The sequence below is a fragment of the Pelobates fuscus genome, chromosome 13, assembly GCF_036172605.1.
Source record: "Pelobates fuscus isolate aPelFus1 chromosome 13, aPelFus1.pri, whole genome shotgun sequence".
Classification (NCBI taxonomy): Eukaryota; Metazoa; Chordata; class Amphibia; order Anura; family Pelobatidae; genus Pelobates; species Pelobates fuscus.
Window position 1 is genome coordinate 9,593,665 of NC_086329.1, and position 144,179 is coordinate 9,737,843.

At 39.6% G+C, this 144,179-nt stretch overlaps 1 protein-coding gene across 6 annotated transcripts; it reads right to left on the reverse strand.

Moving 5' to 3' along the window:
* Positions 1-19,319: 19,319 nt before the first annotated feature.
* On the reverse strand, positions 19,320-117,464 carry ARMH4 (armadillo like helical domain containing 4). 6 transcript variants are annotated; one of them, XM_063440328.1, is made up of 8 exons: positions 117,308-117,464; positions 96,500-97,691; positions 94,094-94,291; positions 92,319-92,534; positions 86,205-86,462; positions 33,823-33,854; positions 21,004-21,138; positions 19,320-20,786 (listed from the first exon to the last, which is right to left on the reverse strand). In XM_063440328.1, the coding sequence occupies exons 2-8, from the start codon at positions 97,647-97,649 to the stop codon at positions 20,718-20,720; spliced, it is 2,058 nt and encodes a 685-aa protein (XP_063296398.1). In that variant the 5' UTR covers positions 97,650-97,691; positions 117,308-117,464; the 3' UTR covers positions 19,320-20,717. The 6 variants fall into 6 exon arrangements, with proteins under 6 accessions (XP_063296398.1, XP_063296400.1, XP_063296399.1 ...); XM_063440330.1 differs by having other exon boundaries at positions 94,094-94,288; positions 117,261-117,464; XM_063440329.1 differs by having other exon boundaries at positions 19,320-20,783; positions 117,261-117,464.
* Positions 117,465-144,179: the final 26,715 nt, after the last annotated feature.

Genomic DNA, 144,179 nt, shown 5'->3' on the forward strand with positions numbered 1-144,179 from the left:
GAGTATATTTAAAACAGCCTTTGCGAGCCCTCCCCTTCTAACCCCGCCCAGACTTTCTGTGGCTGTCCAATCACAGTCTTCCCAGTGCACCCCAATGAGAAGTCATTGCAAGGCTCTGGGCAATTGCTGCCTCTTGAATTTAGCTCCACTGAGCTAATCAAACCAGGAAGTAACTGAACCTGTTATCTGATTGACAGCCATAAGGGTGTAACTGGGTTAATTTATAAACGTGCCAAATTCTATTGAAATCTGTACTTTTTGCAAAATGAAAAAAATAGGACACACTCTTCACACATAAACCTTCTCAGCAAGCTAAAGTGCTTTATGGTTATGGAGTGTCCCTTTAAGTGCAGCCTCTGTTGTGGTTATTGTTTGACTTGCATGTTGCTGACATTAAGTTCGCTGTGTAACTGGTTACTAACTTGCTATGTTATTAATCGTCAAATCCAGGAGCTTATTATGCATCCTGATAAAAGCATGCACAGCCTCATGGGACATTTAGAATAAGACAAGGTTACTTTTAATCTAGGTGATGACTTGAACATTTTTGTGTGAAGTCAACCATTCAGCCCAGAACTTAGAAATGACTTGGGTGCATTATGTAAAAGGAGGTTCACAGAACACTTGTTTTGGGAAAGACTCCAAGAGCAAGTGTCGTTCATGCTGACCCTTTGATTCTGAGAAAATCATAAAAATTTAAACCTGATAAGGATTAATGCTTAAATGGACTAGGGCAGCAATTCACACATTAAGCAGCTCTCAAATACGTTGAAACTTATTGCTCTCTCTCACGAAATGTGTTCATCTCAAGTGTCCCCATTCTTCAAGACCAAGTCTAATGACCTACAAACTTACCAGGTGTTATCCATGAGACTTGTTTCCAAAAAGAATCTAGACATTTGTAGGACAGCGATTTGAAGAATCACATTGTTCAATTATGGTGAGACAATGGTTCAATGATTAGTATGATGTTTCTTATAAAATTTTACCTGGAATCACTCTATATATTGAACTATTGGACTGGTTGACTAGAAGACAATGCTGCCCTAAAGCTTGAAACTATTCTCTGATCCATCTTAAGTTTCCACAAGTGAAACAGGATGTCATTGTCTAGCTATAGTAATGTGAGGTTATTTCTACTAGACTTGGAGATTGGTTTTGTTATGAACTGCAATTCATCCAAATGTTGGCCGATCATGAGAATTTATCGAACTCTGTGCTGATATGTAGCCGGATCATGAACCAAACTAATCGTGCGATGCATGAGCAGCCACTATGAGACCACTGGACTACCAGTAAATATTGTAACCTCCTCCCTGGCCAGAGGTAAGAAGCAAGCAGGGGGGATGGGGATTAAAATAAAATAGATTTAAAAAATCAAATAATAATAAAATGGCTCTTCTGCCCCTCTCCCCCCCCAAACACATTCCTTATCACACACCCCACAAATTCTTACACACAACACACACACTGCATTTACTATACTTACTTTACCTAGCCCCTGTGTGTCTCTTACATCCCCCGGCCTCTCTGCACATCTTTTCCACCAGGTCCTTTGTGTGTCTCTCCCCCCAGCCCTTTTTGTGTGTCTCATTCTCTCTGCCCCCAGTCCCTTCATGGTCTCTTCCCCCCTCTCGCCTCCTGTGCTGGCTTACCTCCTTGTAGCGTGGCTGTGTGGTAGACGATCTTCTTTATCCTTTGGCCTGCCTGTCAGGAAGCAGTTTGTTGCTCCCTCCGAACAGCTCCCTGTCAGACCAAGTTAGACAAAGTCGGAGATAAAGAACATCCTCTACCATGGTCCACATGGCCACACGGCATGTAGTGACTGGTAGGAGGGGGAGTTCTGTGCTCTCCACTCAGACATTGTGCCCCAAGGCTGGTGTGCCCTTAGGCAGCCGCCTGTGCGGCCTTATGGTTACATTGGCCCTGAAAGTCATTATCAGACAGAGCATCCAACCTGGCGGATTATTTAATTGGTTTGCAGGGTGATAATACCAATCATTTTCACAAGCATTACTCATTATATATGGTTTCATGAGTGTATTTTGAAGGTGAAAAAGTATGTAATTTAAAAAACCCTGAGGTTTAACCAAAGGATCATCTACAGCTAATCTGATATTGTAATCCTCCCTTACATTATACTATGAATATTTTATGGAACTTTAATTGACTCATAAAGTCAGCAAACACATCCGCGTGCAAGCGTTTCCTCCAATATTGTTGCTGAACATTACCTACCAGTGACACCTTCAGAACGTCAGTCCTGGAGTTATGGACTACAACATGTCCCAAGCATTATCCTTTAGAATATAGTTTAATGAGTGCATTTAGAAGCTTAAAAGGTTTATACTACTAAATAACTCTTAAATATAACCAGAGGAGCCGAATAAGTACTTGCTTATAGTTTTTAACCTGCAAAATACTACACATAAGTAAAGAAACAGAGGGACGGAGGGAGAGGGGGAGAGAGAGAGATTGTGTGTGTGTTTCTTCTTCCAACTTGCTCCATAAAGCAGTCATTTCATTGCATCCTGATTCTGTGTAGCCCTTTCTATTACCTTGAGAGTTTCAAGGGATCGGTGGCTTCCCTTTGAATGGAGTTCAGATCAATGTAAGGACTGTTTTTTACATGAACTCAATGTCCTTTGTGTGCTGTAATAGTGTATTAATTAATTCCTGAGCTAGTCAACACCATCTACGCTTGCTAATTGGATATCAAGTCCAATTCAGCTTAATTCAAAGTTGAGTTTTTTTCAGTTTAAATTGTAGAATAAAGTTTCTACATTGCAGCCTCTTTTCTTTGCTGCTGTTGACGTGACATTAACATGAAATGGCTGTACAATCCTAGCCCATGACAGGAACTGAAGACTAATATGGTAAAAACAGTGTCTGTGTGAACTACGACCTTGAGAGGTGATTAAATATATTTCATAAAAAGTGCTCAATGTGTTCTCCTCGGCAAGAACATTGAATTAATTGTGTTTTTTTTTATTATGTGTTTTAGATTAAATGTTTTTTAAAACTGTAGAAAAAGTTATATAGTGTATTTGTATATATGTGTCATGATCTTGAGCAGGTCAGATAGGAGACTTTGGCCATGGCTGTTATTTGAGATTTTATTGGTGCTTTTAGACATATTATGAAACTTGAGTTAAAACAGAATTAGGCAAAATGCCACAAAACAGGATACTTGCAAATAATACATTAAGTCTGTGATCTCCAGGTAGGGTTGAAACAAAGGCAGGTTGGTATCAAAGGCAGGCTGGTTACAGAGGAAGGCTGGTAACAGAGGCAGAGGTCAAAATCATACGTAAGAGTGGAGCAGGTTTGAAGGCAAGTCTGGAGCAGGTTGGTATGGAGTAGGGTTGAGGGTAAGTCTGGAGCAGGTTGGTATGGAGCAGGGTTGAGGGTAAGTCTGGAGCAGGTTGGTGTGGAGCAGGTTTGAGGGTAAGTCTGGAGCAGGTTGGTATGGAGCAGGGTGGAAGGTAAGTCTGGAGCAGGTTGGTATGGAGCAGGGTTGAGGGTAAGTCTGGAGCAGGTTGGTATGGAACAGGGTTGAGGGTAAGTCTGGAGCAGGTTGGTATGGAACAGGGTTGAGGGTAAGTCTGGAGCAGGTTCACAGACACTAAAGTCTTTTAGGCAAATCACCAACTTCAATGTAAAAGCCCTGAGGTTAGTTGGGTGTAACCTTTTGTAGCTGAAGTAAGTAATTAAACATGAGCAGGTGAGATTCCAGAACTAGAGGCAAGGGAGGCCACTAGTGGTAAATAATAAAATCATAGAAGGAACTTGACAATATGTTACATAAATGCTACTAAACTATATCCAACTGTTTGTTAATTATAAGAAACAAAACAAGAATCTATTCTTGCCTCCATATTTCATTATATTTTATACCAACTCTACATTCAATGTCTTCAGAAAGGTCTTGTGGAATATACGCAGAAGTTAAAGATTTAAAGTTCATGTTGGGTCAGATATATAGGTCTGTGATTTAAAGGCCTTTTATTGTTTCCAATTAAGGGTACAGAATTAGCTTTTTGCAATACCAAAACTCAATAACTGAGTCAAGAAACTGATTGGGAGAGGTAAAATAAGTTAGATCATCAAAAGCGAGAATCAAGGACTATCTCGGTTGAAAGTAATCAAACTTTTCCTGAAAGACGCCTATGATTGAGATTTGCAAGACTTTATCTTTTGTTCCCATGCGACCAATCAAACCTTTCGAGTGGGAGACTAAAACTGTAAATTTGAAAGAACTCTGAGACTATACAGATAGAAACCGTAACAGTAGGATCTGAGGTCAAATATTATTTTGTGTTAAAGTACATTAGACCTCTTAAGGTGACATTCAGCTACATATGAAAGAGTTGTGATTGCTGAGTATTCATCGTTTTTACTAAAATGAAATATAAAAAATATAAAACACAATCTGACTAAAGAAGAACTTAAAGCAGTAAATTACCTTAATAAAAAATCATAAATCATCATATAAAGGAGGGGATACTGCAGTGTTTGGTTATTCATCACACTGAGATTACATTTAGGAACGTTGTATCAAAAACTAATTTATAGTCCACCTGGCAAGTTCAAGAAAATCATGGATTCAGCATTCATGAATTGCTAATGATATGATTATATTGATGAAAAAATATTTTAAATTCCTATTACAAGACATTCCTAAGGTTCTGATTTTACATATCATTCTAAAATTGTATCAATAATTGAAGAATTCAAGCTGCCTGTGTAATATGTCTATTGTATTGGAACCTGGGCGAAAATAAGTACACAGCATGGATGATCGAATAATATTATATTATAACCCTATATATCCACATCACATGTACAATTTATATAGTATATTGTATTATATAATATTTTTTCTACTCTACAATGGTTTCACCTAACGCTAGCCTGATGAGGGTATTACATATCAAATCAAGTGTGAGCTTTATAAAAATAAAAGAACATTATGGGGTCCGGAATACACGCTCAGACCTTGAGAGGTGAAATAAATGTATCATTGTGTGACACAACTAATTATTTAGTTCCCTGGCACCTTGCATCGTATTGGAAAGGTGATTTGACTCACCTTTTTTTCCAAGCCGCACTGGTCTTGCCACAGCTGGCTCCTTCTCCAAACTTGAAGATCTCTGTAGGAAAACGTTAGAAGGCTATTGTGCATGTGCGGCAAAGTGCCACACTGTGCCAGTCAGCATCTTTTTATAGAGATACATTGAATCAATGCCTCTCTATGGGGGATGCTCAGCACCTCCATGCAGAGCGTGAAGACCCTGAATTGCACACTGTGGAGCACTGACCCAGAAAGCATCTCTAGTGGCCATCGGAGAGACTGCCACTAAAGGTGTTACTAGGCAGTAATGTAAACACTGCCTTTTCTCGGAAAAGGCAGAATTTACAGTGCTAAGATTGCATGGACAGGCTATATACACCATAACCACCACATTAAGCTGCAATGGTTCTGGTGACTATAGTGTCCCTTCAAGGTATGTTTGCATTGTGATTATTGTCCTGGGAGGAAATCCACTCAGGGATTTAGGTTCTAGAATAAATCTCATCAACTACTCAAACAACAGAGGAATCATAGCTTCCTGGAGCACACTTTTTTTAAATTCAGTGAAAAGTTTCATCAAACATTAGACTTAATCCTAGACCACTTAAAATACACTCCACTTCCCAAATAAGAACTAATAAGTAATAAAAATCACTCTTTAGTAGATATACCTTTAATGAAAATGTGCATGATCTCCCCTTCTAACCCCGCCAAGACTTTCTGTGACTGTCCAATCACAGTTTTCTCAATGCAGCTCAATGAGAAGTCTTTGCAACGTAGGTGCACTGGGCTGTTGCTGCCTCGAGTTTAGCTCCACTCAGCTAACCAAACAAGGAAGTAACAATACCAGTTGTCTGACTGACAGCCAGGGGGTGTAACCAGGTTAATTTATACAAGTATCAATTTCTATTGAAATCTGCCCTTTTTAAAAAATGAATAAGATAGTACATAATTTTCATATGTAAAGCATTTCAACAAGCTGAAGTACGTTAGGGGTCTGAAGTGTTCTTTTAATCATGACTTATTATCATACCTTTCAGAAAACAACAATGTATTATTGTTCCTGTTTTTACCTGTTATGTGAAATGTCCAATTTTTCTATTGATTTCCTTGCCAAATATATGTATTTATGTCATCGTCACATAATTGTAAAAACATTTTTTTAGACAATATGGATGCAATTTATCAATGTAGCGCACTACAGTGATGATGGTGCTTGGAGTGATTCTTTAACACTATACAGATATAAACCTACGTGTAATGCACGGTCAGCGTGATGTATGGTAGGGCCCAACATATCACGAAACTTTACTGTCATGTTTAAATATTCTCGGCTGCTATTTTATCACATTTATTGTTTAATTATGTATACACAATAAATAAAGAAATTTTACAAATGGGAACACGCATTCAAACATAATATTGATGTACATGTGACATTTATAATGTAAATGGTTATATGCAAATTTAGTATTGCAATAAACATACAGAGAGCAGGCGGAAGACTTTAATGTTCCATTTTATAGGCTACATTACAGAATTATATAGAAAATGATGCAAATAATCTACGTGAACGCTGGGCTCTATTAGTCCCTCAGCTACTAAAATGTTGGCCTAGCAGTTTAAAGCCTTTATTTTTTTAAAGTGTAAATCAGAAGGTATTATTTTAACATTCTGTCACATATGGACTTTGATATAAAAAGAACGAAAAGTGCGTAATACAACAATCACGCCATGATGCACCCACTGTGAAAAGAATATGTATCGGAACAGCGCATTGTGAGTTAGTGCACTCAGGACTGGGTTAGAAAATCTAATATTACAAAATGAGAATTACCATGACAACTACACATACCTAATGGCTAAGGACTGGTCATCGAAAAAGCTTCAGATGTGAACTAATGTTTTCCTCTTAAAGGGATACAACCTGAAAACCCATAATGTCCAAAGGACAGTCATTGGAGGACCTGTTTCCTGTACAAAAACCTGATTTATTGTTTTCTTCTTTTTCATTTTAAAACACAGTTCATGTACAGGCAATGGAGTATCACGCAGCGCTAACGCAGTACTTAACACGGAATTACTGCATAGGTGCGTCTTGTACTTACCCCCACAGCACTACTCATCCCAGTAAATAAATGATCACATAGCATTTGCAGAGAAGTTATTTCGTTTTAACAGCTAGTCGGGCAATCTTCTTAATGCAAACATCAATCTTTTTTTTTCAATTTCATAAACTATAGTAACTCCATAGATTTGCTACAAATGTTTAATTTCTCTCAAGATTGCAATTACATAAAAGAACAAATTAGTAATCATAATTCTTTTTTGCCTCATATCTATATTTAAAATTTGGGGGAAAAAAATGCAAAAAAATAAATAAAATAAATGCTGGTAAAATACAGGTCCATTTTTATTCCAGGGAGTAAATTGATTGCGTTATACTTGTAAAGCAATATAGCAAAGCACGCAGGAGAGCCGCGAGCACTTTATGGATGGAGCGTATTAATTCTAATGGAAGATAAATATCTGCCGTAGATTGTAAGAGAATAGCAGCTCAGTAAAGAGCACTAGAAATAAGCTTGTTGTTTTAAATATTAAATCACAAATCTAATCTTTTTTTCTCCTTTTTTTTTTACCAAAGCAGCTTTTCAGTTTTAAAAGTGAGTTTTTGACACCTGGTTTCAATGTAGTGTCATAACAAAAGGAAATCATAACAGAGAATCATCTGCCTCAACGTCAAGAATTGTTGTTGTAAGAAATGTAATCAGCCATGCTTGGAGCCCTTGGGAATATGTCGTCTGCAAGCCTAATAACGAATGTACAGAAGATACTATTTGTGGTTGTATAAACTCCATCTGTGCTGCTTCTGCCAGTCTTGCTCAGTTGAACGGGGCTGTCACAACCGACTTCCTCGACCAAGCTGATTCAATAGCCGAATGTATCTATATGCATGATATTTACTAAACTTACTAAACAGACCTTACAATAGTCACAACATATCACATGTACAAAGAGGGTCTCTTTCATTTTAAGGCTCGGGTGTAACCATTCTGAGAAGTGTTAAGTTACTAGCTTATAACCATTTATGCAACTAAAATGTAATTTATAAGAAGAATAATATATGTTATTTACACAGACTGATTTCTAAACATATTTATTGTAGCTTGAAGACACATTGCTGGGAGTATTATTGCTGTGGAGCTCTGTTATACACTCAGAGTCATTACTGGGAGTATTATTGCTGTGGAGCTCTGTTATACACTCAGACACATTACTGGGAGTATTATTGCTGTGGAGCTCTGTTATACACTCAGACACATTCCTGGGAGTATTATTGCTGCGGAGCTCTGTGATACACTCAGACACATTACTGGGAGTATTATTGCTGTTGAGCTCTGTTATACACTCAGACACATTACTGGGAGTATTATTGCTGTGGAGCTCTGTTATACACTCAGACACATTACTGGGAGTATTATTACTGTGTAGCTGTTATACACTCAGACACATTACTGGGAGTATTATTGCTGTGGAGCTCTGTTATACACTCAGACACATTACTGGGAGTATTATTGCTGTGGAGCTCTGTTATACACTCAGACACATTACTGGGAGTATTATTGCTGTGGAGCTCTGTTATACACTCAGACACATTACTGGGAGTATTATTGCTGTGGAGCTCTGTTATACACTCAGACACATTCCTGGGAGTATTATTGCTGCGGAGCTCTGTGATACACTCAGACACATTACTGGGAGTATTATTGCTGTTGAGCTCTGTTATACACTCAGACACATTACTGGGAGTATTATTGCTGTGGAGCTCTGTTATACACTCAGACACATTACTGGGAGTATTATTGCTGTGGAGCTCTGTTATACACTCAGACACATTACTGGGAGTATTATTGCTGTGGAGCTCTGTTATACACTCAGACACATTACTGGGAGTATTATTACTGTGTAGCTGTTATACACTCAGACACATTACTGGGAGTATTATTGCTGTGGAGCTCTGTTATACACTCAGACACATTACTGGGAGTATTATTGCTGTGGAGCTCTGTTATACACTCAGACACATTACTGGGAGTATTATTGCTGTGGAGCTCTGTTATACACTCAGACACATTCCTGGGAGTATTATTGCTGCGGAGCTCTGTGATACACTCAGACACATTACTGGGAGTATTATTGCTGTTGAGCTCTGTTATACACTCAGACACATTACTGGGAGTATTATTGCTGTGGAGCTCTGTTATACACTCAGACACATTACTGGGAGTATTATTTCTGTGGAGCTCTGTTATACACTCAGACACATTACTGGGAGTATTATTGCTGTGGAGCTCTGTTATACACTCAGACACATTCCTGGGAGTATTATTGCTGCGGAGCTCTGTGATACACTCAGACACATTACTGGGAGTATTATTGCTGTTGAGCTCTGTTATACACTCAGACACATTACTGGGAGTATTATTGCTGTGGAGCTCTGTTATACACTCAGACACATTACTGGGAGTATTATTGCTGTGGAGCTCTGTTATACACTCAGACACATTACTGGGCGTATTATTGCTGTGGAGCTCTGTTATACACTCAGACACATTACTGGGAGTATTATTGCTGTGGAGCTCTGTTATACACTTAGACACATTACTGGGAGTATTATTGTTGTGGAGCTCTGTTATACACTCAGACACATTACTGGGAGTATTATTGTTGTGGAGCTGTTATACACTCAGACACATTACTGGGAGTATTATTACTGTGGAGCTCTGTTATACACTTAGACACATTACTGGGAGTATTATTGTTGTGGAGCTCTGTTATACACTCAGACACATTACTGGGAGTATTATTGCTGTGGAGCTCTGTTATACACTTAGACACATTACTGGGAGTATTATTGTTGTGGAGCTCTGTTATACACTCAGACAAATTACTGGGAGTATTATTGTTGTGGAGCTGTTATACACTCAGACACATTACTGGGAGTATTATTACTGTGGAGCTCTGTTATACACTCAGACACATTACTGGGAGTATTATTACTGTGGAGCTCTGTTATACACTCAGACACATTACTGGGAGTATTATTGCTGTGGAGCTCTGTTGTACACTCAGACACATTACTGGGAGTATTATTGCTGTGGAGCTCTGTTGTACACTCAGACACATTACTGGGAGTATTATTGCTGTGGGGCTCTGTTATACACTCAGACACATTACTGTGAGTATTATTGCTGTGGAGCTCTGTTATACACTCAGACACATTACTGGGAGTATTATTGCTGTGGAGCTCTGTTATACACTCAGACACATTACTGGGAGTATTATTACTGTGGAGCTCTGTTATGCACTCAGACACATTACTGGGAGTATTATTGCTGTGGGGCTCTGTTATACACTCAGACACATTACTGGGAGTATTATTGCTTTGGAGCTCTGTTATACACTCAGACACATTACTGGGAGTATTATTGCTGTGGAGTTCTGTTATACACTCAGACACATTACTGGGAGTATTATTGCTGTGGAGCTCTGTTATACACTCAGGCACATTAATGGGAGTATTATTGCTGTGGAGCTCTGTTATACACTCAGACACATTACTGGGAGTATTATTGCTGTGGAGCTCTGTTATACACTCAGACACATTACTGGGAGTATTATTGCTGGGAGTATTATTGCTGTGGAGCTCTGTTATACACTCAGATACAATACTGTAAGTATTATGGCTGTGGAGCTCTGTTACACTCGCAGACACATTACTGGGAGTATTATTGCTGTGGAGCTCTGTTATGCACTCAGACACATTACTGGGAGTATTATTGCTGTGGAGCTCTGTTATGCACTCAGACACATTACTGGGAGTATTATTGCTGCGGAGCTCTGTTATGCACTCAGACACATTACTGGGAGTATTATGGCTGTGGAGCTCTGTTATACATTCAGACACATTACTGGGAGTATTATTGCTGCGGAGCTCTGTTATACACTCAGACACATTACTGGGAGTATTATTGCCGTGGAGCTCTGTTATTTATCAAAATAAGGACTGTATCTCCTAAATAGTGACGATTGAGAGGTATTGTTATATGAACTGTGTTTATGAGTGATGATAGCTAGCATAGTAGCAGCATTACTAAAGATGGTAAAGCAACAGTAGCAGCAACAGGGTTGGCAGTCTAGCAGGGGAAACTGGAAGATTGGCCTGACCCCAGTCCCACAGTGTTTAGTTTTTATAATTGGTTTGAGTATTAACCAGTTATGCTTTCTGAGCCCTAGAAGCCTCAGATGTCTCCATACAAAGTATATGTGTGACATAAGAAATTCGCCTTCGGAACGTACTGAGCATGTCTGACGTCTATAGACAGACTGGACATTTTCCCCAAACAGCCCAAGAACCCGACATGCCAAGTCATTCATAACAGCTTCTCCAGACAACATTCAATAAAGGGGAGGGGGGGGCTGCAGACCTGTAGTAATTAAAGAGACAATTATAAAGAAAGAATTCCAAACACAGTTATTGCATAAAACGAGAGATTTGTTTGTTTGTTTGTATTTTTATTGTTGCAATTATAAACCTTTGTCACAATGTCCCAAATCTCTCTGGGATAAGACTACATTTTTAATTTGTGTATAACTTGTCCAATTCCAATAGATAAAACCACCAAGCTGATGTTTTACTGTTAAACCCAATGCCTGGATCTTTCTCTCTCACATGATGCATCTGTTAAATAAGACCAGACGTGAAAGGACTAACAAGGATTTATATAGCTGTTAGCAAGCAATATTTTAGTGGGCATCGCGTCTTCCAAATATTACATTAAGAATGCCCTGCAATCCCCAGTTTACCTACAGTAACAATAAAATGGAATCGCAACAGCTGCACTAACACATGCTACCATATAGTGTTTGTTTAAACACCGGATAATGAGAGATATAGTTAAACAGCTGGTGAGGTATTTGGACACCCGTGTGCAAGGAAATATATTTCCCTTCCCTCATAAGATTTCTGGACTCCCATTTTCCTTCTGCTTAAAGGACAACTGTCTCTTTAAAAATATTATTTAATATATTAATCCTTGTGAAGAAAACAGACTTGATTTTGTGATTTTCTCATGTCTTTCATTTATTCTGAGTTTTATTGGTTTGGTAGTTTAAACTACCGAACACCGACCTCCCTTCTGGCTCATTAACTTCAAAGGGAACTGTCAATTGAGCACTCTCTCTGGGCGGCTGCCATTCGCATAGTCGAACGCCACGTGGAAGAGAAAATGGCGGTTATCTTGTTTGCACGAAAGGAGGCAGCGGGACTTGGCCATCGAGTGTCTGGAACTAAAATCGGACACTCGACTTCCCGAACATCGCTGAAAACTAACGAACTCCTGCTTCCTTTTGTTGCCGAACAGCCAGGAGAGCGCCGTTCGGTAGTTTGGTTCTCACGAACAAGGTGAACAACCGCTCCTATGAGCCAGGAGGCTCCGTTCGTGCTTTAATTCACTTTTATGCCTTTTTGAAAATTGACCGACCGCACACACTGAATTCGTGGAACTGTTTTGGGCAGGAGCCTCGTGTGCGGTCGGTGAACTAAGACTTCCACACTTTTCGAAAACCCCTGAACCGATCTGGGTGAAATTTGAATATGTTGGTCTCCCAGATCGGGGCTATCAGGGGATATGCCATTTGTGGGGATACCATGTGTTTAAAGGGGTGTTCCAAGTTTTGGGGAAATTGTGTGCTCTTTCCTTGGAGATAATTGGGTTATCCCTTAGCTCACCTAAGTATCTCCCAGGCAGAGAGAGGGAGGATTTTACTGTAAATAAGCATTGTGATTGGTTGTCACTTTTGTGTACTGTGGGAGGTCCTCTTGCAGGAGGATTTCCATAAAAGCCAGTGTGGCATCAATAAAACATTATTCCTGTTGTACCCTTCATGAAGTCTAGGCTCATGCTTGGGTAACCTTTTCTTTGCTGGGGAGATTCTTCATGGAAACTGCATTCACCTAACTATTTATCTACACACCCTAGCTGCAGCTATAATCACTGATGCTCAGCAATTGGGGAACGAATAGGTGAACAAAGTACCATAACTACTGACATTCGTAACAATCCTTTCATCAAGTATTGAAAGGAAAGAGTTTGTAAATAAAAATAAAATTGAAAAAAAAACTCATACCTACCTTTAGTATATGACCGGATCCTTCAGCCGTATACATACACCTCAGGTCCAACAGTGTTGGAATACTGACTGTTAGTCTCTATGGTTTTCACTGCTTCACTCCCTGCACAGAAACAGGGAGCATCATAGAGTCTAACTCTTGGTTTTTAGACACTGTCTGACCCAAGGTGTATGTTTATGGCTGAAGGATCCGGTCATATACTTGAGGTAGGAATGAGTTTTTCCTCATTTTTTTTCCATGTAGTTAATTATAAAACTTGATGAAAGAATTATTATATTACAAAAATATATTTAAGGTGGCAGTTGTCCTTTTAGACCACATGTTGGTTCTCATCATCTTCACAAGCCAGTTTTCAAATGCTTTTTCTGATTTGCCAATAAAAAAAACACTGTTTTGATAACTGCAAACCTTTGTGCAACATCAATGTTATTCCTTTTTTTCTCCTTTACCATCTGGAACTCAGTAGGTTTGTGAAAGAAATAGATTTGCAATGATTTCAAAAGAGCAATCTTGTCTCTGCTGAGCTAATAGCAGCCTTTAGATGACAGATCTATGAGAACTACATTTGCAGTTCAAACAAAACTTGGGAAAATGATTATGGTAGAAGGATAGCCACGTACAGGGCTGGTACAAGGATTTCTGGTGATCAAAACAATGATCTAATTCACAATGTGTCTGTGTTTTATCATTGTATTTACCCATCATGTCTCTAATCTCTTTATTGCCCTCTCTCAAACAGCTCCTTACTTTCCCCCTCGGTCTTTTCTCCCCTCTCTCACAGTTAATGGTGATAGTCTCTCCCCATTTCTACTCATTTACTTCCATTTAATTCCAAGCTTCCAGGAATCTTTTCCAACCCGAGCATCACTACTAATCCAGTTACAAAGCACTCACTCTCATATTCTGTCTCCCACCCTCTCTCCAATTCATTTTCTCATTTTAAATACACCTTTAATCGCTCTCTTTTGTTGGTCTTTTCGAGTGATTCCTTTACTTTTGCCTACGAGTCGCCACATAGTACGACATACATTGTGAACAGTTGTGGAAAGCTAAACCTGGAAAGTTTAACAAATTTAAGAAAAAAAAAGACATTTGTGACATTAAAAAAAATGCTTATTAAGGGGCACCCCAGATATATATATATATATATTACAAATACAGTCATACAACTAGCCCCCGAGTTCTTTTATAGAACAATACTTAAAGGAACACTGTCATTAACTATTTTTAATATGTTATTATAATCTTTATTGTAAAAACATCTCACTTGTTTTATTAAATGTATATTGAACTTATTTAAGAAATCACAAGCCTACGTTTCCTGCCCCCCCCCCCCTTACTAATATGTACATGGCGTCAGACTGTCAGTTATCTTTCCCAACGCTCACTCTTTTGCAATAGTCCATTACTTTTCAAAATCAATGGACAGAAAATGCTGCAGGCGTGTAGAAATTACATTTTTTTTATGAGTGTGTTCCTTTAAATGATCTTATATTGAACGTTATAAATGATAAATAAATTTTAATATAGTATAGTATAGTATATAGCTCACATTGCTAATCTGTTTCTCTGCCCAAAAATCACAACTTTTCTGTGGAGGTCAGTATAACCTCAAACAGTATAATGTCCGCTCAGAATTCCATACAAAATGTGCTGGCATTTAAATGAATTAATTGTTTTTCCTTTCAGTACAGCCATGAGTGGATTCTGGCCCATGTTTTCCAATAGGAAGCTAAATATTCTGCTTCCATTGATTGCTATATTATAGGTGATATTTATACTGCAAAACCATTTCTGTTTTCATATTATATATACAGTATCTCACAAAAGTGAGTACACCCCTCACATTTTTGTAAATATTTTATTATATCTTTTCATGGGACAACACTGAAGAAATGACACTCTGCTACAATGCAAAGTAGTAAGTGTACAGCCTGTATAACAGTGTAAATTTGCTAAGTGCAAATGTCCAAATTGGTCCTAAAGTGTCAATATTTTGTGTGACCACCATTATTTTCCAGCACTGCCTGAACCCTCATGGGCATGGAGTTCAGCAGAGTTTCACAGGTTGCCACAGGAGTCCTCTTCCACTCCTCCATGATGACATAATGGAGCTGGTGGATGTTAGAGACCTTGCGCTCCCCCACCTTCTGTTTGAGGATGTCCCACAGATGCTCAATAGGGTTAAGGTTTGGAGACATGCTTGGCCAGTCCATCACCTTTACCATCAGCTTCTTTAGCAAAGCAGTGATCGTCTTGGAGGTGTGTTTGGGGTCATTATGTTGGAATACTGCCCTGTGGCCCAGTCTCCGAAGGGAGGGATCATGCTCTGCTTCAGTTTGTCACAGTACATGTTGGCATTTATGGTATCCTCAATGAACTGTAGCTCCTCAGTGCGGGCAGCACTCATGCAGGCCCAGACCATGACACTCCCACCTCCATGCTTGACTGTAGGCAAGACACACTTGTCTTTGTACTCCTCACCTGGTTGCCGCCAAACACGCTTGACACCATCTAAACCAAATAAGTTTATCTTGGTCTCATCGGACCACAGGACATGGTTCCAGTAATCCATGTCCTTAGTCTGCTTGTCTTCAGCAAACTGTTTGCAGGCTTTCTTGTGCATCATCTTTAGAAGAAGCTTCCTTTTAGCACGACAGCCATGCAGACCAATTTGATGCAGTGTGCGGCGTATGGTCTGAGCACTGACAGGCTGACCCCCCACCCCTTCAAACCTCTGCAGCAATGTTGGCAGCACTCATACATCTATTTTCCAAAGACAACCTCTGGATATGACGCTGAGCATGTGCACTCAACCTCTATGGTCGACCATAGCGAGGCCTGTTCTGAGTGGAACCTGTCCTGTGAAACCGCAGTATGGTCTTGCCCACCGTGCTGCAGCTCAGTTTCAGGGTCTTAGTAATCTTCTTATAGCCTAGGCCATCTTTATGTAGAGCAACAATTCTTTTTTTCAGATCCTCAGAGAGTTCTTTGACATGAGGTGCCATGTTGAACTTCCAGTGATCAGTATGAGAGAGTGTGACAGCTATAACACCAAATTTAACACACCTGTTCCCTGTTCCCACCTAACAAGTCACATCACACTGGGGAGGAAAAATTGCTAATTGGGCCCAATTTGGACCAACGGTTTAGACATTAATGGGGGCAGCAAATTTACACTGTTATACCGGCTGTACACTTACTACTTTACATTGTAGCAGAGTGTCATTTCTTCAGTGTTGTCACATGAAAAGATATAATAAAATATTTACAAAAATATGAGGGGTGTACTCACTTTTGTCAGATGCTGTATATTAATCCAAGGATGGTAACATTTTGTTTTAAAGGGACACTATAGTCCTCTAAAGAACTTTATCTTAATGAAGCAGGTTTTGGTGTATAGATCATCTATGTTTATACAGCTATAGTTACACCTCCCAACATGTAACTTGCACAGCCTTCCTATGCACTTCCTGTGAACAGTCATCTAATGTTTACACACTTCTATACAGTCTATTTAAGCTAGAATTTCTTATCTCCTGCGCTGTTAATAGCCTTTTAGAGCTTGCAGGATGCTCCTGTGTGATTAAAGTTCAATTTCCAGAGCAGGAGATACAAACTTCTAAAGCAACTTAACAGCTGGTTGAAAAATAAACAATTTCTTTCATGCAGGCTGTGTCAGTCAAAGACAGGGGAGGTATGGCTTGGGCTGCATGGACAGAAACAAAAGTGATTTATCTCCTAAATGGCAGAGAATTGAGCAGGGAGACTGCAGGGGCATGATCTATACAGTAAAATGACTTCATAAAGCTAAAGTTGATTTAGCGACTATAAGCGACTATATAAATTCTATTAAACATTCATAAAGCTACTGATTGTTAGCTTGTTTTTCATGCTCTCTTTTTCTTCACGCCAACTGGTAGCGCAGCCTTTTATTATTTATTAGGTAAATAAAGTCACGCGAATTCAATTCCATTAAATAAGATTTTATTTTGTAAAGTGTCGTACAAAATGGACGAGTGATCGTGGACATGTGAGGCGAAAACTATTCTTAAAAGGGTCATATAAAATAAATTGCACGCGGAGGTCAGATGTGAGTTTCGCATGTCACTGCTGCAAGAAGCCTGGAATTTTTTTGAGAGAGAAACTCAGATATCAATTTACGAGAGTTTATTTTACACTGTACTGGACGAATATGCCTCTTTTACAAAAACAAGTTTTTGAGATCTGTTATCGATAATTTTTATTCAAATATACATTTTATTGAGCAGTGGAATGGGGAATAAGTCCTGTTGGGTAAAACCTCCAATACTATGGTATATTAAAGAGAGAACTTGTCCCTTTAAAATTGCATTCGTTTTTTTTCGTGCCAATCACATTAAAAACACAATATATCCATGCATTTACAATTTGGAATTCAGGAACAATTGATTGATTCCTCAAATATTTTACTCATTCACTTTCATTTTATGCTCTCGTAATAGGTAAACAGCACTAAAAAAAATATTAATTATAATTTAGCATTATTTAATGTTTTATTGCTGTGGAACAACATGGTAAACTCATATACACCACACATTCTGTGGGTTTATTGCTCTATGTGGATCTCTAAGATGAATGCATGTACACAAAACCTTCCAAGTTTAATGCAGGAATATAGGGCCATAGAGAATAAGGTGCTAAGGTAATTACCTAGGTACTATGCTACGTTTTATGGTAATTAACAAGGCCGGAAAATGTACTATAAGATCAGTTTTTAACATTATTTATTACCAATCTCCTTATGAATGTGTCAAGGAGTAGCTAGCCATCAAAATATTTTCAGCAAGTTTAAACAAGTGAAAAAAATTAGAGCTTTCTTCACAATAAACAGAAAAAAAAATAAAGTATAACATTACTTGATCAGACTGATTTCAGTATCATGGCTCAAAATGTCGACATACCAGCAGGCATTGGCGAGTGCAAGCATAGTACTGGCCAGTTAGAATGGAGTCCTGGCGAGTAGAAGTTAACCTCTGGTGAGTGTGCCATGGACACTAAAGGATTGCCGTGGCTAGTAACATTTAAGGCCTGGGTATATATTTATTGTTTTTTCATCAGCTTCTACTCTGTGTTTTCCCTCATTCCTATAGGTTATGGGCAGCATTTCTATGTACAATTCACTAAAATGCTATTTTGTAAGGTGGCCAAATCTTAAACCCTTCTTGACATATAATGAGCTATAACCATCACAAAACCATTGCATGAAAACCCTATCATGAAGGGGTGAAGACCGGTCTGTCCTTAATTTTAAGGAAGTGGTAGGGGTGCAGGTCATATTTTGTTTTCTAACTCTGACCTCTGACACGTTGGGATTTTAATGAAAATGTATTTCAGTAGTTAGTGCATACCTTATAGCAATGGTAAGTATTTATTTGTGACTGAGGTGTGGCAGGCCAGCCAATGGTTATGCCATGGGTGTGGAGCCACTGAGAAAAAGGATGCATCCCATCCCAAAAGTGAGCATTTTAGAACGATTGGCAGCAGTGACGGACAGTCCCATTAAGGAAAGCACATGTGTAAAGTGCTACCGAAGCATTCCCTCGAGGCCTTAATGTCCCGAGTGTAGTTTGCCCAGGTCAATGGTGCACCTATGCTGCAATTTTTTGAAACATTTTCTCTGGTATGCCCATAGTGAAACACTAAAAGGACAGCAGAACAAAGTGGGACTGTTCCACGAAATACCAAATGTGGGATAGTGAGAGTGCAGAGTAGATGCATACAAGAACAAAGGTGGAGTCTAAACGAAGTGAAACATATAGTATGATCTGATATATCTACTTATATAAATATATCTCTGCAATGGCAGTATTCCAGGTTGATAAATCAATGTTGCTATTAGGGATACTCATTGTAGTGGCTCTCCAGCACCCAAAGGCAGTTTGCAGGCATTGAGGCAGGATAGTTGGATGCCAATCATTGCATCCAGAAATGCCCGGATTTAGATGTGTAATGCAGAAATGTAACGTATTTTAGCTGTTATTGTACCAGTAAATACAGAAGGGGCATGGAAAAGCCCAATTTATGTCACTGCATTCATAAATAATTTCCCAGATAATATTGTGGGGAGGGATGGTGGTACCCAAAAACCCATTGTTCCATAATAACTACAATGATATGCTATGCATTAATTGTGTTGCTTTGAGTATGACTGTAATATCTGAGTATTACTGTAATATCTGTATAATCTAAAAATAAAGTATCTCTAGCTGCACTAAATGCAGTTCCATCGGCCAAATAGTGGCACCATTGCTGCAGGAACAAACAATACGTCCATATGCATGCAGCAGTACTCTACACTTATCACATGTGTAGTAGACACCAAGACATCAACATGTAATACACCACATATTCAAATAAACCTACTGAACAAACATCGCAGCTTTTGTTCATTAAGCTCAGTTTAGGAACTCCCTTATTTACAGCAGAAAAAAAAATGTCCCGATAATTCACAGTTTGTATACTAGTTTAAACATTTATATAATGCATCGTGCGATCAGCAGAATTCCTATACCAAAGATCTTCAACTACCTTTTTACCCCGCGTAGAGTCTACCGGAGTAAATTTCTTGGGAACCGAGTTCCAGAAAATGTAAATTTCTTAATGATCATCAATCATTAAAAGTCCACACGCTGTAGGTGGAACTTCCTTGCATACCTTGCATTTCAAGCATATTGCTTTTTTTTTTTTTTTTTTACAAAGATCAATGTCATACAAACCCAGAAAATATTTATACAGCTTAAAAGCAGTGTGAGGCAACATATACCCAGAAAATCTATACACATATTAAAAAGCATAATTTAAGGCCATCATTTTTTTTTTACCCCCCTCAATAAACAGAACTGCCATCCGATTACCCACTTTAAAATTTGAAACCCAGATATTATATTATATTTTGAACCAGATTCTGAAAATATTGAACCCCAAAATGTGGTGCATATTTTATCTTGATTAAAGAGCCCACGTGTCATGTTGGACACCTTAGCTACCTTAGCATTTGCGATTGGTTCTTTTTCATGGTGTTTTTTTTTTTTTTTTTTGTGGTGTTTTTCACAAGACTCCGTACATTGATAAATACAATGTAACCCAGTACAAACAGAATAACTGGGTAGAAAACAAACCACACTTGCACAAAGGGGAGCAGTGTACTCCGTGGGATTGGGTAATTGCTGCTCCCTTGGGAGCCAGGGTATCCGTACAAAGGCTACAATCAACACTGGTATACAACATGGCATATCCCATGTGTATAAAAAAACAGGTATAATTTATAGGACAGCATGCCATTGATCCCAACTCATTGGTAGTCACTACGGAGTGTTAGACAGCTGGAGGATAGCAGTGAGATTGTAGAAATGTCTTTTCTCTTTAGAAATCTTTCATTGAGCATTCCAACTCTCGAGGAGTCACGATTCAAAACTCATCTTCGGAACTGTCAGCTAAGAGCATTACCCGGTCTTGCATGCTGTTAAATTCTCTCTGCTGGAGAAGCAAAATAAGAGGGAGAAAGAGAGATTGAAACAATTTCAACGACGGTGCAGCAATATATGATGGGAGAGGGGGAAAAAATACTTTTTTTGTTGTTTTTTTTCTTTGTTTGTAGTTTTATTTCAGAGTGAAAGACTCCTCAAGGTTAATGAGTGAATTTACAGATTTGAATAGTGAATTAAGATCACGTTTCACTGATATTCTATCATACCTTTCTCTTATGCTGTTTGAAGCCATTTCTCCTGCGGCGGTTTATAATCTTTATGCTGTACAGAACTCCAAGGATGGTTAGGGCACCGCTGATTCCGACTCCCACAGGTGCCAGCATCCCAGACATATACCCAGCCTGCATTAAAAACAGAAGCCCATAAATATTCACAACTTGTATTATGCACTATCTCCTGGCACAGAATACACTAACCCTTCCATGCCTGGGAAAGCCACTATAGCAGTACTTACAGTCTACGTTTAACTCCAAATTCTTATTTAACACAACCACAATAAATCTTGCATCATTTTAATGTTTGCATGCAAATTAATGGGTTCTTAAAAGGATTTGACCTTCTTTATAGAACAAGGAATATTCAAGGTGATACATTTCAAAGTCAATATTTACTACATCATGCACAAAAAATGAATGGGTATTCTGGTAAGTGTAATGACAATAACTGCAGCCACTGTCAAATTTACTCTTAAGTATAACAAATAGACAAAACAAAGGGAGTGAGAAGAGTTCCCCGTAGAAACGGGGTCCTTAATCTCACTACCGCTACCCCCAGTCTTAGTATCAAAGCAGTAAGAACAAAGAAAATAACAAAAACTTTAATAGAACAAATTTAAGAAAAAACTATAATATCAAAAAACACACCACCTATTAAATCACCCCACTCCGTGAGGGTTAAAAACAAGATAATAAGATGCGACTGTAGATGTAAACTGGCGAACCAGTGTGGCTGGGTACCTATTGGAATACAAGTAGCAACAGCAAGATACTAGTGTATCAAGTTTCTAGGCAAAATATAAATTGTGAAGATACATAGTTGCTAATCTAGCTTCCCTTGGAACCTCAGCCAACCTACTGATTAATGCCAGGAAACGGCACCAAAGCCGGGGCAATTTGAAACCCCACCTTCTACTAGATTAGTAGATGGTGGGGTATATAAACAAGGTAAAGGGAGGCTCACTATGTACTATTTGCCCTTGAGAAAGGCGGTGAGACCGCCGAAACGCGCGTTGGGCAGTTTGTTCCATATGATTGGACACACAGATATACTTTTGATGCTGACTGCTTTGACAGCCTGAGGGAAAACCTCACAGCCCTAGGTACAGACTAGAGGGATTACTCTGAGTTAGGAGCAGCAATGGTAACTGTATTTTTTGCTTAACTCTGTTCAGACTCAGCCCCTTTCATTACTTTGTTTTCTCTGTATATACTGTTTGATCTTACTTTCCTTTCGATTTACTTCCTTTTGGTGCACTGGTTATACCAGGTATTTTGATATTGGACTAAAGTTAAGTATACCGTAGGACTATCGGAAGTTATTATATAGAGATAACTAGATTTCAGCTGTTCCTAGGAATACTGCAATTGGGGGAATCCCCCGGCTTTGGTGCTGTTTCCTGGCATTAATCAGTAAGTTGGCTGAGGTTCCAAGGGAAGCTAGATTAGCAACTATGTATCTTCACAATTTATATTTTGCCTAGAAACTTGATACACTAGTATCTTTTGTGATTGCTGTTGCTACTTGTATTCCAATAGGTACCCAGCCACACTGGTTCGCCAGTTTACATCTACAGTCGCATCTTATTATCTTGTTTTTAACCCTCACGGAGTGGGGTGATTTAATAGGTGGTGTGTTTTTTGATATTATAGTTTTTTCTTAAATTTGTTCTATTAAAGTTTTTGTTATTTTCTTTGTTCTTACTGCTTTGATACTAAGACTGGGGGTAGCGGTAGTGAGATTAAGGACCCCGTTTCTACGGGGAACTCTTCTCACTCCCTTTGTTTTGATAGTCATATATTCAGGGTTAAGCCCTATACTACCCCTGTAACCCCTTTTTAACTACTGGTCAGAGTTTGCACTTTGACTGATAGTTCCTATGCTAACAAATAGACAATATATATAACAAAGGCTATAATTCTCATTGGAGAAGAAGGAAACATTGTTTGTCTTCCAAGGGACTTGGGGACACCCTGTCCCTAGTCTAAATGTTTATGGGGTGCTCAGATCCTGTTTGGTTATTAACCCCTCACCTCCTACAAACGTTTTTCCCAGTGGCATAGATTGAAGCCAAATTGCAAAATAACAAAAATAAACATTTTTTTAAGCTCTCTGACATTTTGTTGAGCAATTTATTGCGTTTTACTGAAACGAACCCTTCTTTTTCCAACCATTAATGTTCAAGTCACGTAGAATATTTTTTGTGATTATTTTGGAGTCTATTTGCATGGTTCCGTGTTTTGGGAGGGATTTGCCAGACTTCATCAAATAAATATAAAATAATCTAAAAGTCTTTATTTATTTATTTTTTTAAATTAGAGAGGATTACTAATTATTAGTTGTAAAGGCATCATTTTTTTTATATCAGTCAGGAAGAATGGTACCAAATACGAATAGTCATTTATCCTACACTTTAGAATAACGTTAATATTTTACGTTAGAACCTACCATTTCATTTTTCCGATGTCATTTATCTACCATTTAAAAAATAATATTTCAACAAATAATGGATTTAAACTTTGCCAGCAGTTTATAAAATAAATCCTATGTGATCTGTAAGGGGTAAATATGGTAGCTCCACCAAAAGATATCCAATATGTTTATAGTATTCTACACAAAAAAGACTGCATCTACACTGAACAAAACAAACATTAAATGAGAAAATGTTTTTTTGTAAACTTTACAGAGTAAAGTATGCTTAATATAATTTTGGTTTGTAATGATGTGATAATTGCCAACTATCATGTGAACTGGTAGAGTTCAAGGAAGTCTCATACCAGGGATACAATCTAATTCTAAAGGTTCTGTATGTATTGATTTAATGCACGAATCACAAAGTGGATATACATCAAGTATACCCGCACATAAACTGCTGTGAACAGAAGGCATTGAAAGATAGTTAGAAGCCCATCAGTCATGTATTCTACAGAAGGGAAGGTGATATCACCGAATGTTTAAAGAGCTTCTGTCACAATGTAGACTACACAAATCTGTTCTTTACACATTGTTTTAAAAGACATGCAAACAGGCGTATAGTTTGTTGAATTTGTATCCACTCTGTAAGGGGTGCCCTCTGGTCAGACATGGACCACATGTCAATACAAAGAACCTTGGAAGCTATTTCAGAGTGTCAAACCGGGGTGACAGTCAATCATCTTTGTCATCAAGTCAACAACAACATATGACCCACTGATTTCTGAGGAACTGAATCTACTACTTTAGGAATAAAACAGTTCTATGCACCGTGCCCAGTTTATAAAAACAAAACTCTCTAGGATTCCTCATAACCTTGCTGAGCATTCCACACTGTATTTTTGCCGTTGTAGTTGCACAATGTTCACATGTAGGAAGAGTATCGAAACTGCTGAGCTTTATCCATTTATAGACAATTGCTTCTTACTGTAGATGTGGCAGTTCAACAACTTCAATCATTTCTCGTTGACTGGACACCAGGTGACTCCTGAATTTAACTAGCTTTTGGAGCAGTCATTAGCTTAGGGGACTACATATTTTTTCACCCCAGTCAACTTTATGGGTGTAGCGGACCACTAGTAACACAACTGGTTACCTCCGTTAGAATTTCCTCTCAGCCAAACTTGAAGTGTTCGTGATTATAACTCTCTTTCCCCCAGTAACCAGATGAGACATAGTTCTGGGTGAAATCTGTTTTTATTGCTCAGAATGCAGCCGTTTATGCGCAGATCCCCAGCATGGGATCTCCATTCTTTCACACATTGATCCCACCCAGGCATCAGTGTGTCTGGTAGATAATGGAGTCAAAGACCGGTAAGTTAATTATCTCCCGAGAGCCAAAAACAGTCAAACCCTGGAAAACTGTTATGAACCTCCACAACTCTTATGTCCCCAGAGAGCTCTTGGTTGGGCACCCAAACTGTCCAAATTGCACTCTGAGGGGTGGCAAAACACTAATCCAAGTTCTGACCGACCGTTGGCGTGGTCTCTTGAAAACAAAGAACACTCACCTGTGGTATTAAGAAAGGTATGAAAACTAAAGAGCAAGTTAACCGGAACAAGGTACTCTGGGTCAGCGGACTGGAGTTCCAGGGTGAACTACGAGACATTCTGCTGACTCGTTCAGTACGTTGCCATCAGGAAATAACTTGCAAATAGACATAAATGAGTGTCGGCTGGACTCTATGGAGGTGAGATCCTTCTCACCTCCATAGAGGGCCAGGGAAGTGTTATAGTCTTTCGATTACATTTAGAGGTTTTTGCCAAGTGGGCGTATAGTGGGGCCAGCACCAGCCCTACTGAGCAATCACCACCTAGCAACAGCAGGACTAGTAAAAGTATCACTAATTGACGCAGTGGGAGGTATATCAAGCCTGCAACTGCACTGAGTGCTTTTTTGAAACTGCCTTCACCCACACACCACCTTAAGTAGGAACATAATGCCCTCTCTGGTCTCCTCTAGGTAATGAGAATTTTAGGCAGTTCACTTAGTGCTCTTTATGCAATCTGTATCGGGGTGTAGTAGGTGTAACAGTTGTTCCTTCTTTGGGGTCTTATAGGAGCACAGAGCTGATAACATTTTGCTAGCACTTAGAAAGTTGATGTCCATTGGACAGCAGAACAATACACATATGGAAACTGGGTTTGTGCTCAATTATTGTGTTTAAAATATATAGAAGGGACTTCAGGAGAGTAACTTTGCAAGTGTGCACTCTGCAGCTCATATCCTACTTGTAGGGGTAAAAAACTGCTCCTGGCAACAAGGACTACCATATTGATATTTGAAGAAAAAGAGATTTCTTCAAAAGCAGAGCAAAATTTTATTTACAGTTAGGACAAAAAAGATGTAGAATGCTCTACATAGAGGTCATGTTATCAGTTTCCAATGATTCTTGAAAATGTCTAGATTCTCTTGTTTGTGAAAATTGGGCATTCAGTATTATGGCAGCTAATAGGTCAAGTATTATTAGCTAATTGATCCAAGGAGAAATCTGATTACTATTCTGGAGTTAGTAATGATGTTTTCCTATTTGTGGCACAACTGTGAATAGGTTTCTTCTTGGTAGACGAGGTCTGTCCGGAAAGATATAATATGAAAAATAGAGTCATTTATTGAACATACAAGATACAAGAAACATTTTGCATAGTGCAATGACGCCTCAGTCCCCTTCAAAGTAGGTATTTTTGGACCTCACACAGTTCTCCCAGTGAGTCTTCCACTGTTCAAAACACTCTGCAAAATCCTTTTTGGCAACCGCCATCAGCTGCCTCTTCCTATTTCCCACATTTGGCACATTTGACTCAGGTTGGGACCCAGTTAAACACATACTAGATAGATATTGGCCCCTGATCTATCAAGACCAACACCTCAAAGAAGTCCTGACGCCATATGTATCACTTACAGCCAGAAGAGGCCGAACCCTTAAAGACCTGATGGTACCAAGCCACCTTTCACTATCAACAAGTGTAAACACATGGCTTAAAACTCCAGCAACTGGTACCTTTCAATGTGGCCGCTGCAAGGCGTGTAAATTCATTCAGAGAAAATCAAAAACCTTTTCGGATTCAAAGAATACCAATGTACATACGGTAAAAACCTTTTTTAATTGCCAAACCACTGGCCTAATCTATCTCCTTACCTGCAGCTGTGACCTTAAATATGTTTGGAAGACCTTTAGACCCTTCAAAAATAGAATCCTTGAACACGTCAACTCAGTGAATCCCTCAAGACATACTGACACAGTAATCTCTAGACATCTCAAATTGAAACATGAAGGCTCACCACAGGGCATACGTTTCAATGGGATCGAAAAAATCAAACTGGGACCAAGGAAAGGAGACATTGACACCAAATTACTACAAAGGGAGAGTTACTGGATCTACACACTTAAGACACTTTCCCCCCTAGGACTCAATGAAGGTTTTTCATATACGTCTTTTATTTGAGATCCCTTAGTACATTAACATGTGGAAACAGTTGGAATCTTCCATTGTCTGTTCCACTTGTTCTCGGATTCCTTTAATGTCTTTTATAACAACCTTTCAGATCCTTTCCCACCTATTATCAGCACGCTGACCACATTCTGTTGTAATATATTTACTGTAAATTTTGTAAATAGTTTTATAGCTCTTAGCATGGATGCACTATCTTTCTTTGGGAAACACATATAGCAGTAACCAAGGTTGTCCCTATTGCCTAAATTATCGTATTTCTGGCACCATTTCGACTATTATATCAGTACACTAGATGCTTCTCAGGCTAATACATAGCCCTAAATCAGTGCCATTCTAGTAAGTCCTAATTTTCATTACACCAGCTATAGCTCTTTGATCTGTGATTTAATTCTCACTTTAATACCTAGAGCCCTCTGGTGTTAAGAATCTCTAGGCACTCCTAATGTCATCTAATACTTTACTACACTGCTCTGGGGGAGCAGTATGGATATATATTTAGATTCCGACAATGCCAGCGTTAATACGTGGCATATGAGTGAGTCCTCAGAGGGAGTATTCCCTTCTAAGTCCTCTACATTTGCTCTAAGGATGGCGCCCTCCTCACTAGCTAGATAGATGAGACAAGATTCCCTGAACATCACTTCAGTCTGTAACCCTGATCGGTACCGTCTCTATAAACGTCTAAGTAAGCGTATACGGGTGATACCATACTCGTGGCACCAAAAGGGTTAATATATATATTTTTGATTATTCATTGATCTATATAAAATAATGGGTCTTACATATAAGCACTTTGGAGAGCTTGACAGAACCCTCATCACCTGATAAGACTAAGCAATAGTTTAACCGTACTTAGGACGGGCACCTTAACAATGATAAACATCCAATGGCACTGTAAGGGTTTCTTTATCTACAGAGGTTTTTTGAGCCTCCTGAATAAGCTGCATCTCCCTTCAATCCTATATCTATTACCCAATTCATCAGAATACGGAGAATGCCCAGCACTATAATTTTCGTCGGATACATTTCACTGTAATAGAACTGTTACAATCTATGGTTTTCTACATTTGTATCTGATATAGTGCTTCACATATTGCAATACCCATATGCAACATTTCAACACCTTCTAAGTTGATTAGGTTACAATCCATAACGGCACTCGAAGGGTTAAGTTGACTGTAGAATGACGTCAGCACCTGACTAGCGCGATTGGTGGATTTTGCTTAACTGATTAACACATTGAATATTCAGATTTTTGGCGCCTAAACCTAAATTAAACAATTATTTCATCGGCTTCTGATAGGATCAACCTTGATTAGTAGTTACATGCATACATAAAAAAGGAGGCTTGTTACCAGTCTCCCGTCAGCCCCTGACGATGGTGCACTATAGCAAGCACCGAAACGCGCGTCGGGTTCTCCCTTATCTTTTCTGCGATTTATTTTCACTAGGGCTATCTATCACTATGTGTAGGTAACCAACATTCTAAGTATGGTTCTGCACATAGTTTCACCTTAAATCCTTATCTTTTATTCACCTCTTATCTGGTCACTATATACCTTCTCTTGTAAAGGTTTTGACTTAACAGTGTTAAACTGGAATTGATGTATAAGGCTATTTACACCATTACCCAGATCTCGCTTCACATTTCACTGCATAGTGAGACATAGGGATATAATTTATCCCATTCAGGTGCGAGAAGCTGTAATACACTTGGCAGCAGTAGTCCCTCTCTCCAGATAGCCTGTTATGCTAGCTGTATGGTTGATTATGGTGCCAAAGGTTGTGAATTTATTCGCTTATAGCAATCAAAGTGGTAATACAAGTCACACGGCACTACAACAACTATTTAAGCATTATCTAGTGACCGATCTCCTAGCTATCCATTCAGCTTTATTCACCTGCTGGATACCCTCGGAGCCACTAGACTTGACCCTATATACCTTTAATTAAAGTCTCTAGTCTGTCGCTCTCCAAGAGGCTTTTATTAGTAGGTAGCTGTTTTTTGCTAGGACGCTTTAGAGGTGAGCCATTTAGGCTTGATTGCACTTTGTAGACTTCGTATTTTCTACCCATGCTATCCTAGTATTTACTGAACTAATTGAAGTACATTCTGTCTATATATTGAATTTATACTCCAGTTTTTGCTCTTCAAGTTTGGAATTTTTTCCTAATGATTGGAGCATCTGTTTTTTCGCCTCTTCATATTTAACTTAATCTCATCATCAGTCTGAAATTTCATACCTTTCAGAGGTGATGTTAGTTTTGGGAAAAGCCAGAAGTTGCTGTAGAAGCATACTTGAGATGAACACCTTGCCAATCACAAAACATAGTTAACATAGTCTTGATCTTGCTGTGACTTTGCCTTGTTTTCCTTGGATGTGAAGAACCAGGAAACCTCCCCATTGGGAGGACTGGGCCTTCATTTCCAGATCATAGCCTTAGACCCATCATTCATCTTCTTGAGGAAATTTGGTTCATTGGTAGCATTTTTGAAGAAAGTCATTCGCAACTGCGTCATTTTCCTTCTGCTCTGACAGCGTAAACCGCAGAATGGATTTTGCCATGACGCATTTCATGCCAAGATCATGTGTCAAAATCTCTGACAATAAGTTTTGGAATCCTCAGATCAGCTTCTAGTTCTTGCTCGGTCAGTCACTGAACTTTGTTGATTACAGCCCATAGACGTTTAACATTCTCAGGTGTTCTGCTAGTAGCAGGCCTTCCAGAATGGGGATCACTTTCAACCAATTCTCATCCATTTTTGAAGGAGGAAGAATTTTCATGCTTAACACAAAATTTGATAGAGATTCATTGCTCTACTCACTTAGTATTTTTGAATCTGATGGCCACACATGTACTCACTCAACGGCGTCTAGCACCCCCCACTTACTAGTACAGTGAACTCATCATTGATTATGCATGCGCATTTCAGTCCACTCTCCTTGGCTGCCAGGTTACATCGATGTCACACAAACCATTTGTTATATTAACAAAGGCTTGACTTTTTCCAGACAGACCTCGTATTTGTGCTGTTTGCCCTCTCAGCTCTTGATCACCAAGAAATAGGACTTCAAAATCCATCAGAGAGTTGTCTCTTTACTAGAACTGACTTTACTAAACTGCCCTTTGACAAAGATCTGCCACAGTCATTCCTGTAATTAATTCTTACTAATGTAGCCCAAAAAAACTATATATTGTTACTGCCAAAAATTTTGTCACCAAGTAAATTATTCCCAGGCCACGACAGTGGGCTTAGACCAGTCTGATATAGATCTTTATGTACTAACAGGAGCATTTTTATGAAGATTGGGCAGAAACAATGCTTTCACTGAGTCATCTAAATCCATACTGGGAAGGATTCCAGATCAATAAAACTTTAAATGAAGAAAAGGAAAATAAAAAACAAACTTGGCTTTGTATTAGGAATAACACTAGTCTTAAAGGACCACTCTAGGCACCCAGACCACTTCAGCTTAATGAAGTGGTCTGGGTGCCAGGTCCTTCTAGGGTTAACCCATTTTTTCATAATTATAGCAGTTTCAGAGAAACTGCTATGTTTATGAATGGGTTAAGCCTTCCCCCTATGTCCTCTAGTGGCTGTCTCATTGACAGCCGCTAGAGGCGCTTGCGTGCTTCTCACTGTGATTTTCACAGTGAGAGCACGCCAGCGTCCATAGGAAAGCATTGTGAATGCTTTCCTATGTGACCGGCTGAATGCGCGCGCAGCTCTTGCCACAGCTCTTGCGCATTCAGCCGACGGGGAGGAGAAGAGGAGGATCGGAGGAGGAGAGCAGGAGGAGATCTCTCCGCCCAGCGCTGGAAAAAGGTAAGTTTTTACCCCTTTCCCCTTTCCAGAGCCGGGCGGGAGGGGGTCCCTGAGGGTGGGGGCACCCTCAGGGCACTCTAGTGCCAGGAAAACGAGTATGCTTTCCTGGCACTAGAGTGGTCCTTTAAAGACATTACCATATTGCCAAAACTACAATAGAGACAAAAAAAGGAAATCACGTCTTGAATTTGTACAAGTTCCACCGTATCCTCTGCGTTATATTTGAGTGACTTAAATAAACTAATCAGTCATTCAGAACATAGACCATTTACCTCCCTTACTACATCTTTATTAGTACCAATAATCTAGGTTTTAAACATCACCAAATAGAAAGTGTGGGATGTGACCAATATTTCATACTATTCCAATGAAGGGTAACTTTGTTAAACTTTGTAGAAACAGAAGTTAGAAAGAAAGATTCAACAAAAACTGAATATAAGTCGGTATCTATAAAAGCTGCAGAAAATGTACAATCATTGGGTTTCTACCTAGGGGATAGCATGAATCATGGAGCAGATGGGAGAAGGATAATGGACTTTGACAACCCCTACAATAGGACAGCTGGGGCTCAATCAATACTTAAGAACAATTCCAAGTTGGAAATGGAAAAGCGAGATGTGGTAACAATAAGTGGAACACTGAATTGGATGATAAACAACAGGATGAAGACAATCATGTGAACCCAAAGAAGCGTAAACACAAAATGTAAGAGTCTTATTATCGGGATAAATTGTATACAAATAGATTTTCAAAGTTAAACTAAGGATTCATTGGAATGTATACTACTTGTGTATAAGAGCACACTTCGTACATATAATCTTGCTGTTACCGAATACAAATACAGTGTCTTAAAATCAATTACTTTTACATAACTTGCCAATTGATGTGTTTGGTCACCATAACAATTGCCCAGGCCATCAAAATGTCCCAACTCAATAGCCGAATTTTATACGACAAACAATTTGCGCAGCTAAATAAAAGTACCATTATTCTGCTGGGTGTATTATTTTAAGTCTGTTTATTTAAATAGAAGGTCCAACGTGAGCTATTTTTTTAGCAATGTTTAACATATTTAAGAACAACATTTTGTCACGGGCAAGATAAAAAGTGTTTTCTGAAGCCCTGATAATGAAGGAGTTAAGAATGAATTTTAAGTTGAATGAAGAAAGAGGAGAAATCATCATAAGGTTCAGTTAAACATTTATTTAAATTTTACTTAAATTTCTCTTACATAAAAAAAGTTAAATTGATGCATTATATGTCTCACATATCCTGCCCTGGCTGAGGAAGATGGGAGTTGCTGCATTAGATTATCTAAAAATTCCTCTTCTTCACACTATTGCCTGCCATTTTAAAGTCAATGTATGCATGATACTTTTTGAAATATAACGATATAGTCTATTTTTTATGATTTTTTTTTTTTATTTCCATAGATCATGGGGTACTTTTAATCTCCTCTGCGCAGCATTGTAATAAGCTACAATATATCTCTTTCTTTGGACAAATTATTCCTTAAATATCTACATGAATATATCAAGTGGCTGGGAGGTATGCAGATTATTCTGCAGTGCACCAAAATTAACTGTCTCTCATTGTTTAATTATAAAGCGCAGCATTTCAGTGACAGTAAGTAGCTACCGTGTGCCCAATACATTTATCAGGAACCAGTTCTAATTATAGATCTAGCAGATACATCGCTTTATTGATCAGTGGTACCACTAGAGCAGGTTGGTGTTCATACGCCATTATATATATTATTATTATTATTATTTTATTATTTATATAGCGCCAACAAATTCCGTTGCGCTGTACAATGGGTGGACTAACAGACACATAATTGAGATCAGACCACTGGACGTACAGGAACAGAGGGGGTTATATAATATATGGGCTCTAGCCTAACATGGGCTAATTCAGTTAAGTGAAGAATTCAACCTTTGTCATGATTTGATTATTACTTAAATGGTGATTTTTTTTAGATTTTTTTTACAGATCAGCTATTTTGATCTATATTTTGCAATTATAACAGTCAGAAAACTAGGAATAGTTACTGTTATTACTGGGTCAAAATAGGTGGTCTAACAATATAACTGCAAAGAATATACATAGCTGACATATTTTCAATCTTGCCTGAAATTTGAAAAATCTAACAGAGTTCTCTCTTAATTTCCCACGATTCAGTTTAGAGAATAGGAGTGAGAGATTGTCCACGTTGCAGAGCAGAACTAGTTGTGTATCACTCGAGTGCATTAGAGCGGAATGTAAAGTTGTCCAGGAAAACATTTTTACCGTGACAGGCAGAGGGTGATTTGGGCTCCACATTGGACATTGTCTGAACATTATGCACTGCCTGTCTTAAATTTCACATCCTGTGGAGCAGACCAGTTTATACGACAGGTATGTGAAGATACCACTAAACCTGAGTTGCATATTTATTAAAGGGGGGAAAAAATGTTGGGAAAAAAATTGCCTCAGATGCCCCATTGGTTAATTGATCTAGATTTAATCACTATTTAACACAAATGTTATTTTAAAACAAATGTGACATGGAGCGGTTTATTACACATTCATTCACACACATTTGTGTCTGGTTGTCTGCATGCCAATCCAAAATGGGAGAACACTTTCTAGAAAAATAAAATAAAAAAATTACGATGTTTCACCACTGGTTTTCTTGTGTATAAGGCCCACACAGACACATTGTATCAGCCATTAATGGTTCTTGTTTGATGTTAGAAATAGCACCATGCTGTACATACAAACCTTGATATCCTTTAACTCTAGCCTCATAGTTTCAACTAAGGTTAGATTTAAAAATGCATATTATAAGACACTCCGCTACCAACAGGATTTCTGTCTATTATGACACAAACACAGACAAAACAATCAGTGCCTCCATTTTTCTAGCAGATCTACCTGAGCTTATCTAAGGACGAAACCTGCATTCTCACAGGGTGTTAAGGGCTGACATTGAAAACAGGGGGTGATGAGCCCAGGGGACTTGTCTCTATAGAAAATAATACTTTTATATTTCAATGTGAGACAACCTTACCTTGTCTTTCAGTTTTTCCATCCAACTTCTTACTGAAATAAAAAGACAAAAAGAATATCATTTTAAAACCTGATTTAATAAAGTCAATGTGAAAATGTAAATTTTTTTGCACCATGTACAAGAAAACAAAATGTAAGCACATGTAAGATTTTAGACTAGAAACCAAAAACGAATGTTCTGAGAATGTAAGTCTAGAAAAAAATGAATATTCTGAGCAACGTCATCTTGTGGGAGGTTTATGGTCACACTACAGGGCTTCTTTGCAGACTGCAATAGCAGCATGCAATGCCATGTACACTACTAGTTTCTGAGTTTATCCAGGAGCGGCACTAACTTTATGTGGACATAAACCCATATACTCATATTATTTTCATATTGGGATGTTCATTAAAGACACTCGAGTTCCTGAATAAGTACAGAAGCAGACACGTAATTTCAAAATCACACAAACACACAAATGTTATTTCTGCTCAGTAACGATAACCAGAATGTTACTAATAAGGCACAATTCTGGAAAGGAAAACACAAAGGAGAATAAGTAAGGTTTGCTCGTCAAATGAAGAAAAGGAAGCAGGGTTGGTGGGAAAATAATGGATAAAAGCAATGCATAGTGAAAATATATAAGGCTTTCAAAAAATTACTGAATAGTAATCGTGGCAGCCCAGTAACGCTCAGGTAAAGACAGAATCCCTATCCCTAAACAATGTGAGGAAATATAAGCCAAGTAGAGAATGATAGTCTCATCCTTGCCATTAATTCAGTTTGGCCGTAACTACCTCTTTTTCAAGCACAGAATAATGCATGGGTCCCACAAACACAACATGCATCACCGTATTTCCTAAAGCCATCACCCCATGCCCTTCATCCGGCAAGAAGATCAATTAGAAAGTTACTATACCCTAATTAATCAAGTGCTAAGCAAAGGAACGAGGCCTGACTATAAAACGGGTGTTTCAGCATTAGGAATCTGCTTAATTCTAATATAAAAATCAATTTGTTTGCAAATACGTTTGCAGTGCTAATGTCTCTTTAGAGATAAATATTTAAGGACAGAATAACAGCTTCCATCACCTATTTAGTACAGTATCTAAATAAAACCTTTGTATTCCCTAAAAAAATGATATGCTGTCTAAAATATAGACCAGGGGGTTAAGTAAAGATGCTGACAATGTGCTTTTGAGCATTTCCACTGACAATATCTCTGGAAGCTAATGCTGAAGACTAGAATTCTGTTGGAAGACTAGAATTCTGAGTAGCTCAACTGGGTGCAAGCTCCTGAGACTCCTTACAATAGCCTCCAACAGCAAACAGACCAATAATTGAGCCTCAACAATAGAGTTCTAGTGAAGGAGGCAAAGGAATTCAAGGTCTTTCTGAAGCTTGTCAAAGAACTTTAAATTAGGTTAAAAACATTACCTGGTGTTGCAGCTCAATTATTTGCCTGTTAGTAGATCTGAAATAGCCAGCTAAAGGCTCTCGAGATGTGCTGGACCTACAAATGTTGTAAAAGTCAGTTAAGGAAAGAACTCTCTCCCCTTCGCTTCTCTCTTTCAACCGCACTTAGACCATGCCTTTTCTACCCTTCAGGCCTTCTCCATTGCTCTCGCCCCAACACTTGTCTGGTTGACTCTGCCTCATCTCACCTTTTCAGATCTCTGTCTCCCTTTCTTGTGCCATCGTTAACACATATCTACAGCTGTTCTCTTCTAGCATTGTCCCTGCTCCTCTTAAACAATGCTAATCGTACTCGTCCTTAAAAAGCCATCACCTTGCCGGTCTTCCGTTTCCAACTATTGTCCCATATTTCTGCTCCCTTTTACCTCCATTTTTCCTTTAACCATCTGACTCGCTTTTTCAATTCCAACTCTCAAAGCCACTAGAGGCAGTCTCTAACACTGAAATGTAAACATTGTAGTTTCTCTAAAACAGGGACAATACACATCAATGAGGTGAAGTGATCTGGGTGTCATAGTTTGCCTTTAAATAGACACTATAGAAACCCAGACCATTTTATCTCAATGAAGTGGGCTGGGTGCCATATCCTAGTCTGCTTAACCCACCAATGTAAGGGACTGTGTTCTGCAGGAATGGCAATGATTTAATTCAAGGATTTAAATGCGTCTAGTGGCTGCCATCGGATTCACACAGTATGCGCCACTCATGTACATAAGCCTCTAAAAGATTTCGAATATCTTGATTGTCTCAGACAAGGAGGTGGGAGGGCAGTAGGGAGGCAATGTAAAATCACCTCTCTCCTTCACAGAGGCATATATAAATGTATTACTCATTTATTACGGTGAGGTATTTTTGGATTTGTTGCAGAGTACATTTTTATGCTCTGTGGGATTTTACAAGGTGGTCAAGGACGACGTGGCCTAAGCACAAATAAAGAGTGGGCAGAAAATAGGCAACATTGTAATGAAATGGAAAATGGTATTTTATAAAATGCTTCATTCTCTGGGTGATAGGATATCGTAACCTGGAACGTGGAACATTTAAACCCAAATACTCCCATGAAGACAGCATATGCTCCTGTATGACAATGTCAGAGTAGATTTTTCTTGTGGTAGGGAATGCTACCCAATTATAAATGTTTTGGAAACTGCTTCAAATAGTTATAACCAAAAAAAAAAAAACTAACGTAAAAAATGTACAAAACCCCATCACCACGCTCGCGTTGGAGACAATAGTGCTAAAACATTTGCCTGGTGCATGAAAGAACACATGCTTAAGTGTATTCAATTTCGCTAGTAATGTACAAAAAAGCTTAAGGGCAGGATAGCTGTGACTCCCCATGGGATACGCTCCATCATTTCAATGAATGCAAAACATGATTACGTTAAAATGCCCTCATTGTGATACAGAGACTTTGTTTTCAGCTGCCACACTCCGTTTCTCTTTTGAAGACGATATTAGACTTACGTTAATATTTAATACTGCATAGATGTTCTTTTTGTTAATAATACCCTTAGGCTGATAAAGCCCTTAAACACATCTCTGACACATTGCTCGCTGCTAAGGAAATGTATCTCTGTTGTGTAAATAGAAATGGTATTATTTATTTAAGCCAGCAGCAGTTGTCCCGGTTTAAAAAGATATATATATATATATTCTGAGTAATTAGGAGACATATGTTTGTCTTGCAATATTAGTCTCAAGACGATTGTTCGTAGAGGGAATCGGTCATCGTTAACATAGGGGTCCTGGTTTTAATGAGTTAATAACTGGATCTCCACAATCTTGGGTTCATCAGCAGACTTGTGAATTGTGCCGATGTGAAAGTGGAATTGTGAAATTTAGCCCAAGCTAGCCGAGCTGAAAAAAAAACCTTGTCCAACGCAGTTATTGTAGCCGAAATTTGATTTTCAACTTGCCATAATTGACTATGTAGCAAATAAAGCCCCTTTACTAGCCAGACACATGTTAAAGGTTTCAATAGGTGCGCAAACTGTTCCTACACGGGTCACTATTCCCATCGGCCTAGCTGCCAATGGATGCAGACTCTGCAGTAATTGCACAATGAGTGATACCCAATCTCCCATACAGTGTATTTTATAACATTGGAGAAACACGGCTGCATCGCTTTTCATTGTTCCCCTTCCAACTAAAAATACAATACGTGTTAAATAGTGGAAAACATTATGGTAAAATTTGCAAACATCAAAATATTATTAATGTAATCCTGAATTATTTGAAATTTCCAGTAGGGGTGGAGAGAGACCTGCAATGCGTTGCAGTGATTTTCAGAGGTAGAGCTTCCAAAACAGATTGTGACGAATACATTATTCGGGCCCTATGATAAAATGCACAAGACAGTCACAGATTCTCCCAACTTAGCCCCTTTTAATGCTCAACCAGTAGAAGATCCAAATTAAATACTTGAATTCACTTGGGACAAAACTAACATATGAGGCTGGACACACCTGAACACTCATACATTGTGCACTGCTGAGACCATTTCAAGGAATACTCTGAGCACCAATACAATATATATCTATATGACTTATGCACCAATACAAATCTTTATAGTTTTTGCACAAAAAAAATGTTTAGCAGAATGCTGCACCATAAGCCCGCCTCTTTAGCCACGCCCCCTCACTCCAGAAAAAGGCTTCCTTATGAAATGTACGTACACAGCTCAGTCACTGACTTCAGATCTGAACTACAAAACAACCTGCGTTAGAAGGAGAGGACACCCAGGGAGATATATAGTAAGGATATCACTACCGGTTTGTAGTTTCTCTGACTGTCTGCAGCCAGGTTGTGAATTTAAAAACCGCTCAACTCAGTGCTGTTGGGGTTGAGCTGTGTGCATAATTTTGATAAGGCAGGCTTATTATTCATTTATTTTGCAAAAAAAAAATCATATTTGAGCATGCAAACAGAACACAGCATATCAATGAGACCAAACCCCAAAATGCTATTACACATATCTGTACATGTGCTTTTTTGCCTTAAAAAAAATTATTTTTCCCTTTTATCACTCATCACACAGTCATATAAACCTGGGCAAACCTTGATTATGGTAGCATCACTATAATATAATTTAAACCAGGCTTTACAGAATTTACTGTAAGTTCTGTGTAATTTCCTCAATGTCCTGTTCATTAGACAGATTTGAAGTACAGTGAGAGGAACCAATTTGTCATCCTGCCAGGTAGCCTCATTAAATTCACGTACAGGTTATTTAGATCTCCACACTACCCCTTTACTTATAATACTCTTCAAAGCCAATTGCCTATGGAGCTATGAAAACCAGAAAGAAAGAGGTCTTCGGTGTAACATTACGAGCAAAGCGCGTTTGGAACCAAAATAGAAAAGCATTCGTTTGTTCCACTGTGTCCATGTCATTCGGCTAAATATGTGTCATTTTACTAGTCTTCAATGCGTGTCACCTGGTCTAACCCCACATGCGGAGCAAAATGATTAGGTAATAAAGGGAAAATTCTCCACTATACTGTAAATATATATATATATACACACACACACACACACAAACACACACACACACACACACACACACACACAAACTCCTGCTTTTTCCTGCTACATCTGGAAGCAATTACGAATACTATATATAATTATAAAAGAGATCCACGATTATATATACATTACTGAAATTGGATTTTTTTTCTTCATTCTGAAATCATTTTAATGCAGCACAGCATGCATGTAGGTTTTCCAGAAACAGATTTAACTAGATTGTGTGATTTACTCAAAGGCTCCGCGCTTTTTCCATTTGAAAGAAAATTTTGTTTCAAAAGACCAGAGAATACACAGGCAGCTGTGAGGAATAAGGACATAATTAAAAGCATTAGTTTGTTTTGTTTGTTTTAAGGGGGGTCTAGGGGGATTTCTACAAAGAATTCCAAGTGTCTGTTACTATTTGAGATTTACAACCCAAAGTTTGTTTGCAAGTTATAATAGTTACATTTCAAACATACAGTCAGCTCAATAGTAACCTGCTCATTAACAAGACTGTACAAGGGGCCAATATCTCACCCATACAGAAGAAAGAAGATTCAATTCAGAGCAAATTAAAAAGTTTTTACGCTAAGGACAATCAAGATAGAGAACTATATATATTGTTTTATCGGATTGTGAAGAACTTTTCTTTAAAAAAGGAAAAAAAGTCTTTATTTTGGGGGGTGAGGGTTTTTTTTTTTATTTATTTTTTAAACCAAATATTCTTGGATATAAATATAATAGTTACTATGTAGGGTAACAACTTGTTGGTCACAGGAGGAATCTGAATGCAATTTTTGAGTCGAGATCAAACTATAAACTAATAGAAATATTGGCAGCCGCAATCAGACAGAATGAAGATATCAGCGGGCTAAAAGTGAATAAGATGGAGAACAAGATTGCATTATATGCAGACGATATTCTACTGACCCTAGCAGACCCTATTAGTTCTATCCCAGCCGTATTTCGGCTTATTAACGTGTTTGGTATACACTCAGGCTATAAAATAAATATAAATAAAACACAAATTCTGACAAAAGGTTTAAGTGGACCAGGTATAGATAAACTTAAAAAAGATTTCAATTGTGATTGGGAAACAAGAAACATAAAATATTTAGGGGTAAAATTTTCTCTAGATTACAGAGAAACGGGAGAACTTAACTATACGGATATTGCAACTCATTTTAGGAACACCTTAAAAAATTGGCAGGGATTGGAACTCTCTTGGTTGGGTAGGATCGAAGCAGTAAATTTCTATCTCCTTCCTAAGTTGACATTTTTATTTAGTAATCTCCCGCTGAGGGTGCCATGCCAGACGATACGCGGTTTTCAAAGGCAATTATCAAATTATATTTGGCAAGATAGGAGACCTAGAGTCTTATTGGAAATATTACAGAGAGACTGGAAAGAAGGGGGGATCAGTTTCCCAGATATACAGAAAATATATATGAACAATATGGTAGCCCACCTAATTAAGTGTGATAACTACACAACGGCCAGACCAAATTGGTTAGATATTGAAAAATCAGACCTTGGGGACATGGAACCATTTTTGCTCTGGTGGTGCGATAGTGAATTTTTAAAAAATATAAGATCCAGTAACCCAATGAATAACTTAATGATTTATATCGTTAAGTACTTGAAGAAGAAATATGGAACAAGATATATATCAACAAATGCCCCATTAACAATTCTAAAATTATATATAAAGGATATAAATATCCAAGAATGGGAAAACGGTGGAGTAAAAAGAATATCGGAACTTTTAAATAATAATAAAATGTTGCCATTTCCAACCTTACAACATAAATATAATCTCCCTTCGAAGGAAATATTTAACTATCTAAGAATAAAATCCTTTACTATGGGAAAAGACCTTTCGGAAAGTTCCCTAATGGACCAGTTTGTAGAATTTCAATATAAAAAAAAAATTGCCTCTAGATATAACAAATTCGTAAGAAGCCAAAGGCAGATAGATAAAGCGCCAGCAATGTATAAATGGGAGCAAGAACTTAACTTTTTATCCCCGCTGGAGGACTGGTTGACGGGAGTACAGGCAGTAAAAAGATATATACATGGGGTAAATATACAGGAAGTGTATTTCAAATTAGTATACCGTTGGTATCTAGTGCCAACTCGCCTTCATAGATTCCAACCCACACTCCTGCCAGATTGTTGGAGATGCGGTAGGGAGTTAGGTTCATTCTCCCACATCTGGTGGGACTGTGAGGAGTTGAAACCTATGAAAATAACTCTATCGAAACTGGCAGATTGTATGTTTGAAACTCGGACTGAGATCACACCTCAAATGTTCTTGTTTCATTTTGATATTCCAAGAAGTAATATAAAACTAAAAATTCTTTGGATTCATATCTGTATGGCAATAAAAATAGTGATGGCTAGAAACTGGAGAAATATGGGTGCGTTAAACTGGCAGGATATATGCACACAGATTGATTACCAATGTAACATGGAAGCCGGGATAGCTAAAATTTCAAAAGAAAAATATAAGGAAATCTGGGCCCCTTGGGTTAGATTTACTAACGAACTACTAACCCCCCCCGGCCCCCCTCACAGAGATAGCTTTGCGTAGACAGTAGAGAGAATGGGAAGCATGTTTGGTCAGGATGCATTGTGTGTATGGTATTTTTGTATGGCTGTAGATACAGTAGAACACTAGAGGCCTATCAGAGGCATGGTCCGTTTGTTATTTATAATCATCATCATTAATTTGATTACTATTATTAGTATCACTATGGTATTGTATTATTGTATTTTGTATTATTTTCAAAGTATCTTTTTGTACCATGCTAAATATAATATGTAAGCTATATCTGGATTTGAATGAACTTTAAAAAAAAAAAAAAAGGGAAAAATGAAAATAAAGATTTATATATATAAATAAACTAATAGAAATATTGATTTGATGTTAATTTCCTAATACCTTAATTAATAATAATTAATCTGTACGACTGTAACTTCTTCTACTCCAATACTGTTTCTTGTAGTATTGTAGTATGCGGCTAAGAAGAATGATATAGTGATGCGGTACAGCAATCACATGAATGATTATTTTAATATTATTTTAATATGCATATATTGCTTAGATTCCAGCCACCGCTAATGTGGAAATATCGCTTGCTTACTATTTAAATGATCAATTTTAATAAAGTTTAATACTTTTAATAAGGATAAAGTATTGCTTCATTAAAACTAATGCTAAATTAAAGGGAAAAAATATATAATAATAAGATTAAATTAACCCCAGGATAGACTATTGTTTTTTTCAATTGCTTCGTGCTGGCAGATTGGAATCACATAATGCAAAAACGTCAAACATATCACTCGGGTCAATAAATGAAACATTTAACAAAAAGACATTTCAGCAACTGTCCAGCAGAGAGATAATTAAGGTTCTTAAGACCAATATGACCTTCTGTAATATCCTTAAGTTCTCCATTTTATCCCTAAATCTTTGCTTACAAGTTTGTTTGTTTTTTAGTTTTTTTTATCTACTTTTACAGCAGTCTAAGCACAAAACTGTGTTAACTGTCCTGGACCCATCCCCCCTGTTAAATAATAACATTTAGGAATGGTTTGATATAAACCAAGAGATCTTTCCAGACTGCCCCCTGCTCTGCCAAATTGATAATGCAGAATTAACACGTCCCATTATCGTCTTCCATTTCATCCACACTGGATGAGTCAGCCCTGCTCTCTCAAACCATCCAGGGAGTCCAGGTTACATGGGGGACAGTGTCGGAATAGTCACATCAACATAACCCTACAGTGATACGTTATGTCTGATTTGGCTGTACTTTTATATTTAGAATTATTTTTTCGGTAAAGTGCCCTGATACCTACAATAAATCAAGCTGTCCATTTGTCCTTATACATCGGGTGTTCATACAAGTAAAGAATGTCAGAGAAACTCTCCAACCCATAAGACAAAGCTTATTTAATCACAAACTCCCAAAGTCTCTGCCGGCCTTGTAGCCGTAACCTGGAAATCTGACGCAGTATCAGTGCAGCTGCAGAGGGAACAGGTGTTCGCCAAAAACATGGGACAGAACTCAAAGCCACAATAACACCATATCGCTTCAAAAAGTTCTAGTGGTTGTGGTGTTTAGACCGCCTCTTATACATACTGATCAGTGGGGTATTTTATCATTTTTATTTTAGTTAGGTGCCTATGGTATTTTATAAAATATCTATAGATAGGACGGTTTTGTCCTACCGGGGCATGTTCTCTATGTGTTAAGTATTTCAACTGCTGGTTTGAGTAGGGGCCTCAACCCCTTCTGTTCCTGTACGTCCACCTTGCACTTATTGAAACTACCTGTTTGTTAGTCCACCTATTGTACAGTGTTGCAAAACGTGTTGGCTCTTTATAAATAATAAAAGTCATGGTTGACTTTGTATCTCTTAAAACTGTGGACCAAAAGGGTTATATATGCAATACAGATACGTTGTGTCTACATAAAAATAAATATATAAAGATGTCAATGATCTTATTTTTTAAAAATAAATTATAATGAAGAAAGTTCCGCACAGAGAAACACACAGGAGAGATGATGGAAATGTATTCTACATCTGGGGATAAAGTACGATCTGTGCTTACTATAATTTGTCATTTACAGTCAGTCCTGAAATGTGAAATAGCATGTCACAGCTTCAAAGTGAGCAGCATTTAAGCCCAATACATTTCACTGCGCCAGCGACAGTTTAATTTCTTTGACAATAGGAATACAGATAAACAATATTGCTGCTCTTGTCATTAATATATTTGAAGGCCACAAAAATTATTCTAAAGCCTGTAGGAAAACACCCTATTCTGTAAGCTGTAATAGGGGCAGCAGCTGCTATCTGCAAAATCATCGAGGGGTGGGGGATGACTGGCAGAGGGGCAGGTGCCAAATTTGTGTCACTAACACACAAGGTTTTGGGCTGCACTGTGTGGGTTTGAGGGTAAGTTGGTGACCTGTGGCTCCTGTGGCCTGAATAGGGCTGCTGGGATTTTTTCTCGGAGACTCAGTATCTGTGTCCAGCCACACTGACAGTCTTGGTTAAAACTGATGAGCCATAAAGGTATCTGGGCAAAAAAAAAAAATAGGTGCTCCCTCCGCCAATTATCTGTGATTAGACAAAATTAAAATGTGTTTTCCAACAATATAGCATTCATCATATAATGTATATTGAATCTTTACCACTTAAGGGAACGCGCACACAACAATAAACTTCTGATTATCAAGCCATATGCAGGGTTTTTTAATACAGTGTAAATTGTCTGGAATTAGAAATTAAAGGGACACTATAGTCACTAGAACAAGTACAGCTTATTGTATTCGTTCTGGAGAATATAATTATTCCCTGCAGGCTTTTTGCAGTAAACACAGTCTTTTCAGAGAAAAAGCATTGTTTACATTACAGCCTGGGAACACCTCTAGTGGTCACTCCTCAGGTGGCCACTAGAGGTAGGGCCGTCCCGTCCAAAGCCCGCGGTGGAGGCGTGGCTCCAGACGGAACTCTGACCGTGCCGGCATTTTACTGTCACCCAACTCCACTGTGTCACCCCCTCCCTCCCTCAGTCACTCTGCCCCCCAACCATTACTGTGTCACCCCCTCCCTCAGTCACTCTACCACCTGTCACCCCCCCTCACTTTGCGTCACCCCCTCCCTCTGTCACTGTCAGTCCCACAGTCACTCTGCCACCTGTCACCCACTCCTTCACACTGCCACCCACTTCCTCCATCACTCTGCCATCTGTTAGCCCCTCCCTCACTGTGTCAACTCCTCCCTCAGTCACTCTACTACTTGTCACCCACTCTGACACTCCCTCAGTCACTCAGCCACCTGTCACCCCCTCCCTCACTGTGTCACCCCCTCCCTCCGTCACTCTACCGCCTGTCACCCCTTCCCTCACTCTGCCACCTGTCACCCACTCTGTCACCTGTGTCACCCCCTCCCTCCGTCACTCTGTCACTCCCTCAGTCACTCTACCACCTGTCACCCCGTCCCTCACTGTGTCAACCCCTCCCTCAGTCACTCTGCCACCTGTCACCCAGTCTGTCACCCCGTCAGGCGCTCTGCCATCTGCACCCCCTGCCTCTCTGTAACACTTACTGTGTCACCCCCTCCCTTACTGTGTCACCCCCTCCCTCCTGCATCCACTACACCCACACTGCATCCACTATACACACACTCTGTATTCACTATATACACACACACACACACTACATCCACTATACACACACTCTGTATTCACTATATACACACACATACACACGGCATCCACTATACACACACTCTGTATTCACTATATACACACTACATCCACTATACACACACTCTGTATTCACTATATACACACACACACACACGGCATCCACTATACACACACTCTGTATTCACTATATACACATACACGCTCTGCATCCGTTATCCACACACTGTATCCATTACAAAATACACACAATGCATTCACTACACACACTGCATGCAATCCACAGACACTGCAGACACTGCATCTACTACACAAATACACTCTCTGCATCCACTACACAGACACTGCATTCACTACACACACTGCATAACATAATGGATGTGGGCGTGTTTTGTTGGGGATGGGGGTGGGGAGGGCAGCATTTCAACCTTTGATCCAGACAGCACAATGCCTTGGGGCTGGCCCTGACTAGAGGTGCTTTCTGGATCAGTGCTGTATAGTTTGCAGCACTGACGTTCAGCATCAGACGCATAAAGAGGAGATGCTGATTGGCCAGAGTGGCATTTGGCTCCACCTCCCACCCATGACTGACATCATCAGAATTAACGATCTCAGCCAATCCAATGCTTTACAATGGAATTTTCTATTTAAGGGGGTTGAGCGTCAAAATAGTAAGTTTAACATTATACGATCAGGAACGCACGCTTGTGTTCTGGACCCTATAGTGTTCCTTTAATTCAAAGTAAATTTCAAATTTAAGACCAAATAGTGAAATCGGAAATATTTAAAAGTTAGTTTTCCGCTTGGATATTTTGTCCTGCAACTCGAAATTCACTTTGAATTCACGACTGCGCATACCGTAGTTAATAACCCTAAATATGCTGCCTATCTATGAATTCATGGTGTGTTTCTTAAGGGTTAAAGGACTCAGCAAGCAAAGGTTTGTCAGCTTCATCAATAGCGAATCATTCAAATATTCTCAAATCCAGGAATCTGTCTATTTTTTCGCTGGTTCCAACAAAATCCAAGGCTGAGAGCATGTGTTTGTGAAAGCAGGCAAAATACGATGTGGGTATATATATTTATAAAAATAATTTAAATTTCAGCTATTAGTTGAGTTACCTTAATAATTATATAATTAATAACATGCAATTTGCTAAAAAAAATACTATTTAACTATCCCCAGATCTATAAAAACAGGAGTCATAATAAACCTGACATGAAAAATTTAATTTCATGTTTTTCAATTTGGTGAATAACGATTAACATTTGGAGCAATTAAGCTTCGCTAACTGCATGTTAAAATATCTGTAAGCACACGTGTAATATAACATTTAAATAATATATATTAATAATATATATATGTTTTTTTTAAATAAGTATTCTTGTTGCTTGAAAAGGTGAGCAGGCTATATAAATGTGATTTATTTATACATTTAAAAAAGGAATATTTAATAATGATTATTTAATATGCAAGTTAATATGCTGGGCTACTGAATAATAAATCAGAGGTTTCAGATTGCATTAGAATCTATAGAAGTGAAAGTCTTTTCTCTGAGCTGTATGTTCTGCAGATAGAATGAAAGCTGCCTCGTGTGGCTCACATAAAACATTGCAGCCTGGGCATTATAAACAAAAAAGAAAATATACAATGTTACACAAAAGCAAATAACCTTCCTCTCTGATGGGAACGAGAGTATTTGAACAATAAATGTAACAAACTTCAGATAAGTCTGTCTATACAGCACAGCACCAATATAAAAGCAAATGCATAGATTTAAAGGATTACTCCTACCACAATACACGGGTTTTGGTTGTAGTAACCTTTTCTGTAGTGGCCTGCCCCCCAACCCCAACGCAATTGGCGGTCTGACACACGTTTGCACCAATTTATTCTGGGCTAGCTAACAATACTGCGGAAGGTGGAGTTACATCACCAGCAGTTAAGGTGTTAATCTCTGTATGTGCAATGTTTCAATGCAACACACAGACGCCAGACACCATAACCACTTTAAATCAATGCTTCGAGTAGACCTTTAATTTTATTCTGTTTTCCCACCGCTACTCCATACTGGGTAAAGCATGTGACTTAATTTGTCTCCATGTAGTGTGAGACCATCCTAAAAGTCTGGGGGCATCTGTTTGTGGCACACATCGCGACGGAGCAGCCAATGATCAAGTCAATATTTTTGGATACTGAAATTTAATAATTTCAGATACGTGTTTTGAAATTATTTTTAGCAAAATATTTTTTTTTCAAAAATATATCATATATATATATATATATATATAAAAAAATCACTATAACACAAAATAACAAAACATTAAAACATTTTACAATAAATTACATTCTTTTAAACGTTTATCCAAAAATATTCAAATTGAACACTTTATACTTTAAACGTTGGTGGCTTTCTCATTAATAAAACAGAGATCACGTGTATATTTATCTGAAGGTTACCTTGTCATCCTCCTGTCTAGTGGATGATGGGTACACTTAAAACAATGCGCCTGAGTTAACAATTTGAATCTAAATGGCTGGCCACTGATTTAGCTGAAGTGAGGTTACTATAGTGAAAAGGTGGACAATCAGGACGCACACAGCATGTCTAACACACAATTACTGTGGCATGGACTTAATATGACAATTCCTCCAGCTATGTGGATGTTCCCAGAAGACTCCCAGGGATGATGACAGTACTCCACACCTATCAGTGAGAAATCACGATATATAAAGTAATTATTTGCATGAGTTCACTGGGGCCGCTTGCTGTAAAGCTGGCTGGGAGATGGAATGTTTGAGAGTTCTGAGATTAGAACACACGCAGGTAGTTTTTGCTCCACAAACATACATTTGGTGCTTTTGCTCGATGAGCTATGAATTGATCCTCAAAGCGTTACTAATGAACAGAGTAAAATATTTCCTCAATCTCACTAAGAGAAGGCTGCAGGGCTTATAGCTGAGCCAGATTAGGAAAGGAAAATAAATAATAAGACCTTTCTTCCAGGACTCGGGGGGTTAATGTTTCTCTCTGTTGGAAGAGTATGATTGCGATCTGTGATTTTATCTGAAAATCAGATACGGCTCCCAAGAACATTAAAGGACCACTAAAGTCATCTAGGACATTTCATCTCAATGCAGTGCTTTGGGTACAGTGGTCCCTCAATTTAACCATTCAAGAGAAAACACTGCCATTTAGCAGAAACAGCAATGTTTACATTGAATAGTTAAACATCTCCAATGGCTGTTACTCTAACGATAACTAATCCACTGCAGGCGCTTCCGATGCAACGGGCAAGTAAAAACTCTGTCACATGACGCAGACCCTCAACATTTCATTCGTTGCTTTCCTAGGGGAAACTGGCACTCACAGCACATGCACATTAGGTCCCCAATGCTCTTTTACGAGGTGTAATGTATTGGACCACACCGTATTAGGCCACGGGAAGAGGAGAGGTGAGCAGCGCTGACGGAGACTCTGCCCTGGAAGAAGATAAGTAAATCCTTCAATGTATTATTTTTATGGCACACACTGAATGGCACAATAACTGAGAACGTGGACACTAAAGCATTAGAAGAACAGGTTTGTATTCATAACTCTTTAGTGTTCCCTTAAAGAAATCTCTCAATAAACAAGATGCTTCCTGTGCTGAGTAGGATGACACCACATTCTCTGATTGAAAGTACATATTAAGGAAGATATGCAAGTTATTGCTGCAAAAATGCATGCAGAAAAATTGTAATTGGCTAACTCAAGACAAGGTGCTCTATCAACTAAAGAATGTTAAAGAAAGTTAATAGTTAATATAAAAAAAATCCCCAGGGCCTGACGGTATTCATCCACGAGTACTTAAGGAACTACGTGTGGAAATAAGTGAACCTCTATTTTTAATCTTTCAGTATTCTTTTCTTACAGGAAGTGTTCCAGAGGATTAGAGGAAGGCAGATGTGGTTCCTATATTCAAAAAGGGTTTCGAAATCCTTTCCTGGAAATCATAGACCTGAGCGCTTAACTTCTGTGGTTGGGAAAGTATTTGAAAAGTTATTAAGGGATAATATTCAAGAATTCCTTGAGAAGAACATAGTTATCAGCATGGTTTTATGAAGCACAGGTCATGTCAAACTAACTTGATTGCGTTCTACAAAGAAGTAAGTAGAAGTATAGATCAGGGTGTTGCAGTGGATGTGATCTATTTGGATTTTGCCAAGGCATCTGATACAGTTCCACACAATAGATTCTTGTTCCTGGGTAGAACATTGGCTTAAAAATAGAGTACAACGAGTTGTCATTAATGGTACATTTTCAAGCTGGACAGAGGTGGCAAGTGGTGTCCCTCAGGGTTCTGTTCTGGGACCCCTTCTATTTAACATGTTTATAAATGATCTTGGAAAAAAACATTGAAAGTCATGTTTCAGTGTTTGCAGATGACACAAAACTCTATAAAGCAAGATATTACTTTGCTGCAGAGGGATTTAGATAGACTGGGGGACTGGGCACTCAAATGGCAGATGAAATTTAATGTAGAAAAATGCAAAGTTATGCACTTCGGCATCAAGAATGAACAAGCAACTTATACCCTTAATGGAAGCAAATTAGAGATAATCACACACAAGAAGGACTTGGGAATTGTTATAGACAACAAACTATGCAACAATGTGCAATGTCAATCCGCAGTGGCTTAGGCCAGTAAGGTATTGTCATGCATGAAAAGGGGCATTCATTCTCGGGATGAGAATATCCTTTTGCCTCTTTATAAATCACTGGTAAGACCATATCTTGAATATGCTGTGCAATTGTGGGCACCTGTTCTAAAGAAGGATATTGTGGCACTAGAAAGAGTGCAGAGGAGGGCTACACAATTAATAAAAGGAATGGAACATTTTAGCTATATATTTAAACCTCTTTAGTCTAGAAAAACGTCGTTTCAGAGGGGATATGATAACATTATACAAATATATTCGTGCATTAACTATATACACACACACTGCATTCACTACACAAACACACACACTCTGCATTCATTATATACACACTACAAAAACACACACTGCCTTCACTATACACACACACTACACAAACACACTGCATTCACTAATCAAATACTCTCACTGCATCCACTACACACATATATTCCTGAAAACAAACAATTCTGACTGGCATGTATATTTTGTGCATTTACCTTAATTAAAAAAAAAAAAAAAACCATTAGCAAAAAATAAATAAATAATAAACATGTTCAGTTAACAGAAGTTTTGTGTAGAAATCGTTTCTTTTTTCAAAATGGTAAATGTACAGAATATCGGTAAGTTATCGGCTATCCGCCTGAAAGTTCACTGATTATCAGTATCGGCTCCAGAAAAAAACAATATCAGTAGATCCCTAATACTTGCAAAACAGAATATTCAAGGATATAATTTTTCAATGTAGGTGAAATGCTTCTTGATCCAAGGATTAATCTGCAAAATTGGAAGTGCTTCAAACTGGGGTTGGGGGGGGGGGGTTTGCCTTCTTTTGGATCAACAGCAAAAAAACAAATATGAGGAAGGCTGAACTTGATGGACACCCGTCTCTTTTCAGCCTATGTAACTATATGTAACTATATAAAAAGGCAAGCTGAAGCAGAACACTAAAGAACACATGGATGCTCACAGATACACTGTCTCCAAACATTTCCACTGAACTGATCACAATGTCAACGCACATTAAAGGAGCAGTCTATTCACGGACATGACAAATGCCAAAAGTATACGCGCAATAATAAACAGCTCATCTAAATACTTGCACATCATTTATTTATTTAGAAAGTGCTTACCGGGAAGAGTACACTGAGATTTCTTGTTTTTTTTTTTTAAATATCTACTGCATTTATTGTCAATCTTTCTTTTATTAAGGCATGTGCATTAGGGTACAGAACAAAAAGAGGGGAAATGCAATAGTGGTATACAGATTAGGGTTAATACAGCGTTCATTACATTTCCTGCTAAACAATGCCTAATTTTTTATTTTTTGTGTTGGTTAACGATAACTTCTCATTCAGTCAAGTAGTATAGATTATCTGTCGGTCACATTAACTGACTATGCATGTAAGATTAGGAGAAATGGTTCGCTTGCTATTACCTCACTGTCTAGTAATACCATGACACAATATAAGTAAATCAGCTTAGTAAAGCTGGTACTGCGCCTGCTAATAACAAGTTAAGAGCACGTATAATAAAATCGCATATGGTCTGGTACAGCAATTGGTGAAAGGTTGCAGTATGTTAGGCTTCCTGAGGGGCCTGTCGAGTATTATACAACTATAAAGTAAATAGAATTGAATAAACTAAAAGGCTACGACTTCGCTTATGGTGATTTATGGTATAATATTAAATCCACGTTGGGTGCGCTTAAAACGTGCGTACTACCGGGTTGTCTCTGACATAATATTAATTACGGTTAAGCTGTTATGCATTTCGTGTGGAGTGAAAAAATTTCAACTAAGCTGTAGTGGGATCAATAACACAGCGGTATTAACTTTCGAACTTGCTATCGTGTATGCTGTTATGTGCTGGATTGTTTGTTCCTTCAATTAAGTAGCATAGGTTAACTTCTGTGGTTATCATTCCATTTATCTGGACTAAAGTAAAGCAATGCAAAGGCTTAACATCTTTAACAGAAACAGGACACGCTGACTCTGAACTAAAACACTGTACTGACATTTCCTGCTAAAGCAAGTGTACATTATGTGGGCAATTTAAATATGCAAAATGTACAGGTGTAGTGAGCCTGACCCAGCAGTTATATACAGACAGTTCCTGTCGTCTCTGGACAGCAGACAAAGCAAACTAATGTATGCAGTTTAATCTATGTTTTGGAGACCGTTGATTATAAAATAATAAGCAAGGAAGTACTTATTTAGTTCTGCTCTGCTGACCGGAGTGGCGGCTGGGAGAGAGGCTATTGCAAACCTTCACCCTACGCCACTGGTGTGCTGGAGCAGGTAGTCCATGCAGTGACTTGTCATATTGCCTTCAATCCGGTCTTCTGTGATGGGGACCCGAGGTGAGGCAGGATGTTGTGGGCTTTTGGATCTTAGTACAGCCAAAATGCGATGATGGGAGTAGCTGTCTCGGGAGTCCGTGAGTCTAATCATGTGCCTTCTTCTCGCCCCTGTCTGCCGTGAGGAGTGGGCCTGCTGCTTACTTAACGGAGAGCAAAATAATGTTGACCGATAAACGGTCCGGGGTGTGTCGGACTGCTGGTTCAGGGAATCGGCCGGCAACAGTCGGCTTGGGTGCTGGGGCTGACGCCTTAATTGGGCTTTTTCCCGCTTGAGTTTGCGTGGAGGGGGATTCCCGCCTAAATGGCGTCGTGTCGCCGGGCGAATCCGTGCTGCCACTTCTTGTATCGCCCTCATGTAGGCCGGTCTCTGAGTGTGTAGCGTGATCCACAGGTTGGCACAGATCCTGTCAAAGAACACCCCTATGTGCTGGGGTGGCGTGTGGAGTATGCGGATCCTGCTAGACCGTGCTTGTGCCGCCATCTTGGTCAGGGCCTGATTGCTTCACCTCGTTGCAGTCGTTGCCTCTCGTGCTGGTCGTGATGTGGGGGTGATCGTCCCCAGCGAGGACCGGGATGACCCCCGCCGGTCCAGAGGGGGGGGGGGGGTTGAAGGTGAACACTGTGTGGGTATCACCTGCGAGGTTACCAACCAGGAGAGCGGCCGCCTCTCCCTGGCTCGATCGCGGTTAGGCCTCAGGCCGGGATTGTGGGGACCCAATGGGGTACGGGTGCGTGTCTAACCTCAAAACGCTTCCCTGGGTCTCCCCCACTCAGTAGGCACCTTCCCAGCGGTGAGTGAGCGATGAATCGGGGTATATCCCCCGTTTTAGTCGTCGGTGTGCAGGAGCACTCGTGGAGCACGTCCACTCTGCTAGGAAGCCAAGCTCCGCCCCCCTATCTACTGCATTTATTAAGAAATAATATCACAAAAATAAATCGACACACAAACAATCCACTCTTCCATTATTAAATCAATGCTGAGTGAGCCAAGTACCATACACTACACACAGTGCAGCTGAGCAAAATTCAAGCAAATATTAAGTATTTACTCCAACCTAAAAAAAAACTGGGGGGCTGTGCCACCATTGTCTGTCTGGCACCACCACACTGTACATGTTGGCTGCAGACCCTAATTTTGCACAGAATTGATATTAGCCAACCTGGGACTTCCGTTCCTCACTAGCTAATGGCACCAAACGATACTGCCGGAGGTGTAGTTACCTGCAATTTGCCATCTGAATAAAAGATTGTGCCATTTTTGGAATTTAATTAATTAATAAATCTGATCTGACCACAAAAAGCATAGACCAATAAAAACATCCTATAATATATCTGCTTATAGCGTTTTAAAGCGCTCCTGCTGAAATATCGCTAATTCATATCGCTAAGCCTCTTCCTTTGTGTGAGCGTGGCTCAGTAAAATGTTCGTTTGATTACACAATCTGCCGTGTTGCAGTAATATCAACATGAGTAATTATAGTAATTACAAGATTAATTGTAAGTTTCTCAGATGGCTGATCATCGCTTTAACCTTCCGATAAATGAAATACCTTTCCGATCCCATCTTTAAACTGCCATCATTTCTCTATCCCTGCCAAACACCAGCCTGATTTTCATTTACTTCCACGGCAAGTAACAACAAACACAATAAAAGGCCCAGAAACGTCAAGGGGTATTTGTTCAGAATCAGGTCCTGCATTGGCAGAAGACCTGAGATGTCACACAACACAAACTGAAATAATTACTATAAAGAGAAAGCCAGCATGAATTTTACCGATATATTTTACAGAAATTATTCAAATTATACATTTATAAAAAAAACTAAAATTGAAAAACAAAAAACAACAGAAAGAAGATAACTTTATGTAGCTGTATCTCATTTGCACGTTTTCCAAATACTCTGATCCACATTTTTTATTACAAAGATGAGCCACAATTACACAGAGTGCACTAAAACGTGATGTTACAACCCAGGACACTCCATTTATAATACAGAGTCGAGGAAATTGTATTTGAACTGACAGATGCAAAGATCTCCTACTCCCCAGCCAGATCATCAGGAATGGAACTACAGACCCCTCCTGCACCCTGCAAGGAAAGAATGTCACCACCCTCCACTCCCATCTGTTACTTTTAGTGATGGATACATGTCCTTTACTTAAAGGGACACTGTAGGCACCCAGACCACATCAGCTGATTGAAGTGATCTGGGGGCAATGTCCCTGTCCCCCGATTATATAGTAAAATTATTGTGGTTCCAGAGAAACTGCAATATGTACATTGCAGGACTAAGACTGCATCTAGTGGCTGTCAATCATTTTCACTTACAAACATTCCAGCTCTTCCTAAATTTCCTATCTAGGGATTTAACTAAATTTGTATAAAAAGATGAAACAGACCACATTAAATATTAATTAGTGTCAAAAGCAATTAAAATCACAATTTACTATTTTTTTTTAGCTATTAAATGCAGATGTGTTAAGTTTTTGTTTGTAGGGGGAGTGTCATTCATTATATATCAGATCCTACTGGTAAATTACTCTGCAATGTGTCCCATTTTAAAGTCCATGATTTACCAAACATGGATCACATTACTATGTTGTCCTACACAGAAGGCTCTGTATGGTTCAAGGACATTTGCCTGCCATCGCTGAAGTCAGCTTTTTATAATTTGACTGTTTGGCTGTAAGTTACACAGCAGAGAATCAAATTACAAATCCAATGCCATTATCAGGAAGAGAAGCCCATCATGCCGAATCGCTCAATAACAAGGAAGGAATGCAAAAACAGATTATTAAATAGTTAGACTTACAATGTGGTACTTAGCTGCATTGCTCGTTTCAAGGTAACTAGAGCACAGGTAATGTGGCTAAGTATATTGTTTCACACATTATTTAGATGAGACTAAATGGAGTTCCGTTTTCTGCTTACACCGTGGATAAAAAGAAAGGACATTTCTTTCAGGCTTTATAGACGAACCTCAGTTTCGCTGCTGGCTTTAGATCACATGGCCCAAACGTCAATATCATATATAAATATTTCAGATCATTGAACTAAGGCATTACAAACATTTCCTTTACATGTTATTTATATATCCCTCTATCAGCTTTGACCATTTCCCAATAACAGCAAGTCTTCCGATCTGGAAATAATTCTTACTATTAGCAAAATATTCTATTACAATATAGAACATTGAGATAACAGGTATAAATGGTACTGGTAAAATATTTAAAGAACTGATCGAAAGAGTGACAACTGTCATATTTAACTACTATAAAAATGTTGGTAAAAAGCATCAAAGTAAACAAAAAACATTTCCAATGAGCTGTAATTCTTAATTCATTATTCTTTTGAATATCATCTTTATCAACTTAATTATATTACCAATCAAAAACTAATTTGCTTCTCTGTAGCCTGAGAGGGTAATATTGCAGATGATATATTGGAGATAATGATTACATTAAAGTGTCATACATTGCTACAGTTTGTCTGCATTAGAAGGTATGTACTAACCTATCAGCCTCGCTCACTCGGGGTGGACAATCCTAGGGCGATGCACCAGATCCTCGTTTTAGAGCAGAAGAAGATGTAGCCTCCCATCTGCAGCAAACCTACAAATTTCTTGATGCTTTACTAATATTGGGGTCTACCTATTTACCATTCCATGCCAAATAAATCTGAGCCATTTTAACGAAATAGCCGTGAATATATACACAAACCTTCAAATGTGGCTCCGTTGTCCAAAGAACTTTGTTCTTTATGGATATTTCTAGTGAGCATAATTTTCGGCTGTGTTTTCTAATTTGTATATTATGTATTAATTTTATATCAGAGTCTGTGAATAAACAATGTCACGTTATTGTCTATTTGTATTACAAATTTACTTTCCCAACACTGCCATTTAACAATCGTCTAACAACAAAGCTCAGTCTATTCACACCATATAACATACTCTAAACAATTAAAGAGGAGAGCACAAACAAAAAGCTATGACAAACAATCATAGAGAAAAGAAGAAAAAAAACAACAAGTGTAATAATACACAAGTACAATTATGCATTTTAGAAAAGTCATGGCTGGTTCCAGGGTCAAAACAAGTCAAACAGGTGAAAGAGGAGGCCTTCCACAAAAGACCAGCAAAGAATACCAGGTGGTAAATTATTAGAAAGTTCTATATATAAGGTCTTTTGTTGGGAATACCGAGACTGAACACAGGACTCCCAATATTTTAAAAAACAAAACAAGAAGAAAAAAAAACAGGGAACACTACATACCTTAGTTCAGGAGTACTCAATCAATATGGTAGAAATCTGCATAAATCTATTTTTTATGGACAATTCTAGAAAAGATACCAAACATGGACAGCTCCAGGGACAGTGGAACTGAGAAGTGCAAGAGGGATTCAATACAAGTTTGAATAGCTTTCCAAAATTCCCTTATCTTTGAACAATCCCAAAACCTATGAAATAAGCCAGCCTTCTCCTTACTACATTTTAAGCATTTATAAGTGTCCGTCAGGTTTGGTCGATATTGGGAGCAGGGGAGCCAAATAGGCATATAATGCACTCCATGGAAGCATCTCTTGGTACAAAGGAACCAGAAGCAGCTTAAATTATGTTTGTGGCAATGAGAATATCTTCAGTGGTAAGTGAGGGGAGTGAAGTTGTCCATTTGTGAACACATATGGTTGGTATAGAATTAACTAATACCATTTGAATACAACCATAATTGTAAATTAATAGAATGTTGGGGATAAGAAGGTTTGCAAATAATAAAGTCTATTGAGTGAGTTCAGTCATTGTCTTGTAGGTGATGTAAACTGTGTGGATATAGTCCCAAGTACGTAAGTCAGCAAAAAAGGGAATATGAAGTCAATAGAACTTGTCCCATAGCTGTGAGAAAGTAATAATTCTATGATTATGAGAGTCTAAACAATTATCAATGCAGGAAAGGGAACTCTAGGTTTGAAGAATGTGGGTGGGAAAGATTTTGTAGAAAAATACAGATTAGAGAGGAATCTAGATATGGCAAGCTAAGGTCAAGTTGGATTCTTGTACCATTAAGGGTATTTTTTTATGTTTTAAAAGCCAAAAACGTTGTACATATACGACTCTTTACTGGTATCCTTATATTTTATATAAAATATTTTTGAAGCTCTATAACATATTGTACCTTAGATGTAACATACACTGCCATAAATTATGCAACATAAATGTCATCCATCTTCGGTTTGAGAGAGACCAGGACATTGGTAATGGACCAGTTTCAAACTGGTTAACCTTTGCTATAGAAAACAGAGAGATTTAGCGGTTATAAGGTATAGAGGTATGTGTACAGCATTCTGCATATTAAACACCTTTTTTTAGAACCATAAGGATCCACAAACTGGAAAGAAAACAAGGAGTAATATCATCCAAGAATCACAGGTGTTGCCTCCGTGACATGACTAGAGGGGCCAATTAGTCCTGCTATCAAAATCATTGTTTTATTATATGTGCAAAATGTGTCAGCCGTACATGGTCTGACTGTATGGTGGAATTAAGCTCTATTTTTGGATACTGGGTTAATGGATTATTTGCCTCCTAGCTGTGCCCAGGCTTCTCACAACATCTGTACAGACATTACAATAGCAAAAGCCAGAACTTCAATCCTCATGCAGTATAAGCGGGTAAGTCGGCACCAATGATAAATGGTGTAAATAGTTGGATAATGACTTACGAGACTGAACAAACTGATCTGGCAACAGGTTATCCTTTTTTTTTTTTTTTTTTTTTGAGATTTCCACATGGAATAACTGGGGCGCTATGCAATAATGGACCTGCTTAGATCTTCTGTGATACAAAATATGTAGGAACAAAACTGCCAAAATGGCAAATCCCCATTCACATCAAACAATACTACACTTCCCTTATGTGAATACCAACCGTTGGTGTTTTGACCTGGTCAGGGTTTTGTTAAAATTGACAAAGATTTTACAAGAAAGTTTCTGCTGGTATTAAGACATTAAGGGACTGACATTGACTTGTACGAGTGTCCTAATACACCGGACGTGACATTCACAAGTGTGCCAATACAACGAACGTGACATTCACTAGTGTTCTAATACACCGGACGTGACATTCACAAGTGTGCCAATACACTAGACGTGACATTCACAAGTGTGCCAATACACTGGACGTGACATTCACAAGTGTGCCAATACACCGGACGTGACATTCACAAGTGTGCCAATACATGGGACGTGACATTCACGAGTGTGCTAACACACCAGACGTGACATTCACGAGTGTCCCAATACATGGGACGTGACATTCACGAGTGTGCCAGTACATGGGACGTGACATTCACGAGTGTGCCAGTACATGGGACATGACCTTCACGAGTGCTAATACACCGGAAGTAAAACTGGGAACTGACATAATTAGACTATGTTGGGGATCTTGAAAATGTGTATTTGGGTATCTAGGCTGCAGTACCAGTCATGGTGAATGGTCACAGTTTGATCCATGTAACTGGCACCAACATTTGGCTCTAGTGATCGACATGGGATCTTTTACAATGGTTTGATCTTGTACTTTGACTTGATTCCTTTAATCCCAGACATCAGCTGTCATTCTGATTGATTTAGTCCCAGGCAGCCTCACCGTGTCGGTGTGTCAAGTATAATATACCTCCAACATGCAAACCTTGAGCAAACTGTATCAGAAACGTATTACTTGTTCTTACAGGGTTCGGCTAAACGTTATAGACAGATAGTCTGAAAACAAATGGAGAAGAGTCAAAGGGCCAAGCCGAGGTCAGGGAGCAAAGAAATACAGAATCAGAGAAGAAGCCAGAGGCAGCAATGTAGAGATCTGGGACGATGATATTCCAGGACATACTTGAAAATGAGATAAATCTCAATGCATCCTTCTGGGTAAAATATTTTATAAATAAATAATGAACAAGTCAAGCTGGTAACCAAAAGAACAATCAGAATTAATAAACACACTCGAGCAACAGAGACCTAGCAGGGCAATTAAAAAAAAGAGGAGTGGCTTTAAATGCCCTATAGTAGGCTCTCATTGGTCTTTGTCAAATTTCGGCACCAGAATGGGCATGACTTGCAATGTGGAAAAGATATGGAAAGCTGTGGCTCAAAAGAATAACACAGACTGCACTGAGTAATAAAAAAAAAAAAGAAAGACAAGGAAAGCATGGTCTGCATCTAAACAATGCGAGAATGAAGCATGGCATCAATTTGTGTTCGGCAGAGGCTGTGACTATGAATTCTTCATTCCCAGACAGGCTTGATTTGTCTGTATCCAGATTTGACCGATTCATTCCCAGACAGCCTCAATGTGTTATCTAAATTAACTTTCTATCATAGCAATGACGGCACATGGGTTTATCAACAAATCATTTCTCTCCTGATAGGTAGCACAGGAAATAAATACATTTTCCACATTCTTGTGTTCTCTGTTTAAACCTTCTGATTTGCCAATTTTTCACGGAAGATTTTATTATTCAATCCACTGGACACTTCTATCATCAAGAAGAGAAGACATTATTTATCATTGATAAATGGCATCATGTAAAAACGTAGCAATGGATACGAGCATTGAATTTACTGTGCCACGTAGCCAAAAAGACTAAATACTGCCTTTCGGTCAGCGACCTGCAGCCTGCGTTCTCCTCTGGGAAGATATTGACAGCTGAACGATGGCTTTATGTCTGTGGTAAAGTAAATAGCTCACAGAGATCATAAAACAAAGAAAAACTCATCTGATTGCAGCCTTGGAGGTAAATTGCTCGATAAACATCTATACTAGTTACATATATTCAAGATTTCTATGGTTTTAAATACTTTTATTTATCCCCAGACCACAATTTATCATCAGCATAGAATTTCATTAGAAATAGAGCTACTGAAAGGCAAAATACAAAAAAATAAAATCAGCCTTCCTGCGTCTGAATATTATTTTTTATTATTAACGTGCCGACGCATTCCACAGAGATATACAATATTGCAGTTTTTTTTTTTTAATCTTTACTTTGGTTGCACTTGGATACAAATCCACTTCAAAATCTATTAAAAATATGTTTATCTCTGAAATATTTGAACTGTGGGAAATTGTGCCGTAAAAGTACAACTTCACAGCTTTACAATTACATTTGGTATTTGGATTATATTTAGATTTTATTAAAAATCTGCTGCTGAGCCGGGGGTTCTAATTAACACAAGCCCCAAAAGTCATTTGTTTTTAACATAGAAGATACATTTGCCGTTACGAGAACATAAAAATGTGTCTGGCAATTTGCATTTGTCATAATGACTGCTTACTTCACCTTTGAGAAAAACAGATTATTGCTTCAGTGAAGTGAGGCGATGTACGTAGCGAGCAATGTAAAGGGCCCAGATCTGTTAAATAATTTGTGAAAACAAAGACTGATTTGTTTACCATTTTCCCTTTCGTTTGGCAGCAGGCTCATTCTTGCAGAAAATTGCCCGACTACAAGGTGACTTTGAAAAGATAAAGTCATTACAATGAAATTTTGCGCTTCTCAAAATTGGTTTATTATTATTCAAATTTAAATCAGTGGGATATCGTATAAATACCTGATTGATCCTTGTAACGTAATGTTTTGACATTCACGAACGATGTATGTAAGTGCAGGGCTGCCTATTAAATATTCCTTTTTATTGCCAGTGTTCGATTTCACAGAATGACCGAATACATGTTGAATGTAAGGATTCGTTCGAGATATCCCACTAGTTCCGTGGAGATTTTAATGCAACGTCATTTAAACAGTAAAACCCATGCTTTTTGTTACTAACAATGGGTGAGATTTGTCAAATTGTTAGAGACAATTTTATTGTAATTTTCAGCAATTGCCAATAAATATTCCTTTTTATTGCCAGTGTTCGATTTCACAGAATGACTGAATACATGTTGAATGTAAGGATTCGTTCGAGATATCCAACTAGTTCCGTGGAGATTTTAATGCAACGTAATTTAAACAGTAAAACCCATGCTTTTCGTTATTAACAATGGGTTAGATTTGTCAAATTGTTAGAGACAATTTTATTGTAATTTTCAGCAATTTTTTGGTGTAATTTATTAAATCTGTGAAAAAAAAAAGATTTCTGCTGCTTTTTTTATGTGCACAGTCATTATTGAATATACTCAATGCAACGGAGTTAAACATTTTTCCTTCCCCTTTTTCAAAAGAAAAGTGTCCTCTTTTTCCACCATTGTAAATTCAGCTGGCCTCTTCAAGTTCTGAGTTGAACTAATATGCATATGCCCACCCAGAATCCCTTGCAGTAGTAACATCACTGCAACGTTGAGAGTTCTGTAGGAAGAGCAAGACTTATTTATTTTCTGGTGTGTAGAGATCTGTGTTTAACAATGTATTGACGCTCTCTTTCTTTTCAAATTTTATTTTTAATGTAAAATCCATAGTTGCTACTGGCAAAGATATATGTGCAGTATTTGCATTTGCAACTCTTCTTCTAAAATCAACCAATTCTCTTTATAAAACCTGAACAATCTATTTCTCTTTTACAATTATCTACAGACCGGTGTCAAAGCAACCACAATCACAGATCAATTTACTTGGTCATATTTTATCAGGGGTTGGAAAATACTAATTTATAATTCGGTTTGCAAATTCAGAATTAAAGAAGATAGATCATTCGAATATTATGCAGTAGGTACAAACTAAAATGCTCAAATACCCATCTGCTTTTTGTAAAGAATTTTGTACTATTTTTAATAATGCACATTCCCAAAATGCTACCAGTATATAAGCAATATAATGACTGTGTGTCTAATTGGCATATATAATAAATACAGTCACATAGCTAATAGCAGGCATCTGTACTTCAAACGGCATTGCCATGATCTATGCCCACAACTGTTACCAATTTATTCTGCCCGGGCTGCAACTTCTAGAACTCTATAGAAATGTTTGTTTAAAATAAATTAAGGATTTATTCATTTTATTATTGTAATGCAGAACTGCACCAATCTCAGAAAGCAGCAATTCTCCATGTACAGATTGAAATTCAGAACGGCTGGTTTGATATTACAGTGAATTCTGGAAAATGGAAGAGAATTTAAAATGTCAATTTCAACCCAACGATCACACCACAGGAAAGCGAATGGTTTTGCACACTCAATGAAATGCTCTCGGGAATTGGTTTAGAGCTGTTCACGCTTCAATAATCTTGTCATTTCTAGCAGAAATAGGATTTAAATCTCTATTTTACTATTTGTCTGCTATACCATTTATTGAGACAATGTTTTTTTGTTTTTGTTTTTTTCTATATTTTAACTTAGAATTTCTAATGATTGCACTTATTCATGAAATTAACCAACAGATTAATTACCTCTGTAATCTTGGTTGTTTTCACAGTAGTAAGCTTTTTATTTTGGAACTCTTGCAAATGATATTAACAACACACTGCTCTTGTTGTATAGACTATGCAATGGGAAGATAGCTAACCCTGGACTACCTGGACGTTTGCAGAAGGGAGACGAAGGTCAGTCACTTCAAAGACAAAAAGGCATTATTTTTATTATCACAAATATACACCGCACATATTGGGGAATGTACACAAGAGACTGAGCTTGATGCCCCACTTGTTACGTGTCCACAGGGACAATGCCAGCTCACAACATGTTTGTGGTCCCAAGTCCAAGTTAGATTGAGCTATACACAGCATCAAGTCGAACAGAATGTTTAGTCCTCGTTTATCAACATGACTATTTTGTGTGAGTTATTCCCTAAAGCCGGGAATTGTGGAGAACCAAGAAGATAAGTAAGAGTCCTAAGATCCAAGAGCTGAGTTGGAAGCAGTTCTCTAAACCAGCTGGTGTTCATACTTTGAGAGAAAGGCTCATAAAATATATATTGTTTTCTTCTAAATTCATATTATGGTGTAATGATATATGATTAAAGCTACTGCTCCATATAGCCTGGTGTACAAATAGATGCTACTTTGTTACAATTGTGTGAAAATTTGGTGTTACAGCAAAGTTACACCAAAACTGACATTTACCGGCTGCCATAAGTCGACGCAATGCCAAATAGTAAAAGTTTATGATCAGATCACAAACGCTCCACAGGAAACTATAGGACCCACAACACCATTTCTTATTAGATAAATGATGTCACACAAAATAAGATTGTCAAACACAACCATCCCATACATGTAGCCCAACACAAACTAAATTGCCATACACTTCTATATACTTAACCACAAACCTCCCATCACACAGAGGAAAGTAAAGGAGGCCGATAGCTAATGTGCTAAGGGTGGTTGGGGAAAATTTAAATTGGGAAAATTGGTTGTTTTTGGATAAAAATGATAGATGGGGAAGGAATAGAGACTGGCAGCAAAACAGAGGGAATGGGACGGAGGGGAACTGGGAAATGTGGACATGGGAGACAAAAAGTTGTTAAGGGAATAGACATGTAGTGTGTAACGGTGATAGAAAGACACTACAAAAAGAAACTGGAAGACAAAAATAAAGAGAAAATCTGGAAAAGAGAGAAGATCGAGAGGATAAAGAGATAATAAAAAGAGACTGCAGACAGACCTGGGTATGTGAGGGGTGAAATAGTGCATTTGGGCAGACGACATAGCCAGCAGTCTTTGCTGATGTACAAGCCTCCCATGACTGGTGTTTACAAAATCACTGCCATTTAGCTAATATTTTTATTTAACGCAGTATCTTCTCCTAGTAGCGGTTTGAATCTAAATCAATTAGTTCAAATCAAAATCCTTTTAATTCACACTCGAATCGATTTGACTTGAAAATACCTTATTTCAGTTTGTTTAGTGTGAATTAAAAGGATTTTTTTTATTTAGACAAATCAATTGATTTATGGAGGAAACACATTTCTGAACAGGTCTAGTTGAAACCCTGCTTCTGCCACCTGACAGCTGAGGCCTGCTGTGTGCTCGGACTGTGAATGAATCAGACCGTGAATCCAGCTGTCTGACTGAGAAACACGGCTGAAACTTGCTAAATCCATCAGTGGTATCGCACAATTTTATTCTATCCCTCTCAGTTCCAGTACTGGCTTCCTAACGGCAGCTGTTGATATAAATGCATCCAACAATACTCAGCACACATCCAAATTCATGCTTCATTCCCGTGACTACCACAGATTCCCTATGGCTAGCTTAATTTACATTCAAAGCATGAGCAATCAGCGCTCTGTAATATTCTACTCAGAAACGTTATGTTGGAACGAGTCCCACATCAACACATTCATTTCATTTCAATAAGAAAATCCACCATTCCCTGTCTCTGATGTGGAGCATCATTTCATGACCAGACAGAAGACCCCCCCGAAGCGTAAATCTGTGTTTTCATTTAATTGATGCCTCAAAAGTGCAACGGTAACATAGTGGGGTGAAAATTGCACATGTTCTTTCAGAAATTCTTTCCACATATTAAGGAAATCTGAACCTTGTTGAGAAGGAGGTGAATTTGCTTTTACAAACTATGTTTTGTTTTTTTTCAATTTAAAGAGCTACTTTGTAAAAATAAGGACAATAAATGTATATTTTTTTATTTGTTTTATCTCTCCAGTTCTGTAGATCTGTGCACTCTTAATGCATATTGGAGGAGATTCATTGAGGCTATTCTGGGTGCAAACTGCTAAAAACATTCTGTTGGTTCCCATGGCGATTGCTCTGCTATTTACCACATAGCACATGTATTTGCCTTTATAAAGATCCCTTTAGTGTGTGGCCAATTGACTCAACCCAAGTATCCTATTCATGTCAATAAGCTCGGTTATAAACTAAGCTTAACATGTCACAGTCTGGAGATAGGTTTCATTTTGATTCATTAAACCGTTAAGAAAAAGACACAAAATGATTTTTCCTGCAAACAGAGCAATACAATCTAAAAAGAGGGGAACTGGCAGAGTCCCATGTAATCGGTTCATGAACACTGTGAAGTTGTTTCTTACATGGAAAGGCATGAAGGAGTCTACAAAGTGGATGAATGTTGAAGACACACCGCACACTCTATGATGTTCACCTGACGTCTCTGAAAGGAATGTTCCCAGTTAGGTACAAAATGACTATGCCAAAGCATGGGAAACAATGCACTGTAAGAACAAGGGGTGTCCCACACTCCCACCACAAACAAGGTGCTTAGCTGGACCTGGTGCTAGACCTCGGTCAACATAGAAACATAGAATGTGACGGCAGATAAGAACCATTCGGCCCATCTAGTCTGCCCAATTTTCTAAATACTTTCATTAGTCCCTGGCCTTGTCTTATAGTTAGGATAGCCTTATGCCTATCCCACACATGCTTAAACTCCTTTACTGTGTTAACCTCTACCACTTCAGCTGGAAGGCTATTCCAATAGTAGAAGGAACAAGATGGTCCAGTCAACAAGGCAGTTTTATTGGAGAACACAGAAACATTTCAACCTCTGCTAAGGTATTTATCAAGCTACCACCCTCAAGTGAACATCATATATTATATATAGCACATACAATAAAGAGTGTGCAATTAAACAATTAGTGCAATTAGCAATATATCAATACCATAAGTCCACACGATCACTGACCACCTCATGAGGTCAACTAGATAGAGAGCACCAAGATCAAGTAGTAAACATTTGCATAATCAGCATATACCTTATCAAATTTAATTATATGCTGATTATGCAAATGTTTATAACTTTTGATCTTGCTCTCTATGTAGTTGGCCTAATGAGGCAGTCAATGCATGTTCAGTGATCATGGGGATTTTTGGTATTGATATATTGCTAATTGCACTAATTGTTTAATTCTGATCTGGAGATCGGGAAGGGTTCTTTAAATCATATAGAAGCACAGATCATTAAATTGTTGCCCTTAAAGGAACATTACAAACACACACAGCACTCCCGCTCGCTGTGAAAAGCAAGTCCCCTTAATTTCATTTTCTAAAAGTGCAGATTTCAGTAGTAATTGGCATGTTTATAAATTGTCCTAGTAGTTTAGCTAATTGAAGCCAAACTCAAGAGGCAGGCAATTGAGCCACTATATTGCAGTACAGCTCAGTCTATGATTGGACAGTCACTGAAAGCCTGACTGGGGAGGAAAAGGAGGGCTTGCAAAAACTGCACACACTAGATCTGGAGCTACTGCAAGCCAACAATTCAACTATCCCAAAGGAAAAATTCTAAACAAATAAATGACATGTATAGGTTATTAGGGGTATATCTACTAAACGGTTCCATTCGTTAAGCCCCTACGTGATATTCCAGTAGAGAAGTTGGAGAGGGAGCATTGCACGATCGCTGTGTGAATGAATGGCAGCTGCTGCCCAGGAGTGTAACTCCCACTAATCTCATGTTCAACGCTGCACTGAGATCAGGGGCCCCGCACAGTGTCAGACACATTAAAGGGAAACTCCAGTGCCAGGAAAACGATCTGTTTTCCTGGCACTGGAGGGTCCCTCTCCCTCCCACCCCCCAATCCCCAGTTGCTGAAGGGGTGAAAACCCCTTCAGTGACTTACCAGAGGCAGCGACAGGTCCCACGTCGCTGCTTCCTCCTCCCCCGCCGCTCCTCCTTCTGCTTACGTCGGCCGGTGGGCGAGACTGATCTCGCCCGCCGGCCGAGGAGACCTAATGCGCATGCACGGCAATGCCGCGCATGCGCATTAGCGCACCCTATAGGAAAGCATTGAAAATGAATTTCAATGTTTCCCTATGGGGAATAGAGCGACGCTGGAGGTCCTCACACAGCGTGAGGACGTCCAGCGACGCTCTAGCACAGAAAACCTGTGCTAGGGACCAAGAAGTTCCCTCTAGTGGCTGTCTAATAGACAGCCACTAGGGGAGGACTTAACCCTGCAAGGTAATTATTGCAGTTTAAAAAAAACTGCAATAATTACACTTGCAGGGTTACGGGTAGTGGGAGTTGGCACCCAGACCACTCCAATGGGCAGAAGTGGTCTGGGTGCCTGGAGTGTCCCTTTAAGCATTGTAGTCTTTAATGCACAGTGTAACATTTATTCACAGGTAAAATAAAGGAGTTGAAAAATGATTGGCCGGTTGAAATATGCTGCAGGTTTCTGATGACTCACTCAATGAACTATTGGATCGTATTCTTTGCCGTCTCATCTGCAGCACAAATAAGATATTCACATTTTGTGCCAGATACAGAAGTAAACAAAATCCATCACAAAAATATTCCAGACATCCGGGTCTGCTACCCCGTTGGCTAGAATAATCTAGAGACTCTGGATAAATACACACAGCCTTTCCAAAACACTGTTACATCCTGGTTAAAATATGTTTGTGTTTTGTTGCCTTACGTCCCTGTCTCCTAAGCCTGCATTTTTATTATCCTCAATGCAAAAACGCAATGACATGAGACAAAAAACATCGCTAAAATGATTCAACTATATAATTTGTAGGGTACTGTAGGGTAATAACTGCTTGATCCAAGGATAAATCTGACTGCCATTCTGGGGGTCAAGAAGGATTTTTTTCCTAGTTTGTTGCAAAATTGGAAGTGCTTCAAACTGGGTTTTTTTTACCTTCTTTTGGATCAACAGCAAAAAACAAATATGAGGAAGGCTGAACTTGATGGACACATGTCTCTTTTCAGCCTATGTAACTATGTAAAATGTAATAAAAATTTGACTTTATCCTTATCTTCTTGTTCTGTAATGCAAGCTTTGGGGGGATGAATCATAGATTTCAACAGTCTACGGATTCATCAACACCCATTGTGGAAAAGGGATGGGAAACGGAAGAAAGAAATAAGAAAATTGAGCAAGGAAAAGGGGAAAATTGAGGAAGGAAAAAGGAAAAATTGGAAAAAAAAGAGAGAAAGGGCATGCATTGGAGGCAGGAAATTGTATGATATATTTTTGATATTTTAACATTCTGAAAACATTATTTTAAAATGATATACACACACAAATAATAAATCATTTGAAAAGCGTATGCAAATATACTAAATCCGAGCCTTAGTTCTGTATTAATGCTTTGTTAAAGATTACTTTATCAAGCCATCGCCAAGTATAAGAAAACGCATTGGATAACCGTTTCAGCTGGATTTAGTATCAATTCTTGTAGCTAGAATTTCCCACATCCACCTCCAAAATGGGGATATTGCAGTGCAACCCTGCCAAGTATGAAATACAGAGAGGTAAGTCATTTTTGTTCTAGTTATTAGAGTTATATTTAAGTTATAACTAAAAAATAAAAAAAAACTATTTTGATGCCAGTGAGAAGGTATAAAGTTCTAGTTAACCTGAATTTTCCTCCAAGACGTTAAATATAATTAATTGTTAGGTCTGTAAAAATAGCTTTGGTTGCTGTTAACGAAATTGTTTATGGAAATTGTGCTGATCACAGTAAGGGAAACCGTGTTACTCAGCTCGTTTATGAATATTTTAACAAACAGGCAAATTATTCAATAAATCATCAGCATACGCCATTCAATGCGATACGCACGACTGTTCACTAAAAATTGGAACTGGATTGGAAGCAGTCTTAGAAGCAGAGTGATAATAATGAACTGGGATTGGGTATTGTCAGTTTCTACCAGAGCTCACAGTTTGCGTAAAATGTATAATCAGCCATTTTCAGAGACCAGAGTTGATCATATCAAAGCCGAATCTCTGTGACGGTCTCTTACTGTAGACTATGCTGTGATAATATACACTGTATCTGCATGCAATGTGAAGGGTGGTACAATAGCTCATGTTAATAAGATACACAGGGGAGTTTTAAATAATACTTTTATATTTATAAGGAGATGTTAAGGAATATAACTATTATTAGAGTGTAAAATCGGGGGGTATTAAAAACCATGTGTCTCTAATTGTAAGTTCATTATGTGTGAAATAAATTAAATTTTATCAGCTGGATTACCTGTGTCATTAACTCCACATAGCGGCTGGTTACACGTCATATAAAGGGGAATATTAACTAGAGAAATTCTAGCAAAAAGCCAGGAATGATGTGAGAGATTATAATAAATAGGGGACAATAAATAGTGTATGAAGAGAGGTACACAATCAGTGAGTAAAATTGGAATACAAAGAACATGGAATGGCTTGAATGGTGATATGAAATAAGCACTTGCAGTCCCGTGAATAAAACACAGTTATTATCCCTCTTTTTACTTGCATATTGGCTTTTTGGTGGGGGCCTTGGTGTTTTGATATTCTATTTCCATTGGTTTCTTTCATGTTTTGAGGATTTGTCATAGATATTCTATTATATGTTCTCATATTCTTATCATGGTTACATGTCGTGTCTGAAGAGGGCAGCTGGCAATATTCTGCCATTAGTGAGAATTAGGCGGATACTTACTGGCTGGGTAAGGGGGCGAGGGCAGCATCACTATGTGCTGTGACATTTAGGGTTAAACTTACAAACTATAGGATTCAAGGAAGACAGCGTTACACATAGTGTTAGAATTCGGTTTACGGTTAGAATAAAATTTGGGGTTAAGATAAAGCAACAACTGACCCTAACCGTAACCCTAACTCAAAATTTAATAACTATTAAACCTGTGTAAACTTGCCCCAGACACAACCCAGACTGCATTCCCAGACTGCACAAATCCCTGTGAATATTTCGAATAAGTTGCATCAAGTTTTCTTTCCCCAAGTCCTCCCTGAAGCCAGTAGTGGTCTTAATTGTGGCTGCACTATGAATTGTGAATATCCCATGCACTATGCTGGACTAGGAGTTGGATCCATGACTTGGTTGGCTTTACGCACACCTTCCAGATTGTGTGCCTGAAATTACACATCCATCTAAAGAGTTTATGGATTCAATAAATTGTGTGTATCCATGCACGGCAATATAACAGAAACAAACTGCTGCTATTTATCAAGTGGATCTGTTTACAATAAGAATGCCGGTGAGTTATTGCTCTACAGAACCATTATTTCATGCTTTGAAGTTTAATTTACTTTTGTCATGCAATGAATAATTTTGAGTATTAGGAGTTACTGCGGTATTTGCAGATGAAACAAACAACCTTTTGCTCCACTGTATTACTGCACAATAGGTGGCTGGAGACCTAACATTCGGGTTAGTTATCTCTGACCTCTGGCTCTTTATTGAATGTCGGCTGTGGATTTAGGACTGTGGAACAATCTGATGGTAACTGGCCAATCTTGGTTTACACATCCGACTCTATTCCACATGTTACTGGACACAGACTACTAACATCCGAACACAAATAAAGTCAGCATTAAGTTAAACAGCAGCTGAATGTGGTTTATGTACTTTCACTCGCATTCTCCGCAAGTTGTTCTCATGGGAACTCCCACCACAGCCCAAAACATACCTGGGACTAGGTTACAATTTCATTTTGGTAATAACTGATAATTCATAAGAGCTCCTGTTGTGGATAGATTAACCCTTTCACTTCACAAAATCTTTCCAGTGGGCATATTCTGTCTATTTACAAATCCCATATCTTATATAATAATTTTTTTTTTATGGACAGAATTAGAAATAAATATATATATATACACTTATAATAGTCAATATGGAATACTTCAGGGACAGCAAAAAATTTAATAAAATAAAACATTATTACATCCTTCTGAATATATCTCGATCTCAGCATATGTTTTGTGCAGTTTCTCTGCTCCGATTATTGAGTATTTAATTTTGCATTCATTGCTAATTATCCTAGCTATTCATTCTCCCAAAACAGTCAGACAGCATTTTTCAATGCATTCAGCAGCATAGAGACCACCAGAACAGGGTCAGAAACATAATTTATGGTAATTTATGAAATTCTCCTTTGGTTATAAATATACGGTAATGAAAACTACTTATATGGAGATAATGGCCCACGTTTGATGTATATGTATTTATGGAGAGAGAGACATACGTCTGCTGCCAATATACAAATGGGGGTGGAGAGATGATGGCAATGCATGTGCCACCTGTATATACAATGAATTGGGCATGATGGTATACTCCTATCTTCATTGCATACACAAAAATGTCTAACTTTTATTTTTGTAATCTTTATCTTAAGGAATCATAATATCCCATGCACAAAGGTGATAGAAAGCTGCGTATTATGGCCAAACCATTTACATATAAAAATTAGGTATTACTTGCATCTGCCACGTGTGTCTCCATGGGGAAGGAGATGACCATATATATCACTTGTATATTAATTTATGGTAATAACAATCAATATATCCACTGCAGAGTCTGTCAATGCAAAACTGCAAATACAATATTTTTTACAAACCTCTAATAATGTTTCAGCACACGTTTTAGTTTTCTCTTGAAAACTTGTTTTGGTTAGAGATATAATGTACACGCTATAGTCTTGTCATATGATGTCATTCTTCTACCGTCCCTACATAGATTGGGTTGTGGTGAAGTATATCCATTGGGATAGATGTTTCACAAGATACACTGGGTACCTGTTTGCATATTCTATTTTCTAAATGTTCTCTATTAAAAGAGGTCTTGTGATGAAATAACTTTGCCCACTCCAATCTCTACTCCGCTAATTTTATCCCATGTGACATTTTCTACTGTCTATCATATATCTTTCGTTCTAGGTCCTGCCTGCAATTTTATTTGAATGTAGAGTTTAAATTTAATTCAGCCTTGTGGCCGAGCCAGCAACGTTTTCGGCACACTTAAAAAAAAACTTACAGTACTCTGATCACTGACCAATCTGTAAAACGCATCCGATATATTAAATGCCATCCAGCTCTAAATGTGGCCCATAAGAACATGGGACATGGGATACATTTTTTCAATTTATTTAACATTTTGGTATAAGCATTTAAAATGATTTCATATTTTGACTTTTCTGTACATATGATATTTTAATATTTTGAGGAAAATAACTTTAAAGGTTTATCGAAAGATGATAAAACATTTGGAAATTGTATCCCAAAAATATTAAATTGAGGCTTTTCTATGTTCAGTGCAAACAAAGAATAGAGCATCTGTACAAGCTGTCTTCAATACATCTGCATTCAGGGGCTGACGCCACGACAGACACAGGCTCAATGGCTGACATATTTAAATCCCAACATAAAGAAATGCGTAAACCTTTTAATATCTTTCTGACAACTTCCTAAATCTCCACTAGTCTGGTAAACAGAACTGTAATCCACGCTGCCAACATATTGACTATCTTCAAAATGCCGCGATGGTAATGGAATGCAGCAGAAAAGGAACTGTGCGCGCGTGTATCAGTTGGAGCTTGAAATTCTAATGAGTCAGGGGAAACAAACAGTCTCTCTCATGAATCATTTATAACCAATCAATTCTATCAATGAAGCCCTTGCTAAAATGCACGTCGGACTGTTTTAGATTGCATAAATACTACAGTTGAGAAGGAAATTGCTATGTCTTTACAGAATTACAGCATGCTTAGAAAAAATAAATGCTGCTTGTTTGTGCTAGAATAAAATGAAGTATTTACTTGGCATCGCCACTCATGGCTCACACATAAAACTACAAAGTTTGGTAAAATGCTCATTTAAAATATGCATATATACATAGGATGCATTCAAGAATTTAGAAATCTTTGCACTCATGTTTTTGTTTGCTTGTTTTTAATCTAACAAAATAGCCCCCAACGTTTCGGCGTTATCCGCCTTTATCAAGGGAGCATAAAGGCGTATAACGCTGACACGGTGGGTGCTATTTTGTGTTTGACGTCTTCACCCTCTTCTCCTGTTCCTTTGATAGGGTTTGTGTTTGGTATGTATTTTTTGGTTCACTATCTTATACAGGTATCATAACATTGTTCTGTTGTATCAGTGGTTACACCACTTACTCTGAATTATTTAGACCAGAATCTTTCAATTGTTTTTACATTTTCTTGGTCCTAGTCATTGCTTACATATTGGGTTAATATGTTTTATTATATTGACATTCTATGATGCCCTGGTTGATACCTGTTATATGTGTGCCTGTACAATAATTATTATTTTTTTGCATTTTTATTGGTTGTGCTCCTTCTTTCATTATTATAAAGAAAGACATTGTATCAGAATTTCTTTATGAATATAGAATCGGTGAGGCAGTCCTGCTTGTGTAGAGAGAGCACATATTAATTCAGAGTATTAAGTTAATAGCTCCCTCTAGAGGTCTCCTAGCAAACCACAAGAAAAGGTAAACCAGACGATTGAAACAACACAGACAAATTAGAAAACAACAATAGTAACTATAACAGTGAGGTATAAGCAACAAAAGGAAGATGGACACAGTGTAAGAAGTTTTAAATGGGATATAATGAAATGTATTTACTAGATATTATAGGGATCAATGTCTCAAGGGGTATAAAATACTTTATAAAAATGTCAGTCGGGATTATAGCTATTCTCTAATTGTCACCATTACCTGGAGAGCAGTAAACTGTTTTTTAACATTACAGAATGATGTCAGCATATGTAACTATCATTTCCGGTATTTGGATATTGATCATGTTACTGTCTACAACCGTCGATGAGCCTTTTAACAATGTTGATGCGATTACCAATAAACTTTTACCAAAATCCGATCAGTTAAAAAGGACACCGCACTGTCCATTATGCAGTCAGGCTTAAACAACCAGAATCCCTGCTGTCAAAATTTAACAACACCTCAAAAGGTGCCAACTTACCCTTATCAAAGTCAACAACCTCCAGAACGAGGAAAACCACAACATCTTAGAACTATTCAACGAATGTCTCCAGTTATCGAACGTATCAATGTACACAAGCAAAACACTATACCATGTCTGATAACAAAACCATATACAAATACGTCCTGCTTAATTACAGGACAAATTAGCACTGATACACTTATACAACTTGAAATTGATAATACAACAAATATCCATGTTCATTATAACCAAAATGTCTGCTACGAATATATTGGCAAAGCATAGTATTTCTTATACCCAAAATGCATACCATTTCCTCCTCCAATTTTTGCTTTTAGAGTATCCGGCCTATGGAAGTGAGCAGCATAGACTGATCCTGAAACGTTCATTTTGGAGTCATTTAATTCAGTACATTTTTTATTGAAATTATTTTCCTTTATCCTTGCCTATTATATACTGCTTCTTTTCTTAATTTCTTTTTATATACTTCTTCCTTTCTTTCACATGTTTATTTTCTTTTTTCTAGCACGTTTTTTAGTTTCTTATCCGCACTGATCCCTAAATAGTTAATTGTATCTGTCTTCCAGAAAAAGATATTCGCTCACTAATTTATTTTTCTCTCTTGTGGTGACAGTCTGGATTAGATGTTGAACTGAAATCAGAAGACCAATTAGTGTTAAAATAATATTGTCAACAAACAAGCGTAGTATGTAATGTTCTTTTTATTCCCCAGCACGGCCAATTTTCTTATTATTTCTGCTTTTTAATTGTAAAGGGTGTCAGGGTTTACATGTACAATAGGACAATCTTAAACTCATCCTGTTGGTCAGTTTAACCTAAGCCAACTTCATGCCTGGATCGTTGTCAGTAAACACAATTCTAAATAAAATCTTGCTTTTTGTGGGGTTTTTCCTACAACTAAATTTTTATCACATTGCCTAAACTGATTTACTTATTTAAAAGTAGTGGAGATTGCTTTGTGGATGTTTTGTTCTTTATATGAGCTTTATATCCATTTTTCATCCTCACTGGTTTGCTTAGTCGAGGGGAGCATGCAGGTATAGTTTGCCTAATGATTAATACTTGCAGTATTTTGATATCGTTACAGGCAAAGCCAGTTTGTGGTATCTGTGTAAACTGTGAGCTTCACAAATCCATGATTTAATACGTTTACTAGCACTTCGTACATATTTAGCCAATTCACTTTCGTATAAAAATTTGACAAAATAAATTCTTTACTTTTTATCATTTTTGACCCAATATACAAAGATAAATGACAATGTATCATTTAGAATTCGGTGATTTGTGAAAGGTGATCATGGGCTGAGCCCGTGTATATTTTACAGAATGCCTCAAATTGCTTTTACTGCATTTATTCCTTCCTTCAAACAGTCAGCAACTAGTCTTGACTGCTCCATCTCAGTAGGGAGACTCTTGAACTATTAAAAGGTGCACATTGTGTTTGGCTAGGATTTCGACATTACATTCCTTGCCTCTTACCTTACACAAAACCCTGTGATTTGGCAGACACATCGGCTATAAAAAAAGTGGCGACATTTGGAAAAATAGCCTCTAATAAAGGCTTCATTCTAAAAATAGAATTATTCCACTTAAATTATTTTCTTTCCGATTTGGAAAGCATTAGGTGGATATTTAAAGAAATATGTTCCTTGCGCAAATACTCTATTTAAAAATGGAATGAATTATTTAATCATTGCATTATCTCTTTATGCTACATTTTTACACTTTAATAAATTATGTGCAACTAAACACACAAACATTCATTTGGTTACGATGTACAAACATTGATGTGATCCTTGTAGATCTCCGAGTCCTGCTTAACTCCTCAATGACTAATGACACACCAAATATGTCATGATATAAAGTCATTTACCCCAACCCTTGCAATAAAAGGGTTAAATCGGCTTCAGTGAAATTGTAGCTGTAAGGTGTTTGATGCCACGTCTAGTGTTCTAAGGAAGGAACAATATTCTATTCTACAAGACCCATTTGAGGTCATCCACGGAGCAGTGATAGCAGCAATCTCCACACACCTTTTTCAGATGTACAGTATGAATAAGAATTGCTCGATAACAATTGAACGATTGTTCAGCCGTCATGCATCCCCCATAAGTCAACCTCTGTGAACGATAATGAAAGTTTATTGACATGCCAGCTCTGCATTAATTTGTCACGCTGAGGCTAGTAATAGTAATTACGAAAATCCAATAAAACTACAGATATAGAAGTCAGCACATTTCGCATGGTTTGTAAATTGCACCCAATCCAAATCCATCATCACTGTTCCTTAACCATCACACACACGCAAACCTACACAAACACACACAAACATTCATGTTTATCCTATTATAACCTTCTATGGATGTTTTCTATCACGGTGTGTTGACAACCAGGTTGCGAAAACCTTTGATCCACTCACTGAAGTCATTAATCAGACGGCAGATTGGTTAATATTCATAAACCGGCCCTCTGCACTGTTAGGTGTCTGTAAATAGCAATTTAACAAAACATCAATCACTGGTGGGAGGCTCCTTGTTGGTCGCACATGGGGAAGCTGCATAATTTGCATAAGCATGTTTGTAATTGATACTTAACCCCTACTATTCAAATACTCGGATTAGCCGCACGTGTAGTCCGGCACATAAATCCGAGTGTTCATTAAAGGAACAGATACTCATGATAAAGGCCAAACATGAACCCTTCCTACATGCACCTCTTGGTTTGATCTCCTCTCCCCAAAGGAGAGAGACAAACGGTGAACCAGGCTGTGCGTAAAATGATAGCAGACACCTTGTAGCTGCAATCAGTTTCAAAAATATTTTTCCTATGGAATAAGTGGAATTGCTGCAGAAAGATAAACTAGTTACCCTAAAATTCCCCTGCTAGACATGGGTTTATGGGATAAAATCTGACTACATAAACCAAAGTGAGAGACTCCGGATTAGTGGAGCTACTTCCTGCTCTGAGAGAGGTCTGCCCGTAGCAGTCGTCTGATTATCTCACTCCAATTACCGGAGGTCTCGGAATCACAGATGTCTCATAGCAGTTTTTCCCTCAGTTTCTCTCATACCCCAGCCTATATTCTCCACATCATCCTTCCCTCCACTCATCTCCAGCCATCTTACATAGCTTCACACTCACTCACATCAGTAGTACCATGCGTCAGGAAGCCAGTCGTGGCTGCATCACAGACAGTTCCTATGCAATAGACACAACTGCTCCTTTATAACATAGCAGCTCTACATTGAATATAATTGGCTGGATCAACTAGAAAGGTCTGCATTGAGGATTTATGAGATTAACTGGGCATGTTGAGTAGTTCAGCACAAAATGTGCTTTATATAGGGTGAGTCAATGAGCTGCCGTCACAAAAGCAATGGCATCTAGCCAGACTATTTACAGTTCAGCAGATAGATAGATGTTGATAGGAGAAGATGGTCAGACCCAATGGCACTCATCAAGTAATCTAGCTGAGCATCATGCAATTCACAAGCTTCTGCAGTGTGAGAATCCATTAAAGCCATAAATGGTATCTGGTTTTAATCCCAGTACATTTGCAGAAATCACAGAATTAATTTTTTAAACACTCAGCAGTAAAATTCATGGACAACGTCCAGTTCAAATTATTTAATATCCAAAGCTGACAGCTCAACGCCATCACTCTGTAACTTACCGCAAGACATACCGGTAATGTCCAAAGTCACCGTTAGAAAATCAATGTGATTAATGTGTTCTTTTGTGACCCACTCTACTCATGCACGTACTAAACACTCTGTATTATTTTTATTGAGAAACTAGAAATTAAACCATTGCTGCCCATTGCAGAATCACTAACAATATTGTTGAAGATAGCGTTCCTCTTGGTAAATAGAAGATTATTTTGAAAAAAAAGCAGTAAATTTTATTTTGCACTCTATGAACTATCGAACCTAGCGATAAAAGTGTTACAATATATATATTCTAGCTTTGATTGCATCAAAATTCTGTGCACGTCAGCTCCGTGTAAGCATTTTGGGACTGATTACAGAGGACGCCAGGGAAAAACATACTCAAACAGGTACTCCATGAGTCTGGATTGGGAACAGACAAAGAAACAGGACATAGCGATAACCATTGTATTTTAGAACTAACAGGGTTATACATTAAAGAGAAACATAGCTTACTTAGAGAATTTTTCTGGTTCAACTATTTTAACCTTAAAAGAATACTATAGTCACCTCCACCACTTCATCTCAATGACGTGTCCTGGGTGCAGTGGTCTTGTCCTTTCAATGTCCTGTAATGTTAAACCTAGCAGTTTTTTTTTACCAACTGCAATATTTACATTGCATGTTGGATCCACCTTTAGAGGCACTTCCACTGCACTGACTAAATCGAACTTTGTTATGTGACGCAGGAGCCCCCCCATAGGAGGCACTGATTCAATGCTTTCCTATGGGGAAGTCTGAATACATGCAGAGCACTCGCATGTGCATTAGGTCCCTGATGTTACACAATGAGAAGCATTGGATTGGACATCGGCAGAGGAGACCATGCCTTCTCTATGGAGTTGTGGCATGTGGACCGGTAAGCCATGCAAAGAAAAAGGTCAATAAAACATATTTTTTAATATTATTAATGCACCCAAGGGGGACCTGAATATCTTTCATGAGATGATCCATTTTATTTAAACGTATGTTAAATACATAGCAAGTTGACATTATAATCCAGTTCAGACGAGGCAAGGCCAGGGCATACAATGCAAATAAGGAGGAGGAATAGAAACATTGTTTCCTTTCTCCAATTCTCCATATTTCTCTGTGCTGACTGCCAGGTGCAAAAAAAGAATTTGCAGGATAAATAGTGTGGAATTTTACATTTCATTTTATTATCCACACCTCACAAAAGCAGATTTGTTAAATGAAAGGATAAGAAGACACAATGTAGACATGTTCATGTTTAGTGCCAGACGCAAGCATGAATATGACACTAAACATGAATATGTTTTATGTAGACATCGTTGTTTGGAGCATTTCGAAGTGCTTAGTTTATCACTTCTTCTGTAATTATGTTAGTTCTATGTCACAAGCTTTATTGCACTTTTTGAAGAGCAGGTTCTTTGTAGACTGCTGGCTCTCCATCTCTCGCTGTGCACGTGAAATGTGCTCGGTGCTGATTTGACATTCCACTGATGCATCTTATTGAGATTCTCTTACGGAGCACAATACATTATCCTAACTGTATTGGCTCCACTTGAAAGGCAAGGTTTCTTTGCCAAGGCAGTTTCAGAATATTATTCCCCAGGCAGCAAATCTAGGAGATTGCCGGGCATCTAGAGTCCCTATGTGGTTAAAAAAAAAAATAACTATTCCTAGTAAATTATTGGTCAGCCAGCTTTACGTGGGAATAACATCCGCATGTTAATACTTTAATGCCCAGTGCAGAGTATCATTATCACTGCTTCCCGTCTGGTTGCCCTCACTTTACCTGACAACACATGCCGTGTGTCTTACGCCAATCTAGCTGTTATAAGATCCCCACACAGTCAGGCAACTAGACACATTTTCTCCCTCTCTGTGTCTCTGATAACTTTCTTCCCTGTGTCTGTCTCCATATATTTCTCCCCATGTCTCTCTCCATCGACTTTCTTTCCTGTGTCTCTTCCCATCAGCTTTCTAGCATTCGCTGCCTATCACTTTTCCACCCCACGTCTCGCTCATTTAACCTCCCTCCTCGTGTCTCTCTTAAATGGAACCTGAAGTTGTAAAAGTAACAATCGTTATTTCAGGACTAAATGTTCCCTTCTGTCCATCTCCTAATCCTTGCAACAAAAAAATAAAAGTTTAAAGGAGGTTACTCACCTTCTTGCCAGTGCCTGGACTCCTCTGTTGACATCACCCGAGTTATCCTCTAATCCATGCTTCTCATTGAGAAGCACTGGATTGGAATTAGGTGGCCAAACGCTTCGCTACTTCAATCAAATGCTGATATCAGTTGCATTTCCTTCCCAGACCAAGTTTTACTCGGTCACACAGTCACTAGAGACAGATTTTTATCCCTGCAAATTAAACATTGAGGTTTCTAGGAAATGTTTTGCATTCCAGGGTTAAAGTAACACGACCACTGTCCCCAATGAAGTGGTTTGGGTGATTATAGGGTCCCTTTAATCAGATCTCCTCCCCTATAAACCTTTACAGACACAGAATCACATCCCCCTTCTCTGAATATTTACTTATTGCACACTCGCATGGTGGGAGAACATTTCCTGTTGCTACCATAAAGTCAGTAGATATGTCAATAACGCACCGAGAAACCAGAATGAAGCCATTACAGATGAACGTGTTAGTGTTATCAAAGAGGAAACACACAATACAATGCAAAACATCCAACAAATTGTCTACCACTCCAACCTGTGTTCAAAGATCAGTGAAAGTATCCACTCAATTATCTTTGAATTAAATTAGTACTAAATACAATCATCTTTAGTCGAATTAGTATCAATATTTTTATTTTATTTTTAAAAACCTAATGAGGTTTAGACAGTGTAATTAATATAATGATATAAACCCACAATACCAGCTGATCACATTCATATCTGTCTACGCATTCCCATATTCTTTTTTTAAGCTAACATTTTTGCACATTCACGGGAAAATACACTCTAGAACTCAAGCCTTCAAAACCTTCAGAGCAGAGTTCAGATAGAATTCTCATTGAAAGTACGCAGTAGACATCGTTGGTTTTCTGCTGAGGAATGTAGTAGGACAGCTGAATATTTGAGTCATCTGATCAGCCAATGATTCCCTACTATTTATAATATCTGCTGTAATGCACCATCCTTTTTAAAGCCAATTAGAAGGTTGGGTTATTTCAGAGTAGCTGCTATTTTTAAAAACCCTCTGGGTATTTCGTTCTTGACAGATTCTTTTCCCTATAACTGAAGGTTGATGATATTCATAACGCTGAAGGCATAAGGACAAGCAAGGTCAATGTGAGATTATACAGATGAGACTGGATACTGTACAATGAGCAGAGCTCGTGCAGGCAATCCCTACTGGACCAGGGCTGTGCTATGCTAAGAATTGCTCGAGATATAGCCATGAACACTATACACAAAACGCCGATGACTTATTATATCTTGAGGATTCCTAATGGGTTAAGTATATTATTGGAATAATCACTTGACAATCTACATTTAGACAGAGATACAATTATCTATTTCCATTGGGGAAACGTTGGGTAGCCAAAATGAATACTTCTGCATGCTGTCTTCATGCATTTGGTATTTGTGACTTTGTTCTGCCCTCTAGTGTCAAAAAATGGGTACTTTAAAGCAGGGCAAAACTGTTTTCCTTTATATTTCATTTTAAATGTATATATATGCTCATGTTTGTTTTTAAAATGTTAACACCGCAATCTGGAAAAGCTGTCCTACAAAAATCACTATATACCTGTTCTCCAACTTCTTAAAATCTTGTTCCTGAGTTTTTTTAATTTTACAAACGTTTAAAGAAAGATTTGTAGATGTCCAAAAGGAAAAAAAAAGAAGAAGAAAGGACTGCTTTGTACAATAGGAGACACAGTCATTCCGGTCTGTGCCCTTCATTCATATAACATGAATGAGTTATGTGACAGCAACATGTTTAGAGAATTTAAAAAGTCGTTTGCTACACATTTGTTGATAATTCAGCCTGCGGCCATTAGCGGTCCTACAACACACCATGGATAATATAAATGTTCAACCCTGGATACACCTAGGCATATTGAAGATCTCCGACTTATGGGATGGATCTAAACCTATCCCATTTACACAAATGCAAGTAAAATATAACCTTCTCCCCAGAGATCTTTTTCAATATCTAAGGATTAAAAATTTTCTATTATCTAGAACTATACTCAAGAACCATAATGTTGATCCTCTTATAGTACTATATAAAAAGAAGGGAGGGATTTCTAGATTTATTAAATTGCTAGAATCAATGGAAAGAGACTCCAATGCTACCTCCTTTACTAAATGGGAACGAGATATTTCCACTTCTGGAATGGACTAAAGCTACACTCCTAGTTAAGCGCTGTATACATAGTGTCTCTCTCTACGAAACACATCTACAGATAATATATAGATGGTATATGGTACCGGCTAGACTCTATAAAATATTATCTGTCTATTCTAGGAATTGTTGGAGATGTGGAAATGAGGAGGGCACTACAGGGAGTGCAGAATTATTAGGCAAATGAGTATTTTGACCATATCATCCTCTTTATGCATGTTGTCTTACTCCAAGCTGTATAGGCTCGAAAGCCTACTACCAATTAAGCATATTAGGTGATGTGCATCTCTGTAATGAGAAGGGGTGTGGTCTAATGACATCAACACCCTATATCAGGTGTGCATAATTATTAGGCAACTTCCTTTCCTTTGGCAAAATGGGTCAAAAGAAGGACTTGACAGGCTCAGAAAAGTCAAAAATAGTGAGATATCTTGCAGAGGGATGCAGCACTCTTAAAATTGCAAAGCTTCTGAAGCGTGATCATCGAACAATCAAGCGTTTCATTCAAAAAAGTCAACAGGGTCGCAAGAAGCGTGTGGAGAAACCAAGGCGCAAAATAACTGCCCATGAACTGAGAAAAGTCAAGCGTGCAGCTGCCAAGATGCCACTTGCCACCAGTTTGGCCATATTTCAGAGCTCCTATAGTTCACCTCCTATAGAATGTAAGCTCGATTGAGCAGGGTCCTCTTCAACCTATTGTTCCTTTAAGTTTTCTTGTAATTGTTCTATTTATAGTTAAATCCCCCCTCTTATAATATTGTAAAGCGCTACGGAATCTGTTGGTGATATATATAAATGGCAATAATAATAATAATAATGATATCACTTCTATCGGAAGATATAATAATAAAAATTATGTAAAGTATGTTACAGGTTAGTCAAGGTCAGGATTCATCTAACCCTAGATCACAGAGAATAAGTCAAACTCAAGACTCAAAAGTAAACAGGAAAGAGAAATAAGAATGGACCTAAAAACAGGAGAGAGGAATCACATAAGGAGTTACAGAATAAAGGTTAAAGGGACACTATAGTCACCAGAACAACTTTAGCTTAATGAAGCAGTTTTAATGTATAGATCATGCTCCTGCAATTTCACTGCTCAATTCTCTGCCATTTAGGAGTTAAATTCCTTTTGTTTCTGTTCATGCAGCCCTAGCCACACCTCCCCTGGCTGTGACTGACACAGCCTGCATTAAAAAGTAACTTTAAAAGTTTTTATCTCCTGCTCTGTAGATGTAACTTTAATCACACACAGAAGGCTCATGCAGGGCAGTGGTGTATCTTGGTTTTGTGCTGCCCTAGGCAGGACAAAACTCAGACCCCCCACCCCTGTGCGCGCCACCCCCACCCAACCCTTCCCCCCTGCCCCGCCTTCTAAATACACACACATTCACTGACAGATACGCATACACTAGCTAACACACACTTGCTAACAGACACATACACACCAACAGACACACACACACACACTAACAGACACACACAGTCGGACACACAGTCAGACACACACACACACTAACAGACACACACAGTCAGACACACACACACTAACAGACTCACACAGTCAGACACACACGCACACACTAACAGACACACAAACACACACACTAACAGACACACACACTAACAGACACACACACTAACAGACACACACACTAACAGACACACACACTAACAGACACACACACTAACAGACACACACAATAACAGACACACACACTAACAGACACACACACACTCACTCACATTAATACTCACTTCTCTTTTTTTTATTTAACCCCTCCCCAGCCTCCTTACCTTTGGGAATGCTGGGGGGGTGGTTCTCCCATTCCCTGGTGGTCCAGTGGCTGCTGGGCGGCACTGGCGGGCAGGCGGCTGGCGAGGGAGCACTTCCCCTGAGCTCTCTGCTCAGCTCCCTCGCGCGCCGCCCGCAGAGTGAGGCTGGGAGGCGGAGCTGGAATATGACGTCATCTTCCGGCTCCCAGCCTCACTCTGCGAGGGAGCTGAGCAGAGAGCTCAGGGGAAGTGCTCCCTCGCCAGCCGCCCGCCCATCAGCCCGTTCCGGCATGTCGGTTAGCCGCAAGGCCCTGGGCATTTGGGGCGGCTTTTTTTGCCGTCCCCTGGAAAATGCCGCCCAAGGCAAATGCCTTGTTTGCCTTGTGGCTAATACGTCCCTGATGCAGGGTCTAGCAAGCTATTAACAGAGAAGGAGATAAGAAATTCCAAATTAAGAAGAATTTGTAATAAAGGAAGTATGAACATTAGATGACTCTTTACAGGAAGTGTTAGGAAGGCTTTGCAAGTCACATGCAGAGAGGTGTGACTTGGGCAGCATAAACAAAGTAGTTTAACTCCTAAATGGCAAAGAATTAAACAGTGAGACGGCAAGGACACGATCTATACACCAAAACGACATAATTAAGCTCAAGTTCTTTTGTTGACTATAATGCCCCTTTAACCCCTTAAGGACACATGACATGTGTGACATGTCATGATTCCCTTTTATTCCAGAAGTTTGGTCCTTAAGGGGTTAAGGAATGCAGGCAGCATACACACTTAAACTAGATGAGCCAAGGGGAACTAGAAAACAGGAGCCATTAACCAAAATTGTAACCAGGAATCCGATACCAGTATAACTCGTTATCCGGCAATGCTTGGTAGAAGTTTTAAAAAGGACTTTATGGTTGCATAACTCATTTTGAGGATCCTCCAGAAAACGTGAGTGCACATACATTGGTTTCATTCAGTATGAGAAAAAAACAGACAGAAACACCAAAACTGTTATAACGCTTCGAGTGATCGTACAAACGGAGAACGTGTGAACCCTGCATAAAATGTACATCTTGTATGGAAAGCCAATTGCAGTCTGTGCCAGACGAACATCTTAAAGGTAGACTATCAATTCTCTGGAATATATACCATTTACTATAAGACTGACAATCACTTACAATTTGTGGTAATAAAAAAAATGTGTTTTTTTTTAATTTATATAAAAATATTCACAAACCTTTAGAATCCATTTTAGACAAGATAAATCCGGGGCAAACATTGCAAATGTAAAGGAGAAATAAAAACATAGTTTCATTTCTCCTCCTCTCTGTATGCTCTCTCTATACTGACTGCCAGGTGTAAAGGGCGGAGCTTATAACAATGACAGGGAGCTAAGATGGAGGTGGCTCTCTCTATACTGACTGCCAGGTGTAAAGGGTGGAGCTTATAACAATGATTGACAGGGAGCTAAGATGGAGGCGGCTCTCTCTATACTGACTGCCAGGTGTAAAGGGCGGAGCTTATAACAATGATTGACAGGGAGCTAAGATGGAGGTGGCTCTCTCTATACTGACTGCCAGGTGTAAAGGGCGGAGCTTATAACAATGACTGACAGGGAGCTAAGATGGAGGTGGCTCTCTCTATACTGACTGCCAGGTGTAAAGGGCGGAGCTTATAACAATGATTGACAGGGAGCTAAGATGGAGGTGGCTCTCTCTATGCAGACTGACAGGTGTAAAGGGCGGGGCTTATAACAATGATTGACAGGGAGCTAAGATGGAGATGGCTCTCTCTATGCAGACTGACAGGTGTAAAGGGCGGAGCTTATAATAATGATTGACAGGGAGCTAAGATGGAGGTGGCTCTCTCTATACTGACTGCCAGTTGTAATGGGCAGGGCTTATAACAATGATTGGCAGGGACCTTAGATGGAGGTGGCTCTCTCTATACTGACTGCCAGGTGTAAAGGGCGGAGCTTGTAACAATGACTGACAGGGAGCTAAGATGGAGGTGGCTCTCTCTATACTGACTGCCAGGTGTAAAGGGCGGAGCTTATAACAATGATTGACAGGGAGCTAAGATGGAGGCGCCCAGTTACAGGATAAAGAGGTATGGATCTATAAATGTAATTTTATTTTTCACTAGACACAAATACATATATTAAATATAAGAAAAAGTAAACATAATATTAAGAATCCTGGAAAGTGATTGTTTCACGTTAATAGCAATCTAATATGGAAACCTTGAACAAGGCTTTTGGTGAGGTAAAAAATTACTTGTGGGTAACAATAGATTACCCTAGAAACAAAATGCTTGTCTGGGCGTTTGTATGTACTGCTGTTTGGATAGTGTATTAAAACAGATTATAAATGGTCAGATAATTATATTATTTTTTGGAATAGTCAACTGCCTAGAATCATTCAATGTTCTATCCAGTAAGGACGTCAGCACTCTGTATCCATCAGATACCTGTTCTGGGGAATGAATCCTGGGTCCCCATCAAGGGCTTTTAAGATTTTCAGTAAAACTCCACAAGACCTTTTATTCCAGTGAAGGATAGACCCAGGAGCTTTCAACCTTGCGGTTTTTATCAAGCCTGGTGTTGTAGAGTCTTCTTACATTTCTCCTGTACTCATTTAGTGGCTGCACTGGTTAAAAAAATATATTATTATTTTTTTGTTTCTTAGTAAGAATTGCAAAGGTTTTTTCTTACCCAATCCTTGGTTCTGCTGTTCCCACTCTTGTGTGTCGGGAACCTGATAAGCTGTTCCATCCATCAATACAACATTATTTTTGTCTTCGAGAGGTTCCTGGGACGACAGACCTGGAAGAGTGAATGGTGGCAAGTCAGCATCCCCTTCTAGGCTTTCATTGATAGAGTCTGTGTATTTGTCATCTTCGTCATCATCTTCTTCTTCATCTCCGTCATCTTCATCATCATCTTCTTCTTCATCATCTTCTTCATCTCCCTCTTTACCAAGATGCAGAAAAAAATTAAAGTTAATGTTCTGTTTTTTTAGTTAATGTTCTGTTTTTTGTTTTATTTTTTTCTGAAGAAAAAATAAAATAGAAGAAAATAACATAACAAACTAGCACACTTTAAATAGTTTTCACTATGGAAAAATGTGGCTCATCCACAGTCAAGATGTGGTTTAGAAAACACGTGCCTTTGGTGTTCTCCAGGTTTAAAGGAAAAACCTACAAGTGTAATTAAAGTAAAATTCAGGGAATATAAGTCCATAATTGAGTGCTTCGCTAGCTCAGTGTATAGACAGCCATTACTAACACCCACTACATCCCAAATACGACTTCATGGTGGACCCACCCAACCCCTTCTTGTAACAATTTCTCACTGGCCAAAGAACAGCCAGACTTGTTAGCACTGCTGCCAGTAGGTGTGAAATGATGGGGGAGAGAGAAAGACAACAGTCATACTGAAAGGTATTTACTAAACCATAGATTGTCAGGAATCGATCAGAAATCGCTAAATTTAGGTAATATAGCTGCAATGGACAAAGTCTCTGATTGCAATTCACTGATCAATTCCAGACAATTCCATCTTTACTAAATAACTTTTGGGGGAGTTCACTAAAGGGTGAATTTTTGAGAAGTCAGAGTTTATTTAAAGTAAATTTCAAATAAAAAAAAGTCCATATGTTTTCAGTTCGGCTATTTTAACCTTAAATTTGATTTTCACTTTGAATTTACTTTAAATTCCTGACAATTGACGTGTTAGTTAATGGTCCAGATTGTATGCGATCCCAATAAGAGTTTTTTTTTGTTTATCTAAAGTATATCTAAAGATATTTAAAAAAAAAACTCCTCCCTATCTTTAGTATATGACAAGATGTTTCAGCCAGTGTTGGATCAGAAAGTCAGTCTCTATGGTATTTCCTGCTTCACTCCCTGCACAGAAACCATAGAGACTCACTGTTGGTGACAGTTGTCCTTTATATGCATTGCCCAGACTTTGGGAACAAGGAACATGTTTTTTTGTTTTGTTTTTTTATTATTGTTTAGAGCTTTATTTCTCCTTATAAGATATATTTTTTAATGCAATGTGGGTTTCAGCTTGTGATTTAAGGCAGGCTATATTTAGCCTGCTAAAGAGGAGAAGAAACAGGAGCACATCAGCAAGAGAGGACACAAGGTCGATGAGGCACTGAAGCAGTTAGAAGACGTAATGAAACCGCGACAGTTGAATGACAATCTACCTGCTCTGGCATTTCTGCATGGCCGGAGGAAAGATGTAGCATGCAAGCCTTCAAACTTTACAGAATGAAAGGGAGAGAGAAAGAAATGTTTGCAGTTTGTGTCTCTCTTCTTGTTACTGGTGTCGATAAAGCAGAGGGAACTTGGAGGATCCTTAAAAAAGTTCTCCTTCTGGTAATAACACTCACGTTGATAGCTACCGAGCTGAACGTTCCATATGGAACACTTGGCATTTGCTTCGTTATTTAGACCCTGCAGGGGCTGGCAAATGTGGGTATAATCTAGAGATGGGCAAACACGTCTAGAAAGCCAGAGAATTGGCTCCAGAGACTTCTATATAGAATACTGGAAATCTAGGCACAAGCGATGGGATTAACCCATGCACCCTGGCATTTGAAAGGGGTGTAATGTGTAAAAGAGTATATGACCCAATTTGCATCTACGCCTTCTCTCATCCGGTTCAGTTTCGTGCCCGTTTCATTTCCTGTTAATTAAGAGAATGCCTATTAAATAGCCGCAATACTGGGTATTCCGACTCCAACCATAGGAGCTATAGGTGCATACTATGGAGAAAGGCAGTTTTATCTACTTATGAATTATGTTTGTGTTTCCTGTACTGCTGTATTGATCACACAATAAATATTGTTTACTGCCAGATTCCATCGCCAAATGGCAAAAGCGGTCTTTTAATTGTATTCCATCACTTTCTAGTTAACTCAGTCAGATGACGGAAATTTAACTGATCAGTTTTGAATAACAGATTTGCGATCCGCAGAATAACAGAACTTCAAACATCCCAATTTCTGTGTTGAGATTATGTTGCATTGATTCAGAGCCCATTTAGCAGTACAATATAATCTGGCAGCATACAGGTCTTCTGTTTACACAACGCATATAAATTGTGGAGAATTTACATTGTAATGTGCACAGTTTTGGACATTTGTGTAAGTGGGTTATTAAATTCCAAATGTATTGTGACAGAGGGGACAAAAAAACAGGTATATCTCCAAAACTAGCTCTCTATCTGCTACTAATTAAACAGAAGGCAGCAGTATAACCAGACTCCTCTGTATTCTACCACACCGATCATACAATATAAAAATACAAAAAACACGTAGAACTCAACGGAAAAAAAACACAAAATAAAGTTGGTCTCCTGTATGCAAATTAGTAGATAACTTCCCAGAAAAAAAGTTTTACCAGTTCCAGAAAGCTATTTGTTCTGAAATACATTTCTGTCGCTCGTGTTGTTCTGGATTATAAATCTCAGTTCACTCAATCACAAATAATGTGATTTGTAGCTTTGCATCTATATCCCAATACAAAGCCCATGTTCTGGGATAAAGTATACATTACTGTGGAGTGTGGTGCCCTCTACTGGAATCAAAGCACACATGCTGGGACATATATACAATTATTGTTCTTAAACTATGTAGCTTGGGGGAGCCAGGTAACCAAGTTAGTCCAGTGATTGCCAAGCAGAATAAATTAATATTGCTGTATCTAATCATACCTTGGGTATATTGCATATTTTAAATAAAATTAAGCTGTAGTGGGTAAAGTGTTCCCATTGGCTTGTTATCCTTGATAATTCATCTTAAAAATATCAATCTTTACAGAAGATTAAAGACTAATTAGAAAATGGCCATCCTGCAGATATACAAAGGAATTCCTAGTGTGACGGAGCTCAGTTATAACAACGTACAGAGCGAGTGATATTAAAGACTCCGGAGAAATATCACAGGAAACAATGTAACAAAGGAATAGCCAAGAATGTGTAATACACGCATTACCCAATATCAACTACAAATACAGTTAAAAGTCATGATGTGGGGCGTACCCAAACACTTGGTCCATTAATAGCATTAGTACCCCAACACTTGGTCCATTTGTAGCATTCATACCTAAATACATGGTCCGTTAGTAGCGTTAGTATTCAAACACATGGTCCGTTAGTACCCAAACATAGTATATTATTAGCGTTAGTACATAAACACATGGTTCATTAGTAGCATTACTACCCAAACACAAGGTCCATTAATAGCGTTAGTACCCAGACACATGGCCCTTTAGTAGCGTTAGTACCCAAACAGATGGTCGGTAAGTAGTGTTCGTACCCACACACATGGTCTGTTATTAGCGTTAGTACCCAAACACATGGTCTGTTATTAGCGTTAGTACCCAAACACATGGTCTGTTATTAGCGTTAGTACCCAAACACATGGTCTGTTATTAGCGTTAGTACCCAAACACATTGTCTGTAAGTAGTGTTCGTACCCAAACACATGGTCTGTTAGTAGCGTTAGTACCCAAACACATGGTCTGTTATTAGCGTTAGTACCCAAACACATGGTCTGTTATTAGCGTTAGTACCCAAACACATGGTCTGTTATTAGCGTTAGTACCCAAACACATTGTCTGTAAGTAGTGTTCGTACCCAAACACATGGTCTGTTAGTAGCGTTAGTACCCAAACACATGGTCTGTTATTAGCGTTAGTACCCAAACACATGGTCTGTTATTAGCGTTAGTACCCAAACACATGGTCTGTTATTAGCGTTAGTATCCAAACACATGGTCTGTTATTAGCGTTAGTACCCAAACACATGGTCTGTTATTAGTGTTAGTACCCAAACACATGGTCCATTAATAGCGTTAGTACCCAAACACATGGTCTGTTATTAGCGTTAGTACCCAAACACATGGTCCGTAAGTAGTGTTCGTACCCAAACACATGGTCTGTTATTAACGTTAGTACCCAAACACATGGTCTGTTATTAGCGTTAGTACCCAAACACATGGTCTGTTATTAGCGTTAGTACCCAAACACATGGTCTGTTATTAGCGTTAGTACCCAAACACATGGTCTGTTATTAGCGTTAGTACCCAAACACATGGTCTGTTATTAGCGTTAGTACCCAAACACATTGTCTGTAAGTAGTGTTCGTACCCAAACACATGGTCTGTTAGTAGCGTTAGTACCCAAACACATGGTCTGTTATTAGCGTTAGTACCCAAACACATGGTCTGTTATTAGCGTTAGTACCCAAACACATGGTCTGTTATTAGCGTTAGTATCCAAACACATGGTCTGTTATTAGCGTTAGTACCCAAACACATGGTCTGTTATTAGTGTTAGTACCCAAACACATGGTCCATTAATAGCGTTAGTACCCAAACACATGGTCTGTTATTAGCGTTAGTACCCAAACACATGGTCCGTAAGTAGTGTTCGTACCCAAACACATGGTCTGTTATTAACGTTAGTACCCAAACACATGGTCTGTTATTAGCGTTAGTACCCAAACACATGGTCTGTTATTAGCGTTAGTACCCAAACACATGGTCTGTCATTAGCGTTAGTACCCAAACACATGATCTGTTATTAGCGTTAGTACCCAAACACATGGTCTGTTATTAGCGTTAGTACCCAAACACAAGGTCTGTTATTAGCGTTAGTACCCATTATAGATTATTTGATAAACATGTTGTGTAAGCTCTGATAACTGTATGAAAGTTTCTTGGGCAGAGTAATGCATTATGTTGCAAAAAGAGGTTGAGATTGATCTTTTGTCTAACAAATTGGTGTTGAAATTACTGACATAAATTAATGTTCTTAATTACTGCACCCCACACAATAAGAAAACCTTGTCAAAATTCAACGCCACCTATACACTGATGGAAATGCCTCTAATTTCAAGAGAAATATTCCTCACTAATTGTTTACTTGTGAATCTTGATATGGCTCAATAATCACTTGCTGACTCATCCAAAACAAAAATAAAAGACACATTGGAAGTTTATCAGAATTTTCATAAAATATGAGGTTAAAGGACCACTCTAGTGCCAGGAAAGCATACTCGTTTTCCTGGCACTAGAGTGCCCTGAGGGTGCCCCCACCCTCAGGGACCCACTCCCGCCCGGCTCTGGAAAGGGGAAAGGGGTAAAAACTTACCTTTTTCCAGCGCTGGGCGGGGAGCTCTCCTCCTCTCCGCCTCCGTTCCTCCCCGTCGGCTGAATGCGCACGCGCGGCAAGAGCTGCGCGCGCATTCAGCCGGTCACATAGGAAAGCATTCATAATGCTTTCCTATGGACGCTTGCGTGCTCTCACTGTGATTTTCACAGTGAGAATCACGCAAGCGCCTCTAGCGGCTGTCGGTGAGACAGCCACTAGAGGATTAGGGGGAAGGCTTAACTAATTGATAAACATAGCAGTTTCTCTGAAACTGCTATGTTTATAAAACAATTAGTTAACCCTAGCTGGACCTGGCACCTAGACCACTTCATTAAGCTGAAGTGGTCTGGGTGCCTAGAGTGGTCCTTTAATATTTAGTGACACCATTTCTGGGGGGTAAATTGCTGACAAATAACTGAATTGCAACTGCTGCACAACATCTTGAGCAACAGAGGAGTCTTATCTCTTAAGGTAGACCCAATAAGTTTCACCACATAAGATGTTCTGCAGCAACAAGAAAAATCGGAATCCATGGTTCGGTATTAAAGGGATACTGTACACACAGTGCATTGGTTCGAAAATCTCTCGGCTAATTAATAGCACAAAGAAAATAATCAATGGACAGTCCAATCTCCACGCACTTTAATAATAGACCTGTTACCTGTACCTTCAGAATCCGGCTTTTCCAGGACACCCCCGGCTGTGGCGGTGACCTGCCTTACAGGAGGAGCCATTACATTCACTTGGGGGGAGAATGGGACAGATGTCACTGCGGTGATGGTAACCGTGTTATCGGCTTCAACTGGTTCTTCACTACGTACAGCTGGAGCTACTGAAACAGACAAGAACACGTCCTCCTTAGATACTGGATTCCAACCTCAAAAAATATGAACACTTAATATTTAGACTATGTATGTGGGATGTGAAACACAAAGAATGGTATGTCTAAAAGAGTGGTACTAGCTCTAACACCTGTGAGGTATACCTTCACCTTAAATCATATATAACACACACAAAATAGGTGGAGCAAGTTATGGCAAATAAAGATATACTTCTCTCTCTTCTTACTGTGTCACTGTAAAGATAGAGAGGTACGTAATAGTGCAGTGATACAGTAAGAAGAGAGGGAAGTATATCTTTATTTGCCCTAACTTGCTGCACATTATTGTTTGTGTGTTATATATGATTTAAGGTGAAGGTGTAGGGGATACCTCACAGGTGTTAGAGCTAGTACCACTCTTTTAGACATACCATTCTTTGTGTTTCATATTATACATTGAGATATCTGCACTATTACGTACCTCTCTATCTTTACAGTGACACAGTAAGAAGAGAGGGAAGTATATCTTTATTTGCCATAACTTGCTCCACCTGTTTTTTGTGTGTTATATATGTATGCGGGATGTATTCTGGTTGGTAAGAGGAAATGGGACATGCTTAAACAATAGTAGTTACAATGTAACAGATCATTTTATATACAGGCTCGTTTGTAAAGCAATACTTACAATACTGTCTTTACATTCAGACCCTACACCAAGTTAACCATATTTTCTGCTGATCACTCCAAGTCGATAGTCAGAAGCTCATTAAATGCAAACTTCAAGAGGAGCCTTTCCCCAACTCTCTGAATTTGCCAGTAAATGACAAAACGAAGACGAAGAGTCTGGACTCAACATTTACCTTGTTTATTCCTGTATTAGCAGTCATAGAATCTATCGCGTGTTTGAAACCTCTAACAGAAAATCCTGCAATGGCAATGTCCCCATAATGCCCCATCTAGTCTATTGCACCCCTTAACAACATTGTACCATGATAAATAGGATGTGCAGGGGTGCAAAGCAGTGAGAAATGCCATAAAGGAATGACACCATACACTGCCTCGGCAGTAATAATGCGCTATCTCCCTGCTCCCTCATCCTACATCCGATCAGGGGTGTTCACATTAGCACTGCAGACTTGTGTGAAATATACAATCCCATTACAATGAACCTGCCTTTAACGAACCCTAATGGCACCAGAATGAAGCCTGCCTGACTTTGAGAGATGTGTCATTGCCATGTCTGCAGAACCATTGTAGCCAGAACTGCACAAATGGCAACTTAATTAAATACACAGGGCAACGGTGTTTCTTACCTGTGTGTGGCTGCACTATCTGCAATAACACCTAATACTTTGTTACCGACAGAGAATCAGGGAAATAATTTAATAGGGAAGTAATAACATTTGCTTTTAATTCAAGCAGAACAACAATAAATGTACAAAGGAAGGCAGGGCATAGAAGATTAGAATGCAGAGTTCTTCCCTGTGAAGCCAACTCTGTAAACAAATTAAGCATTTTCTATAAGCTGCCACATTGGAATTGATGCTGCATGCTGTGGTGACAGTCATTATTACTCCAGGCTAATTAGTATCATTAATTTGAGAGTAAATTTATACCTTCGGCAGATGTGGATGAAGACTCCGGGAGAAGAGGGCTGATGCCCTTTAATGGATTCTCTGACGCGGCTTCTTCTGCATTGTCACGGGCAGCAGGTTCCCTAGTGACATCTTCAGTTGTATCTTCTTTAAGTATGGCAGCTGTTAAGGTGGCATTGCTGTGCACAGCTTCTGCCGAGCTCTGCTGGTTGACACCTGCTACATAAAGGGACAGAGAAGTAAGATGTTAAAATCCTTACCCTGCAAACCTACGCCAAGGCAGAGCTGCACTATGTATGCATTAATCAGCGGCCAAAGCATCCCACAAGTAAGCTTTGTTTTAGTTTAGTAGAATCCACGGGGATCTGCATCAGACACCCCCATACGTTCAGTTCCCCCAGTAACATTTTATAAACCATAGCTACCTAGTAACTACCTAAGTCAGTAACATCTTAAGAATGGATTATATTAGAGTGTCTATTCACTGAAAATTTGCAACTCAAATAATGTTTCCTGTCTTTATTTAAGACATTAACCACCTACAAAATATCATCAGACACAAAGCAATCGCAACTTCAATTTAACAATAGGTTTATATAGTCAGAGAGCGATCCCATGGACGCTGATTAGCATTTAATGACATAGGCCAAGAGTAGACAACATTTGGCACTCCACATGTAATCAACAACATCTGGGGTGCCGAAGTTTGTCTACTCCTGGCATGGATGTTGCTAGTGGGGGCTTTTGGGGATGAAGCCCAAGATGTGGAGCTCCTCAGAGGATCACTGGGAAACCGTAGGCGCGTCTGGATCTCTAGAGTTGGAGACGGCGGAGGGACTTTTGTGTTTGTCTTTATTTTTACTTCAAGCGGCTGTCTGTTATAAAAGAAAGGTTAGTAATATAATGCTCCCCATATGGGAGCGGGGTGCTGGGGAACTGAAAACTATGAGTTAGCATGGCGGGATCACATTGAATACATGGCTGTGCAGCCAGCTGTGCTTTCATTGCGATCCCAGAGAGTACCAGCATTTGCTACCCATGGGTAAAGAGGGGGGACATAGCATAGAATGGAAATCCCATGGCATATCCTCATCTCTCGGTCAGTTTAGGGGTCATCACGTTTTTTGGCTCAAGTATCGTCCCTGTTCACAGGTTTGTGTTTTGATGTAAATTTGTTGCTACTCCACTAGGACGCACTAAAAGATTCACTCATGCATAGTATTTTCCAAGGTATTTATTTGGGGGGGAAATGTAAATTAAAACAAAAATACACCTATACCTGCATCATGCTTCTAGATAGGCTTTCTGCACTGGATAAATGAATTTGTCTGAGACCACTTCAGCTCAATAATTACACGGCAGGACTAAGACTGCACAGATAAACCTCTTTAGCAAGCAGCAGCGCTGTACTTGTACTGCTCCTTTAAAGGGACACTATGGGCACTGGTCTGGGAGGTCTGGGTGCAGTGTCCCTGTCCCCTTAATCCTGCAATGGCATTTATTGCAGTTTTTTTGAACTGCAATAATTACCTTCCAGGGGAAACCCCATCTCTAATGACTGTCTACCAGCCATTAAAACCCCATATGAGAGCATTGCAGCAAAGCTTTCCTATGGGGAGGGCCTAAAATGTTCATAGTGCTCACTGTGCATGCACATCGGCCCCATTGGAGGAGGCGAAGCACCGACCTAGCACTAAGGGACATCGACGCTGGAATCGATTGAGTGTACAAAGGATTTAATAACCCATTCTGAGCCTGGTGTAAAAATATGGAAAATTTGCAAAAAAATGCTGTTTGTCTTTTACATATATAGAGACTCATTAAATCAGTGACGGTACTGGCATCAAAAATGCAGTTGCAGACCGCTTATGCCATCAATGAAAATCATGCCCTGTTTCTACTACAATATAATCGCTACAGAAAGAACATCATACAACTGCAATATAATGGCACATGCAATGTGTCGCTTTACCCTGTGAGATACAACATAAGCCTTAACTCCTGCAGTCACAGAGAAACTGGAGTCAGGGCTTATATTCCGAGGCGTCATTGACTCTCTACTTCTCACATCTGTTAATTGAATCTGCCATACTACCTTTGGTTTTCAACAAAATAACACTTCTCCCAGCAAAATAATGCTTTGCTTCGACAGCAGCAGTTTTCCTGAGGGTACAATACAAGAGCCAGAGAAACTCTTCCATTTCATCCAAAACATGCTCAATTAAAGACTAAAACAGAATCTACGACATACGACATACAACATATCTGAATTTCATACTCTCATAGGGATCGTTGTGATGTGGGCTCAAATCAATGAGCTCAAGGGGGCCAAAGAAAAGTACCTAAAAAATTAATTAGCTTTAAATGGTAATACATTTTATAAATGCTGTCCTCTATGGTCTCTGGAAAATAAGATGATTGTCTTACCTGTATATAAAGGAGATTTTGATTCTAGATTTTGATCACTAGTTGCTACAATAGTAACATATGGATCTGTATCAGCGATGAATTCCACAATAGGCTCCGCAGAACCCGAAACATTATGTTCATGATAATCCACTATGTCTTCAGTTGACAAGGTAAATCCAATACCTTCAGTTGTACCGAAAAACGTTTCACTTTCTGGTTTGCTGACTAGTCCGGTCATAAATGTTGTGTTCACTTTACCCTCAGTACCCACATCTGTTATGTAAGTTGTTGTATCATGAGAAGATATCAGATCATTTTCAGTATTATCAGTCAAGGCTATCTGTGTTGTTATTTTTGTATCGTCCCATTCTTCACTTACTGGGGAGGCCGTGATACTACTTCTTGTACTTTCTCCACTGATTAGTGTTGGCGTTTCTGAACCACCATAAACACTGTAAGATGGGGAGTTTTCAACACCAGGCAAAGTCGCTAAAGTTATCTCAGAGCTGGTTTCCTCTTTCAGAGTGCTACCCAGGGTAGAGATCACCGGTAGGTCAGCAAGATTCAATGCTGTAGTGGACAGGCCATCCTCTGTGTTGATACTACTGGTTCTTGGATTAGTAGTCAACATGTCCACAGTGTTAACCTGAGATGGATTTTCTAAATTGCTTTCTTGGGTCTTCCTGTTTTTCCCATCTTCTACCTGGGATGGGTTTGTAGTCTCCCCAAAGGATGAAGTTACTCTGCTGATATCAACTGCCGTAGAAGCCAATGTGGTTAGAATTCCATTTTCCATCAGCGCCTTTTCTTTCTCAGTAGAATTCGCCCCAAAGACAGAATTAGGACTAGTGATCGCTGACGTTTCTGTTCTCATGGTGACATTTCCAGTTGTGTTGTACTGGTTTGGCGATTCTCTTTCACCAGTAAGTAAGTTATTGGAGAACGTTCCATTTGAAGATGCATTGTTGCCAGCTGTAGGCTGACTTGTTATGAGAGATGGTTCTGTATATAGTTTGGATCTGGAAGAATTATCGGTTCCTACGATACCAAATCCTCCGTTTGTTTCTGCCATATCCACGACATCTCGTTTGTGAAGAGAAAGGGATTTTACGCCTGGTGATCCTAATAGGATGCTACACAACGTGACAATTCCCAGCAGTTCCATCATGTTAAATGTTAAGACAGCATAGGAACAGAGACAGCCAAATCCCTAAAAACAAAATAAAAAACAGTCATTTAAATGGCTCGGTAACATGCATAGATAGTTATGTTAACAGACAACATGAATATTTTTACTGGATTGTGACCCTTCAGCTATGAAATCTTCGTATTTATCATTTTTATTTACAAATATTTCTTCATTCATTTTTTTTTGTCTCCAATATTTACATCACAGTCTTCATATTTTCTGGTCTGTATTTGTAAATATTTGTGTTCTCCAGGTAACTTTTAGTAGGGGGGTCGCTCTATTAGTTGCGTTGTGTGGTGGGGTTCCACTGAATAACTGGCTGTATGTGCTTCTTTTTAACTTTGCTTTCAATGAGACCCTGGAGAATATTATCAACACACTGGTCATAGGCTTAGGGGGTGGGGGGAGGGGGGGTCGTAACATAGAAAGGAAGGGATGTGCCACATCATATTCACACCTCTCTGTTAGTATAGGGGATATTGAATCTTGCGTTTGGCCCAAGCCTCATGTGTTTGTGGTACCTAGCAACATCCTTGCTTGTATTCTTTCCTAGGGATCCTCCATAGGGAGATGGAATTGGTAACCTGTCCCAAAAATACATCACTAGTAAGTGTTTTTTCCCTGTGGACCAGGAGAGTCCGGGGTGCTTCTAATTAGAGTAATCAACACCTGCTCTCTTGTGATGTAATTCCAGTAAAATACAAGTTTAGCAGGCTAAGATTGCCACAAGGCATATGTATGTATATGTGTTTGTAGTATCAGTTAGTTAATTACACGTAGCTAAGATACTGTCATCACTGTACTGACCAGGTGCAGGAATGTAAGAACTGGAATTACGCGTCCCTCTCCTTTGTATCAGATGAGCCACGTGGTTAGACCGGATGGATGAGTTTAGACTCTATTCATTAAATAGGTTAAGGGTATGTGTGGGTGTAGTTAATTGTGGGAGGAGCTACAGTGCTATATAAGGAATGTACTCTATGTATTCAGTACTCAGACTTTGCTGTATTTTGGTGACGCTAGTCCCTCTGAGTCCCGATCGGTGATCCAATAAAGAATCTCTTCCTTCCTGAAGAAACCTGTGTCCATCTCTCTGTGCTTGGCTTCCGTCAGTTTCTCCGGTATCACTCTCTGACAAGCTTACTTAATGCTATCAGACACGGTTTAATATGCTGAGTGTTCTTGGTCTCAATGTGTTCCCAGTCTCTGCATTTAGCCTTATTTTATGTATGCACATCCTTTATCCTTTAGCCCTGCTCCTGACTACATGCTGGACCATACTCCGTTTCCTTTTACTTAAGAGTAGAAATGTTTAGGGTTTCAGTACTCCCTTTATTGAGGGCACTTGTCTAGGGCGAGATAAGCATAAGGCGCCTTCCAACCACTGGGCTCCCAGTAAAACAGCATAAGGACCCAAACAGGATAAAGAACTAAAATATACGATTCACTACTGCGTGTCTGCATGCAGCACTGCCAACAAGGGTGTGTGCGGATAGAGATCTATATGTGGGAATGCTGATAAAACACAATTCAGGTCTTGAAGTGTTTGCAAAAGGCAAGGTCTCCTGTGTTAATACATTCAGCTTTACCACAGTCCAAAGTGTGTTTAATGATCTGACCCGTCACAAAGTATTTCTGTAGATGTAATTAAAATACAAATATAAAGATCTGAAAATCAGCCTGCGTATATATGTGTGAGCATGTGTGTACTTTATAAATGTAGACATGCAAATAGAATCTCATTTATCAAATCGTGTTAGCAGACACACAGTGTTAGAATTCCGACAGAACGTTTTAGCCAACCTTCAGGTGTGTATGTGGGGTGCTGTCCATACAGCCGTGTGTATAAGTGTATACACCACTTCAGAGACTGTTTGGATACATTCTGATTTCTGACTTTGTGATTGTTTATAATATAATAAACATTATTTACCTAATGATTGGAATAGCTTCGGGGGCTCCAAACACATAATATGGCAAAAGAACCTAAAATCCATTTGGCAATCTAACAGGAAGATAGTCTGTAAAGTAAAGACTGCCTCTGGCTTAGGATAAGGTTAGAACAGGGGTGGTCAAACGGCAGATTCCCAGATGTTTTTAAAACTACGACGTACACACAGCTTTCCCTTTCTAAAGGTTGTTCTACAACTCCTGGTCTACAACAGGTTATTCACATATAGAAAACTGGAAAAACTGGCATTTCCACTGGAAAAGTGGCATTAATATCAGAAATGGTGTTAACATCAGGACACTAGCGTTTAATTTGAACATTGGGATTTCCACTAACATCAGAACACTAGCGCTTAATTTGAACATTGGGATTTCTACTGGAACACTGGTACTAACATCAGAACACTGGCATTTCATTTGAATATTGAGATTTCCATTGCCCATGGATGTCTGCTTTTCTATTTAAACAGGAAGGGGAGTCCCAAATCAAATGTTATAATGCTTAGTCCTGAAATGTCACAAAAATGATCCATAATGGTTCAATCTTCCAATGTGTGCAATGCTTGGAACTAAACCATCCCTTCACTTATGAAGATGTACACATTGCACAGGAGGCCCAGTAATCACATGTTTCTCCAGTAGGACACAAGCAGTATTCCAAATAGAATTCCTTTCTGGAATGTGCATATTGTGAGTTCCAAGGTATACCCCAAATGGAATGGACAAGGCGTGAACCCCATTCTTCTCTGAATATTGTATATGCTCCAACGTCTACAAGCTTCCTACTCTGCTTTCCCTTTGCATATGATATTATATATTAGTACATGACGTGTATATACATTGAAAACATTTTTTGTGTTTAACAGTATTATCTGCAAAGGTTTTAAGCTTAAGTCGTGTGGAATTTAATTATAAGCTTAATGTCTTAGGGGCCTGTGAGCTGGAAACTCTTTCCACTCATGCATTTTCTTTTCTGTTATAAATCATGTTCCATGTCTGACAGCCAATAAGACAAAGTGACCAAAGGGCTCGGTGGTTAGAATTCCTGCTACAATATATCAGAGTTACATATAAATTTGGTTAGATTAGCTGCAGATCCAGCATCACTAATGCTACCATAAAACTACGCACCTCTGCTCGATGAATACAAAAATCAGCTAGATCAGCCCAACTTATTCATACTGTTGTCAGAAGATGAGACCAGAACCATTTTCTGACCAACTTCTACAGATGTGACGAAGGGACCCTGAAGATTAGCCTATCGATACTTGCTTCGGGTATCATCGGGTCCCCTTTAATAAGCAAGCGTTTGGTGTGTTCACAAGTTACTTTAAACTTGAGTCGTTTGAAGATTCCCATTTCTGTTACCTTGACCTCTGCCTCTTCATGATAGACATGGGCAAAAAAAAAAATACTTTTAAGAGATTTATCCCAATAAAAATCTTGGCAATCGTCTAATGAATCGATTCTGAAAATTCTGTTCTTTCACAAACTTATCAAATCAGAAACATATGAACCAAATCAGAATCATCACAATTAAATGTATTTATATTTTAAAGCACAAACTAACCACATTTTTGGAATTGATTTGTTTGACGGTTGCCAGGAATATTATTTGGACAAATTGTTTAAAACACATTTTTTGTGCATGCCTAGTTGGTGTCGTCTTTGTTTTTGCTGCTTGGTGATCATTTGACTACTTTCATCATTTGTACCACTTTCTGGAATTTGACATCAGCTAGTTCTATTTACATTCTTTATCCCTGGACAGGTTCTTTGCTTAGCTGGACTAGTCTTGTTCCACTCTGCCACCTCTAAATAGCAGCAATACAGAATTCTCTCCTTTAGCCTATACACAGACTAGGAGTCCACAGCCTTAGAGACAAATTAATGGCAAGGTCTACACAACTTTGCATCCCTGTGGGTTTTTAATATTTATCAGGGTCATAGAAAAAAAAATACTGTAGGCACTATAACCACTTCATCTCACTAAAATGAGCATAGTGCATAAAGTCCCCCTGTTGTTGCCATGCCAATCCACAGTCTGAACTCTCTGCTGCTCAGCCTAATGCTTCCATGTCACCCTGAGCAATGATGGATCGTAGTAATTTTCGGAGAGCCTCAATTACCCCTTCTCAGACTATCACAGCCACCATTGCAGTTTTCAATTGGCATGGCTAAGGTAGCATCAAACCCTGGCCTCCACCATATATCCAATGTGTCAACTGGCAGAAAATGTAGCCTGCTGATTTATTTTCATATTTTTGGGGCAAGTTCAGGAATTTATAAGAAACTCTTCAACTAGTTTGGCTGTTTTGAAAGTTACCGTGACATGAATAGTATGATAAAGTAGGCACCTCTCCCACCCAAAAATAAGTAAACGAATAAACTAACATAAAATAACACTTTTTTTATATGTTCCTCGAGATGCATTGAGGACTGGAAAACCTTACAAGTACCCTTAAAATTAAAAGTAACATTTGAAGGATCACTATAGGGTGAGGAACACAAACATGTATTCCTGACCCAATAGTGTTAAAACCACCATCTAGTCCCCCTGGGCCTCTCATGCCTCTATAAATATAGCACAATCTTACTATATTCAAGCCTGAAGCTGTAACTCTGCATGCTGTTTGCCTCAGAAAAACAAGCAGTCTGCTGACATCATCAGAAGTGGTAGCCTGATACAATCACAATGCTTCCCCATAGGATTGGCTGAGAATGACAAAGAGGCAGATCAGGGGCAGAGCCGGCATGATTCAAACACAGCCCTGGCCAATCAGAATCTCCTCATAGAGATGAATTGAATCAATGAATGTCTATGAGGAAAGTTCAGTGTCTGCATGCAGAGGGAGGAGATACTGAATGTTTGGATGCATTTTAGGCAGCCATGACCCAGGAAGGATCTCCAACAGCCATCTGAGGAGTGGTCAGTGAAGTTATCACTAGGCTGTAATGTAAACACTGCATTTTCTCTGAAAAGACCGTGTTTACAGCAAAAAGCCTGAAGGTAATGATTCTACTCACCAGAACAAATTCAATAAGCTGTAGTTATTCTGGTGACTATAGTGTCCCATTAAGTTAAGCAATAAGGATAATAAATAACATGCAGCACAATTTGCTTTATGTCATATCCCTAAACTGATCAGTATCAATCCAACGGTTATTTGAAATATCTGTCATTATTTTACAATATAAAAAACGCCCGGTCACAGCTCTGTTACGGACTGGACTGGCAGTGAAATGGTTCATTGTGAACGTAATGTAGCATATTAGTCATAACTGCCGCACAAAACAAAACAGTCTCCCCAAAGACAGATCGAAAGCTTGGAAATCTCGGGAGATCTCATCAATACGAACCAAAACAAGTTTATTCTCATTTTGTCTTTTTTAACAATCCGTATGTAAATAGAATGTAAGAGGAGTGAGCTATTAGGCAAGCGATTCACTGATTGGTCATAGCACCGTAAATGGCCACTATAAATCGTATTATGGCCACCAGATTCCTGGATATTCTTAATATGGCTTAACTATACATTGATGCTGGTTTAATAGAATATATTCCCCCACACAAAGAGCACTAAAAGGATTCACATGCAAAACAACAAAAAACAACAAAAAAATCAAAATAAAAATTAGATGTGAATTTATTTTTTTGAAATGCCTTTTTTTGGTAATTTGCCATACAATGCGCAGTCTGTGTAACCTTTCGATGACTACAATATCAGTAATTAGGCAGCATGGAGTCCGAGGTAAATCTGAGATGCCACATTTTCATTGTTGCCATGGAGACAATATCATCCCACTGATGAAGGATGACCCAAAACCCAATGCTGTGATGCACCCTGAGTGACTGGCACACAGTGGCACTGCAGTGCGAAGCAACCAGGAAAGGCATCAAGAACAGAACTGCAATGCAGTGAATGCTAAGAAAGTTAACCTGTCAGCTGCTACAACAGGGCTGGGGTATTCTGCAAGAAAAACAACAAAATAACAATATGATGGGTTTGTTTTTTTAAATGACGATCTAACTACAAATCCTCCACTTCAAAGAAAAAGTGTATGATTGTATAAGAACTTGATTGTGATATCATAGTATATGCATTCATAAATTCCAAATATACACGGATTAGCCACAACAACAACAACCACTGACAGATGAAGTGAATAACACTGATAATACGTTACAACAGCACCTGTCAAGGGGAGCAAGTGAGCAGGCAGTTATTGCATTTCATGAGTTGGAAGCAGGAAGAACGGGTAAGCAAAGAGAGACTTTGACAAGGGCCAAATAGTGATGGCTAGACGACTGGGTCAAGCATCCCAAAAACGGCAAATCTTGTGGGATGTTCCTGGAATGCAATGAACAGAACCTACCAAAAATGGTGCAAAGAAGGACAGCCGGTGATCCTGTCTGGTACGATCACACAGGAGAGCTACGGTAACTCAAATTTCTAAAAAAAAAGCGTAATGCTGACCATGATAGAAAGGTGTCAGAACACAAATTACATCGCAGTTTGCTGTGTATCGGGCTGCGTAGCCGCACACTGCTCAGAGTGCCCGTGAGCCACTTTCACGGTCTACAAGATTATGTCACCCTGTGATGTCATTGCAAGTCCAGCAAGAATAGCAGGAGTATCGGTTATCTTTGGTCTACAGAAGTATGGATCACAAGGACAAGCAAAAAAGTTTTGCGCTAACTAAGTCCAATACACTTGTGAGAATAATAGAAATAATGTATTCTTACATCCAAGGATTCCCCAATTCAGTACAGCCTATAAAATAAACAAAGTACAAAACATGGTGCATACTGTATACAAAAAAAAAAAATCCCCAAGACGGTAAATGCTGCTTGTAGGGAGATTGGACTTGGATATGATCTCACACCACATTATCCAGGCGATCCTATGCCATTTGGAGTTGCAGAAAAGACGTGGACCAATTAGAACACATGTGAACCTATTTGAAGCCTGTTCATGCGCTTACTCATTGCCCTATCGTGGGTTATGTTTAGTAACACGTTTAGTGCTTCAACAACTCTCTTGTGATTTCCTGTTGTTGACCTTGGCTCCGTTTTGACTCTGTGAATGTCTGGTATCCTGACCCGGCTTGTATATTGACCTGTGTATTTCTGGTATCCTGACCTGGCTTGTATATTGACCTGTGTATTTCTGGTATCCTGACCCGGCTTGTATATTGACCTGTGTATTTCTGGTATCCTGACCCGGCTTGTATATTGACCTGTGTATTTCTGGCATCCTGACCTGGCTTGTATATTGACCTGTGTATTTCTATTATCCTGACCCGGCTTGTATATTGACCTGTGTATTTCTGGCATCCTGACCCGGCTTGTATATTGACCTGTGTATTTCTATTATCCTGACCTGTGCATTTCTGGTATCATTAACCGGCTTGTCTATTGACCTGTGTATTTCTGGCATCCTGACCTGGCTTGTATATTGACCTGTGTATTTCTGGTATCCTGACCTGGCTCGTATAATGTCCTGTGTATTTCTGGTGTCCTGACCCGGCTTGTATATTGACCTGTGTATTTCTATTATCCTGACCTGTGCATTTCTGGTATCATTAACCGGCTTGTCTATTGACCTGTGTATTTCTGGTGTCCTGACCCGGCTTGTATATTGACCTGTGTATTTCTGGTGTCCTGACCCGGCTTGTATATTGACCTGTGTATTTCTGGCATCCTGACCCGTCTTGTATATTGACCTGTGCATTTCTGGTATCCTGACCCGTCTTGTATATTGACCTGTGTATTTCTATTATCCTGACCTGTGTATTTCTGGTATCATTAACCGGCTTGTCTATTGACCTGTGTATTTCTGGTGTCCTGACCCGGCTTGTATATTGACCTGTGTATTTCTATTATCCTGACCTGTGCATTTCTGGTATCATTAACCGGCTTGTATATTGACCTGTGTATTTCTGGTGTCCTGACCCGGCTTGTATATTGACCTGTGTATTTCTGGTGTCCTGACCCGGCTTGTATATTGACCTGTGTATTTCTGGCATCCTGACCCGTCTTGTATATTGACCTGTGCATTTCTGGTATCCTGACCCGTCTTGTATATTGACCTGTGTATTTCTATTATCCTGACCTGTGTATTTCTGGTATCATTAACCGGCTTGTCTATTGACCTGTGTATTTCTGGTACCATTAACCGGCTTGTCTATTGACCTGTGTATTTCTGGTGTCCTGACCCAGCATTTCTGGTATCCTGCCCTGGCTTGTTTTTCGTGTATCCGTATCTCGGCTACTCCTGACTTTAATTCTATCTTGTAATACATTAAGTCCAGTCACTCTAAGGCCCAGTAATACGCATAGGCGTGCGCACGGGGTGTGCCGGGTGTGCCTGGGCACACCCTAATCCCCGCGGCACGCCTATGCATTGAGACCGGCAGGGGAGATCTCAGGATCTCCCCTGTCGGTCCATGCAGAGCCGGCGCTATCCGAGCGCCGGCTCTGCTCTCAGCCTCCCCTCACCGGCTCACAGGCAGTGAGGGAGGCAGGAGAGGACCCGGGGAGCTATTGCCAGCAGCTCCGCCGGGTTCCTCTCGCGAGATCTGAGCGTTGCCGCGGCAACGCTCAGATCTCGCGTGAGTGAACTCTAGCCCTGCGGGGCTCGAGTTCACTCTCCTCTGGACCACCAGGGATGGATGGCAGCAGCAGCAGGATCCCCCCTCCCAGGCATAAGGTAAGAAGGGAGGGGGGATAACTGATCTGCCTCCACCTCCACTGGATCACCAGGGAAAGCAGCAAGGAAAGATCCCCCCTCCCTACATAAAGTAAGAAGGGAGGGGGGATATTAAGTAATGTACCCCCACCTCCACCCCCCACAATCACCCACACACATACACAGCACACACACACACATACACAGCGCACACAGACATACACAGCGCACACAGACATACACAGCGCACACAGACATACACAGCACCCACAGACATACACAGCACCCACACACATACACAGCACCCACACACAGCACCCACAGACATACACAGCACACCCACAGACATACACAGCACACCCACAGACATACACAGCACACCCACAGACATACACAGCACACCCACAGACATACACAGCACTCACAGACATACACAGCACCCACACACATACAGCACCCACACACATACAGCACCCACAGACACACAGCACCCACACACATACAGCACCCACACACATACAGCACCCACACACATACAGCACCCACACACATACAGCACCCACACACATACAGCACCCACACACACAGCACCCTCACAAACACAAACAGGACCCTAACAAACACACACACACAAAACACTACCAGTACCCTCACACACAAACAGCACCCTGACACACAGTACATTTACAGCACCCTCACAAGTGCACACACACACACAGACACACACACACACAAACAGCACCCTGACACACAGTACATTCACAGCACCCTCACAAGCACGCACACACAAACACCCTCACCCACATAGTACACTACCAGCACACACACATCACACTAACAGCACCCTCACACAGCACACACACAGCTTTGTGTGTGTGTATATATGTGTATATATATACATACACATATATATATATATATATATATATATATATACACGCCGCGTGTGCTTGTGCTTGAGGGTGCACACCCTAATGCAATAGGCTGCGCACGCCTATGGTAATACGGCTTTTGGAACCACAACTGGGTATCCTCTTTCCTGAGTGTAAGGGCAACGACAAACGTAACAATACTGAGAAGATGCAAGTTGAAACTTGCCCAGGGTCCCATGGACACTAGAGATTGCTAAACTTTCTCTAGATTTCAGCCGACATGCTGTGAAATTCATTATGTTTTGTATGTTTTTAGCCCTCCGTTAAACCACCCAGTCAATTCAAGAGCTAAAACAGGTTACAAGGGCTTAAATATGTGGATAGTTTAACCATTACCTTCTGTAAACAAGGTGCATGCAGGACAAGAACTGCAAATGTGTTAAAATAAAGCAAAACACACAAAAAGCAAAGACATGCAAAGTCTCAATGGTAATATGTAACATGAATTCAAAAATAAAAGCCAAAATACACAACAGAGACCAATGAACAGAAAAATGAGATTTGTGAGAAGAGGAAACAATATTAGAAAATTAGGATCCCTTCCCTCACCCTCCCCCTTCCCAAATGTTTTAGCTGAAAGCCTTTGTCAATGAACAATAAAGGATAAAATGTAATGGGCCAACTAGTAAACTGTGCCAGGGGCCAAATGTAAATATAGGGGCAGTGAGAGAGCAGCGCTGGGTGCATCCACCCTGACCTGTTAGACTCCAATTTCCACCGGTACAGCCATTACGAGTTTGATGTCTTTTAGAGAATTTCAGTTTTTTTTTATTAAGTGGAGAAATCACCAGTGATCAGTGTCCATGCTATATCTGCTTCCAGACTTTGAAATCCAGGAGTGAATGTGTCAAAAAAAAAACCAAAAAGAACATTTTTATACACTTCACGTTTCAGCACATTGACACCTGATCGCGCCAATTTAAAAATAACGGACCTGTTTATCTAGGGAGATTGTGTGGCTGTGTGTTTCAGGTAGAAAGCACATGACTAAACTAAAACTGGTGGAGTTCCCCCGTGGTAGTATACAAACTGGTTCGGATACACAGGGACTTCTAAAAAGAATGTTGCATGCTTTAAACACACCTGTCCGGAAAGGCTAGGGGCAAACAGGAAGAATCCACTCATTAGAAAGGATGTTTACATACTTCGAACCATACACCATGTATATAGACACACACACACAATACATACATTTAGTTAGTAATCCATTAAGCCTTTCACTGTAAAACTATTTGGAATAAGAAATGACCATCAGCATCAAGTTGTTTTTTGGCATTCTAGAAAGTAATATGGAAATATATTTTAAAATCATCGGGCAACGATTGTTTAATGTCACTGCAAATTGTGCTTTTTAACTCAGATCATATGATTAATAATCAGAATATACTATTTAAAATAAATAACATTTTTGATTGTGTCACGTTTTGCCATTTTCCCCTCATCCTAATCTATGTTTAAAAGCACACAGCGGCCTTATTCACCACAATGTCACCATCCTCCATATATAGTCCCAAATATATTATACTTTATGCTGGCACATTGGCACCACTACGCCCATATAGCTGTCAGAATGCCTAAAATCTCCACATTTTCCAGAAATTCTACATTGCTCCCTCCTCTGCACACATCTGCTGACACATTGCCCCTTTGCTGCTACAAGGACCCTTTACCACCGTTGGCCAGATTTGCTGTCACATTGCCCCTATACCTCCATTGACCGCTTCCCCCCATTATTTGCCACATTGCCCCATTAGCTCCATTGCCCCTTCACCTTCATTACCCACATGCTTTGCCCATCCATGGACTATTAACTGCTATGTGACTATGTAATTCCAGGTAACATTCATAGGTAGGAAATCACAGAAACCCCAAATCTCTGCAGTTGGGGAACCCTGGTCTAACAAACATTTCTCCTATTTAAAAAATCAGCATTCAACTTAATGAATATGGCGACACAATAAATTAAATAATTGGTTTAATGTAACTGCAGAACCCAGGCAAATGAGTTAGATCTGTTCTTGGCCATGAAGGCTGAAGAGCAATATTTCAGTTCTGCTTCCCACTAGCTGAAATCCTAGCAGATAAACAGAATAGATTTGAATTGAAATGACTCACATTTCCAGCTTATATCTGTTTGCCATTAAACCACGGCCATGCTGTGCGTGCTTTCCATAATGTAAATATGAAAGAAATATATACGTGAAACTTCCGTCATTGTCCCTGAAGAATAACTACTACTACTAATGGTCCTTCTGGGTAATTTCACAAGTTCTATCGTAGAATCCTATGTGAGAGTCTTTAGATCAGCCAAAATAATATGTAGTAACTTCATTCATTAAAAAAACATGAATGAAGAAAAGCATAGATTTATAAGAACTGCGTTCTACTCATTACACATGGAGCTGTGCCAAGCTGAGAGCAGGTTTGCAAAATCCCGTTGACGACATAAACACTGTTTAGTAAATAGAATTCCATATTTTTTTAACACGCAAAAGTGAATCGAAGTATGAATTGTTTCGTTATTTCCATACGTTCTAAGCAGTTCTGCAACATAAAATTTGATGACAGCCTGAATTTCACAGGCAGGTCAGCCCCCCCCCCCCCCCCAAAAAAAAAACACCTTATCATGATCATCACACACATTAGGTCCACATTGCTTCTCTATGAGGGACATTGGATTGGAGCACAGCGGAGGAGGCCATGTATTTTCTATGACATCGTGGAGGGGAGGGGAGCATCGCCGAGGCAAACTCCGCATTGGAAAAAGTTAAAAACTTTTTATTAATTTTATGGAACACACAGGGGGGTTGAACCTATATAACTAGGGACAGGGAAACTAAAGCATTAGGAATACAAACATTTACCCCCTACACACAGTAGGGAGAGATGGGCCTATCATTCCTGGTTAATAAAATACCCAATGGTTAAATCATAGAACATTCCTCACACCTCTGGAAACAAATGGGTTAAAAGGCGAGCACTTGGCGCACAGCGGTTTGCTGTCATAAGAGCATTAGTGAAATATGTACGGTATTAACTAAAATTATTTTGCCTGACGCCTGATTCTGGCTTCCAGCAAAACAAAGTCACAACAAATGCCAGAACAGTTCTTAGTGAGCCCATGCCCCTTACTTTGTATGCTGGAAATGTATCTCGGTTCGCAGACACGGATTTGACCGACTACATTTGATCCAGCATTTTGTATGTGCGGCTCGCACTGCATGAGTTAATGCCTTGAAATGATTGAGAGACACTTGTGTCCTGGACCTGCATCTGCCATTGACTGTGAATGGTATCACAGAGTCAAGTGGCACCGCATTCAGAAATCTCCCAGCTGATCCAGATAATTTGTTACTTTGTAAAACATTAGGCGACAAGGACAAGGACATTAATTATATGATGACAGCCGTTATAATATCTGATTTTACTGTGGAAAAAAAGCAAGTCCATCAAATAAAAAGTGACACTTTGATGTAGAATGTAATACCCGTGGAGGGAGCCACTTTCACGGTCTACAAGATTATGTCACCCTGTGATGTCATTGCAAGTCCAGCAAGAGGTTCTTTCACTGTAGCTTTCACTGAGATAGCAGGAATATCGGTTATCTTTGGTCTACAGAAGTGTGGATCACAAGGACAAGCAATACCAGAGGTCCTTGTTCCCATCTTAATTTAGTGGGTTACCATTGGTTCACACAGGCACATACTATTTATCTGACCCAGTGTGGTGGAAACCCCACTTGACTTTGCTAAGAGTGTAATAAATGGGTTTTCGATGAATTTATTTTAGCAAACAATATATTGCATTATAACGGAATCACAGGTCATTTAACTATTTCTACAATGGAGGAATCGGTTACCATATTAATGCCTTGTACATAGAAACCGGTCTCAAAAATGGGTTAGAAATCCAGGATAGAACATTAAATAGTTGTTTGATGAAAACTGAATTGCGTATTCTTGGCAAAGCCCACTTCAGCTCATTGAAGTGGGCTGCGTGCAATGTCCCTGTTAAACTGCAAGTAATTACTGCAAGTTAGCATGTAGTGTAGGACCCACCGATATTGGGGTTCTGTGACGTAGTGGTGGGCCCAACACAATATGGCCATATAATTAAAAAATAATAATAATAATAATAATAATAATAATAATAATTTGCAATTTTTATAGCACTTTTCTCCCTGTGAGACTCAAAGCACTTTACAGGCACACAGACTTAAAGACATAAAAGTTAGGATTTTCTGAAGGTCTGCTGAGCGGACTGAATGCCTGATGGAAGAGGTGGGTCTTTATGTCTGTAAGGAAGGTGCCTCTCTGATTGCGCACGGTAAAGAGTTCCAGAAGGTACGGGCAGTGTGGCTGAATGCCCTGGAACCGGAGTCGGTCTTTATTCTTGGCACTGACAGGAAGGATTAGGAACTAAATCCACATATTTAATTGCTAAGGTGGGTGATTTGTTTGTGTGTGCGCTGTGCAGCCACTAGGGGCACTTACTGCTTGTCACGCTCTGCATGAGGACGTCCAGCGTCAAGTAAAACCTCATAGAAAAGTATTAGGGCATAGGCACTAGTTTTGGTAAACACAGAAAGAGTATTCTAATTTCTAACCCTTACTCTGCCAGGGAGGGGCAAAGCGAAAAGTAGGAGGTGGGTAGAGGGAGCTATAGTGCTAGGAGTACAGCTTTATCCCTTTAAAGGGTTATTCTAACATTTTATTTTTTTAACTTTAGAATGCCCTACTGGCATTATTCATTAGGTGTACCTTTAATAACCAGCCATGGAGCTCTAAACTTACCTGGAACCCAGTGCAGAGAAAAGCTCCATTCTTTGGATTCCACACCCCATCACTCCAGCCGTAAATTAGACCCTACCGCTGTCCAATTAAATGCTTTTCACAGAGAAGCATTCGATTGGACCACTTCACTGGTTTAGAGCGCATGCATGTGCTCTGAGATGGGTAGGGGAGAGTGGTAGGGAGGGGAGGACAGAGGGAGGGGAATTTAAGAAAATATTAAGAGCTGTCACTTGAAGGAGGTGGGGAACGAACGCACAGAGAAAGTGGGAGGGGACACTGAAGTTTCCCCTTGAAGGTGCGCTACAGCGTGAACTGTGCACGTTAATGACAGATGTAATTTTTGCACAGAATTTACATTAGGTGACCCAGAGTAGTCTAAGTCACGTGTGTTGCTCCGGGCACAAAAGTGCAGATTACAAACACCATGGCCATTTCTAAAAGCTGTTGACGTCATGGTGGTTGAAGTAACCCTTTAATTCAGAATTGTAAAATCAATGCGAAAATAGCCAACCGTTAATTATAGCTGAATTAAAGAATCTAACTTTAACTTTACAATTCAGATTTAATTCAGTAAAAGTCGGAGTTTGGAGAATAACCCTGTATGAGACAAGATTAGAAAGGACAAAATCAGAAACAGATACAGAAAATAGGGGCCGCTTCATTTCTTTTACAAATAAGACTTGATTAACTCCAATGACCCTAAAGCAAAAAGCTGAAATAGAATCAGAAATTATATCAAAGTGTACTTTAATGTCTATTCTAATCCTGGGGCTTTGAAAATTTCACTGCAATGGACAGGGCTAATTTAAAGCATTAGTGAACTCTATGGAAGATCATGTAAGGGGGGGAAAAAAAGCCACCTCTCCTTAAATTCTAGCTATAGTCAAATATTGTAATTTTATTATAATTTATTCTATTTCACCAACACATTTTGCATCAATGGATACATGGAGTAACGGAAATAGCAAAACCTAGTTTGACAGATAAAGAGAAAGAAAAGCAATAGATTTTGAGAGTCAACAAATAAACAAAGTACTCACAAAAATAATAAAAATCCTACTCTATTGAAACGTTGTCCTTGTGCTGACATAGCTCTCATCCATTCTTCTAGAAACAAGTCTCAGACTTGTGTCCCATCTTGGCGTCATTTCTGATGAAGGATAGGTCACACCTGGTGCAATTTATTCTGGGTCTGCTTTGCTCTATCTTTTAGTGTCTAATCCAATATTTTTATCCTACGTGTTCTGGGCTCTTCTGCACCAATGGAAAACCGGATAATTCACCTGAATTATTAAAACGTAGGTCATGCCAGAATCATTGTCCTTTTCTGAGTCTAGTAGCCCTCGGCTGTCTTTTGAATTGTCTTGGATTTGACTAGGCTGTTCTCTAGCAGCTAAAACCTGTGACTTTGGATAGGAGGTGGTGGAGGAGCATGATATTGACTTTGGTTATGTTACCTAAAAAGAGCCATGCCTGTCCGGTTTGCATGAATGCACTTGGGTAGCCCCAACTTAAGAGTGCTGTTGAAGAGCTCAGGTATCGGCTGAATTCCCTGGGTTTGCATTGCTTTAAATCATAGGGTCAAATGGAAATGTGCCTCCCCAAGATTTGATATCTCTCTGCGGTCATGTACATATTCTTTCTACAATAACATTAAATAGTGTCATGATTACTTACCTTTCTTCCAGGCACCCATGTGGGGAGCTGACTGCCGAACGCTTCACTCTCTAGCCATTCGGCAATTCCAATGCCGAATGCTTTGGCTCTGCCTCTTTTTATGGTTAAAGGGCTTACACTATAAATAGAGTACTTTGTGCTTTAGCCCGTGTTCTGTTGTGGTTCTGTATTGGTCCCAATAGTGCATTCTGAATTCTTAGTGTGTATATCGGTTTCTGACTGTTATCATTGACTCTGCTATTGCCTCACGTTCTCCTGTCCTCTGGTTCCCTTGATTTTTGCCGCTCAGTCACGTTAAGCCTGGCCACTCTAAGGTCTGGTAATATTTTCTATTTTAATCAGATAGGGTTGCACATTGCATGCTGGGGGTTATACCGTGACAAATGGACTCTAATGTTGCCAATATTCAGGGTATTTCTCAGGATATTTGTAATACAATGGATGAGCCTTCAGTTGAGCAGGACAGACTACATAACAAAACACCATCTTTCTACAATAACTTTATATATTGATAAACTAATATCATCCTCATTATTATCCACAAAGCAAATCAAAGGGCGTCCAAAGGAAAGATGGATGAGCACATAATTTAAGATTTATTCCACATGGGTGTATTTGTTAAACTGTGAAAATGGTTGAATTGAATCCCAAATTACAAAATTCTGTCCAAAAGAACCAAAGTAGAAAAATAACTAAAAATAACTTTTTTTTCCCAATTCAATTCTTTTTTGCCAAATTATTGCAGCTTGATTGTCAACTCCACACAATTCACCCAATGATCATAGAAAGGGTTTAGACAAGAATCGGGAGAAAGGAGTGGGTGCTAAATGTAAATGGTGGGTTAAGGCAGCCGGAAAAGGAAGGCAAAAAATAAATAAATAAACGATTGCTTGGAAAATCCCTCCAGAGCAGGGGTTCCCAAACCAGTCCTCATCGTTCACCACCAACAATCCAGGATTTATATGTTTTATTCCACTGGAGATACTAACAAAACCTATACTGTTTGTGGGTCTTCAGGACTTGTCTGGGGAACACTGTTTGTTCATTAGGCTAAATGATATCATGTGTGGATCTACTTATACAGCTGACAAACAAGTATATTCCTTCTCATTGTGTACATTAAACACGTTTTTCGAGATATTTTCTCATTGATGAGAGTTAGAAAAACAGGTAGGCGTTATATGAGGAGTGTCTAAAATCCAATCCTTTGTGAACGCATACTAACCATGAGAGCAAATGTTTGATTTCGATATGGTTCACTGAGTAATTTCACTCTTTGGTTGAGTTTACACTTTTTACACGTTTTAATTAAATGAACTCTCCTATAGCATGTGTAGCTAACACATCTGGTATTCATTCACTAAACAGACAAAAACATAGCAAATTCAGCTGATTAGGAAACATTCTCTACCCCTGCTTGGGTAAATCTTGCAAGCTGATTTTGTTTACCATAATTCACTGAATAAATCCCATAGTCCATAGGGTGCTTCTTTATAAATGTCTGATTTAGATTTGGAAAAATTCCGTTTTATGCCATTATTTGTCTCCTTAACATGTACATCTGACTAACATATTCGGATCTAAAAAATGACCATGTTTTCTTGCTATCTTATATTAAAAATGCTGTTTGTGTTTTCACTCCACTTTGATAACTGTATACCTGCTACTCAATGGGGTATGTTCACTAAACTGTGATCTGCGGTTACATGCAAACTCAGGGACATAGAGTTGCTAATATTTGTTTGAATGTTTGAAAGCAGCTTAATTAATTACGAATTGCTGTTTAGTGAGCAAATTATGAACACATTTCTATGAAAAAAAAGTCAAGTGAGATTTATCAAGGCAAGAACATGTGCAATTCTGGGGCAAATAGCAACTTAACCCCTTAAGGACACATGACATGTGTGACATGTCATGATTCCCTTTTATTCCAGAAGTTTGGTCCTTAAGGGGTTAAGGAGTCATGGGAAACAGACCATCTCTCAGCATTTGGGAGTTTGCACCCAGAATAGCAGCTATGTTACATTGATCATTCTCCCCCCTAATGTTTTAAAATGAGAATTGTCTTAATCATCTATTTAGTTTACATGGAGATGCAGTAAGGGAGGGGCAGCTGTATTAAGGTTCCAGCACCCATCAGTACCAAGAAGTTGGGTGATGGAAAGGAAGATGCAACACACTGTGGGTGTCCTCTCCAAAACTGGGGTGTATTTACTAACCTCCGAGTTGCAGTGATTTTAGAACTAATCTGCACAATGAATGAAGTAGCAGAGCTTTATTAATGTGACCGAATTTGGGGTTTTACCTACTTTGCTATGTCTGTATACCTTTTGGAAATCGATTCCCAAGACCCCGGTAAGTGCAGTTCAATTTAAACAAATCTGGTAACTTAGAGACCGACCTCAAACAATGTGTGGCCATTCTATAACAAGCTCTAATTCTCATTTCTGACCGCTGTCTGGTCCTGTCAGCCTGTGTATAGCAGACACATAGATCGACATATGTGAATGGTTTCTAAACATGGATTAAGTTGGACCATTTGAGGTCTCACTGTCCCTCACCCTCTTATACAATTAGGAAAACCGTATATTAGCTCTGATTTGTTGTCCTGATGAGAGGCTATTCCCAGTGTGTGTGCTGTGTCCATGCAATCTGACAGTTCCCTGTCACTGCGTGGATTTAATGTGGATATGGTGTTTGTGGTTAGAGTGTGTGGATACAATGTGTGGTTAGAGTGTGTGGATACAGTATGTGGATGCTATGTGTGGTTAGAGTGTGTGGTTAGAGTGTGTGGATACAGTATGTGGATGCAATGTGTGGTTAGAGTGTGTGGTTAGAGTGTGTGGATACAGTATGTGGATGCAATATGTGGTTAGAGTGTGTGGTTAGAGTGTGTGGATACAGTATGTGGATGCAATGTGTGGTTAGAGTGTGTGGATACAATGTGTGGATGCAATGTGTGGTTAGAGTGTGTGGATACAATGTGTGGTTAGAGTGTGTGGATACAGTATGTGGATGCAATGTGTGGATACAATGTGTGGTTAGAGTGTGTGGATACAGTATGTGGATGCAATGTGTGGATACAATGTGTGGTTAGAGTGTGTGGATACAATGTGTGGTTAGAGTGTGTGGATACAGTATGTGGATGCAATGTGTGGTTAGAGTGTGGCTACAGAGTGTGAATACAATGTTGCAATGTGTATAGAGTGTGGATACAATGTTACAATGTAAATACAATGTTGCGCTGTGTATACAGAGTGTGAATACAATGCTGCACTGTGTATAGAGTGTGGATACAATGTTACAATGTAAATACAATGTTGCGCTGTGTATACAGAGTGTGGATACAATGTTGCAATGTGTATACTATTGCGCTGTGTATACAGAGTGTGGATACAATGTTGCAATGTGTATACAGAGTGTGAATACAATGTTGCACTGTGTATACAGAGTGTTAATACAATGAGTGAATACAATGTTGCACTGTGTGTGCGCTCTCAGTCTGTGGCATTGTCAATGGATACAAAGAATAGTGAGCGCCCTTACCAGCCAGCCTTGGGAGCAGACACTCTCTCACTGTGCCATTCACTCACCCTGGATCCTCTGACCGGCTGTGACTGATCTGCCTCCCGGGGACAGTGCGGGAACCGCCCAGGCTGGGGCTAGTCTCAGTGCAGGGGCATCAGCCCAGCTCACTCTACACAGCCCAGTCTGTACATGCAGCCCCGCCTGGCAACGCGCAAGCGCAGCCCGCCCCCTATCTGCTACACTGCCCATCACAGCCACAGCATGGGAGACATGGACTGGATGGAGAGAGAGAGAGGGAAGGGGAGAGAGAGAGAGGGAAGGGGAGAGAGAGAGTGAGAGAGAGGGGAGGATGGAGAGAGAGGGAAGGGGAGAGAGAGGAAGGAGAGAGGGAGAGAGAGGATGGAGAGAGAGAAGGGGAGAGAGAGATAGGATGGGGAGAGAGAGGATGGAGAGAGAGAGGGAAGGGGAGAGAGAGGATGGGGAGAGAGAGGATGGAGAGAGAGAGGGAAGGGGAGAGAGAGGATGGAGAGAGAGAGGGAAGGGAAGAGAGAGGATGGAGAGAGAGGGAGGGAAGGGGAGAGAGAGGAAGGAGAGAGAGAGGGAGAGAGGATGGAGAGAGAGAGGGAGAGAGGATGGAGAGAGAGGGAAGGGGAGGGAGAGAGAGGATGGAGAGACAGAGGGAAGGGGAGAGAGAGGATGGAGAGAGAGGGAATGGGAGAGAGAGGATGGAGAGAGAGAGAGAGAGAGAGAGGGAAGGGGAGAGAAAATGGAGAGAGAGAGAGGGGGGAAGGGAGACAGAGGATGGAGAGAGAGAAGGGGGAGAGAGAGGGAAGGGGAGAGAGAGGATGGAGAGAGAGAGAGAGAGAGTGGAGGGGAGAGAAGATGGAGAGGGGGAAGGAGAGAGAGAGGGAATGGAAGAGAGAGGGAAGGGGGAGTGAGGATGGAGAGAGAGGGATGGGGAGAGAGAGAGGATGGAGAGAGAGGGAAGGGGAGAGAGAGATGATGGAGAGAGATAGAAAAGGAAGGGGAGAGGGGGGAGGGGAGAGGGAGAGAGAGAGAGGGAAGGGGAGAGAGAGGATGGAGAGAGAGAGGGAAGGGGAGAGAGGATGAGAGAGAGAGGGAAGGGGAGAGAGAGATGATGGAGAGAGAGAGAGGAAAGGGGAGAGAGAGGGGGAGAGGGAAGGGGAGAGAAAGGGAAGGGGATAGAGAGGATGGAAAGAGAGGGAAGGGGAGAGAGAGGATGGAGAGAGAGATAGAGGTAAGGGGAGAGAGAGGATAGAGAGAGAGGGAAGGGGAGAGAGAGAGGGGAGAGAGAGAGGGGAGAGAGAGGATAGAGAGAGAGAGGGAAGGGGAGAGAGAGGGAAGGGGAGAGAGAGGTAAGGGGAGAGAGAGGATGGAGAGAGAGAGGGAAGGGGAGAGAGAGAGGAAAGGGGAGAGAGAGGGAAGGGGAGAGAGAGGGAAGGGGAGAGAGAGAGAAGGGGAGAGAGAGAGGGAAGGGGAGAGAGAGAGGGAAGGGGAGAGAGAGAGGGAAGGGGAAAGAGGGGATGGAGAGAGGGGGGGAAGGGGAGAGAGGGGATGGAGAGAGGGAGAGGGAAGGGGAGAGAGAGGATGGAGAGAGAGAGGGAAGGGGAGAGAGGGGATGGAGATAGAGAGGGAAGGGGAGAGAGAGAGGATGGAGAGAGAGAGGGAAGGGGAGAGAGAGAGGATGGAGAGATAGAGGGAAGGGGGAGAGAGAGGATGGAGAGAGAGAGGGGAGGAGAGAGAGGATGGAGAGAGAGATAGAGGTAAGGGGAGAGAGAGGATGGAGAGAGAGAGGGAAGGGGAGAGAGAGAGGAAAGGGGAGAGAGAGGGAAGGGGAGAGAGGAAAGGGGAGAGAGGGGATGGAGAGAGAGGGGATGGAGAGAGAGAGAGAAAAAGGGGAGAGAGGAAAGGGGAGAGAGAGAGGAAAGGGGAGAGAGAGAGGGAAGGAGAGAGAGAGAAGGAGAAAGAGGGAAGGAGAGAGAGGGAAGGAGAGAGAGATGAATTGATGGATGGATGGAGAGAGAGAGAGAGAGAGAGAGAGAGAGAGAGAGATGGATGGATGGAGGATGAATGATGGATGAATGATTGAGGGGGAGATGGATAAATGGATAAGGGATGGATGGATGGAGGATGGATGGATAATAGATGGATGAAGGGAGGATGGATGGATGGATAAGGGTTGGGTGGAGGGAGGATGGATGGATGGATAGACGATGGAGGGAGGATGAATGGAGGGAGGAAGAGAGGGAGGGAGGATAGATGGATAAGGGAGAGAGGATGGATGGATGGATGATGGATGGATGGATGATGGATGGAGGGAAGATGGATGAATGATGGATGGATGGAGGGAGGATGGATAAAGGGAGGGAGGATGGATTAATGATGGATGGATGGATGGATGATGATTTGATGGGTGGATGAATGATGGATAGAGGATGGATGAGGATTAATGATGGATGGATGCATGGATAGAGGAATTGAGGGAGGATGAATGATGGATGAAGGGAGGGAGGATGGAAAAAGGACGGATGGATAGATTGATAAGGGATGTATTATGAAAAATGGAAGGTTGGATGAAGGATGAATGCTTGGATGGTGGGAGGATGGATGATGGATGGATGGATGGATGAATGGTGGGAGGATGGATGATGGATGGATGGTGGGAGGATGGATGATGGAGGGAGGATGAATGATGGAAAGAGGGAGGGAGGGTGGAAAAAGGACGGATGGATGTTGGATGATGGGAGGATGGATGAAGGATGGATGATGGATGATAGAGGGAGGATGAATGATAGAGGATGGATGGATAGATGATAGAGGATGGATGGAGGATAGAGGATAGAGGATGGGTGAATGATGGATGGATGATGGATGGATTTGAACCCATAAGGTTATCTCATAATTTAGAATTTGTATTCCTATTGCATGGATTTGGCATTCTAACAATTATATTTACACAATCCTAATTAAATGAGCTAAAATTAGATATTAACTGACATACTGATTGTCATTTCATATGGTGTGGGTATTGTACTGATATAATTCTCTACATGAAAATTAATATAGTTAACTATATAATATTGAAAAAAGGCAAGTATATCCCTTAAAGGAGCACCGCAAGCACCATAACTACTACAGTAGTGGTAATAGAGTCAGGAGGGCCCTGCGCCCTCTCCCCCCTCCTCTCATTTTGTTATTATATGTTGGTATAGAAAGGTTATTATGTCTCCTTTACTACATGCTCCCATGATAAAGACGGATAACGCCGAAACGTTGGGGTCTATTTTGTGTTTGACGTCTTGACCCTCTTCTCATGTTTATTGTTTTTGGTATGTATCTTTTGGTTCACTATCTTATACAGGTATCATAATACTGTTGTTGTTTTTTTTTGCATAAGTGGTTACACCACTCAAAGTGGATTATTTAGAATCTGTTTTTCTATTTTTATTTGGTCCCAGTCATTGCTTGCATATTGCGTAGATATGTCTGAGTATACTGACACTCTAAGATGCCCTTGTTGATACCTGTTATATGTGTTCCTGTACAATAAAGTTTTTTGCATTTTGTATTGGTTGTGCTCCTGCTTTTAGCATTATTTAATTTCGTACATTAACATTTGTGAGGTGCAAAGTTACATAGCTGCACATTCAAAAGAATTACTAATTATTTACCAATGTATTTATCATTAAATATTTTAGTGACTGTTTTTTTTAACTCCCGGTAATTCAAAAGACCAGAGAGAGACAATTACAGTAGGTCAGGCCATTTTAGGACATTTCCCTAAATACTTTGTGACTCTGAGAACCATGTTTGTAACTGAAAATTTGATTATAAAACAAGATCAACGTGTTTTATTAGTTGTATTACGTTTTAGAAAAAGTATGTGATACCGCACTCAAATATAATTCCAAAAAATAGTCTTGCACCGGTCATGAGCATTTTTATTAGTTCCTTTAAACCTGAATGGCAGTGACGGACTGAGAGTGCTGTGAGCCAGAGGAGACATGACTAGGGCTGCATAAACAAAGGGATTTAACTCCTGAATGGCAGAGAATTGATCAGTGAGCCTGCAGGGGCATGATTTATACACAAACCGCTACATAAAGCTAAAGTTGTTTTGGTGCTTACAAAATCCCCTTAACTGAGGCTCCACTCAAAAAAATTGGCCCAGTGTTCTCAAAATCATATAAATAAGCCACATAAGTTTTGGACAACCGCAGACAGCAAGATGTGGCCACCGCTTTAAGAGGCCTGGCTGGATTTGAACTCAAAACTCCAGCATCCCACTCAGGTTCTATCCCATGCTGTCCACCAGGGGGCTTCAGTATTTGCCTGCATTATTCTGCTACCTGACTGGCTCATTCGCCTGCAGCCCCTTACTAATTATGGTCAGCTGCTCCTAATCAGCAGGCTGTAAAAGACAGCTCTGCCTGAGGCCTGGGATCTGGTATTTTACATAGCTGAAAAGAGACTTGCGTCCATCAAATTCAGCCTTCCTCACATTTGTTTTTGCTGTTGATCCAAAAGAAGGCAAAAAACCCAGTCTGAAGCACTTCCTTTGCAACAAACTAGGAAAAAAATTCCTTCTTGACCCCAAAATAGCAGTAAAATGTCTCCTTGGATCAAGCAGCTATTACCCCACAAATTAGAAATTATATCCCTGTATGTTGTGTTTTTGCAAGTATTTATCCAATTGCAGTTTAAACATCTGTAGTGACTCTGACAAAACCACCTCTTCAGGCAGAGAATTCCATATCCTTATTGCTCTTACAGGGAAAAAAAAATGTCTTTGCCTTAGATGAAATCTCCTTTCTTCCAGCCTAAATATGTGACCTCGTGTCCTATGTATAGCCCTATTTATGAATATATTTCCAGATAAAGGTTTGTACTGGCCCCGGATATATTTGTATAATATTATCATATCCCCTCTCAGGCGCCGTTGTTCCAAACTAAACAGATTTAATTTTTTTAACCTTTCTTTATAACTAAAATGCTCCATTCCTTTTATCAATTTTGTAGCTCGTCTCTGCACTTTTTCTAGTGCCATGATATCTTTCTTTATAACAGGTGCCCAAAATTGCACAGCATATTCAAGGTGTGGTCTTACCAGCGATTTATAAATAAGCAAAATTGTATTTTCATCCCGAGAATTTATTCCCCCTATTTATACATGACAAAACCTTACTGGCCTTTGCAACTGCAGATTGACATTGCATATTGCTGCCTAATTTGTTGTCTATAACAACTCCCAAATCCTTCTCATGTGTGGTTATCCCTAGTTCACTACCATTTAGGGTGTAAATTGCTTGTGCATTCTTAACCCCGAAGTGCATAACTTTGCATTTCTCTACGTTAAATTTCATCTGCCATTTTAGTGCCCAGTCCCCCAATCTATCAAAATCCCTCTGCAGCAAAGCAATATCCTGCTTACATTTTATTACTTTACAAAGTTTTGTGTCATCTGCAAACACTGATACATGGCTTTCAATGCCTATTTCAAGATCATTTATAAATAGAAGCGGTCCCAAAACAGAACCCTGAGGGACACCACTTACACTTACCACTTTTGTCCAGCCTGAAAATTTACCATTAATGACAACTCGTTGTACTCTATCCTTAAGCCAATGTTCTACCCAAGAACAAGAATATTCATCTAGACCAATTTCTTTTAGTTTGAAGACTAACCTATTGTGAGGAACTGTATCAAATGCCTTTGCAAAATCCAAGTAGATCACATCCACTGCAACACCCTGATCTATACTTCTACTTACTTCTTCGTAGAATGCAATTAGGTTAGTTTGACATGACCTATGTTTCATAAAACCATGCTGATTATTGCGAATAACAAAGTTATTCCCAAATGAATTCCTGAATATTACCCCTTAATAGCCCTTCAAATATTTTCCCAGTTACAGAAGATAAGCTCGCAGGTCTCTAATTTCCAGGCAAGGATTTTGAACCCTTTTTAAATATAGGAGCAACATCTGCCTTCCTCCAATCCTCCGGTACAATACCTGAAACAAAAGAATCTTGAACAATTAAATACAGAGGTTCACTTATTTCCCCACTTAGCTCCTTAAGTACTCGTGGTGAATACCGTCAGGCCCCGGAGCTTTGTTTACATTAATTTTCTTTAATAGCTGTAGCACCTTGTCTCGTGTTATCCAATCACAAGTTATCTGCAAGTTTTTTGCAGCAATCATTTGCATATCACTTGCCATAGGATCCTCATTAATATATACTGAAGAAAAATAGGTATTTAAAATTTCTACTTTTTTCCGGTCTTCATTAGCTAACAAACCCAACTCTTTTTCCAGTGTACCTACACTTTAATTTTTTATTTTTTTAGAATTGATGTACTTGAAAAAATTTTTGGGGTTGGTTTTGCATTCTTTGGCTATCAATTTCTAATTTTCTAGTTTAGCCACTTTAATTGCCTTTTTTGAAGCGTTATTGGCTTCCTTATATCTTATATAGGATGCCTCTGATTTGTCCGATTTAAATGCTTTAAATGCCCTTTTCTTATTTTTTATCTCTTGTTTTACTTCTCTACTAAGCCACATTGGTTTCAATTTGTTTCTTTTATATTTATTACCCAATGGTACATACTGAGAAATGTACCTTTCTAATATTTGTTTGAATAGTTTCCATTTATCCTCAGTGTTTTTATCACTAAGGAGTTTGTCAGTTGATATGTTGTAGAGCTGCCCTAATCTTATTGAAATTGGCTTTTCTTTAATTATGTTTTAGTATACTTTTGCTTTTTTCAGTTTATTTCAAAATTTACCATAGTGTGATCACTATTTCCCAAATGCTCCCCTACTTGAATGTTGGTTAAAAGATCAGCATTGTTTGTTATAACGAGATCCAGACAAGCATCCTTTCTAGTTGGTGCTTGTACCAGTTGTGACATAAAGATGTCATTTAACACGTTCAAAAACCTGATTCCCCTTGCTGAAGTACTAGTCCCTCTATCCCAATTTATGTCCGGGTAATTAAAATCTCCAATAATTAACGTGTTACCCCAATTTGCAGCTTTCCCAATTTGCTCTAACAGCTGTCCTTCTCATTAATATTTACATTAGGTGGTTTCTAACATATCCCAACCAATAATTGATTTCCCTTTGTTTGCCCCAAGCAGATATCTACCCATAAAGCTTCCTCATTTTCCTCGTCACACTCCACATGCCTAAGATTTGACTTTAACTCATGGTTGACATACAAACACACCCCACCACCCTTCTTGTTTTTCCTATCCTTCCTAAATAACGTACCCATTTAAGTTAACTGCCCAGTCATGTGTCTCATCCCACCATGTTTCTGTTATGCCTATTATATCATATGTTTAGTGTATGCCATTGCCTCTAGTTCCCCCATTTTGTTATATAGGCTCCTTGCATTAGTAAGCATACATTTAATAGTACCATGAGTCATTTGTACTTTTTGTGAATTCTCAATATTACATACCTCCTCTGTTCTGAGCTTCCCCCTCCCCCCATCTCCACCCCCATTGTTCTGAGCTAAAGCCCATCTCCTTTCTATCCTATCTCCATTTTGTAGATTGCTTTGACCCTCCCCCGCTACTACTAGTTTAAAATCTCCTCCAACCTTCTAGCTATCCTATCCCCCAGCACAGCAGACCCTCTTCCGTTTAGGTGCAATCTATCATGACTATACAGGTTGTACCCAAGCGCAAAATCGGCCCAGTGCTCTAAAAACCCCAAACCCTCTTTCCTGCACCAAGACTTTAGCCACGCATTGACCTCTTAAATCTCCTGCTGCCTTTCTGCTGTAGCGAGCGGCACAGGTAATATTTCTGAAAATATTACCTTGAAGGTCCTTTTCTTTAGCTTACTTCCTAGTTCTCTGAACTCATTCTATAGAACTCATTCTATATATTCTCATTCTCTATTCCAATATGGACCATGACAGCTGGGTCATCCCCCGCCCCTCCCAATAATCCGTCCACTCTGTCGGCAACATGCCAGACCCGAGCACCCGGGAGACAGCAAACTGTCCGGTTGAGTCGATCAGAGTGGCAGATTACCCTATCTACTCTCTTAATAATAGAGTCCCCTACCACCACAACCTGTCCAGACTTCCTTACCCTCGCAACCCCACCCGTACTAGAGGGGCTGTTCCCATGGCTGTTAGAAGGAACAGTTTTCTGCAGTACAGCTACTCCTGAGCTGATGCTCCCAACACTAGTTCCATTGTACGAGAAAGGGTGAAATTAAGGTTAGGAGGTGTCAAATCTAATTTAATGACCAAAATTCCAGACACCAAGACTGGGAAAACGCTTTAAAGTTGAAAGTTTTTTTTGATATATAGAGGCTATAAGAGATAAGAAAATTATGTCAAACGCATCACAAAATTCGGTTAACCCATAATACACAAAGGTAAATGGACCCCCTGACAAGAAATTTGGGTGATGTAATTGCGCCACCTACTGACCAAAATATGGATGATAGTCTGTAGGGAAGACACACCTACAGTTCCCTATAGGTCCTATCAATTGGTGACGTGCAGAGAATTTACCCCTTTACAAGTAAGGAAACATAGAAACATAGAATGTGACGGCAGATAAGAACCATTCAGCCCATCTAGTCTGCCCAATTTTCTAAATACTTTCATTAGTCCCTGGCCTTATCTTATAGTTAGGATAGCCTTATACCTATCCCACGCATGCTTAAACTCCTTTACTGTGTTAACCTCTACCACTTCAGCTGGAAGGCTATTCCATGCATCCACTACCCTCTCAGTAAAGTAATACTTCCTGATATTATTTTTAAACCTTTGTCCCTCTAATTTAAGACTATGTCCTCTTGTTGTGGTAGTTTTTCTTCTTTTAAATATAGTCTCCTCCTTTACTGTGTTGATTCCCTTTATGTATTTAAATGTTTCTATCATATCCCCCCTGTCTCGTCTTTCCTCCAAGCTATACATGTTAAGATCCTTTAACCTTTCCTGGTAAGTTTTATCCTGCAATCCATGAACCAGTTTAGTAGCCCTTCTCTGAACTCTCTCTAAAGTATCAATATCCTTCTGAAGATACGGTCTCCAGTACTGCGTGCAATACTCCAAGTGAGGTCTCACCAGTGTTCTGTACAATGGCATGAGCACTTCCATCTTTCTACTGCTAATACCTCTCCCTATACAACCAAGCATTCTGCTAGCATTTCATGCTGCTCTATTACATTGTCTGCCTACCTTTAAGTCATCAGAAATAATCACCCCTAAATCCCTTTCCTCAGATGTTGAGGTTAGGACTCTATCAAATATTCTGTACTCTGCCCTTGGGTTTTTACGTCCAAGATGCATTATCTTGCACTTACCCACATTAAATGTCAGTTGTCACAACCATTTTTCTAGTTTACCTAAATCATTTGCCATTTGGCTTATCCCTCCTGGAACATCAACCCTGTTACATATCTTAGTATCATCAGCAAAAAGACATACCTTACCATCAAGACCTTCTGCAATATCACTAATAAAAATATTAAAGAGAATGGGTCCAAGTACAGATCCCTCTACTGACAAAGGGAAGAGAGGGAGATTCAGGCTCTTTGAAACATATTCTGACTCTGAAACTCTCAGGGACTTACACATTCGGCCCATTGAACACTCTAAACACTCTCTTGGACTCACATCTAACAGCTAAGATCTGACATCTTAATCAAAAGCTGGACACACCTAATTCTTACTATTACCTTTTCCAACTAACACAACTTCAGAACTCTGAAAACTTTCATATTTTCATACAATCCTCTTATCATACTTGCAATCGAAATTCCTGAAATATATCTTCACATCTGAGAGAAAATCTACAACATAACTGGTAATTATGCTAGTTTTATGTAATTAAATTAAATTAATTAATTTTACAAATAGCAGGAATATATATCTGGATAAATCTTGGTCAGATTTCAATTATTAGAAATCATAATTAGCTAAGGAATATATGTTTATAAAAATTCCATTCCTGCAGGTGGAATAAAGGTAACGATATATTACCGGTAAATTTGCCAAATGTTAGCATACCAAATTTTTATCCAGAGGTATTGACTTGTTCTGATATAAGATAGTGAATCTTAATTAGGAAAGTTAAAATTCTGCAAACGTAAAATCTGGTAGAATTATTCCTATTGGATGGACAAAGGAATGGTCAAATGATCTGGTATGAGGATAACTTTAATTATAAAATTGCAACATAATAGGATATCTTGCATATGAGGATTGTAGCCAGCAGTGGAAGGGTTCATTCAGTGTGATCTGACTGTCAGACAAAGTTTGTATTGCTTTACGTTGTGCTGCGGGGGTATGTTGATTTTTCTAAGCTGTGTCCTATCGTAAATACTTATTCACTGATTGTCACGCATGTTACATATTACTATTACTTTTATTATTATTGTCACAATAAATTATATTTGTATAATACTTTTGTGATTACTGTGTGAAGTAAAATCCTCTAATGAACTTCCTCTAGAATCTAAGAGAATTAAAATCGTGAGTAATCGTGAGTAATTCTCAGCTTTATTAATCGGGGAACAGTGCCAAGATATCAATTTTTGATATAATAAAAATTATTAAAGGGACACTCCAGGCACCTAGACCACTTATGCCCATTGGAGTGGTCTGGGTGCCAACTCCCGCTACCCTTAACCCTGCAAGTGTAATTATTGCAGTTTTCATAAACTGCAATAATTACCTTGCAGGGTTAACTCCTCCTTTAGTGGCTGTCTACTAGACAGCCACTAGAGGGCACTTCCTGGTTTCTAGCACAGGTTTTCTGTGCTAGAGCGTCGCTGGATGTCCTCACGCTGTGTGAGGACCTCCAGCGTCGCTCAATTCCCCATAGGAAAGCATTGAAAGCATTTTCAATGCTTTCCTATGGAGAGGTCTAATGCGTACGCGCAGCATTGTCCCGCATGCGCATTAGGTGTCCCCCGCCGGCGGCCGCGCATGTGCGATCGGTCTCCCCCGCCAGATGACGTTGGCATGGGAGCAGTGTGGCGGACCCGAAACCACCGCCGAGGGACATCGGCGGGGGTCTCAGGTAAGTCACTGAAGAGGTTTTCACCCCTTCAGCAACATGGGATGGGTAGTGGGAGGTAGAGGGTACCTGCAGTGGCAGGAAAACTACTTTGTTTCCTGGCACTGGAGTGTCCCTTTAAATTACTTTTTGATAATTTTTATGAAAATATTATTTTTAATATTTATCACCCCATAAATATCCTCACAATATAGAGTATGTATTTCACCAAATATTAATTTGGGTTTCCTGTCCTACTACCAACACTTTACCTGAACAATCCCCCACATTATCTTACTATTCTGTCATATGTATCAACACTTTAAAACGCATTCCAATATGTTTATTCTATCAATAAACAAAGTACTATGTGTAGACATATGCTTTCCCATACTTTTATGCATGTATGCTTATATACGTGACTGCATTTATATTTGTGTATATGAGTTCATGTGTATGTATCTATATGTTGATGCGTTTATGCGTTTGCATATACATATTTATGTGTGTATGTATAAAGTGTACCATCTTCTGTGCTGTCTGCTTGTTTTTTTCTCTCTCTCCCACCTCACTCTGTGATCTTCACACAAGATATTTATGACCCTCTGCGAGAATGGTGTCTATTTTCTAACAAACCTGTGTCTTATCTGCACTCATGTCACCTTAACCCCTGTATCACAACTCATCTTTGAATTCTATGTGTCGCCTTGTTTAGAAATGCTTCAGACTTGAGAAAGGGAGGTTCTCCCGAAAGCTCGTCATTAAAACATTCTGTTAGTCCAATAAAAAAGGTACTACAAGATACAAATTGTATCTGCTTTTACATCTACCATTCTGTATATATTCTCAGTGGTCTTACGTGCTCCCAACTTGCGCCGTTACAGTCCATAATGAATGCGGCAGCGAGGCTCATCTTCCTGTCCGCCCGCACCTCCAACGCCTCACCCTTCTGTCAGTCCCTACATTGGCTGTAAGATATAGGGCTCAATTTAAAGGACCACTATAGGCACCCAGACCAATTCAGCTTAATGAAGTGGTCTGGGTGCCAGGTCCAGCTAGGGTTAACCCATTTTTTTCTAAACATAGCAGTTTTAGAGAAACTGCTATGTTTATAAATGGGTTAATCCAGCCCTCAAATCCTCTAGTGGCTGTCTCACTGACAGCCGCTAGAGGCGCTTGCGTGATTCTCACTGTGAAAATCACAGTGAGAGCAGGCAAGCGCCCATAGGAAAGCATTGATAATGCTTTCCTATGAGACCGGCTGAATGCACGCGCAGCTCTTGCCGCGCGTGCGCATTTAGCCGAATGGGAGGAGAGGAGGAGGATCGGAGGAGAGCTCCCTGCCCGGCGCTGGAGAAAGGTAAGTTTTAACCCCTTTCCTCTCCCCAGAGCCCGGCGGGAGGGGGTCTCTGAGGGTGGGGGCACCCTCAGGGCACTATAGTGCCAGGAAAATGAGTATGTTTTCCTGGCACTATAGTGGTCCTTTAAAATTCTGGTTCTTGCTTTCAAATGTCTACATAATGCTGCTCCCACCTATCAATCCTCCCTTATACACAAGTATGTCCCGTCTAGGCCCCTACGATCTGCTGAAGACTTACGTCTATCTTCTGTCCGTACTCCCACCTCTGATGCTCGCCTTCAAGATTTCTCGAAGGCTGCACCGTTCCTGTGGAACTCGCTTCTCTCCTCCGTTAGATGCTCACCCAGTCTCCGCTCCTTCAAAAAATCGTTAAAAACCCACTTCTTCATAAAAGCGTATCAATTAAACTCTTAATAGCTCCCGACTGATTCCTCTTCTGCAACCGTCATTAGTCTAATACTATCCTTACCTTTTGTGTCATTTTACCCCACTCCCTCTAGCATGTAAGCTCATTGAACTCATTCTGTCCCTGTGTGTCCAGCTTGTCTGGTTACAACTACGTACATGAAGAAATAAAAATATAGAGTCACAGCGTGTTACCCAAATAGATACCAAAACACTCAAAACACCCGTGTGGTAACCTCTCTATCCACACAAAAATCACAAAATAATATACATACAATGGGTGGAATAGTTCGGTTCAGGGTAAAAGACGATGGTATGGAAACAAATGGAATAACTGTGGAGATAAAAATAGTGTACAAGCACCTAGTGCAATATCATACAGTACAAGTAAAAACAACGTAAACTGAGTTCTTTAGTACTCACAAGGAGGGAGCCAATTGGAAATGGCTCAATCCAGATGCCTGTGGGATAGTTAGAAGGGATCCCACTCCCTTCCAAAGTGCAAATAGTGCTTCACCGGTTTCAAGGAGAAATGTCCACACCAACAAAATGTTAGGGACTAAATCCTTTTAATGAAGATGAATAAAATGCAGGTAATAATGTATAATACAAACAAAAAAGCAAACTCAATAAAATCCACTAAGATTGTGGTAAAATATAAAAGTCCTCTGTGGGGGTAAAAAAAACTTGCAAAACGCGTTTCGCCCAAGTCCTGGGCTTCCTCAGTTGCTGATGGTGTCCTGTTTGGAGGTGTCCTTATGTATCTGCTCGGGGAGATGCTTACTTCCGTGTTCGCGCGCTTTCCCCGTTTCCGGTCGCGCGTCTATGACGTGTTTCCGGTCCGCGATCTGTAAACTGGATCGTTGTTGGAACGCATATGCGTTCCACATATTCAACAAACTTTATTGTTCTCGTTTTTCAGTCCGTGAACGGTAGGAATATCAAATAAAATGTTCGTTTTAAATGAAGTGCATAGAGAAGTAAAAATAGGTTAATCAAACGGATACATATATTTATATATAGAACATATAAATGAACAGAAATGCAAAGTCTTATAGAAACCCTTAAAGATAAAGGAAAGTATATTCCTAAGTGTGTCTATTATTAATTATCTTATCTTAACAGTAGTTCAGATCTTCTTTGTGAAAATATTAATAATTAATAAAAACTTTCTGGGAGATGAAATCGAGAAGAGAAGGAAGGGCAATTCCTAAGAGGGGAATCTAAAACGTATTACAGAAAAAGAGAGTAAAAATATTGAGCCATGTGGATCATATAACACTAGATCATAAAATTCAACATATCAGACATATATACATAAAATTAGACTTTCAGAGAGATACAACTCTGGTATAGTCTCTTGGGGTCCCAATCGTGCTATATAAAAATTAAGAATAAAAATACCATATTAATATGCTAAAATGTGGTATACTACAAGATGTTATAAAAAATGACATATTTCGAAATCTGCATTAAGACCATTAGGTATGAGAGTATTGAAGTTAAAAATAAATCTCATTTCTTCTTTCCCCAGCTTATTAATATAATTGCCTCCCCTCCAATCCTTTTGAACTAATTTTATTGCGCAAAAAAATAGGCCTGTAGGGTCTTGGCTATGTTGACTTTTAAAATGCTGGGAGACAGAGTGCGTTTCAAGGCCTCTTTTAATATTTCGGACATGTTCCGCAATCCTCACGTTTAAAGGTCGTATTGTTCTTCCTATATATAAGAGATTGCAGGGGCATTTCAGGATATAGATGATTCCTTTAGAGTGGCATGTAAGGTGATCTTTGATTTTGTATGGTCGTCCTATCATTCCCCCTAAATCTGTAAGGTGCCTTTTTTTATTTTTTGTGACTCTACATGGTAAGCACTCTCCACAGCCATAAAAGCCTATCAAATTATCCATAAAGTGCTTGGGTTTTGTAGTCTCTAGATTACTTCTGACTAACATATTTTTAAGGTTACTTGTGCCTCTGTAGATCATTCTTGGTTTAGGAGGTAGAATATTTTTAAGTATGGGGTCGTCCCTTAAAATGTGCCAATGCTTATTAATGGCTCTTTTTATCTTTCTCGTATTGCCATTATATTTACTAATAAAAGGGACTTCGTTGGAATTATACGACATGTTTTTAGATTTATATTTTAAGAGCTGGCTTCTATCTAGAAGTCTAATTTCTTCCATGTCTTTCTCCAGGTCTTTTTCGTCGTATCCTTTCTCTATGAACTGTTTTTTTATGTGTTCAGCCTGTTTGGTGTATTCTGTTTCTTCTTTACAATTCCTCCTAATCCTTTTGAACTGTCCCTTGGGGGCATTGGTTAGCCACGGAGTATGGTGGCAACTAGTTCGACTGATGTAACTGTTGGAATCCACAGGTTTAAAATAGTTTCTAGTAAAAATACTTGATCCTTTTATATAGATGTTCAGGTCCAAAAAATTGATGCTAGTACTACTCACATTACTGGATAATTTTATGCCCCAATCGTTATTGTTCCAAAAAATTGATGCTAGTACTACTCACATTACTGGATAATTTTATGCCCCAATAATTTTATGCCCACAATAACGATTGGGGCATAAAATTATCCAGTAATGTGAGTAGTACTAGCATCAATTTTTTGGACCTGAACATCTATATAAAAGGATCAAGTATTTTTACTAGAAACTATTTTAAACCTGTGGATTCCAACAGTTACATCAGTCGAACTAGTTGCCACCATACTCCGTGGCTAACCAATGCCCCCAAGGGACAGTTCAAAAGGATTAGGAGGAATTGTAAAGAAGAAACAGAATACACCAAACAGGCTGAACACATAAAAAAACAGTTCATAGAGAAAGGATACGACGAAAAAGACCTGGAGAAAGACATGGAAGAAATTAGACTTCTAGATAGAAGCCAGCTCTTAAAATATAAATCTAAAAACATGTCGTATAATTCCAACGAAGTCCCTTTTATTAGTAAATATAATGGCAATACGAGAAAGATAAAAAGAGCCATTAATAAGCATTGGCACATTTTAAGGGACGACCCCATACTTAAAAATATTCTACCTCCTAAACCAAGAATGATCTACAGAGGCACAAGTAACCTTAAAAATATGTTAGTCAGAAGTAATCTAGAGACTACAAAACCCAAGCACTTTATGGATAATTTGATAGGCTTTTATGGCTGTGGAGAGTGCTTACCATGTAGAGTCACAAAAAATAAAAAAAGGCACCTTACAGATTTAGGGGGAATGATAGGACGACCATACAAAATCAAAGATCACCTTACATGCCACTCTAAAGGAATCATCTATATCCTGAAATGCCCCTGCAATCTCTTATATATAGGAAGAACAATACGACCTTTAAACGTGAGGATTGCGGAACATGTCCGAAATATTAAAAGAGGCCTTGAAACGCACTCTGTCTCCCAGCATTTTAAAAGTCAACATAGCCAAGACCCTACAGGCCTATTTTTTTTGCGCAATAAAATTAGTTCAAAAGGATTGGAGGGGAGGCAATTATATTAATAAGCTGGGGAAAGAAGAAATTAGATTTATTTTTAACTTCAATACTCTCATACCTAATGGTCTTAATGCAGATTTCGAAATATGTCATTTTTTATAACATCTTGTAGTATACCACATTTTAGCATATTAATATGGTATTTTTATTCTTAATTTTTATATAGCACGATTGGGACCCCAAGAGACTATACCAGAGTTGTATCTCTCTGAAAGTCTAATTTTATGTATATATGTCTGATATGTTGAATTTTATGATCTAGTGTTATATGATCCACATGGCTCAATATTTTTACTCTCTTTTTCTGTAATACGTTTTAGATTCCCCTCTTAGGAATTGCCCTTCCTTCTCTTCTCGATTTCATCTCCCAGAAAGTTTTTATTAATTATTAATATTTTCACAAAGAAGATCTGAACTACTGTTAAGATAAGATAATTAATAATAGACACACTTAGGAATATACTTTCCTTTATCTTTAAGGGTTTCTATAAGACTTTGCATTTCTGTTCATTTATATGTTCTATTTATAAATATATGTATCCGTTTGATTAACCTATTTTTACTTCTCTATGCACTTCATTTAAAACGAACATTTTATTTGATATTCCTACCGTTCACGGACTGAAAAACGAGAACAATAAAGTTTGTTGAATATGTGGAACGCATATGCGTTCCAACAACGATCCAGTTTACAGATCGCGGACCGGAAACACGTCATAGACGCGCGACCGGAAACGGGGAAAGCGCGCGAACACGGAAGTAAGCATCTCCCCGAGCAGATACATAAGGACACCTCCAAACAGGACACCATCAGCAACTGAGGAAGCCCAGGACTTGGGCGAAACGCGTTTTGCAAGTTTTTTTTACCCCCACAGAGGACTTTTATATTTTACCACAATCTTAGTGGATTTTATTGAGTTTGCTTTTTTGTTTGTATTATACATTATTACCTGCATTTTATTCATCTTCATTAAAAGGATTTAGTCCCTAACATTTTGTTGGTGTGGACATTTCTCCTTGAAACCGGTGAAGCACTATTTGCACTTTGGAAGGGAGTGGGATCCCTTCTAACTATCCCACAGGCATCTGGATTGAGCCATTTCCAATTGGCTCCCTCCTTGTGAGTACTAAAGAACTCAGTTTACGTTGTTTTTACTTGTACTGTATGATATTGCACTAGGTGCTTGTACACTATTTTTATCTCCACAGTTATTCCATTTGTTTCCATACCATCGTCTTTTACCCTGAACCGAACAACTACGTACATGTCTGTTCCTCCACCCAGTGTAAAGCGCTGCGGAATTTTACAGCGCTCTATAAATAATATAATTATAAAAATAATATAGAGAGTATAATGTGGGGGGGTCAATGTAATTGTGATCCTAGAAAGCAGGCGGCCGCCTTTCTTATTATTAGCTTTGATTATGATACCGGAGAAACTGACGGAAGCCAAGCACAGAGAGATGGACACAGGTTTCTTCAGGAAGGAAGAGATTCTTTATTGGATCACCGATCGGGACTCAGAGGGACTAGCGTCACCAAAATACAGCAAAGTCTGAGTACTGAATACATAGAGTACATTCCTTATATAGCACTGTAGCTCCTCCCACAATTAACTACACCCACACATACCCTTAACCTATTTAATAAATAGAGTCTAAACTCATCCATCCGGTCTAACCACGTGGCTCATCTGATACAAAGGAGAGGGACGCGTAATTCCAGTTCTTACATTCCTGCACCTGGTCAGTACAGTGATAACAGTATCTTAGCTACGTGTAATTAACTAACTGATACTACAAACACATATACATACATATGCCTTGTGGCAATCTTAGCCTGCTAAATTTGTATTTTACTGGAATTACATCACATTCCCCCCTTTGATGCCTCTGATATTTCACAATTACTTGAGGCATCACTTAACCTTGGTTTGCATATACCTCAGGTTACCATGAACCAGACCAAACTTATCTTATGATGTGAATCTTTTAACACTCATCTTCCTGCATTGGTTCTCCTTGATCTAGAGCCTTATACTTATATATCGCCATTATCTGTGCAGCAGCCTTCCTCTCTGCTATACTTCCTATCAGGCTTTGCACAGACCTAACTACTAAGGGTATAAGACACGGTAGGAGTAGACACAACAGTAAAATCAGTAGGACTCCACCTACCACTGCCTTAAGCCCTCCAAACCACTCATACCAGCTACCAAACCAACTACTTGGATTGTACCCTTTCCATACCTGAGTAGGCACATGCACTAGTTTAACCATATGGCTAGTAAGCTCAGCTATTGCTTGCCCTTCGTCATCTATTTGAAGACAGCAATTGCTCAGGTTAAACTTCCCACATACACCTCCCTCTACTGCCAAAAGGTAATCCAAGGCTAATCTATTTTGGTACACTGCTGTCCTCATCCTGGTATTATGCTTCGCTAGAAGATTGAGTGCTTGTGAGGTCTCATTAGTAATAATCTCAACCACCGCCTGTAATCTTATAATACGGTTGAGCATATAAATTGGGGTTCTATAACCAAAGGTACCATCTTCTGCCCACGTGGCTGGCCCATAATAATCTATGATACGCTGGGGAGGCCATTCATTATCTTCCCAGGTGCCTATCTCTAAGGGTCCCCTTTTCTTCCTATGATTCACATCATACACTTTAACACCTAAAGTCTCACCTGTTTCAATCGGTAACAAGAAGAAGGATGGTTTGAGCATACCCAACACACATGCCCCTTCCCAGTCCGGTGGCAACTCCGAATAGGCTTTCTTACCACAGATCCAGTACAAATTTGCTGGGGCTCTCCAGGTAGATGTGATGGATAAATCAAACCACACATCCTTTAAACTGGCATATCTAGCAAACGGGTTAGATGGTTCTGAGACATTTGAAGCCGACCACCAAGTTGTATTTTTAGTATCATCATCATAAGCTTTTTGCCCTAGACAAGTTAATTCTCCTACAGAAGTATTATACATTATTCCTTTCCTTGCTATGCAAACATAACCTATGATGGAGGTCTTTAATCTCCACTCAGATTTACCTCTAACACTCAAATGATAATCGGCTTGTGTAGATATTAGTTGGTCAACTGCCTCAGAACCGGACATTACCTCCTTTGCTTCCCAAGGCCATTGGTCTCCCATGTTAGTACCTCCACACACATAGCAGTTGGTAACATTAAGACTACCGGCAATACTTTCAGCTAGGTCAATGAACAGGTTTTTAGCGTTATGGGGGATCTTATTATCTATACTCATCTCTTCATAAAAGGAATGGTATACTTGATGAGTCTGGGAGGATACCGTATCAGTCTCTATTCCTATAAACAATAATGTCCCAGGATCTAAACCCGTCCCGTATATCTGAAACCCAAATAAATTTCCATACTTATCTAGGAACTTGTCGGGGTTATTAATAAGTATATGGACTGGGTTGCATTCCATAGACTTACAATAAGGGCTAGTCGGCAACTTAGTCACTATCATGTCTTTATCTACTGTCTGTCCCCAAGTCGCCCACCCCACACAAGACCAATATGGACAAAAGTTATAGTCTTTATTTGGGCATCTAGGACTCACATATTTATTTTTACTACTGGGACAAATATATTTATCATTAGACCCATACGTCCTCTCCCATCTAAGATCCCCACATACATTCCACGGTTTTCTACCACTTGATATCGCCTTACATGCATCAAATAGCAGAACACCCGAAGAATATACGGATTCTAACACCGTCTTATTAATTAGGGTCCCCTGAGGATCTCCATTCCTGAGAGTCAACCAAATTGTACGAGGTTGATACTCTGGACTGAAGCACTTAGGTTCTCCTACTCCTAAATGGCACACACTATAGTCTATATTTAGGTATCTACATCTTGATACCTCTCCTTTACATTCGTATTGTGAATGCCAAATTAGGGTTTGGGAAATATGGTTACCTGTTCTCGTAGTCTTAATGCATACCTCACAGCTAGGAGTGTCGGTACCTCTACCTTCCTGAATATAAAAACACATATAAATAAACACAATCAAAAGCACATCTTTCGCCGTCATCCTCAGTCTTCGTCCGTGCGATGGAACCTCAGCTTCCAGGATGTGAGGGCTGCAGGGAATGGAGTTCTGCTCGTCTTCACAGGTGTCCCTTCGAGACTTTCCTGGCTTATACACTATGTGTTGGTAAGCGGACAGGCTTTATTATGGCCTTCTCACTCACACCTGTAACAATAAAATTTGTAATCCACAATAATTCCTCGTTACTCCGACTGAGTAGTGCGTTTCAACCGGATCTTGCAGGGATTCTCTGGATCTGCTGTAATTTGCCAAGAATCGACTGCTGCTGGTTTAACCCTGGAGTGATGTATCCACGGAGTTACTTCGGCTACTTTTATCGCTGTAGGGGTAGACAAAAGAACAACATAAGGACCTCTCCACTTGGGCCCTAACGGTACATTATTCCACTCTTTAATCCACACTTGGTCTCCTGGATGATAACTATGAACAGGGGGATAAATATTCACAGGTAATCTATCTTGTACCCATTTCTGTACCTCCTCCATAGTCTTACCCAACTCTACAACCTGCTGCCGGGTAATTCCTTCTCCCAACTGACTCAAGTCCCCCCTTAAGTTACCAAGTACGGGAGGTGGTCGCCCATACATGATTTCAAAAGGAGAGAGGCCCATCCTTCTGGTAGGGGTACTGCGGATTCGCAATAAAGCTATGGGTAAGAGAACGTTCCACTTAAGTTGGGTTTCCTGACACATTTTAGCCAACTGGTTCTTTATAGTTCTATTCATTCTCTCTACCTTACCAGAACTCTGGGGTCTATATGCAGTATGAAGCCTCCACTTTATACCAAGCATATGAGTCAGTTGTTGTAGGCACTGATGAACAAAAGCTGGACCATTGTCCGATCCTATAGAACAGGGTAGTCCATATCGGGGTATTATTTCTCGTAGCAGGAATCTTACAACTTCTCCTGCTTTCTCTGTACGAGTAGGACATGCTTCTACCCAGCCTGAATAGGTGCACACAATTACCAACAGGTAACGATGTCCACCCGATTTAGGCATTACTGTAAAGTCTATTTGTAGATCGGACATGGGGAGTCCCCCCATAAACTGGACTCCTGGTGGCTTTACTGGTCCTTGTCTTGCATTATTCTTAGCACACGTTACACATCTGCGTACAATGGCCTGAGTCAAGTTGGACAATCTTGGTATGTAGAAATGTTTCCTGAGAGATTCTTCAGTACTGTCTCTCCCAGAATGTGTCCCGTTGTGATAATTTTGGACAATTTCTACCGCTAGTGATGCTGGTATGACTATTCTTCCATCTTCTAGCTGATACCACTTGTTCTCCAAATACTTTCCCGGTTCAGTCTTTAACCACTCCTCTTCTTGAGCTGTATAAACTGGAGTCCATTGGGACAGTGGAGTTGGTATAAGAGCAGCTATATGCCCCACATACTCCTGTCTTCCTGATTCAGCAGCACGCTTAGCTGCACTATCTGCCATCCGATTTCCCTTGGTTACATCACCATCTCCTCTCAGATGCGCTCGACAATGTATGATACCGACTTCTTTCGGCTCCCACACTGCTTCCAATAGTTGTAGGATTTCAGCTGCGTACTTGATTTCTTTGCCTTCTGAATTCAGTAGTCCTCTTTCTTTATACAAAGCTCCGTGGGCATGAGTGGTTAAAAACGCATACTTAGAGTCCGTATAGATATTTACTCTTAAACCTTCAGCCAATTGTAACGCTCGTGTTAGTGCTATTAATTCTGCCTTTTGTGCTGATGTTCCTTTCGCCAGTGGCCGAGCTTCTATCACCTTGTCTATTGTTGTCACTGCATATCCTGCATAGCGGATCCCTTCTTTCACATAACTACTGCCGTCGGTGTAATATTGAACATCGGGGTTCTGGATGGGAAAATCACGAAGATCTGGTCTACTTGAAAATACTTCATCCATTACTTCCAAACAATCATGTTGACTTTCAGTAGGTTGCGGCAAAAGGGTAGCTGGATTTAAGGTGTTTACAGTCTCTAAATGCACTCTTGGGTTTTCACACAACATTGCTTGATACTTGGTCATACGGCTGTTACTAAACCAATGATTTCCTTTGTAATCCAACAACGTCTGTACTGCATGTGGGACTCGTACATAAAGTTCTTGACCCAGAGTGAGTTTATCGGCTTCAGCTACTAGCAGGGCGGCTGCAGCTACGGCTCTTAGACAAGGTGGAAGTCCGCTGGCCACTGCATCCAGTTGCTTAGACATGTAGGCAACAGGTCTTTGCCATGATCCCAAGTACTGTGTCAATACTCCCACAGCCATTCTTCTTTGCTCGTGTACATATAAGTAGAATGGTCGTGTGTGATCAGGTAGACCTAATGCTGGGGCACTCATCAAAGCCTTCTTCACATCTTCAAATGCCGTTTGCTGTTCTTGGGTCCATAAGAAGGGGTCGTGCTCTGTACCTTTGATGGCTGCGTACAGAGGTTTTGCCAGTATCGCATAGCTGGGAATCCATATCCTACAGAAGCCTGCTGCCCCCAAGAATTCTCGCACTTGTCTTCTATTCTTGGGTATTGGTATTTGGCAGACAGCTTCTTTTCTCTCTGGCCCCATAATCCTTTGACCTTCAGAGATATGGAATCCCAGATACTTGACAGTTGGCAAACACAACTGAGCCTTCTTCCTGGACACCTTGTATCCTGCCTTCCAGAGAATATGTAGTAGATCGTGCGTTGCTTGCTGACATTTTTCTTTTGTAACTGCTGCTATCAACAAGTCATCTACATATTGTAACAATACACATTCTCCTGGGATAGACTCGAAATCCAGTAGATCTTGACTTAGAGCTGAACCAAATAGGGTAGGTGAATTTTTAAACCCTTGGGGCAGTCTTGTCCAAGTCATTTGGCGTTTTGAGCCCGTTACAGCGTTCTCCCATTGGAAAGCGAAAATACATTGGCTTTCTGCGGCAATTCGGAGGCAAAAGAAGGCATCTTTGAGATCTAAGACTGTGAAGTAAGTAGCCCCGCCCGGAATTAAAGCAAGCAGGTTATATGGATTGGGTACAACTGGATGTATGCTAACAACCGCATCATTGACTGCTCTTAAGTCCTGTACAGGTCGATACTCATCTGTACCGGGCTTTTGAACAGGCAGCAATGGGGTGTTCCAGGGGGAAGTACAGAATTTTAGGATACCATACCGTATGAACTTATCCAGATAGGATTGGATGTTCTTCTTAGCCTTCTGCGGAATGTGATATTGTCTTAGGCTCACTGGATAAACCCCATGTTTCAGTTCAATTTTTATTGGTGGAATATTGCGGGCCAGTCCTGGTGGGTTGTTCTCTGCCCAAACTCCTGGTATGTTAAACAATGTCTCATCACTCCTAGGGTTTTGGCTAGTCAACACTGTATAAAGTCGCCACTCTTCTTCCTTTGGTACGGATAAAGTCATAATACCTGAAGGTCCATTAAACTTTAAGGATGTTGTTCCATTTGGTAGGAACGTAATCTGCGCTTGTAATTTTGATAGCATATCACGTCCCAGCAATTGGACTGGACATTCAGGCATATAAAGGAATTGGTGTTTTACTACGTGGCCTCCCAATGTACAGAGTCGACTTTTAAGAACCGGTTTTTCAGCACTTCTTCCAGTTGCTCCTATCACAGTAATAGTCCTTCCAGATGGAGGAGCAACTAGATTAGTCACCACTGAATGTTCAGCACCAGTGTCGATCATGAACGCACTCCTTTTCCCCCCTATTGATACATCGACCATAGGCTCCGCTCGACCAAGGGGGATGGAGCCCGGTCGGTATCAATAGTCCTCCATGACAGTGTCAGCCAATCCTACAAAGTCCCTACCTTCTCTATCGCGGGACCTTTGCGCTGCTGGAATATACCTGTCTTCCCTAACACTTCCTCTGTTCCCATTACTCCCTCTATAACCATTACTCCCTCCGGGGCCTCCTCTACCTCTCGCTCTACCTCTAAAGTTTCCGTAGCCTGCCCTGGGTTGGTCTCTCTCGTACTGCTCTCTTTGCGGACATTCGTTCCTCCAATGCCCTTCTTCCTTGCAATACGCGCATTGATCCCTACTCAAAGGCTCCCTACTCCATCTATTATTGCCTCTATCTGGGCCCCGTTTATCTACGCCTGCGATCGCTACCGCTAGCATATCAGCCTTTTTACGCATCTTGCGCTCTTCCTCTTTCTTACTTTCTGTATCCCTGTTCATATAGACCTTATTTGCTACCTCCATTAGTTGGGTGATGGACATACCTGCAAACCCTTCTAACTTTTGTAGCTTGCGCTTAATATCTCCGTATGCTTGGCTGACAAAGGCGGAGTTAACCATTCGGGAATTGTCTGCGTCTTCCGGATTAAAGGGGGTATACAAGCGGTATGCCTCCAATAATCGGTCATAAAAGACACTGGGCGCTTCATCGCTTTTCTGGATCACCTCAACTGTCTTCGACATGTTAATGGCTTTCTTTCCTCCGGCTTTCATGCCAGCAATTATAGCGTCTCTATAGGCTCTGAGTTGAACCATATCAGCACCATTTACGTTCCAATCGGGATCGGTGTTGGGATAGTGTGTCGCGGCCCATGCTGCTGGATTGGCTTGGTTCAAAGCACGGGCTCTATCCTCTAATGCTTTAATGGCTGCTTGATTTATTCTTGTCCTTTCCTCATTGTTAAATAAAGTCATTAGTAACTGCTGGCAATCAGCCCATGTCGGATTATGCGTCTGTACTATTGAGGTGAACAGATCAGTCATAGCTTGTGGTTTCTCAGTATACGAGGAATTATGGGTCTTCCAGTTTAAAAGATCGGTTGTGGTAAATGGGACATATACGAAGACTGGGTCAGCGTGTGCCATTTGACCTGCGGCATCGATATAAGCTGACCCGGGATTCAGACGAAGAGGCATCTGATAGTGCTTTAATTGTTGGGCACCAGTCAACTGTCGGGTTTGGATGGGGCTACGTAGAGAGGCGTCAGTCATGGGTTCCGGTCGGGGAGAGATAGGGTATGGGGATGTGGGAGGTCGGTTTTGGGAAAAGGTCGTAAATAAAACACTTCGAGCCGAGCTAGATGAAGCTTGACCGGAAGTCTGAAGTGGCGCCAAATCAGGATATTCGTTTCTAATGGGGGTGGATTCTGGTTCCGGAAGGGGAGATTTAGTACGAGGGGGGGTGGATCCTGTACTGGAGGAGGAAGCGGAAGTGGATGAGGGTAATGAGGGGAGGGGTGCAGGACTTCCTGCGTTTGCGTCACTTCTTCTTAACGGAAAGTAAGGGGGCGGCAAAGGGATCTCGGACTCAGGGGGCGTGTCCAAAATGGGCCTAACACCAGTCCTAGTGGACGAGCAAGTCCTAGCTACCATGAGGCGACACTGCTCCTCGTGGCATGTCTGGAGCCATTTTGGCGAGTCATTTACGGCCTGTCTCCAACAGTCAATATAAGGAAACTGGCCGTAAAGTTCAGGCCTACCCGATACAGCCACGTGTAAGCGCTGTACCAGAGTTGGATCCAAACTGCCACGTGGCGGCCATGCCGCAACCAAAGTAGGCCACTCCCTAGTACACAAAGTGACCAAACGTACAGGAGACATCTTTACCCCAAAATCACAAACTTTGAATCCCTTTTTAAAATTCTTAACCATACATCCTAAGGGATCCGGAATCGTTGACTGCGACGCACCCATACTTAACAATGGAACGTCGTCGACAACGAATACTATACACGCGTACTATTCAACAGTCACACCCGTTTCCTCTGGCAACAGCACCACGTGGTACGGTTACCAAGTGAAACGTACACAATAACAATAAACACTCAGGGAATTCCCGTACACACACAGCTGTTACACCAGTCACTATATAATCAATATTATGCCCTTTGGCGTAACTATACAGTCACCCACGCTATAATTCTCTATATACGAATTACCCGTCTATAACACACCCCAGTAACATCGTCTTTTACAAATAGCGGTTACAGTACGGTTAGCATAGGTCAAAGCACAAGTTAAGGTCACAATACAATTATTAGTGGTTATGGTGTTAAACATGCAATGGACGACAATGATTAGTACTTATTATATAATGTCAGTAAATATACAGGGTTATGGTACCGTGCACTATAATACAGCAACACACTATTAACACTCTCGCTAGACGGCTGAGCTCGCGCTATCTAACAAGATATACACTTTACTAAAACAATCGTTAACACATTTACAATTCCCAACTAAACTATTGGCCAGTACCTTGAATGGACTACCTAAAACTATATACACCCGTTTTGGTTAGCCACACTGCCCAATCACCACATATATAGCGAGCTAGAGAACCGAATTTACACAGGCGCCTCTTAGTCGCACTATCAAAAGTCTAGTGGGTTCCAAATTTACACGCCTTCCCACTTAGCCCAGATAGGATGAGAACTAGCGAACCGAATTTACACAGGCGCCGCTTAGTCTCCCGGTCCCTCCGACCTAGCGAACGTAATATACACCCTAGAACGCTAGTCTAGACAAGACACCGGTGTCCGGCTAGGGCT

Excerpts from the sequence above, each read along its gene's own strand:
- ARMH4 (XM_063440328.1), bottom strand. The coding sequence starts at position 97,649 with ATGATGGAACTGCTGGGAATTGTCACGTTGTGTAGCATCCTATTAGGA. Across the intron at positions 86,463-92,318 it reads GCCGGATTCTGAAGGTACAG|AGGGAGATGAAGAAGATGAT; the intron begins GTAACAGGTCTA and ends ATCTTGGTAAAG. Across the intron at positions 20,787-21,003 it reads TCAAACAGCATAAGAGAAAG|CAGAGAGAATTTAACAGCAT; the intron begins GTATGATAGAAT and ends TTGCTTCTCCAG.